The sequence below is a fragment of the Chlamydotis macqueenii genome, chromosome 4, assembly GCF_036417535.1.
Source record: "Chlamydotis macqueenii isolate bChlMac1 chromosome 4, bChlMac1.mat, whole genome shotgun sequence".
In the NCBI taxonomy this organism is placed as follows: Eukaryota; Metazoa; Chordata; class Aves; order Otidiformes; family Otididae; genus Chlamydotis; species Chlamydotis macqueenii.
Genome location: NC_141559.1, coordinates 64832024 through 64948890, shown reverse-complemented (window position 1 = coordinate 64948890; position 116867 = coordinate 64832024). Strand labels below are relative to the sequence as shown.

The 116867-nt window shown below is 40.3% G+C and overlaps 2 protein-coding genes across 4 annotated transcripts; one reads left to right on the top strand and one right to left on the bottom strand.

The window, feature by feature from the left end:
* Positions 1 to 22875: 22875 nt before the first annotated feature.
* Positions 22876 to 98598, bottom strand: CCDC149 (coiled-coil domain containing 149). 3 transcript variants are annotated; one of them, XM_086746889.1, is made up of 13 exons: positions 98527 to 98598; positions 87939 to 88100; positions 87364 to 87402; positions 76430 to 76537; positions 70524 to 70640; positions 68949 to 69121; positions 67401 to 67473; positions 65997 to 66081; positions 64574 to 64718; positions 57996 to 58072; positions 52819 to 52926; positions 47994 to 48587; positions 22876 to 23012 (listed from the first exon to the last, which is right to left on the bottom strand). In XM_086746889.1, exons 1-12 carry the CDS (start codon positions 98596 to 98598, stop codon positions 47995 to 47997), a joined length of 1752 nt encoding a protein of 583 aa, XP_086603015.1. In that variant the 3' UTR covers positions 22876 to 23012; position 47994. The 3 variants fall into 3 exon arrangements, with proteins under 3 accessions (XP_086603015.1, XP_086603014.1, XP_086603016.1); XM_086746888.1 differs by lacking the exon at positions 22876 to 23012 and adding an exon at positions 44431 to 47376; XM_086746890.1 differs by lacking the exon at positions 22876 to 23012 and adding an exon at positions 44431 to 47376 and having other exon boundaries at positions 47994 to 48584.
* SOD3 (superoxide dismutase 3) lies at positions 42111 to 43585 on the top strand. Its single transcript, XM_010118071.2, has 2 exons — positions 42111 to 42221; positions 42664 to 43585. Exon 2 carries the CDS (start codon positions 42680 to 42682, stop codon positions 43391 to 43393), a length of 714 nt encoding a protein of 237 aa, XP_010116373.2. The 5' UTR covers positions 42111 to 42221; positions 42664 to 42679; the 3' UTR covers positions 43394 to 43585.
* Positions 98599 to 116867: the final 18269 nt, after the last annotated feature.

Here is a 116867-nt window from a genome sequence, read left to right as displayed (position 1 = left end):
TAACGACCATGTCTTCAGGTCAGAAGCACACTTGGTGCTTGCTAAGCAACCTCTGCTCTCATACAACAGCTTCCTTCCACCATTTCTGCTCCCTCCCAGCACTCAGTCTCAGCAGCTGCTCACCTTCCAGTGCAGTCACTTGATACTTCAGCACAGGCCATAAACGCCAGTCTCTAAGAGCTTCTGGGGAGGCAGGAGGCACAGTTCTTGGTACTTCTGACAGCTATTTGGAGAACATTGACTACTGGACATGCTGTTCTCTATTCCTCCTCTCTCCATTCCCAGTCTACTTCATGTTCTTTCAACATCACTGTGGTGACTTAAATTCATATCATAGGCAAGTAGTTTTAAGACAGAAATTAAAAGCTGATATGACGGTAGTGCATCTCTTTTCATCTAGGTACATTTGTGGAAAAACATGCACTTTGCATGGCTTACTACCCATCACTCTTTACAGCCCTTCTGCCAGAGATTACCATAACCTTTGCTCAGCCACTTGCCTGAGCACTTGCTCCCTAAGCGATTTGGTCAGAGGAATTGGGTTACTTCAGGTGTTTTAAATAATAAATTTTTGTTAACTCTATCTATGAAAGCAAGGGAGCATTCACATAAACTGCTCAGTTAACAAATACAAAAGCGTTCAGGAAAGATCATCTAGCAGCAGTGACCTGTTCCACAAGTACAGCCAGCTCAGCCAGCGGGTGTTTGACAATAGCTTCATGTTCCAAAGATTTTCTGGGATTACATCAGTAAAACTAAAAATATTTCAGTTAGACAAGTCCTTAGAGTATGTTCTTTAGTAGAAGAGCATTCTTGTCCCTAATTTTAGATAATATAACAAAATGGCACCCAAAGCTCGACTGTGGAGTGCTAAATGCTAGTGTAATAAAAATAACATTTGTCTGCTTAGAGTTATCAACTGAAATAGATATACCTGGAAAACTGGATTTTGAGCTTTCCGTGTTAAACAGGAAGTAATTTTTCAAGTTATATTACAAAAACCACTGGAATATCTATGTCAGAAATTACCAGAGGATAAGTGTTACAGGGTATTTCTCTCTATCTGAGATATCAAGCTTGGTTTTTTTCTGATACTGTGGTGGCATACACAGAGCTGTGTTCTCAGAATGCAGCTAAGGGAAAGCTTTCTACACATCTCCCCAAGTGGGTTTTAAATGATGACTGCCTTAAACAACAGCGAATTATTCTTGAAATTAAGTGTTTGAATAGCACACATTTAGCTTCTTAAAGAAGGGAGAAAAAAATATATTTGTGGCTAGATCTCCCTGGAAAGTGGGAAAACAGGGGAAGAAGATAAAAGCATTACGTGCATTAGTTGGGATGAGCAGCTACTGCTGTGCAGTTCTCAGAATGCATCAACTGTCCGACAACGAGAGCCTGGGGAGCTCTGCAGCTATACGTTCCAGATTTGGATTGCTCCTCCCTGTGCACAGCAGCATAAAGCCACTTCTGGTCTTGCTCCAGGTTACCACATGGCCAACACCAAGAAAGTTTCTGCTTTAGGAAGTGGGAACAAAAAGGAGCAGGTATCTCAGCAGACCTTAGCCTATACCTAGGCAGCAAATGCAAAAAAAAAAAAAAAAAAAAAAAAAAAAAAAAGAGGGGAAGAAGATTGTGTGTTAGTTGGGGTGAGCAGCTACTCAAGTGCTCTGCCCCAGACTGGGATCCCACGTACTAATTCACTCTATTAACAATACTTTGCAAACTGCTGAACTCATCCTCCACCCAGCCGTGCTTTGAGCTATACAACTGCATAATAAACGATCCGGTCCCATCCCAGAGAGTTTATAATGTAAGGCCTTCATCCTGCAAGCGCACGCATGCCTTATTTTACTAATGCAAATAATCCTTTTAACTTCAAAGGGATTACTAAGAGTAGCAAAACTAAGCATGTAGGTAAGTGTTCGCAGGATCACAGCCTAAATCTAAGATGAGACAAGAGAAAAAAAGATTGGTAAGCAGAAATTGACATAATGACAAACTGATAAGCATTACGTCAAAAGGCTAAAGGATGAAAGGAATGTGTGAAATAGGGCATATTTAAGCATATTTTCTGCCTTTTCAAAGGCATTTGTTAAATAAGATGTTTTTATTCACCCCCCCCTCCAGTCTTTTATATCCATCTATGAAAACAAAAACCTTAGATTACTGAAACAGGAGACATTAATATGAGTTGCCATTTGACTAGCTATTCTTTTTCTCTCAGTTTCTTGCCCTAGTTTTAAAAAGTGTACTCATCGGTATCAAAATCCTCTTAGCTAATTTCCAGTGAATATTTCTTTGCTTTTGGTAAGAGCATGATACTTACTATGCTATTTGAGTTGAAAGGAACATTAACATTTAGAACTGAAACAATAGCTTAGAAAAATAACATTATCTCTAAACTAGTGTTTTGTTTTGTTTTGTTTTTTTTCTGATTGTGCATTGCCTTCTCCCCAGAAGAAGCAGCATGGGTCTCAGACAAGCCGTAATTCAAAGACCTACCCTGGATCGGGTGGGGTTTCTGACAGAGAAGTCTAGTGTCACAGTTTAGGATATTGTTGCCTGTAGCTAATCGCTTCACCCCTTTGCTAGAGATTAGCAAGTCTATAAAGGGCAGAAAAATGAGATCTATCCAGTCTAGCATCTTAGTTGAAACACACCTTCTTCACTGGCTTAAGCTAAAACAGGGGATAGCAAAGTGAAACTGCAAACCACTGCTGCAATGGAAGCCATAATAATGAGCAGAGCTGTGAGATAGGCAGCTAGGGGAGCTTAAATCTGCTAAAGCTTGTGTGTTAGAGCCCTAAAACCTCTGTAGTATATATTTATTTTATGGCTCGCTGGCTTGCAGTAGACCCTAAGCTACATTCTATATGCTCCCGATACTATGGCCACACTTGCACTGACAATATATTTTTTTAAAATAGTTTGTTTTTTAAAAACAAGTATAACCCCTATTTTTTATAAATCTACAAAACATGATATTAAATAATTTCCTGGAAACTAATTTAAAAATATTTGAACTGGAAGTATTTCTGACAATTGTCTTTACAATCCTTGTTTTAAAATAATATATATATAAAATAGGTAATACCCCTCAAATATTATGCAGAAGCCTCAAATGCAAATACTTATCACAGACAAGCTCTCATTCTGTCCTCCCGCACCAAGCCCACGTAAATAAACGGATCTTATCCTCGTGTTCTGTCGTATCATCAGAGAAAGAATACTAGAGACAAGAACCCACAATCAGAGTATGTTTAAAAATGTTAGACTTCCACATTTTTCAAATTTAAAAATATGAAGATGAATACATGAACTGATCTCAATTTCTGCAGTGAAGAAAAGAGGCAGCTTCTCTGTAATTACAGAAACTAAACTTTGCAACACTTCAAATATAGATAAATCAACACTTTGAATTGCTCTGGGAAGTACGCTGTAGGAAGCCAGCATGGCAACAGCAGTATTGCTGTGACAGCAAACTTTATCAGCCATACAGGCACTCTCTGAATTTTGTGAATGGTTATTAAGCGTTATCCCATATAGAGCACGCCGTTGTAACTGAGGCTGCAGGTCAGAAAGGTCTGAATGGTTTTGGTAAAGTTTCGTAGAGAAGAAAAAAAGAGAGAGAGACTTTGAATAGAAGCTGAAGAGACAGTGTAAATATAAAATGTCACCCCTGAGTAAATTTGGTCCTACGTCCAGTTTACAGTTACTACACACTGAATTTACACATTGTTATGGTAACTTCTAGATCTTTGTGGTTAAAGTGGCATGGTTTTAATACCTTCCACGTTCAGAAACATCTGGGACTACAAGCTAATACGTTCTACATGAAGGCAGTTTATCTTTTAAGCTCCTTATGATCTAGCTGCTTTCTAGGCCATGTCTGACATCTTGGGAGAAGCTTCCTAAATAAAAGCTGGTTCTAGGAAGTAGTAACTATTTCATGGGGTACTGTTTAAAGTCAGAGAAGACCACAATTTCAGTCTTGTTGTTTGATCTTGTGCTAGAATATTGGAAGAAAAGCAAATACAAGTTTTTCAGTTGGCACTTCCTTTGTGAAGGAAGTCTTGCATTTTCTTTGCAAATTTTTCACATCAGCAGAAGGGAAAAATATATTGGTATAAATTTTTCATTCTTTTTGTATTGAGTACAATAATATCTTATTCACTATTGCATTAGCTCCTTAAGACTTCTGTTAAAGTCCTCTCTTTGATACAATCTGTAAAACATTCACCTTCATGCCTAAGATTAGGTATCCTGGATCTACCTGTGGTACATCTTCACTCGGAGTATCTGCTTAAGTATTAGAAAAATTATTTCCTTAGTTTCTGCTATCTATATAGAGCATACACAGTTTCAAGAAGCTAAGATTACAAAAAAGGTAGTGAGCAGCAAAATAGGGGAACTAATAACCTCTACTTCACGGGCTGCTAACATCTAAAGAGGTAAATACTAATCCTTATCTTCATGATAAGTTCCAGACTACTTAACAAAATAATAGCAGTAGAAAATTATACAGACTAAAACCCCATCATATCCTAGAAATAGTTTGTAACAAACCATAAACATTAGCAATCATACCTTGCCCAGCTGGGCCCAACTTTTTAACAAATAGTCTTCCTTATTGTTTCCCCAGATGATAAAAACTTTTTCTCCCAACTGTTGTTAAAAGACCACTTGCAGAAAAATCCACAGCAGCCAATGAAAACACTGAAAGTTGATTTAAACTTCTGCAGCTGTGTAACCTCCCTCTTGACCACTTGTTACCATAAAGCCCCAGCCTTGTAGAAGGGAGGTTGGTTGTTGGTGTCTGGCATTCTGCTCCCAGCTGGGAGTAACAAGCTTAGGATAATCTAAAAACCAGGGGAAGCGTCCTAAAGGGGGGCAGTGGGGATTAATGCACTATTCTATTACATTGCATATCTTGTAATCATATCCTTCTCTTTAACGAGCAAGACCATTCCCAAAGGGAGAGGAGAGGGTGCTGCAAGAGCTGCTCCTTCTCATAAAAACAAACTAACAGATCCAACAGTCTAGTGAGTGACCTTCTTTGTAGAGACAGAGCAACATGCCTCTCAGCTGAAAACAAGGAGAATACTATGCTTGCAGCATTTTTAAACATTCTAACAGCCATATCTGGGTTAATAAGAAGAACTGTCTCATGTGTCCTGAGGCTCATTTTTTGTATTTGTAGTAGTGGTGACTTTGTCTCACCATTCTGCCTTGCAAAGGTGAGCCATATGTATGGACTCTTTCTTGTCTTGTAACCAGGCCTGCCCTGTCCAACATAGGACAGTTGATCTATATATGTGCAGGCTGGATTCACACTTACATGCACTTACATGCTTGCTTTCTTCCCCGATCTGGAAGGTACTGGGAAAGAGGGTGGTGAGGAGCATGCTGTTGCTGTAGTCTTGCTCAGACTCTTTGGACCTGGACTGCAAAGCAGATAACTTGTTCTGAAGGCAGCAGCTTGCTTTCAGGCTTCATTTTCGTGGGCTCCATCTTGCATCATGTCAGTGAACATTTCCTTGTTGTAGGAGATGCCTCCAGAAAAGAGAATGGCTGGGACTCATCTGTGCTTGTTAGGTGTTATGTGGCCTACATGGTGTAAATAAAGCAATGCTCATTCGAACTTCTTCTTGTCTTCTATGAATGTGCAATGCTCCTATATTGTGTATAGCATTGTGCAGCACTGTGTAAGGTATTTTCATGTACTATATGAATGTGTAGTAATACTATTAGAGCAGTACTGTACTGTTACTGTAATACTACTGTAATAAAAAGAGAGGCAGAATTAAGGTTATCGCAGGTAAAGAAGTGCTTTCTTCTGCAATTTTAATGTTTTCTTGAAGTGCCTTCTCTCTACGCAATTATATTATTATTATTATTATTATTATTATTATTATTATTATTATTATTATTATTATTATTATTATTATTATTATTATTATTATTATATTTAACATGCAGCAGGTAGCTCCACGGGAGTAAATGAGGTTTTTCCAGACTGTCATGTAGCAGTACCTAAGCAGTCCCTGACCTTCCCAATCCTGACTGCTCCGTCCCCTCTCTGTAGAGCCTAGCAACAACAACATAAAAGCAGTTTCTTAGCCTGATTGGTTTCCCAACAAGAACGGACAGAGTAGCACAGGGACACAGGCAAGCAACCAGACACAGGACACTGTGTCAACTGCCTGATTGCCTGAAAAAATCCATGAAATAGCAGCCTGACACTGCTCATAGTGAATGAAGTTCAGTACTTGAATATATCTTTGGAAGATCAGGACCAAAAAATTGTGTATTTTCTTGTAAAAGCTATTTTTAATATGCATTTTTTTCCATACCAGATGACTGATCCTACATTTAAGTGGCATCCTGATGAATAATATTAGCTGTTCTTAGAAAAACACTTATTCAGCATTTTTTTCAGAAATATTCAGCTATTTGGTGTTAGCTTTATTTTTCCATAGATTCCAGTGGAAGTTAATTAATATCTTGGAGCAAATTTATAGTGGAGAATCCTAGAGAATTTTCTTTCCTTTAAAAGAAGGCAGTGCTGCTAGCACCTTGTGTAGGAGGGTGATGGGGTAAGGACTGAATCTTCAGTACAAATATTCTCTGAAAAGCATTCATATTCTATGAAAAGCATGCAATATCCTACAGTGAAGCATGTTGGTCTGCAGGAACAGTAAAAACAGTAAAAAACATTTCAAGTTCTCCAAGATGTAGCTGAAGCACTGTGCACCTTGCAGAGGATGTTAAATCAAATGAGACTCTTATGTGCTCATTTTTTAAACAGTGTATCTATTTGGGCACTTAAAAATAAATTTAAAATAACCAGAACAAGACTTGAGCAGCTCTGTTGCATGTCTGTTCATAGACATTCATACAACAGAAAGCTCCAATATCCCTCCTACACATCCCTCAACTCTAAAGTTCTCCCATAGGTGTAGTTTTTATAATCTTTCTGATCTACTTTTGTCAAGTAAGTTGTGTTAACAAAGAGCTGAATTTTGGACTGTTTTACGTTAACCTTTTTCAGGTGGACAGAAATGAGTTAGGGAGCACTTACATAAATTGCTTTCTCGGAAGATTAGGGTAGCAGGAAAGTATTAACAGTCCAGCAGAGGAACATTGTTGGGAAACTGGGGGTGATAATGTCTTGTAATCCCCAGGATGGATCTAGGAGAGGTTTCCTGCTTTGTGCTTTAAGAATACCACTGAAAAATAACCAGTACAGGTCCTGCAGGTGGTCTACAGTAGCTTTATTTGTAACCATATTATATTCCATCTCTATTCTGATTGAGAGTAAATGCCACCCCTGGCTAACGCCATGGTGATTAATGCTATTGAATTTAAATATTCTCAGTAGTTAATACTTGCAAACAGCTAAGAGACATGTTCATAATCTGCTTTGTCATACCTTAACAACAAATCATTTCTCTATAGTAACTTCACAATAGTCAAGATTGCGATTGGTGTCAGTGCTTTCAAAAACGTCTGCTGACTTGATCTGAAAATTGTGCTGTTTCATAGGTTCAGTGTGAAAAACGCTGATTTATTTCAGCATGAAGATTTTGAGATATACTTTGTTCTATGCACTCTTGCATTCACTAAATCATCCAGTTCTGCTCATGCCTATCATCTGGATGCTCCCTGGAGGAATACTACTTCTCTAGGTTTATCTTGGTTCCAACATTATTTTCCCCTAGGGAGAAGGAGAAAGAGCAGGGTGTATAAAAGATGAGAATGCCAAGGGAGAAAAAAATAGTGGTACAGGGACAGAATAGCATAAGAGCTGACAGTTACAAGAGAAGCAGAAGCAGAAACAGAAAAAGATGAAGAAAAATTCAGCCTTCTGAACAGAGTCTAAAGGGATAAGGTTTTAAAGTGAAGATGGAAGAGTCACTGGAAGTAAGACTGAAAGACAAATCACTTAAGGAAGAGCAAGAATATCACCTTCTTTTGGCTTAAAGCCTCCATCAGATCCTAATTATCCCCTTTATCCTAATGTTCTCAGATACACAGAGGTTGTGTCTACACAGCCCTGCCTGTCCTCGGCAGTCTTCCTCTGCACTGCACACACATACAGGCTCATAGGCTGTGTACATACTCCCACACACCAACATTTACTTTCAATTAAAAATAATTTGCAAGTTACCAATGCTGAGAAATCGACTCTAAACCACAAAAGAGAGAGAAGCAGAGCTAATAGTTCATTGGGGGAAAAAGAAGAACGTAGGACAAATTAAGAGAGAAGGCTGCAGGTGAAACTTTGGTCAGGGAAAGCACAAAGTGACCATATGTCCTAGGTACAATGTCACACATCTCCCAGGAGATGAGCCCAGATGCTCTGTAGAATGCAACGGTGACTTTGTCATTGAGGCAGGTGAGAATAAGAAAGGAAGAAGAAACAGGAAGAGAAAAATTCCTGGTGTTAAATACCACATAAATCTAATTACCCTACACTGAATAAAGATCAAAACTAAGCGTTAACCTAACTTCTGACCTTGCAGTTGTTCAGTGAATGCAGTCTTCTGAGTTTCATCATGTTTTCTTTCAAGACACCTGTGATGCAATACATCCCAGTCTGCACTGATGCCACTCTTTCTGCCTCTTCCTTCCTGCCCGTTTCTCAAGGTGGTGTTTACCATGCATGGTTATCAGCACTGGGCTGCTGCACTATATTGGTTATTTCTTCTATCAGCTTTCATTTCAATTCAAATAGGTCTGCTGCTATTGCCGTCAGCTCCATGAACCAGGCCTGTGCTGGAATATTAACAAGGGCTTCTAATTCTGAAGAGGAGATAAGTAAGGGTTTCTTTATCACTTATTACAGTGTTCAACATTAAGACTCCCTCCCAGTGTGGATTCTATATTTCTGGGTAGGGCTTCACTGACAGAAATATGTACATATTATTATGTGGCAAAAAATTGCCGCATAATTAAATTTAGCTCTTGAAACTAGCATTACCTAAATCCCCCCTAAATTCCCCAGACCTCCAGATCTTTCCCATCCCCATCAAAGAGCTTATTAGGGAAAACAACAGAGCAAAATCCTGTATTTTTGCTCAATATTTGTTTGAAATGTGCTCAAGTGATGGTGTCTTGGCCTGCAAATTGACTTTGTTACCTTCTCTTCTTAGTCTGGAGGCAGAGTAGAGACAGGAGTAGATTCATGCTACCAGATAAACTTCCTACAGGAATGGTCTTCCTGAAATCTGTAAGCAGCCCCAGTACAGTCAAGAAGCAGAGCCAAGAGTGTACCAAAAGCTGGGTATTCCACAATAGTTCTCCAAGAACCATAGGTCTTTATGGTTCAAAGTGCTAATACAGGAAAACTACTGCAAGTAGCCAATGGTATTGAATAGTACCTGTTTTCCTAAGTCAGCTGTGAAGCGGGTCATTCATTCAGACACTGTTGGTGAGGTGCACTGGCCAGGGCATATCTGGACTCTGTGTCCAGCTTTGAAGGGGATGTGGAGAAACTAGACAGGGTCCATCTGAGAGCCACCAGGACAGTTGGGGCATCAAGGAGGAGTGGTTGGTCCTTGGCCGTCAGTGAGCAATGAGGTAGCTGGGCTTGTTCAGCCTGGCAAAGAAGAGCTAAGCAGCAATCTATTAGCAGCCTACAATTCTTGAAGGGGAGTCACAAAGGTGACGGAGCAAAACTCTTCTGCATAGTAGCAGACAATGTAACAAGGGGCAATGGGCACAAATTTCATTTAAGGAGGTTTGGACTCACTAGGAGGACAGTGCAGCACTGGAGCAGGTTGATACCATTGTTTCCCAGGGAGACAGCGAAGTCTCCATCCTTGGGGCTTTTCAAGACTCACATGGATAAAGCCATGGCTGACCTGATCTAGCACTGGCAAGAGTCCCAAGTTACACAGGAGGTTAGACCAGGTAATCTCCAAAGGTCCCTTCTGACCAATATTTTTACGACTCTGTGAACTGAAAGTAAAACAAAAATTCAGGAGTGCTTCAAGACTGGTTCAGTCATGGCAGAGTGAACTAGGCGACATCATCAAATTATTGCTTGGCTGATGTTGCTGACATTTGAGGTGAAGTAACTGTGTTCAAATTGTGTAATTCAGAATCTTCAGTGACAGTTGCAGTAAGAGTCCTGATAATGTAAGGTACATGGATTTTAAATCACATTACCCTTTCAACTATAGAGATGTAAATTGCAGTGGAGTACTAGTGAATGACTTACATCATAAATGTCCAGGTTTCCTGCACTATTTCTCAGTTTTATTGCACTGGCACTTTTTCTTAAAGCTAAATTCACTTTTAAATAAAAGCACCAAACAGACTGAAAAATTATCTCCCTCTAAAAACAAGGCTTTCCAAAGAAATTCTCTAAAAGTAACTGGAAAGGAAAAAGCAGTCAAGGAGAAAAAAAAAAGGAAAACACTGATTAATGAGATTTGTTTGTTCTGGGGTGTGATCAAACAGACCAGCACCACAGTCAATGATAAAGGAAGGCAAAGTGCTGCGCAGACTGTTATATTCATCTGCTTAAAATTCACATGGTCTGAGTGCTAGAATAATTTGCTCCACACCATCTGGCAGAAATAAGAAGTATGAATATGTAGTGGGGGAGGGCGTGAGGAAATTTTCTGCATTTCTATAGCATGTAGAAATACTGTATTGGACTCTGCAACTTAAATCACATATAACTCTTCAGAACATTAAATGCACAAGTAAGCTGTGAACAATCCAGCAAATACTAATTTTTAAAATGTGTAGAAACAAACTAACTACATTAGTATAATCCTACCCTTTGTATTTGGAACCAGAATATAATACAAGCTATGAAATGCAATGCAGCAAGTCAGGACAAGTATTACTCACTGGACAGTATGAATTTTACAATGTCATCCATGCCCAAACCAGAGAGGATGACTGTTGTAGCTCTCAGCTAAACCTCTTACCCTCACTTATAAGCTCAGGTTTTAAAAACTTCTACTCGCAACAGTGAAAACCTCCAGTATTGGTCAAGAAGGGAGATGCCTCAGAAGCAAGTATTCATAGAGAATTCAAGCTGCTGTGAGATAAAGATATGTAGAATGAACTTGCATATCTCAAGGAAATATGAAAGCCACTTTTCTAAATGTGTTTCTATGTTCTCTCTACACAGAGCAGAATATTCTCATACCTTTTAATTTCATAGTTTAGTGTGCAAGCTATGCAGTTTTTTCCAGTTTTGGTTAAGAACCAAACTTGCTATCAGCCAAAATGATGGCTGTTTGACAAAGGTAGGCAAAAACTGCCCTGGATGGAGTCAGGCACATCATAGGTGGTACACAGGTCTCAAATCAGCTGTAACATCCAAGTGAAATTGCAGGACAGAAGTGTGTCTTGTTTAGTCCCATAATTTATCCCTCAGCTATTTTTCTTTTTGCACTGTAGAAAACATGTTATTTCTGTATTTTTAATTATAATGATCGTGTGACTACATGCAAGTTTATTCCCATAGTATAGAATGTCACTTATTGGAGTGAGCAGTTCCCAAAGTTTGTCCTTACCTTTTGTCAGCAAAGCACTCTTGGAGAGCACAGAAGCTTGTACTGCATATGAATTGCTCTGTGATTCATGCTGAAGAACCTGTAGCTACTAAGACAGAGAGCAGTAGCTGAGTAGCTGTTTTCTCTAATGTGAAGTAGCTGTGGTGGTGAGACCCTGACAGACAGGCTCAGGAGGATTCAGCTGGGACAATTTTGGATCTTCCTAGTCCACCAACTTCTCCATTCTGTCTAGGAGGCTGCTTGTGTCCAGTGGGATGCCTCTGTATGCCTCTGCCACTCCTCCACCCCGTGTGTATTGTAACTGGAAATCTGTCCAGTGTTTTGGCTATGGTACAGACCCACATCCCGTCCTACTCTCCCTGCCCTTGAAAGTGTAACCATAGCGGGGTGAGGAGAGGAACAGTCTCAAACGACTAAAGGCAAATCTCCTGAATCCCGTAACAGACAGTTTTAAGAACTCCCTCTTCCAAAAGTACAAAAGTTTTGACCAATAAGATATATAAATTCAATCATCATATCAATACAAGCTTATTGGCTGAGCTGTGTGTATGGGAGCTGATGCTGTCACACTACAATGCCCAAGAAAGAGTTAAGCCTTATGCACATCTCAGTCCCAAGGGTGTTGCCCTGCCACACATCTTAGATGACCAGAGTGTTTTCGCTTTTCCAGGCTGTTGCAAAGGATATTTAATTACAGTAATACTGCTGTCCCAGTGCTATTACAGCAAGGCAGTCATAAAGGCTGAGAAAGCATTCTCCTTCTAAGCCTCTGTTGTTAAGTGGCTTATAATGTTTCCAAAATATGACCTTTAAAGCTGGAATTTATTGTGCTTGCATTCTACCCAAAACTAATTTAATTAGGAGGTTCAAAGAAAACCTGTTTACCAAGTTCTGAGTCATCTAGGTTGTAAAGAAGTATTTTTCAGTTGCAGAAATAATTCCTTGAATGCAGGAGAAAATTGTACAAAAATAGAATTTTTTTTTTCCTTCACTTTAGGAATGCCACATATCACAGCTGTAGAATATTCTCATTGCATGCGACCCCTTTTCAGATTTCTCTGTGTCGCCTGCAGTCAGTTTTCTCTCTCAGAACAGGCTCTGATGGTAATTTCCAGATGTTGGCTGTTTTTGCCTCACCTCAGTGTCTGCACCTTTACTCTTGCTAGAGCTATGACAACAGCAAGTGGTGACCAAATAGCATTCTTACTGTGAATAGCACTCACTTCAGCTTGGGATGTGGAAGAATGTCAGTATCTTTGCAGAGTGTGCCTCTTTGTTCTTTTTAGAAAGCCAGCCTAAGTTTTTCCTGTAGAGAGGGATGAAGTTCCCCCTGTAAAAATTAATCAAGACAGTAATGCAAGAAACGAGTAAAAAATAAAGAGTTAATGGCTTTTTAATAACATTTTACTGGCTCCTATCAGCACTGTACTGATATGGACTTGTACATTTAGCCATAGGAGCACTATTGCCTTCAAAGAAGGAAAAGGAGGAGGGAAAATGGGACTGGGAAAGACTGGGTTCTGTGGTGTCACAAGGTGTGGCCAGCTTGACACTTGGAGTGGAGGACCAAGAGGCAGACAGAGGACATGGAGCAGTAGCTCTGAACATGACAGGGTACTGCAAACGAGCCTAAATATCACCTCTAATGATGGATAGAAAGCCAAGGATGACAGGGAGATTTATGGGAGTGGAGTGGCTGGGAACAGATGTCCTGGAGACAAGGAACCCTAAGAGTGATGCACTGTCAAGACAGGAAGAAAACTCGTCACTTACCATATTTTAATCTGCAATTGTTATTAATAGTTTCTAGGTTAATATACTATTTCCTTCAGTCTTACTAAAAAAAACTCTAGGGCCTGAAGAGCCTACTTTGGCAGGACTTACTACATTTACTTCTAAAATGTGGTTCCTTATCATGCTACTGAGCATCTGGTGACTGATGTACAACCATTGCAGGAGAAACACTCTTCTGTGGGATCAAATACAGTAGGAATTTCACCCAGTCCCTCTATGAAAGCAAATGCCAACTCGTAGCTAGGCCAGCCAGAATTCTAAGACAACTGCTGGATATCTTCACCTCAGGAAAAGGATGGATTTTGGAAAAATGAAGAAACAATTAGATAGGTGTAGATAAAAAAAAAAAAAAGGAATAAAAAAAAAACAAGGAAAGAAAAAAGAAAGAGTAAGGAAAGAATGCTAAGAGAGAGGGATTTTTCTATCAAGAAAAAAGAGAATGGAGAAGGGCAAAAAGAGACAAAAGAAACATTAAAGATGATGAAGAGGGTCAGGGAAAGAAGATGTAGAACTTCAAGCTGCTGTGCTTTGTGTAGCTGTGTGTGTATGTTATGCAAATAGATTGTTTTGCATATACAATGACAAACATCAGTTTCGAAAACAAATTAGTATCAATTAGAAGTATTAGATAATAGCTTTTTAAAATTAAATCCTGTGTTTATCTACAAGAAAAGCTTTCCACAGCTACAACTATGCCTGTATGACCCCAATGTAGTCCGAGAAGGCTGTATCTCCTGAGGACAATGGATTCGCCCTCCAATGCCGATGAACCATCAAATTATTTCATGGTATAATAATAACATGATTTAGGGGCAGAAATTTTTCAAATACAGGGTTCCATGCATGGGTCTAATGGCCTGTGTACACACAAACATTACTCCAGAACAAGGTAACGTACAAGCTTAGAGAAGGAAGAGCTCTTCCACAGTAATTCCTGTGTAAAAACACCAGCTGTAGCTGAAGCAACTCCTTTTCCAATTCTTAGTTTAATGTGCTTCCACTGTGATCAGTGTAATGATTCCTATATTGGTCCCTTTGCACAGAAGCTCTTAGAGATGAAATTTTAAGCATTGGCCAGTTGAGCTTGTTTTAGCTATAGGTGGAAAGCTCAGTGTCCAAAATGACACTCCTGCCTCAGCATGTGTCCGCAGACCTGGCTGGCTAGCTTTTGTTTCTGAACACTGGTTGTTAATCTATGAATAAAGAGAGTGGGAAGGGCCAGAAAACTGGTATGAATTGGGGGAGGAAATGGTACATGATAGAGAAGCAGATGCAAGTAACAGCTGTCAGCAGTTTCTCTACTGGAGTTTTGCGTATTTTTCAGTTGTATTAAATGATAAGGAAGGTCTTGAAACCCATGTGTTAAATAGGTGGAGTTAAAGAGTGGTTTATTTCACACTGGAAGCACATCTGGAGTCCAGATATTCAAAGAAAAAGCACTCATGCGTGATAAAGTACGTAAGCTACTCACATGGCGATTGCTCGGTACCTGGCCTCTTAATTATAAGGAGATGAAGAAAACGAACAGTTAAGGATGAAACACACCATTTGTCCTCCTTGTAACAGCGCAGTAAGGTACCACATAAACAACTGTCTTAATACCCCCTGTTGAGTTCTCATATTGAAGGCCATTGCCTGCTTCACCCCTAACTTTATGTTTCCTGGAATTTACTGAGTTTCCCACAATTTTAGTACTACTCCTATAGAGCTCTGATGTTTGGAACTGTTTATAATGTATTTAACAAAGGCTGAATAATTTTCTATTTAAAGAATTCAATGACCAACATGCAGCAGGATTCAATGTCTGTCTTTGGAATATTTTTAAAATGTATTTTTAAGGACAGAAGATGTATTTATCTATCCATTTAACACAGATGTCCCAAGTGAGTGTGGTTACACCTATTGATTTGAAAGCATTTCATGCTATACAAGAATGTCATCCAGTTTATTTCCAACAGAAGCCCCCAAAATCAAATAATTCTTTCTCTTTCCTCATCATTATTAACAAATTTACTATCTTTAACTAGTTACAAGCTTATTGCATTGCTGGGATTTCTGTCATTCTTACTGTACTTTATAAAATTATCATTCACTCTCATGGATTTTATCCTTGTCTTTTGCCTCTCATATCAATTTTCTGTGCTTGTAACATTCAGTCTATTTATATTACTATCTGTTTCATCACTTCCCGTTTGTTATGATTCCAAATGTAATTTATTATATATGTAACTAATATGTATGATTTCTAATTGCTGATTTTATTTTATCACTGAATAAGAATGGCTTTTAGCCAAATATTTCCTTGATTGTAAAACTGATTTCTTTGGTTCATACCTGAAATATACAGTGGTATTTAGAAGACCAGGAGTAAATTTTAAAGAAAATCTCACATACATCAATGAAAGTATCACAAATAATTTATGCAAGACTAAATAAAAGATAGATGTATTTGCCTGTTCTGTACAATGTATCCACATCCTGTTGCATCAGAATGCTACATTAGGGAAATAAATTTATGGATGAAAATATGTAATTGCATGTTAAATACAGCTTGTATTATTCTAAGTGTAAAATACGAAACCAAGTATTAAGAATTATTAGTGGTATGTGATAATTAAAATCTATATGTAACTAAGGGTTTCTTATCTGCTGTTTACTGTAGAGAGCTCACTGGATTTCTAAAACAAATCATCGGGGACTGGACAAATTATATTTACACTCTTTTAATTATCCAGTGAGATTAGTGTTTGCAGTCTGTGTAAGTAGGTCACGAACACAGCAATGAAAATTAATTGTGCTACAGAATAGCAACAATTCATATGTTTTCTAGTCATAATTCTAGCAGTATTTTAAAGATAAGAGTCCTTAAATAATTTATTTTTAAGAAGATCTATTAACAACATTAAAAGGGTACTTTAAAAACAGAACAAAACACCACTCTCCGTGGAAGTAATTTCTCTCTGCATTTATCCAGTTTCACTTTGTGGTACATTGACTTCCATTTTCAGAGATACGCAGAGTCAGCGCTCCGTCACATGTGCTGTCTGTCAGAAATGTATGTCCTCAACTGATTTTTTTTTTTCTTTTTCAAGTACAGCGAATGGGAAGGGATAGTATGTCACCAAGAAAAGGTTCTGAGCCTATTTTTTACATCAGCTGTTATGCCAATTTCAATAGAAATATGCTGGACTTGACCACATTTATGTCCACATGCATGTAATTCTTTTTCACTGTGCTGCAGAGTTCATGACTTGGCAATGTTCTTGCTCTCAGACACCTCTTACAACAGCGCTGGCACAACGCAACGCTCTGCGAATGTCAGTGAAGAGTCCTGCCACAGGCTGTAGCTGCTGATTTTTTTTTCATTCCCCCATACATGTTAGGCTCAAAATCACACAATTTTAAAGCATTAGCAACCTCCGTGGGTTTATTCTTTCATCACACTGATTTGTTTTAGTTATTACATTCATTGCATTTCCACAGGCATACTGACACTAGTGTAACAGTATTTCCCACTTCAGTTGTTTTCAGTGCATTAAAAATTAGTCATAAATATTGTTTCATTATCAAATTTGGCATAACTTGCTTTACAGGTCAAGCAAACACATTTTTCTTTCACAGATTAAAAGCAAAATCTGTTTTATCATATTCAAGCCATTTCATTAGTTGAAAAACATTTATGTGTATTAATTTGGAAACGCTGTGCCGAGTTCTGCTGTTATTCATACCATGGTTCATCCAGAGCAATCCAACTGTGTTCAGTTGATTAGTCTGAATTTATACCTGTTTTTACAAAACCAGTCAAAATTTGGCCGCTTTTAGCTTAAAGAAATAATGAATAGGGAGGAAAAAAAAAAAAAGGAAAGAAAAGAAACAGACTGATTAGAAGAAAAATTTGCCTGCTTATTGAATGGTCGAAGTGAGTTGGTGTGTACTGCTTTGTTACTGCAGCACTTGCCCCCGGAAGGAAGGCGATTGCAAATGCAGTTCCCACTGACAGGTCTGTATTTCCAGTTCAGCTGGGGATTTAATTTATTTGTATTTGAATTACTGAATAGCAGGAGGAAACTGGTGTCTCAAGGAGCAAGGCTGCCTTTCCTGAGTAAATGTTAACCTCTTTCCCATATGGGAAGCAGTGGTTACCATACCTGAGAGTTTCTGCACTATGTCCAGTGCCAAACCATTTAGATCACCAGAAAACCTTGAAGATAAGTATTTTGAAGCTCGGTAACTTTCAATGGCACTAAAGGCATTGTACAAGATCAAGACCTGCCGTCGAGATGTCTTCTCAAACACATTTGTTGCTCAAGAACATAAGGCTGTAACAGCTACAATGACATTTTAGATTATGTTCATCCAGGTTGTGTATCCTGAAGCCAGGATTTCTGAATAAGATGGATGGAACACATCATGTTGGAATGGTTCTTCTGTAGGTTCTAAGGTTGCAGATACTGAAGAGCCGTTCCCAGGCAGGTCTCAGTCCATTGCACATTACTCAGAGGATTTCAGGATTCCACAGCTGTACAAATCCTTTAATTAAAATTCCTGTGTGCGCATTTCAAGGTAGGCTATGGTGTCCTTGATGTAGGTGGGTTGGTTAACTGTTCTTTCCATCTCCTACTAAAAACCCCAACAGCTTTGCCAGGTGACAGTAGCCACCTCTCCTACTGAGCTGCATTTCTTGGCTCCTTTTTGAATTCCTGCATAGTCATGTATCTCTGTGACAAGGATGTACCTGCTGCCTTCTGTTTGATGGCTGTGCCACTGATGGATTCCTTCTCCAAAATCCAGCCAGGAAACCTTTCCAACCCAAATGAAGATCAATCGCCCCGCACCTGAAGTTTTGATAAATACTTTTGATCATCCAATAATGACTAATTGCTTCAGGAGAGCACAGTAATTCTGATGACACTCATTTATCAAACAAGGGAGAAGAGAAATTTGGACCTTTACAGCAAAGTCAGCCATCCCACTTTAGCAACTATATTTTATTTTATACAGTGTAGGTCAGCAAAGAGAGTGTCTCCTACCCTGTTCAGATTAACAAGGTAAGCCTCTCTGAAGCCCAAGAGTGAGTGCAGTGTGAATGTTACTGCAAATGATGCTCTTTGTTTACAGAGTCTCTGTCCTGACCCAGTTCATTCGATGTCTGAAGGAGGGTATCAATAGGCGTTAATAAGAAATGGCCAAAGCACATTGTCAGTTATATAAACTGTTTCCACATCTGCAAATTATGAGGTTCTCAGGCTTTTTGCTGTCTTCTGAAACCCACCTGGCTAAAATAACCATGAGTATTTCACGTTATGCCCATGGGAAGATGAATCCTGATATGTGGAACACAGAGCCAGTTAGCTGCCCTTCTCTCTCATGCTGAAATGACCATGTCTCAGATATGGGCCCCCTCGCCAGCTCTCCCTGGCTTTGAGGGACCTTGCCAAAGCAAAGCCAGAGTTCTCCATGCCTTCTGCTGGAAATGTGGCACCTACCTGCTGTTCCAGCTGGTTTTGCCACACAGTGCAGGTCACCCTTCAGCTGCAGTATCCAGGCTGACCTGCGGGTGGAAGTCCTGCAGAAGGAAAAGGGAGGCACAGAGGCAAGTTTCTGAAGCACTGGAAAACCAAAAACCTTACCAAGGCCCAAGTATGGTGTTGCTCTGGAGGGCATTCTGGAGTGACTACCTTGCTGCCTTTCCAGTGGTGTATGGTGATCGTGCTTCTGTCCTCTCTCAAGGTATCCGTGAACCCAAGGGAGGGAATGAGTATCAACTGCACTCCGTGGGCTGTGGAAATTCTGGTACAACTCTTCTCTGCCTTTGATGCTTGCAGTGGCGTCTGAAGTTAATACATCAGTCCAAAAGCTACTGATTTAGTTCATGCTGCAGGTTACAAATTCATACTGAACTCTGGAGCAAAGACACTACTTACTCTGTCATATCCATGCAAAATGATAACTTATTTAAGTTGCAGACGGTGGGGTGATTTTACAATGAGGGTTGTAGAACACTGGAACAGGTTGCCCAGAGAGGTTGTGGAAGCCCCATCCTTGGAAACATTCAAGGCCAGGTTGGATGAGGCTCTGGGCAACCTGATGTAGTTGGGGATGTCCCTGCTCCTTGCAGGGGGGTTGGACTAGATGACCTTTGAAGGTCCCTTCCAACCCTAACCATTCTATGATTCTGTGATTCTATGATAATCGTTTAGTTACCGCAGAAAAACTGAGCAGGACTAGAGGATCGGGACCCTTAGACATAAGAAGGAATCAGTGATTGTCTCTTTGACCAGCTCACCATTGAACTTCACACTATCTCCGTGCACATCTTTGTGTGGCTTCCAGTCAGGAAGTGACTTAGCTGGTTCCTACCTTCATACTACACACAGGCATGGGTAAATTTTAAGGTGACAGCCGTAGAGGTTGGAAGCCTCAGAGACAAACCCTCTTTGAAGAGAAAAAAGATTGCACTTGACCTCTTCGTTTGCATAGAAAATGCCTCTGGAGCCAGCTGGCCCCAGTATCCGATACTCCATCTTCATCTAAGCAATCTCCATGGAGTTTTGAGCTGCCGCCTGCACTTAGAAAGTCTAAGTCAGATTTCAGATGCTGTGGATTGCTGTCACCCTGGAGGTCAAATGCCTCAGACAGGAGCATCTATAGCAAGGATGCTTTACAGGTGTATGCATACATCACATGCAATGCTATCTTTTTTACATCTTGAGAATATATTGGCCACTTTTACTTTAAGCAGTAGCTGATGTGAACTTAACTTGTCCCAAGACAGCTCTCAAATCAAGCTCTATATACATAGGTATATAACTCACTTGTTACCATTAGTGCAAGAGAGCATACTGATGAACACATTCAGATTCCACGTCCTGGGTTTTACTTTCTAAGGTTGCTGGTTATTATTCTGGCAATCTTCATGGCATTAAGAATAAGGCTCCTCAGAGAGCAATCTGTAAAAGCCTCAACCTCATCCTTGTTAACACGGTGTTGATGCTATAGGAATTACGGTGGGGAATAAAGAAGGAAAAAAAATGCTTGCATGAATATTCCTGTTACAATTCCTATATAATTCCCATCTTAACAACAGATAAGTAAATAGATAATAAATAAATAATACTGATTGACCCAGCAAGCCAATAGCTCTAATGGATTCTTGGTAGAATGGCAATAGCCTCATCTGCTGGCTCAGAGCAACCACAGAGCTGAGTGGCTGTTGCCGCCTTTGCCGCTCTTGTTCTCTGGACAGAGAGGAGACATTGCACAGCTGGCTCTTAGTGTGGCAAATCTAATGGTTCCTGATAAGCCGGACAGCAAGGCTGAAGGAACTAGTTAAAAATTTGGGTGAGAACATGATACGAGGGCTTTTTTTTTCTTAGGCTCCGCTTGCTTGCTGACACCAGTTTCACCTTGGAAATCAACAACAACAATGTACCAGTGGTATCATACACTTAAGTGATTAATTCAGTATGTAGGATCTAGACCATCCAGATCCTTGCATGTAAACAAATATCCTTTGTTTATGACAAATGAAATGATAATGAAAACCATTGTCCTTATGTCATGGTTTAACCTTGGCCAGCAACTAAGCACCACACAGCTGCTCAGTCGCTCCCCCCACCAACTGGGACAGGAGGCGAATCAGAAGGGGTAAAAGTGAGAAAGAAACTCATGGGCTCAGATAAAAACAATTTAATAACTAAAATTATAATAACAGAATCATAGACTAGTTTGGGTTGGAAGGGACCTTTAAAGGCCATCCAGTCCAACCCCCCTGCAAGGAGCAGGGACATCTCCAACCAGATCAGGTTGCTCAGAGCCCCGTCCAACCTGGCCTTGAATGTTTCCAGGGATGGGGCATCCACCACTTCTCTGGGCAACCTGTTCCAGTGTTCTGCCACCCTCATTGTAAGAAATGTTTTCCTGATGTCTAATCTGAATCTACCTACTTCTGTTTTAAAACCATTACCCCTCATCTTGTCACAACAGGCCCTGCTGAAGAGTTTCTCTTCGTCTTTCCTGTAGGTCCCCTTGAGGTACTGGAAGGCCATTATAAGGTTTCCTCAGAGTCTTCTCTTCTCTGGGCTGAACAGCTTCATAATAATAACAATAACAACAACAACAACAATAATAATGCAAAATAGGAGGAGAGAAAACCCAAAGAGAGAGGACATGAAAACCCAAGAAAGACAAGTGATGCAAATGAAAACAATTGCTCACCACCAACTGACTGATGCCCAGCCAGCCCCTGAGCAGCAGCCCTCACCACCAAACCCCTCCCCAGTTTTATTGCTGATCATGATGCCATATGGTGTGGGGTATCCCTTTGGTCAGTCAGGGTCAGCTGTCCCAGCTGTGTCCCCTCCCAACTTCTTGGCAGGGCGGCGTGAGGAGGAGGAAAGGCCTTGACTCTGTGTAAGCACTGCTCAGCAGTAACTAAACCATCCCTGTGTTATCAACACTGTTTTCAGACAAATTGAAAACACATACTAGCTACTGTGAAGAAATTTAACTCTATCCCTGCCAAAACCAATACAGTCTGATGGATTTTTTAGAATCTTTCCCTTCTCCACACCAATATTTGTGCATTCCTATTATCATAAACTTGTTACAATTTGAGCTGCAACTACAAAATACAGTTTTTACACCATGCAATGCCAGTCTTTTTTCTTTTTTTTTTTTTTTTTTAATACTACAGCACATTAGACTTGTGTTAGCAGACCGAAGTGGATGCATTTGGATGCATTTCTTCATGGTAGATGTGTTAGGAATTTGCACTGGCTGGTACTTCACTGCCTTTGTTCACTGAAATCAAGTAGGTAGATAGAAACTTCTCTTCCCAAACACCTACAAACAAGAAACAAGAGCTTAAACTAAGTGGAGTGGTTAACACTTGGTAGCTGGTTTGCTGGTTTTGTGGTGACTTATACTAACATTGTGCCTCCTACTCAAGGCTTTCAGTGTGAAAGGCGAGGAAAAACTCGGAATAGTGTGCTTCTTAAAGGGGTCACAAGTCTAAGGTACAATGGATGTGTTTAGCCATGGCTGATGCTAAGTATTCAGGAAAGGACACATGCAGAGGGAGCTGACTTTCGCGAAGCAGAAGATGACAACTATGCTGTTTCTTTTTTTTTCTTTTTTTTTTTTTTTTTCAAGTGCTGCATTGGTGTGAAAGAGCAGCAGAAATGGATTGGCTGGATCCTACCTGAAAGTGCCAACCTTTTTGTCACTACATTGTGGTAGCTTGCTCCTGCTCTGCAACAGCTCTTTCCTGTTGGAGGAGCAGCCGTAGCTGTGGTGAGTCTGTGGTACAATGACCGGCAGATCACAGTGGAAGGAGCTTAAGAGAGAAGGAGAGGGGTTCCTGAGTCTGTCAGGCTGCTAATGCTGACTTGAAACAGCCGCTCTCTGCAGAGGTATTATACCAGGAACACCATGGTTCAGTCCAAACCACTGAAGAGCTGTTCATCTTTATATCTCCCTCTTCCAAAGGAAAAGGACAAATTACCTTACATTCTCAGTCTGAGAGTTGGTTTGGCAAGTCTTTGCATTGCTCTTCTCAGTCTGTCCTTGTAAAGACTGATGTCAGGCTCTTCCATCAGCTTCTGATTCTGGAATTCAGCATCCGAATCCCTTTCATCCTCTGAAGGTATATCCTCTTCATTTTGTTAGTCTATTCTGGTTTAAAAAAAAACCATAAAAACAATGTCAAAAAAAAGTGAAAGAAGCTTTTTAACCTGTATTTATTCTTCATATTAATAGGCATGTTGTTCTGCTATAGCACAGACTGTAGCTCATTCTTTGTGATTTCTGTGTTTTCTCTGTGCTTGCTTCTAGCGATTGAAAGACTCCACAACTCCCTATTTTTAATTTTCATGCTTTAACAGTCAGGTTGTTTGGTAATAACCTTTCTGTTGAACAACACTTCCTGCAGGTGACAGCTCTGCATGCAAGTTTATAACGTTTTTACTTAAAATATTGTTTTAACCATGTTAGTGTTATCTTCAATGGAACCATTGTCTATTCTGGTCTCAGAGCAGAGTGCTTGTTATCATGTTCTTCTGATAAATAATTAAAGACACAACTATTAAATTACAGCTCAGTATTTCTTACTACATGTGGTTTCTGGAAATGCACACAAGATTACAATGCAACTCTGGCCAATGATGGTAGTAATTCAAAACCAGTATGTATTTGTCTGCAGTGCAACAAAACAAATCCATGTCAATCTTAGACCACAGTCTTACAATTTCTGGAACTGTCCTCCCAGATTTTTTATTCAGCTATTTTTGATAATTCTTGTTTTAAACATCTGTTGAGATTTGTTCTCTACTTGGGTCCATTTATCCTTGCATAGCATGGTTCTGACCTATGGTTTAGATTTTTCTATCTCTAGGTATCCTGTATAGCAGATGTAACACTTCTTGCTTCAAGGATTTAGGAATAATCAGTCCATTCCATCCCAACAAAACTCCAGCAAGAGTATTACAGGGATGTTATGTATGTTGTACGGAACAACCGTTATTGAAAGCTGGTGTTACTTTTGGAAAGTCTCGTTACATTGTGGCTTCCGCAATGACTGGCCATCTTTTCTTAAAGGCTGAAAACCTCGTCTTGAACTATGGAAAGGCTGTACTGAGCCAGACTATACGTTAAACTACTCTGCATCCTCTGCTGACGATGGCTGGTAGCATATGAGTAAGGAGAAATTCCAAGAACAGGACAAACACAGCATCAAACACTTCTGAGAATACTCTCAAAGCCTTCTGCAATCAACAGCCTGTTTCCTGAGACAACCGTAGAGCTTCCATTCTCCACGTTTTATTTTTTCATGCACCATTGGAAGCATATTCACAACATAATCTGATAGACTCTCGCAGAGCCGGCAGTGCAGCCGTCTTTGGGCAGCATACACTCTCCAGGCTGTGCAGAGTTTGTTTTCCTGCTGTTTCATTCCCCTTACCAGCAAGCTTTTCTGAAATGGCTTTTTTTCTTTCAGGTGTAGCTATGGTGGAAGAGCACAGCTTAGCACTGTATGTGCCCCTAGTCTGCGTATAATCCTTCAGCTCCTTACATATTCAGAGACTTTACATTTCAGAGACTTTTCTTTGTTGTGCTTATTTTTGCCCAGATATTGCATGTTTCTGTGGGTTCAAGACTGTCTAATACCATCATCTACTCTGGCAGTCAGATTCCTCTTCAAAACACGCAGCTGGTCTGATGACATGTTCTGCTATCTTTTTCAAAAGATTATTTTTCTATGGTTTGGCTCTTTGATGGATGGAAGTAAAGGCCCTGGAAGCAAATTTGCAAGATGTGCTCCTATACCAAGCTCTGCCTCTTTCTCTTATAGACACAGCGGAAGACAAATAAACAATAACTCTGGATCTTGATCCTTCAGAGGAATTGCTGCGTTCTGAATCACATCTCTTCGAGGGCCACGCATCCTCTCACTCATCGCTCTCTACCTGTTCTGCAGTTACTCTTACCCCACCTTTAGCACCATGTACAAATAAACAAGAACAGAAAAATAAAATTCAGGAAAATACATTACATCTCAGAATATTTTTTAAATACAGCTGTGTAGTCTGCCATCTCCAGTCATTTCTAATCTTCGTCCCTATCAGCACCATTAGCCATTAGGTAACACATTGGTATTCCTATGCAAAAAAAAAACCAGAAAAAGCAGCTCAGTATTGTGGTGCAGAAATCAGTAGGTTGGTTTTTTTTAAACTCACAGTAGATCAGGAAGAAAAAAGTCATGTAAGCTATGTGTGCCTCAGTTTCCCATTCTGCAAAATGTGAATTGCAAAACTGAGCTCCACTTGAAAGGTGAATTTTAAGTAATACATGCAGAGTAATTTGTCACTGTTAATATGAAAAAGGGAAACTGGGTGCCAGCACTACGTAATCTGCGTTGTTATTAACATTGCACTTCTATTCTCTTGTTAATTGTTGTGCTTATTCAGATAGCACCTTTAGTAGAACACCACCTCTGTCACACCTGTCTGTATCTAAATGTTTCTAAAAAAAAGTCCAAGCCTTTCCAGAGCCATTGTTCACAGCTGATTGGAGCAAGGAGTAAAGAATGGTGCTCCTTCATCCTCCCAGTCACCAGCTCCTACCAGCCTGGATGACAGGCTTTCCCATGAAATTCCTTTCCACCTTCCCCCTCCTCTGCCCTTACTACAGCTCTCCATTTATTTTACTGTTACTATAGTTGTTCAAAAGACCAATTCTTAAGGTTCCTGTGACCCAGTTATTATGGTAAGATGTCCACTCATCTGCTTACCAAGGGAACATGCTGAGAAGTCAACCTGCAAGATGCAAACATTTGTTTTGAATAAGACCATGCATGGGTGCAGTTCGAGGCAGCTAAGATAAAAGTAAATTCCCTCTATTCTGTATTCTGATATGGAAAAATTTAGGGAAAGAGAGCGATACACAGGAGAGAGCTATGATAAATTATCTTTAAGTTAGCACTCTCACTCTGCATGCTGCGTAGCCCTCAGGAGCATAAGTTAATGTTCCAGTAAGATGAAAAAGAGATAGGGTTTTGGGAGCTGGTGCCACCTATATACACACTGAATATCAATGTCATTTATTTCACCTGACATGCTTACACAAATATGTTAAACTTCAAGAAAATTAGCTTTTTATCTTACTCTAGAAAGCTGAATTTAAGCTTTGGAAAGAAACCACAGAGCAATTCTTTATTTGTTAGAAAGCTAGCTGCTTTCTAAAATAAGGCGCTTCTGAGAATAGATGCATTGATCAAAGTTGTTTTGATCAGGGGACCAAAGGCTTTGTTTTTGGCATGGGTTTTCTGTTTATGCTTGTTCTTTTGCTTTTTTTTTTCTTAGCTTGTTTTCCATCCTCCTTTTCCTTCCCCTCCCTCCCACATAGTTGGTTTTTGGTTTTTTTTGCAACGCTGATGGGAGATAGCAGATGCTCCCCACCTTTTCCTTTCCAACCTGAGCATCAGGACAAGCCCAGCGCTAAAAGTAGCACCGAGGGTTTGCGAAGTGGTACTTAAGTCTCAATCTTGGACCAATGTTTTAAGTGGAAGTAGGATGAGGTCCTCAATTCTTTTGGAACTGGGCTGTGGTTTCTTTTGGAACTGGGCTGAGGTCCTCAATTCTTTTGGAACTGGGCTGATTCAACCCAGTCTGCAAAAGCCAGCATACGAAACACATTAAAACCATCTCTTCCTGATCTATTGTGAGTTTAAAAAAAGCCTTGAGTTTTTCACTAGGCTTTGTTGAGTGACCTACAAATGAAGGCCCAGCAGCCTTAGTCTCAGGGCTATTCTGTCCCCATCTAGTTGGCATTTTTAAATTTAAGCACTTCCGTTCTCAGAAGCAGGTGAGATGCAAGATTAAATAGTCATTTTACAATCACCTTTCAAATAATTGGAGAAATCTCTGGCAGTTAAGTTAATCTTCCTCTCTCTCCCCCTGACACAAACACTTTGTATGAAAGTAAATTCTGCAATTAGTCGCCTAAATCCTCTAATCCCACCTGTCGTGCTTTGAATCCTGGCAGACGGTTTGGTCGGTGCGGTTTGCAGCGAGCGGGGATTTTGGTACAGGTACAGCCTGAAAAGGTCCTGGAGTGCTGCCAGCTGCAGCGAGGGAGAAGTTCTGCTTTTAAGAAACATGCAGTTTGGTCCCCGGCTGGAAATTTTGGACCAGGCTCCCATTGCCAGGGAACAGAAGTAGGATCAAAAGCCTCTGGTAGGGGCAGTTGTTAGCTGGATGTGGCTTGGCACAGCTGGCATCACGGCAGCGAGATGTGCAACTGTCCGGAAAATCAAAGCAGGCTTTCCCTGGACATGAGGGAGGGCTGCTGGTCAGATGTCTGCTTTCAGACACGAAGCGGTTAATACAAAGTCTTCATAATTAGACTTCATATTAGCTCTCAATTAAGGTGAACGAGGAGCGTTCACACCTCTCTCAGTGCCATTATTTCAGCCTTGCTGGCTGGCAGGCTCCACAAGACAGCAATGTATCCTTGTCATAGGGACCAGCTGTCCCTGCTTAGGTGAAACAGTCCCTTTTTTGTCATTCTGTCCCATTAAAATAATTCATCAACTCTGAGGCTTTTTAGTGGGGGCTAATGGTGCGACCCTGTTTTCCCTTCAAGTGTCCCTATTAATTACTTCTACATATTGTTGTCTCTGTTATATGGTAAAATATTTAGCAACTTTCCTTTTTCTTAATTCTTGAAAATAGAGAGTAAAACAGCTAAAAAAAAAAAAATCCACAATAAACAACAACCCTATTTCTAACACAACACCTTTCTGGAGATGGTAAATCACCACTGGGTTATTTTGTCTCTCCAGATACATGGCAGTTAATTGCTTTTTGGGCAGATGTCTGTCACCACCCTCCGCTGGATGGTGTCCAAACAATCCAGTCATATATCACAGACCTTATGCTGTGAGCACCCTGCCTCCATTTTTCTGGATAGCAGGTAAAGAGGCAAAAAGGAAGGTTAGGAATCAGTAACTTAAAAAAAAAAATCCTGTTGAATTGAATACCTCAGGCTGAAAATATTTTAAGAAATAGAATAAAGCTACATAGGTGATTTGTGGAAGGGTACACAATGGTATCAAATCAGATTGTGTGAAAAATTAGACAAAATTTTCAAGTCACAGAAATATTTCTTATAGAAGTTAGTGAGCTAAATTTGAAGGGACAGATTCTTTTCTGTGTCTATCTAGGAGAGATCCACGACAAAGAAATCTCCACTTGTTGCTTTGAAGACCACTTGTGCTACTTTCAAGTCTTGTGGTTACCTGCTGCAAAGTGGCTGTCACAAAGCATGAGCTGAGTCTGGCCCCTTAGATTAGAATAGCATATTTACTGACTGGCATGAAAAAAAAAGGCATAGTTTAAAAATCCATTTGATATTTAAGTATCTTCTTTGTAGTTCTTCCTGTTTAGACAAGTTACATGGACAGCACATATAAGTTTTGTTGATAGGAAGATCTGGAACATTTTTTTTTAACCATTTGAAGTTTTCATATCACAGGGTGGAATGGTGTCACGCGATGATCATCAGGGACAAGGCTGGCTGCACAACTTTGTGGCTGTTCCTTCTGCCACAACCCAGGTTCTGTGCCTCGCACCAGGCTGTGCTGTCACACATATCCCTGGAGTGTCAGACCAGTATGGAAGCTGTAACCGCATCGGGTGTTCGGAGCTGAGCCATCCTCACTCCGCGGGGAGAGCCTTTAGCAGTATCAACCTTGGACAGCCCGAGGATGCGGCTCACCTCTTATGCTGAAACTCACACCCAAGGAAAGCTGAAACATCTCTGCTCTGCAGTGAAGGCAGGGAGATTGCTGGAGCCCTTTCAAACTGGTCCTGTGTCACAGCCTCTCTGCTTCAGTAACCTTCATCCTCCGTGCAGGTGGTCTGTACTGCTAAGGTAAAATAAAGCCCACAAAGAGCATATATCTTTAAGTGTCATTAAATGCATTTAAAGTGTGGTCTTTAACTACTTTTGAAAAAAATCAAAGCCAGCATGTGTTACCAGTCCTCATTACTGCAGCTTCCTATCCCTAATATGGAGATGAATGAAATTAAAGTCAATGAAATCAATATTAAGATGTGTCACAGACAGACTGACATTTACAGCTAGGAGAGATTTCCATCTCTCCTCTTACCGCCCTCTCCTCTCCACACTTGGAAGGTGCCTTTCTCATCTATAAGGGCCTGAAAGATACGGCCTGAGGGACGTTTCCACCTGGGCAGGAGCTTCAAGCAGATACTCAAAAAAAAAAGGAAGCAGAATGGATTTCTTAGCCCAGCCAGCATTCATCTCTACTGGACAAGTACCACAGCTTTCTGTGGCATTCCTGTTGATAAAAGGGGAACAGACATCAAGGGGCACGAGACTCACGAAGGCTGAGCTTGCTTTAACTGAGTACTAAGGTTTCCCTCAAACCATGTTTCCTCATAAGGCACCAGTTTCCCGCCTCTACCCGAGAGGATGGCGAACGGGACAGACATGGCTGGGTTTCCAGCTGATTTCCTCACATCCCATATGTTTCTCAGCAAGAGGGAAGAACTGGCTTATTATTCAGAAAATTGAAAGATGCCCAGATTCATCAGTCAGTTCTTCATGAAAGGCTTTATCATCTCTACTGCTAAGGGGGTTCAGCTCCAGCATGATTCTTCTGTTCCTTAAAAAGGGTTCTCATGCTCTCTTTAATTCCTTTAGATTCAAATGAGTGAGTTCAGTCAGCATAGTGAAACTATGCAGCTAAGATGCAGGCTCAGGGAGCAAGAGCCTGGTTTTCACTTGGTAGTTAAGTGTTCACTGAGGTTCATACCAAACTAAAAGTATAGCTAAAGTATCTCAAGTGATACAAAATCATTAGGTTTATACAAAACCAGCTGAAAATTGAGATGGACTTGTGAAGTGAATCACACATGTACAGGCTAAGGTAAGAAATTTTTCCTGCCATAATTATTTTCTGTTTGTCTCCAAACCATTTCTCCTTGGAAATCACACGTGTAAAGCTGCATGTTTAGTTATCTAAGCACAGACACACGCAAACATAATTATTTTTATTTGCTCCTCTTTACCATAATATGTGTTAATGATGAGAATGAAGCATTTTTCTGTGCTTTACATTCTCAAGATCCCAAAGGACTTTTCCAAGTAAGTCCTACGTTCGTACCGGGGACACTGACCTTGCTCCCATCAAAGCAAGAGAACTTTCCCCATTGTCCTCATGGACAGGAAAACTGGCATTTTGCTTGATGATTTTCAACTCATACATAGCCTTGGCTATTCTAATTTTTAAATTAATTTTATTTATTTACAGGGAAATAATACCACTGGGGACTGGAGATTTTCTATGGTTTTAGTGAAATGCCATGGACTCTCTAACTTCCACCTGGACAGCCACCAGAGACAAACAGAAAGGACCTTGGGTTTAATGTCTCATCTAAAGGATATTCTAATGTGTTGGCCTCATTATTCACAGCAGAAAAGGCCTTTGTCATGGTCAGATGGCTTTAATGTGTTTCGTATGCTACATAAATTCAAACTTGATGGCTCATTTATTTGTTGGATTGCAGCGTTATTCAACCTAAATGAAGCCTTGGTATTTACTAACAATTTGGGCTCTGGCTGTTGTTTACTTAAGCAAGTAGTGCCCACTGTCTCCTCTGTTGTCTGTATTAAGTTTGGACTCTACTAATTCAAGGAATATTATAGAGGGAGCCAAAAAATTGCAGAGAAAATAGCTTTTCATTTGTGGACAATTATTTATCCAAGCTTTGAAAGATTAGTATTCCAATATTGCAATTTCTGACATCAGGTTTCTCAGGGTCAGAAACAACTTCTCAGACCTCATCTGAGCCTCAAAGTACCCCCATGAGGAAGTGAGTCATTGCTATCAGTATTTTGAAGAAGGGCAAATTGAGGTAGGAGGAGGTTAGATGGCTTATTCCATGTTAAGAGAGAGACACTGGCTAAAATGCATCCGGAATCCAAATCTGCCTTTAATCTTAGGACCATATCTACTGTGATGTGACAGTATTCTCTGATGAAGCTGCATACAGTAATTATCAAACTATGCGGTCACACCGTACCAAAAGTGTTCAGGACACAGAGATTCTCTGTTATTGTCTCAAAAATGACACTGTGTGGCTATAATGAGGAATGTGTAACTGATTACATATAGCGTGCATCCTCTGTTCTACTTTACAGAGAGACTTACCTTCTGCCATGTTGTTTTTTAAAATGGGAATTTCATAGTGGAATTCTAGCTGAAGTCCCCTAAAGCTGATTTTTAACCCCATCCTATTGGATATTGTGGGGACAATCTTAGAATTAAAAATTACCTATTAAATAGAAAACAAAATTGAGTCCTACTCTGCCATCTTAGATCTAGTCAGAAACATGAGTAAATATCCATAACCTAGGCAAAAGATACTCATCCTTCCTGCAGAAAGATACAATTGGATTTTAATAAACTGAATAACCACCAGAACTCAGATTGATGAATAGATTCAGAATGGAGCAAGATCTGTGTGACTAATTCACAGCTAGGAAATACAAAAATATAGTATAAATACCAAACCTGCATTTATGCCACTTAATGATGCTTTAAAATTATATACATGGACCCAATTTTTTACCTTTCCCTGGGGATACAAGCAGGAAATAACTTTAAAACTTAGAAAAAAATCATGGTTCTGGCACTGAACATGGACATTCTTGGGCCAGTTGTCCCAGTTAAGGTTCTAGTATGAAACAGCTGCTGCTTTCTGGATCTCCAGCCATTTAATAATTTTCCACTCTACCAAATAACTTTTCAAGTGATTTATTGAGCGATTAGGAGTCTGCTCAGACAGATCAAGGGGACTTTATTATCACAGCAGCGGTAATTCGGCCCAGGAGCAGAAGGAAAGGTGCACCTGAAAGCACAAAATGAAGTCCTTATTCAACACCTTGCACTCTCCTCTTGGAACTGCAAACCACACGAGCTGTGACCGACAAACCTGTCTTCTCCTTTCCCTCCCAGGACGGGGTTATGCCAGCACCCAGCTTGCTGGCTCTGCCCGAGATGGAGTTAATTCTCTTCGTAGCAGCCCAGAGGGTGCTGTGGGTTGGATCTGTGGCCAAAGCAGCCTTGATGATGCAGGGATGCTTGAGCTGTTGCTGAGTGGTGCTTACCCAGGGCCACGGCCTTTGCTGTTTCTCACGCTGCCCCGCCAGCAAGGAGGCTGGGGGTGGGCAACAGGCCAGGAGAGGACCCAGCCAGGACAGCTGACCCCAGGTGACCAAAGGGATGTTCCACACCACATGATGTTGAGCTCAGCAACCTGTGTGACGTCATGCTCAGCAATAAACCAGGGGGCAGAAGCTTTTCCAAAGCTGTTACTGGGGGTCTGATGGTGGTGAGCGACTGCTTTTTTGTTATATGTTCTTTTCTTACTAAGCTGGCTTTCTGTCAACCTGTGAGTTTCCTGGCTTTTGCCGTTCTGATCTCTCTCCCGTCGTGGTGGGAGGTGGGGTGGGGAGGGATGAGCGTCTGGGTGGGTCTGAGCTGGGTTAACCCACCACAGCAGGGTACACACTAGTACACAAAATGCTAGAAGCTTCAGGAAATTTCTTTACTCCTCTTTGTCTTAAATGAAGAGCCTGTAGAAATGACCTCCTCAGCAGGTCTTGGGTGGCCTTAGTTGCAGAAATCCATTACTGTGAGAAAACGGTGGCTCTAAGGTCTGATTTTTTTTTTTTTTTTTAGCATTGATCTCTGATCTCTTGCTCGAGGTTCAGAAGCTTGAGTTAGCCCCTCACTCACAACCACACCACATGCAGACATTCAGGGAATTAGTTTTAGGTCACTGTAATCTCATGCTTTAGGAGCAGCAAATTTGCTTAAGAGCCTAGTATCACGTAGGGATATGTAAGTTTTAAAAAGCTAGAAAATGTGTTAGAAATTTTAACTGTATTCAAAATAAAGACTGAAAAACATACCTCATATGCCGATTTTATTTTGTGCCCATAATGTCTGCCAGCAGTGGAAAAGGATTCTGAAGTGAACAAGAGATTGGGATATTTGGCATTTTATGGTAGCTGAGATATTTCCTGCCATGGCCACTACGCTTTTACCAGTGAAACCATTATACATCGTTTGCAATGATCCAGCTTTACACAGAAGAAGCGTGACCTATCCTTGGCGTGGTCAGAGAACTGGACCTTGCTGAGGGGCAGCTCTGTAGATGCTGTGGGATCAGAGGTTTCGTAACAAGCACAGCAGAGCTTCCAGCAGAATTATTCAAGTGCACCCCATTAACAAAATTTGGTAATCCTCTAAGAAAAACATCCACTCTGTATCTGACTTCTGCAAAGTACTACATAACCTTATAATCCTCGGTTTAAATAACATCTGCAGGTTTTGAGAATAAAGTCTTGCAAGTGACAAAGCAGGTGACAACTCATGAAAGGTAAACCTGGAAGCGAAAGATGGAAGGTAGGTTTGTAACCAAGTAATTGGACAAGGAGAACAGATTTTTCTCTGGTTTTTTTTTCCAGCATCTATTAGAACAATTTCTGATAGCAATTATTTGAATGTTTCTCTTCAAGAAGGCCACAGTGAAATATTTCTGTGTTTTTATTATTTTTTGTAGGCATTCTAATGCCGAGAGTAGGAACAGCAACTGATCGACAGATTTCTCCATGTGCTCTGGAAAACAGCTGGTTATCATATTTAACTGGAAATGAAAGACTCCACATTCCTAAAACACCTCAGCAGGAGCCTTATTTTGTACAAATGTGTACTAACTTCATGGGGGAAGTCTGCACCAGCATACCTCATTATATCTAATGGGATACTATTAAGAGCTCCATGCCCTGCGAGATGAAAACCTTTTTTGTAAGCAGGTGGCATTCTCAGCCTTGCTTATTAATGCAGACATCGGAGCTGGTAAAAACATAGTCCTTCATGTGTTCTGCCTTCTATCTGTTCTCTGTTTTTCTAGAACGAAGCACCTGGCTTCAGAGATGCTGGAATCCTTTGTGCTGCTGGGTTGAACCTCATGGGATTCACCTGATCTGAAACCAGAATCTGCAGAACCATCCTGCATCTCCGCAGAGATCCCAAAACCTGACACCGTTTGGGGAAACTTTGTTCTACTGCACAGCTAAGAGTCAAAAAAAAAAAAAAAAAAAGAAAAGAAAAAAAGAAAGCAAATGCAAATACAAACAATACAGAGAGTGTCTTCAGACAGGAGTGACCATTCTTCTTCGCTCTCCCCCAGGATGTGCCTCCTGGCTTCAATTTTTAAAATTTTTGAAATTTTTGCTTAGTTGGGAATTAATTTTCCCAGAGAAGAATTCAGGTGAAAATATTTACCTCATATAGAAACTTCAGAGTGTGTAAAATTTTTATGTTAAAATTCTTAAAGGTGAGTCATTTAGAAACTAAATTGGTTTTGTTTAATTTTCCTTAAAATGGTTCACCCACAGTGTGGCCCATTGACAGTTCAAGAAAACAATCTTAATGACTTACACTAAAGTGTCAAAATGATTTTAAACAAGGTAAGAAACTCTTGTGTTCCTAATCCCAGAACATATGATCTCCAAAACCACTCTCCACGGGGAAACTTAAATACGTGCACAGCCTTACAACAGCTGCATGAAACTAAGAGCGGTTAAGGTCAGACGAGGGGCCTGGAACCTCTGAAATTTCAGTTGTAAATAGGACTTAGGATCCCGTGTTTTCACTAAGACAACAAAAGTGGATATAATTAACACACACTGTTAAACTTCATTAGTCTCCTAGGGTTTCAGTTATGCTTACAAAAATCAACCCACTAGAAGAAATATGGCTAAAAAGGTGGGGAGCCTCTTCACCATGAAAACAATTTTTACTTTACAGAAAAAAATGCACATTTTAAAGTCTTTTTTCTTTTTCTGCTGTTCTGAAAGATACAATGATTTTACCACAAACTACATTATAAAGTACTCAGAGGTTCAGGCCCTGAGCTACTCCACGTAATTTTCCAAGGAGATGAGTATTCAACAGTAAGCCATATCTTTTAATTTACTTTTTTTTTATTTAATGGTAAGGTACCACAACATCTGTGGTGAAATACCTGCTTTGAGAAAGCCTCCAGGGACTCAGCCTGCTCCTGTGCAGTGTTCAAGGACAAGGAACCTCCTCAGGAGCCTCCTGGGTGCTGCTGAGTGTTGGCTTCAGCGGAAGCCCAGGGATGGGGCCTTCCATCGCTGCTGGTCAATGATACCGACCTCTCCATGTAATGCTTGCAGTAGGGCTCTTACCAGAGCAGGAAATGCTGCCTGCTGTCGAAGCCAGATGGGCCTGTGTCTTCATAAAACATGATTGCCCTCAGCTTCTGCTGAGCTGTAGCTTGCCCGTGCGCCTTTGGTGCCTGCAGAGGTCAGCAAGAATTTTAAGCCCTAATGGGAGGCTTCATGTCCGTGGCATGGGAGTACCAAGATCCTCCTGAGCTTGTAAATAAAACCTTATAATTTTTCACTTTATTTAGTAACTTGACATGCACACGATTCTACTTTAAAATGCAGACTTAGAAATGGGCATAGCTTTCCTGGTTTTGATGAGCTGTGCCTGAAGATATTGGCAACTGTGATGAAGGTGGGGAACATGGACAAACTGGGAGACTTTTACAAACAGATGCTGCTTGCAAGAAGTAAGAGGGTCTGAATCGTGAACTTTTGGAAATGTATTTGGTCTGGTTAGCATGAATTAACCTCATCTTTGCTTCCATGGCTGATGTAATGTTAAAATACAATGGGTGCTGTCGAATCTTTTGGCAGAAGGGAGATACAGTGATGTGGGGATATGCACATAAAAGGTGGCTTTTCATTAGTTTTTGGATGCTTAAGGTTTCAGACACGGCTTAGTGTCAGGTAGCACTTCAGAGACACTTTGCCTCTCCCAGGGGAGTACTGGTAATGCAGATACACTGAGACAGGACCAGCAAACTATTTTGGTCCCTATCAAGCCTGCGGATTCAGGGAGGATGAGTGAGGCTCAGTCCAGGAGTCACAGCCACAGAAACACCACTAAGAGACACGCTTTTTGCGTTCACCTGAAAATCTGAAAGGGAAATAAATAAAAGACATCAGGAACATTTAATTTTCTTTCTATGAGTCTTGCATATAGAGAGGAAGTAGCTGTTTAGCTTAATTTTACTTACTTTACTAAATATCTTAACTACTGTCTCACATGACATTCTTACACACAAGCTAGGGAGAAAAAAAAAACAAAACAGTCTTGATCACACTCCTATACAGCAGGTACAGAGATGATGGGAAATCTGCACCCAGTCTGGTAACCAGTCAGATCCCAATGGGAGGACAGCCTGCCTCGGGTGCAGAAGTTTGTCTGCGATTTGGTTTTATTCAGCCCTTCTGTTAATGACTTGGATGACGGAACAAAAAGTGAACTGATTAAATTCACAGCTGACACCAAGCTGGAAGGGCTGTAAATACACTGTGGGGAAGGATTAGAATTCAAAATGTTTGTGACAAGCTGGAGAAACAATAAGGGGTGAGGAAAATAAAAAAAAAAAAAGGAAGTAACTCAGTTAAGACAAAGGTAAAATCCCATACTTGGCAGGAATAGCCAACTAAAGAAATAGAAAATGGAAACGATTGCATAGATGGCAGTTCTGCAGGAAAGGCTCAGGCAAAGATCACATTACGATACAGAGAGACAAGCGAGACGTGCAGTGGGACGTGCTGAGATGTGCGTGCACTTCTCTTCCAGAAAGAGGTGTGCAGTCCATGGGAAAAGGTGATTTACTCAACACAGGAGCCTACAAAATTTAGGAGGAAAGCTTAAAAGCTGAACTACGACAGACTGTTTGGCAGAAAGAGGGAAGGGCCATTGGTACAGAATTAAACTCTCAAGTTTGCACGAGGCTGTTGCGTCCCCCATGTCTGCAGTGGATACAGCCAAACAATGGGCCTGATCTGCAGCGAGAACCAGGGCAGAGAGCAGAAAAATCAGTAAGGGAAAGCGCAGTCAAGCCACGAGTGATGGTAGATTCTTCCTCAGTTATGAGTTTTAAGAACAAGATAGAGACGCTTAAGTCATGATTTACACTGGTATGGTTGGCTTTCAGACCTCAGCACAGACACGAAACAAGGGGTCAGGAGTGGCCACACCACCACTTCTCTAGCGTTCTTTAAAACAACTTGTGTTTCTTTGCACAGTTCGTTTTCCTCCTGCTCTTACACTGCACTGGGTGTCCGTGATAGTCCATAGCCTTTCAGACAAATTTCAGAGGTTACTTAAAGAGAATGCTGCGTTACGTTCTGTTGAAATAAAGCAAAGGGTATCTGTATTGCAATATGTAAATCAAAAGAGTTTAAACTCTCTTATTTGAAATAGTCTGGTGCTTACCTGACGCTGGACCAATCCTTTACATATAAACATAACAGATGTTGAACTGAAACATGTGAAAAAGGATCAGCTTGGTTTTAGACTACTAAACTTTTTGCCTGCAGAAATATCTGTAATTCCTCCTTTCCTGCCTGCTTCCATCCCTGCTTCTTGCAGTGGCTTTTACCTGCCCTCCCTCACCTTGCTGACGTGCTCCCGAGGACAGGGATGAGCCTGGGCCAGGACTGGACTTGTTCCTGTAGGAAGGGACCGAGCTTCCTCTTTTTTGGTCCTGGAAAGTCCAGCTGCCTCCTACTCAAGTAGGAAGTCTCAAGTCTACCGCTGCCAGGAAGCCCCTGGCAGCACCCACAAACCCACCTCTTGCCCCAGCGGCGACTACAGAGGCATCGCAGCGTGGACAAGCAGAAGGCAGGGATTAACCTGTCACCAACGGCTGTGTCTCTTCAGGACGCTGGAAGGACAGAAAGACCTGAAGATCACAGTCAGCTCTTTAACTTGAAACTACACAGCGTGTTGAAGTTCTGCAATTACACACAGCATGTGCAGTGCACACTTTGAAGAAAAAAAAAAAAAAGAAAATCAAGATAATTCCACTTATGGCAATTGGACTCCGAACTTGAGGAGAATCTTGTGTTTATTTCTTGTCTCCTCTCAAACAGCAAACCCCTCTCCAGATTAATGCTGCACAGTAGAAAGGATAAACATTTAATAAAGGCTTAGGGACTCAATGCAAACACTAGTAATAACCTAAGTTATCTCATAGCTGGGTTCCATGCCTACTTTATACAGTACGTATTTCTATTTTATATCCACATGTGAAGACGAAATTCTGTTAAATTAGGTTGACAGACCTAGAATGAGTTTCTGAATGCAGCTTTTTCAAAAAGCTTACTTACAGTTCATCTCTCCCTCACTCTCCTAAAATGATTTCTTCTCAAGCTATTAAAGAGGAAGAATTTCAAGAATTTTTCAAATTGGCTGATGTAGAGCAGTTTGACAGTTGCATGATCTTCTATTTTCAAGAGAAATTATTCCACAGAGAGAACAGTCTTTTTTCCCTTTTGTATATTTTTTTAACTTGATATTTTTATGGGTAATGCCCTGAAAAGTTGGAAATGCATATCGCTCTTTTGCAAGAATATTATAAATGGATGCTTATCTCAGGCACTAAATATCTTTATTTCTTTAAATAGAAACACCAAGTCAAGGAACAGGAATAAACAGGAAGAGTAAGCCTAGAGCAGTGACAGATTTCCCGTGTACTACAGCAAGATTTTTCATTTTCTTTTCTTTGTTTTCTCCTTATAGCAATTGCAAACGAGTTCCTCTGCTGTGATTTGCCGCGGGACTGGGTGATGCCTGCAGCCCAGTGCCAGTGCTGTGCTCACCACGCAGGCTACAGCTGCTCAGTCCCGGACGAAGCCCCTCTCTCGTGAGCATCGGCGCTCCCCTAGACCTTAACAACCTGTGCTGGACAACACGACAGGCAGTAAATAGCCAAAGTCATTGCACTTTTGTGGACACCCTGACAGCATTTCTGCTTTCTAAATCCTGCCTGGCTCGGCAGCACTGCTCATAGCTCTACAGATGAAAATCAACACCGCAGGCTGTACTCACGGACCCACGGGCAGGTACTGGGACACGCCAGACATCACGCAAGGCTGGTGCTGTGCTCGCAGGCAGTCGCTGCGCAGAGCATGTACGTTACCATGCCAAACTCAACGTGTGGAAGTTTCGGTGCTCTGCAGTCGCTGTACAGCAAGCAAGGTAACTCCCACACACCAGCAAGTGCCGGATGGCCCTGCTGCTGCCTGATGACCCAGCAGTGTCACTGGCTCCCAGGCTGGGACCAGGACTTAGAAATGGCAGAAAGTGCCCTGAAATGAAGGAGCAGATTAGGTTCCCTAAAATCTTGACTTTGCTTCCCTCGGTCTGTACTCCCTCCTCCTTCTTTTAGTGGCTCCAGCCTCAGCCATACGTGGAGGAAAGCAGCCAGCTCCATCACCCACTGCAGAAGATGTAAAACATCCCTTCTCTGGGTGTCATTTTTATGGAGAATCATTGTACCATAAAATCACTGAAAGGAGATCCAACTGCTGGAGATGGAAAACAAGGCTACTGCTTGCTACAAAAGGATGCTCTCCTACGCAGCGTTTCTTCATCACGTTTTACTCTACACTGGACAAATCAAATGATGTTAAGTTGAACAGCAGGGTGATGCAATGGGACAATGCCACCATAAAACAAATGCACCAACCAACCAACCCTGAAGGTCAGAGCGTGGATTGAGAACTTGTGAGCAGAGCTGCGTATAAAGTCCATTGTCAAGCCCATGAGAAAAGCTAAGTCTGGTTTTTCTATGTGGTCTAGAAAGCCTTGCAGAAGTTGTTTTGATAACTGTCTTGTATAGCCCAGGAGACTCTAGGACATGGCATGAAATTCAGGATACGATAGATCCTGTAAAACTGGGACAAAAGCAGAAGTCTATTTTTTAAACAGCGATTATAACACAAGTACAAGTGCATGGTCAGGTCACTGTGGGCTTTCCTCCCATTAACCACTGTCTGCTTTAAAAGCTGTTAGGCCATAATTTGGCACCTCCTTCTAACCAGAAAACTAAAACATAGGCAGTGGGTAACAGTAGACTTTAATGATCCACCTGGTTAGTACTTAGCCACCTCCATCTTTCAGGTCCAGACTGAATGCCAAATCACCCTGGCAATTGCCTTTCTTGTAGTTATCAGCCCTTCTCCTTTTAAAAATACATCTTTCTGACAGCAGCCCACAGCTAGTATTTCCTTTCCACTCTCTGAAGTGCAGAGCACTACAAATACATCATTTAGCTTTGCTGCAGTCCTTTCTGTCCCTTTGATCATCCCCTTTACACCCTTCTGCATTTCTGCTTCATTCCCACATGTGCAGTACATCAAAAAAGAGCTTTGGACCAAGGACCTTGGGCTTTGCAGAGCGGCTTTTTTCAGGGGCAGAATCCCACCTGGTGTAAAACAGCACAAATGCCAGTGAAGCCAGCAGCATGACTGTATTCAAACCAGCAAAAATTCTGACCCTAGTGCCTACTTCAAAATGCCTTATAATTCAACTAAAGCTTTAAAATGCTTTTCTTGGAGTGCTGACTGCTGGCTTGGAAATTTCCTCACAGAAGTGTTAAACTCAGTTGGAGTCTATTACTCTGTGACTCAAGGAGTAAACCATGAAAGATGCTCCTTTCTTCCTTCCATTCATCATGCCTCCTTAAAAAATGGTTTATGATGCTAAGAAATAGTTTTGCTAACAGTACCTAGACTGGACAGTTGCTTCTTGCATTTTACAAACTTAAATCATCCCCTTTTGCATTTGGCTAGTTGTTAGCTGAACATTTTTTTGCGTATCTTTAGAAAACATGGTTTCAAATGCTTTAAAACTGAGCAATTTCATAGTATTAACATGTTGCAAGTATGGATTTCCCCAGCTCAGAGACTGCCCTGAATGAACTTGGGAAAAGGCTGCAAAGGAGGCAGCGTTAGGCTCGGAGTGACTGGCAATCCCGGCTCTCGGTCTTAGAGTTCAGCTTCCACTGAACGTGGTTTCCACGAGCACAGTAATCTGAATAATTCATAAATAGCTTGAAGAAAATAAATACTAGTTGTCCTAATTCATAGATGAATTGAAATCCTGAAGCCCAGGGCTAAGTAACACATTCAATATCCCAAGCAGAAGCTAACTCTGTATTTCCAGTCCCTGGCTAATGATCCAAGTAGTGTCCTCCCGTTTAGCTCTGCTCTCTCATTCAGAAAGAAAAAAAAAAATCAGCTCTCAGATAACTGAGTGTCTCAGATCTGATGTAGAATATGGTAGCAGGAAGATTAACACACACAGTTTTACCATTCCAGAAGCTGACAGTCACATTCCTTACCCAGCTGGCAGGAGATGTGAACTGGGAAAAAAGGATTTTCTTTGCAATTTTCTTGCGTTGAGAGTTGTTCCTGAGTAATAAGACCTACTCTTTCCTCTCTACAGAAGTCTCAGCCTGTTAAATTGCTCTTCTGACGGCTGAATCCACATTTCAGCTACGACAGTGGGAAGCGCTGCAGGCAGGGCAATGCCCCCAAGAGGAGAGCATTTCTCAGTTCACGGATGATGAAACACATGTGAACCCTCCGTGCTCCAGCCGGTGTCGGGGAAACAGTTTCTCTGTGCTTCAGTCTGCTGTTGCACTGCCTCAGTACTGCTTACTTATCTCTTTGGAAAGAAATCACTGCTGTCTCCAAAAAAAGAACAAAAAAATGGCTTCAGGGGAGCAGATAACTTGGCAAGTAAAAAAAGCAGATGCTAACCACCCCTAAAACTTCCCAGAGAAGCACCACTGAAATGTACCTCGACATCTAGAGTTTGAATTCAGAAATGTGGTTTTAAAACCACAGAAACTTTGGTACACGTCCATGTGAAACAGTTTATGTTGCTCAAGCACCACTTTCAATTTTGGCTAATGAAGGAATAAAAACGCAAAGCAGCTCCATGACAACCCGCATGAAAGTGAGCGAACTGCCCAACTGTGTCTTAATAAAGCTCCTTCCTCTCCCGTCTCTGCATGTTTAGGGTTGCTTGTTTTACATAAGCACATGAAGTCATAAAAAAGGAGAATTAATTTAAAGGCTTGTTAACTTTTCCCCCCTTTTTTTGGAGTGTGAGGACAGATGGCCAGACTAATAAACTAAATAAGAGAGGATGAAGTTCACCCTGCCTAAAATGAAAATGCCCAAAACTTTTCCCGCCTCCTTCCCTCCCCTCCCATGGTTCTCCTGGCGACGCCTCCTCTGAGCCAGCATTACCTAACTTTTACACAAACACGCAGTTCCCATCAGCATCCACTTCAAACAGCTCTGGCTTCCTGTCTGATCGCATCTCGTTTTAGGGGAGCAGAGGCAAAGAGCTACTCCCGAGGGGTTCGCCAGCAGCTCTGCAAGGTAATCAACTTGTTGCATTTTTACTTTTTGTTTGTAATGCCTGACTAGTGGTTAGGTAGATGGACCAGAACAACCCTCCTGGCAAACTGTCTTGCTGCAATTTGTAGTAGCAGAAAAGTCTCAATCCAAACTCAAAAATTGATTAAATAACACTTTGGCTTTCTTGCTTCCTGCAGGGAAAAAGAGACAGTTTTTAAGATCAAGTGTGAAATATAAAATCACTAGTATTTCTTTTAGTCGTGAGTTGTATGTGTTTAAACACGCATATGCTTTCTGATTGAGTTTCAGTTCATCACGTTAGACAGATTTAGAAAGCAGCAGCCCACTGGGACCATGCTCTGGCTGTTTTGCTTGGCCCCCACCACACGCTGCGTGCCTTTCTCTCCAGCCACGCTGCTGCAAAAAGCCCTTAATTCTCTGTAGCTTCTTGTACCTTTTGCAGGCTCTGAATTGCCAAGATGCTTCTACTTCTTTATCTGGTCACTGGGCTTGCCCTGTCTGCTTCTGGTGTCATGACAGAGAAAGAAACCGGTCCAAGCCAAGAGTTATTTCATGACATACAGAAAAAAGTCAACGAGCTCTGGCAGAATTTGCTTTATCCGGTAATGCCTGGTAATGAGACTGCTGAGACGATTTACGCCACTTGTGAAATGAAGCCCAGCTCCAAAATAGATGCTGACAAGCCACAAGTGACTGGACAAGTCTTATTCAGACAGCAGCATGCATATGGAAGATTAGAAGCCATTTTTTCCTTGGATGGGTTTCCACTGGATAACAATCAATCTGGTAGAGCTATACACATCCACGAGCTGGGGGATCTCAGCAACGGCTGTGATGCTACAGGGGGACACTATAACCCCTTCAGCGTCAATCACCCCCGTCACCCAGGGGATTTCGGCAACTTTTTTCCTAAGGAAGGCAAAATCAGAAAATACAAAACAAACCTCTGTGCCACGATGTTTGGTCCATATTCCATCATGGGCAGATCCGTTGTGGTCCATGAGCAGGAAGACGACATGGGCAAGGGCAACAATAAGGCCAGTTTGGAAAATGGAAATGCTGGGAAACGGCTGGCTTGCTGCGTGATTGGGATATGCAACAAGAACTTGTGGGAAGAGAAACTGTCTGAGATTACAGACAAGAAGAAGAGAGGGCTCAACAAACGAGCATAGAACCAGGCTTAAGTGAAGACCAACAAGCCAGCTATGGCCTGGGCAGCACAAAGTACCTTAGGCTGTGCCTCTGGCCACTAAGACATATGGCTAAAGAGTCCCATTTCCATTTGCTTGCTCCTCTAAGAAATGTTTATCACTTTGCAGAGCCTCCTTTCTGTAGGCTCATCAATAAAAACAGCATCAACTCAACATTGTGATGTATTTTCTTGGAGAAAGGATTCCTTTTTATGCAGTTGGGAGTTGAATGCATGTAAGAGAGTGCTAACAGATATGGTTGATAGTCTGCAGTGCAAGGGGCTCTTAAGGGATCGTAAGTTAGATACCAAAGGAAAAAAGAAGTGAATATGAATAAGCAAGAAATTGCCTCTCATTAGACGCTATCCTGTATTTAACTGCAAATCTGAAAGGTAAAAAGATCTCTATGCTGGTGTTGTGTTGCAAAACCTGGATAATGGACTTCCCCTAAAAATATGGGAAAGTACAGACATTTCTCTTTTAAACTTCAGATCCTTTATGTTATTTTACTTGTATTTTCAGGTTTTATTCTCAAACATGTAAAAGCTTCTTAACTATTTTAAATTGTCCGCATGGGTACAGCTGAGTCATGCTACACTGAAAAGCAGTTACATCTGAAAGCAGACCTAAAGGAAATATTTCAGTTTACCATCACTCCTGAGCAAAAATTCCCTAAAGCCTCTGGTCTGCACCTGTTAGTAACTACACAATAGTTTTAACCCTGCTTAGACAATTATGATAAAGTTAGCAGATCAGAGATAAATATTATTTTCAAAGCCAAAATATACTGAGCGTGTTTCTTCATACAAAAATGTTGGAAGTAAATCAGTCAATTTAGACTGGGAGAAGTGACAGTGAAAAGATTTAAGTCAGATAATTTTCAAACTTAAAAACTCTCACTCAATAAAGCTTTACTTTTTAAATTCAACACAACTCACTGAAAAAACTAAAACACTACCTAAAGACTATCATTCATCTGGTACTGAGAAAAGAAAAGGAAACAAGCAGGTAGAACAAGCTTATCAGGAAATGTTTTTATTAAAGATGACAAAATATATTAATATAGTTGAACCATGTTGTGCAGTTAATCCAGGCAGCAACAAAAGAAGTTTGCAAATAAATTAAATTGCATAATTTAGGAAGTAAAACTACAAAAGAGAAGCTGGTAAACAAAATCCTATCTTTTAGAAATGTAGCAGACTTTCAACTTAATCTCTGTTAAGATTTTGAAATACATTCCTGAGCTCGTACGGATTAAAGAAATTCCACTGTCTTTATGATACAAATTCCCATATGCTTAAAAATAGTCTCACTTAGAAAAGAAGCAGCATTCTAAAAGATGCATCTTAATCTGCCATTTTCACACACTTACTTTACAAATTCAGTGAACATTGTTTTTCAAATAACCACAACATCGTACTTTCAAATGAAATCCTTCTCACAGATAATGCATGAATTCACTTTTAAGTGAGACAACCTCCTTAAATCAATTTGCAAAATGCATCTTCTCCATACCTTCCCTTCCCAGTTTGCTTCCCCAGAGCCCAGCACCAAAAAGGCTCATATGTCTGGATGTGATTTCTGCATTTCTGAAGTCCTAGAAAAAGGGAACAGAAGTCTAAAAAAACAAAAAAAAACCAAAAAAAACCCCAAACCACCACATAAAAACCCCAAACCAAAATACCAACCAAACACAAACGCCTTAGTAGTGTTGATTTGACAACAAAACACGAGTTCATTTACTGGCAGGAAAACAATTGTTCTAATAGCACAACAGTATAAATTAAAGCAATATCCAAGGAAGATACTGACAAGAATATTCAATTAGTTATCACACAGTGCAGCAAAGATGCCTTACTTTTACAAGTTTCATGGCTTTGAAGTCTTGTGTTCCTGGGAGAAGGCTAAAAACGCAGCTAGAATACACATTCAACAGGGCAGAAAGGAGAGGGACAGATTGCAGCAGTGATATAGCACTAAAACTGAGGTTTCCACAGATCTAGATATCTCACTGTAATTTAATGACTACAAAGATATAAAAATGGCATCTAAGAGAGAGAATGGTGTGAAGATAATTACCAAGATGCCCTAGTTGTTGGGTTGTACATCACTATGTTCTCACAGAAAAAACATACTAAAAAAATCAACAAATGAGGCACTGAAAAGCTATTGGTCCAGCACTGCTTCTACCTGCTCAAATTTTTGTACCGACCTTTTCATTAATTAACAGCATTAACTGGCTGTTAAGGGACCAGCAGCAAATGCCAACTCACACAAGTGTGGGCCAGGAAAAACACAGGGCAGGGAAACAATATAACACCCTGAACATTTCAGAGCTCAGCTACATGAAATGTTGACCTTCTTATTCGCTTGCCTCAGTTCTGACTGCGTTGATATTTAGCTCTGCACAGGATTAGTCTGTGAAAGATGGAAAAGAATACATCTTGAATAAAATGCTACTTCATGTGACATTCAAGCATTAAAGGAAAAAATCCTGCCACATTCTCCTGGAGATTTCAGTTTCTGCAGTTATTTCTCTTCTGACTTGTCAGTACTGTCATATAAATGAGTCAATAACGCAGTCAGTTACAATTAATGGCAACAGCATAACAATCTTTCAACTCCTTAAACTCTTCTTGGTTTTCCAGGTGATGAGCAACTTAAATAGTTATCAGGATAATGAAAGGAAAAGTTCTTACTGCTTCATGTTCCTAACATGCTTGAACATAGAGGGTTTTTGTCTCTAAGGGCTGCTGTTTAATATCGGTGAAATGCTGCAATGTCAAATTACCTTTAAAGAGGAAGGAAACATGTTTGAGGAGCACTGTGAGTATGGCTTTACTCCCTGCAGACAGACACTGAAAGGGTTACACGAATGCACCTGCTAGGGAAAACACATGAGAACAGAGACAAGCCACATTTTTCACCTTCCCACTATCATTCCTTATATTTATATGTAATCATTTACATACAGCCTTTCTTCTGCTGAATACAAACTGTTCATGGACTCTGACACCTTGATTATGGCAGCACCTGCTAGCTCATCTTCCATATACAGAAGAGTTTGTCAGTATTGCTAATATAAACTCTGTTTATTCAGTAGCTGACAAGTGGGCTGTAAAAATTTGCAGCTGGCAGTTATTTGTCAAAGGAGGACTCAATCTGGGAGGGATTTTCCTTTTTATTAGTAGTATTTTATTAAATTTGGTTTAATTCTCTCTGATTGGTTTCAAGTTCTAGCAGTGAGAAATGAACATTTACAGACAATTAGGTCCCAAGCCAGCAGAAAAATTGCCTTGACGGCTGCTGGCCCACAGAAGCTCCACAGCTGCAGAGACTATTCCTTATGCTACAAACAGGAGAGGAAGGACGTGCCTCCCCTTCTCCAACAGCTGCTAACTTCAGCGTTAAGTATCCCCTTGTTGCTGCCTTCCTAGGAGCAGAGTGGCATAGCTCCAGCATCAGGAGCGTGCTAGGGAATGACACAGCAGCCTCCCTTTTCCCTAGTTATTATAGGAATGTTTTCCTATGACTAAACATCAACAAGGCAAGAAGTTTAAGAAAGTGGCAATAATGCAAATGAACCTTCTACCACACCACAGACTGGTGAAATGAGCAGGAAAGGAAGAGCTATCCTTAATTCCAAAACATAAGAAAATAAAAAGACACAGATTCCTTCAAAAAGGAGGGCACAGATGGAGCAGGCTGAAATCTACCACCTGTTACTCAGCCTGAGGGCTGCCCAGCTCCCGTAGGTTGAGGAATGCAATTCCAGTAACTGAGAAAGCCAAGCAGGTGGACAGGGCATCACTGGTTCTCCTCTTGCTGTTCTCCTTGCTTTGGAACAGCATTGCCGCTTTTCACAGAAAGACTCCTAGCTTCTCTCACGATGTTTCCTTCAGAACTTCATTAAATTGGGTTCTCATTATGTGGTGAAATAGCTCCCTGTACTTTCATGAGATGAGCTAGGAGAGGGAAGGAAAAATTTAGTACAGTTAAGAAGATATAAAGGTTTGTAATGAGAGAACTATATACATGCAGCGATGGTTTTCAGAAACTTTCTATAAGGGAATAGTGATTTTATTCTAAGGAGGTACTTACAGTCACGACATGTAAAGAGAAATAGAATGCAGTCTGAGAAACAAGCAAAAGCTTGAAGCCTTGAGATGCTTCTCAATTTATCATTCCAAATTTTTCATCCTTGGAAGACACTTCTAACCATTAAAATATAGTCCATAGGACTAGGACCACCCATGTCACAGAAGCCTACTGATAATATGATAAATCATTATCATTGGTCTCTTTGCTACATTAATGTAAATTACATCAATCTATGTAGAAACTTCAAATCATTACAAGAAAACAACATGACTAAACCTCATCACTAAATCTTTCCTTTAGGTAATTTACATTTTTGGTATGCTGTAGCCAAAACAAACAGAGAACCACCTTTACTAGGCAAATATTAACAGTTTGATGTAAAAATCAACCCTACAGCACACTGCTTCACCAATCATATTCACAGCAGCACAGGCAGTGCAAAAGGATTACAGTGAGAAGCTTGAGGGCCTGGATGTCATACCTCAAGCCAAACTGTTATCCAAATATTCGCAGTTTTCAGCAGGATCAGATGGTTTCTTATTTTCAGATTCAGGGAGCTCCTCAAAGCTGTCATTTGTGTGTGCAGTTGTAACTCGGAGCTCTCCGTACCTTCCAGTGTCCTCAGTATGCACCACATCCATGGTGTTGCTGTTTTGATCCCCTCTATAATTTGGAATTTCACAATCGCTCTCTGAGGTTTCATCATTCTCTTTCAGGGCCTCAGTTTCAGCTGCTTGTTCATTCTCTGAGTTTGATGGATCTGTAGGTTCGGATGGGTCAGGGCTGGAAAGTGGGCACTCTCCCAGAGATGAACCATTAAGCTCTGCTCCAACCACCATGCTCTGCTCCCTTGCGGAAGCGCCTGCTCTTTTCCCTTCCAGTTCTGCAACTGCCTGCTCTGTCAGTTTAATTATCTGAGTTCCAAGCTTGTTTATTTCTTCTTCCTCGGAAGGTAGCTGGGGTAATGAAGGATAAAAATGTTTATTTTGGTTTCTGTTATTTAAATTAGTTCCCTCTGCAGCCAGGGACTCGCTTGCAACAGCACAAGTTTCATCAGGTTCTTCCTTCTGTTCTGCTGAAAGAGAACAGCGAGATGCTCTAGTCAGTTGCAGATATATTTATTTATTAAATATATTTATTATATATCTGATCTGAAGACCATCACCACCAGTGCCAGGCCACAGAGATGTTTACCTCAGTAAGGAATTTCTAAGAGTGATCCCTATCCCATCCCAGGCCCATTTCTTGCATGATAAGCAATCAACACTGAGATTCCTGATGGATCTGGCCCTATTTTGGAACCAGTCCTTCCCTAACACCGACAACTCTAAAAGAGTCATAGTCCATACCATACTGTAGAACAGTAGGGTCAGGCAAACATTTTCAAAGGAATATCAACTCGAAGCAAGGCACTCAGCTACAGAAATTTTTGGCACAGCTTAACATTAATTCCCACATCACTATCCCTTTCAGGTGTTAACACAAGCTCTATTTAATTGGAGCTTTCATCCAATAATGAAGTTTCATTATTGGTCCTGCAACATTTCTCCTAACATAAAAGATACTAATTTGTGTAACAGCATAAAACAAAGCAGCAGTGGAACAATTTTAAATATACCATTATACAAAACAAAAAAAGGCAAACACTGAAAAACGTGGCAGAATAGAGAAAACAGCAATGTGTAAACAAACAGCTTTGTGAAAGAGAGAGAATCTGTCCTCATCTCAGTTAAGGGAAAAAAGTCTCATTGAAAATAAGCTTGCCAAGTCAAGTAAGAAAAATTAGGAAATGCCAGAGACATCTTAAAATGCATCAACAACTTAAAATTACTCTTGTTGTGCATATGGATTACCTTTTTGTATATCAGCATTTACTCTATTTCACCCTGCCCCACACACTGCACAGGACCAGCCTGGTTGCAGGGAGGGATCAGAGCTACCCAGTGCAGGAGCCTACGGTCTCTATCAGACCCGCCTCATTTAGAATTTGGGAGCTGCTGAGTGAGTGAGACAACGGTTGGCATGAAGGGAGCTAGGAATGCTGCTCTGAAGACCTGGAATTTAAGTCTGTGGAAAATGCATGGATAAATTAACTTTCAAAAGGCGATCACCCACTGGATCTAATCCTCATTATCTGAGCGCTCAGCTGGAAACTAGGAGCTTGATTTACAGTACTGCTCTGCTCATGTCGTGTATCTGAACATACATACTTGAAGCGCTCCAAAAAGAGCCAAAATGTATATACCTAAAGTCGGCACTCAAAATTAGCAGGGACCTACATTATTCTTTCCGTACCTCAGTTTCCTCCCTCTACAGTGGAATAACACAGCTCATCACCTTGCTGCAATTTTCAGAAGATAAATTATTTCAAAGCACTAGAACACTAAGAAAAGTCCATAGAAAAACAGTACTTTTGTTTTCAGGGAATGCTTGAAATAGCGCACAGGCAATACAGCAGGAACAATGCATTCAACAATGAAGAGGAAAAAACCTAAATAGCTGCTCATTAGCCACTGTGATGCTCAAGTACAATCTATCCCATGACACTACCCATCCTGTGCATTGGATAAAGTGAGATTTGGTGGCACAAGACAGTCTTTAATTCCTGTGATTGTACTATGTTATTACGAATTTTCACACAGGAACTGCACAGTATATCCTACAGACTTCTACCATCCAGCTTAACTAAAACAATGATAACAAGGACAGACTAAAACAGGCCTGGATGAGATCAGAGTAAGCAGACAGATTAGATAACAAAAGCCTGAAAAAGCCCTCTGATTATCTGTAGATCTAGCTAGAGTAACATTTGATGTATTACAGAAAGTTCTGATAAAGAATGTATGTTAATGCAAAAGTTAAAAACGCCTCCTGGGCCAAACAGGCACCAAATATCAATGGCACTATTTAAAGCACCATAGCTGACCGACGTGACATCATGCCTAGTATTTGAAGATACATAAGAATTTCATTGCTATTCTGCTTATCAGCTATTTTCACTCAACTGATCATTCAACTAATAGGAAAGTAGAAGTGGTTTTGTTTGTATTTCTGGAATACTTTTAAACCAAGGGCATACTTGCTTGGTAAACAAAGGCAGATAAACACATTCCTACGTTCTTCCCAGCTGCCAAGCTCCTCCAGATTTTGGAGGTACACTATATAGATGAAAAATTTCAATATGCACCAAGCTCCTAAGACTCAAAACCAGACAGTCATTCTGTATGCAGAGCAGCACAAAAGGTGACTTGGTGTATCACATCCATATAGCTGCTGACTGCAGAGGAGCTGTGTGACTCCACACACTGGGACAGGACCTACAGCTGAAAACACACAGCTTCCTTTCCAGGCTTTGAAGGGAAGATGGCAGCCCCAAACAGCCTCCAGAAAGAGGATTTGGACCAACAGAAGAAGTTATTGTTGCTCCACCTACTACTAGAAGCCCTGGCGTCCCCTGCACAGCTGGCAGTATGTATGCGCTCATCTGTGTCACTGAAAAGTTGGCCCCATTTATGTAAACCATCACAGAGGTGACTTCTGTCTGAGTCCTCACTGCAGGTTATCAGGTATACTGAGCCACATGCAAAGGAAAAAACCAAGCTGATTGTGTAGACAGAGCAGTAATTTCTTAGCCTACTCCGGTTTAATGACAGGATTTCTGTGATTGATCTTGGGTCTCTTATGGTTATAGGATGGGGAGGAGGAGAGGGTTACGACCTACTGGGAGCAGATTCTTCCCATGACTGCCACAGGACTAATCCTTGTCTGCTTTCTCCTCTCCAAGGCTGTTTTATTCTACTCTTCTCTTCCCCTGCCTAGCTCTTTGTTCCTGCCCTATATCCCTTTTGTTTATCTAGTCCGTACACTCACTCTGCCCATTTCTCATCAACTGTTCGTTGTCTTTAGCAGGTGAGATTTGAAAGTGAATGGTTTACAATGGGTCTGAAACTCCAGCCTGTTTTCTCAAGGTGGAAACCTTTTCCCCAGATTTCAAATTCCTTTCCATTACAGACATACTAAATGCTTGCATGTTTTTTAAAAAACAAACAAAACCCAAAGGAAAAAAAAAAAAAACAAAACACGTGGTCATCAGAATTTAACACAAAAAAGTGATTTGGCTGACATAAAAAAAATCAGCTGAAGTAGAAAACACAGCATGGAAAGCTTTAGCGCAGAGCTAAAGTTTGGCAGTGTTACAAAGCAACAGAAACAGGGTCTGATGAGATTTGGCAGGCAGCTTTAACTGAAACTGTAATACTAACCTCACTTAGGACATATACGTAAAGAAAGAGCATAATGCCACCAAGTAAATACTTTCAGTAGTTGCAGATTTAATTAAAAATCAATGATTAAGTAGGCAAAAAATGAATATTTATGAGTTATTATTACTCACCAGAGAACTATTCACTATAGTTTCACTTCTTATTTTTAGCAAAAATATCAGCTGATCAAGATTATAAAAAATGATCAGTCCGGCTGTCAAGTTTTATCAGATGATGACATGGATACTAAAGTCAAAATTAAGCCACAATCTATTTAGTTTCACGACTAACAAATAAATTGTTTATGATGCTTCATGGTTAGCTGAGTAAGATCTGGGCATACCAAAATGTTATGCCCATTAAAGAGCTTATCCAAATGCCGATAGGCAAGCATAATAATCCATCTCCCATTCATTATGAAAAACTAAGGGAAAAAAAAATCAAGGTTATCAGCAAAACACTGTCTTCTGCTACTGTCAAATAAAGTTAAGCTTGACTTTGGAGCGATGTTAAAGCTTGCTATTCAAGAAGGATTTTTACCAAAACCCATGCAAGACTATAAAAAAAAAAAAAAAAAAAAGAAGTCAACTTCTCTGGGAAAATGAGTAGAGTATTTCAATTTACCAGGCGCAATCAGGAAGCCTTTCATCTAGATATCAGCTGTAATGCAGAAAAGTGCTAAGCCAGTTCCACAGACTGCTTTCCTACCGTGCATTTTAACTGAGGGAAAAATGGCAGGAGGCAGTTAACTGTAACATAGATGGCATGAAAAACTTCTCACAGTATCAAGTTATCTGTCAGGAAAATTCTTGAGGTGTAAGACCTGATCCCTAGACCTGTGCAATCTATTCAACACTCATTTTTCAGTCGTTTCTTTGCTATTTGTACTGGGACCATCTATCCATTTTACTTGTGGATGACTTATTCAAATGTGACAACTGAAACTTTGCCTTCTGCTATCCCAGCATGAGAATTTATTACTTTCTATTTGGAAAGAAACGAGTGCTCAGGTCTCATCATGTTCCTTACGTTCCAGGTACTCACCTTGTACTTCAGTTTTCTGTGGCTTATCAGTAAACGCTAACAACGGTGACCTGGACCGCTGTATAACAGGCAAGGCTGGGTCACTGAACGTTATGGTATCCTTTCCACCTGAAACAATTGAAGTGTTAGAACTATTAATTCACCAATTACATCCATTGTGCACTAATGATATCCAAACACATCCTACAAATTTTTTGCAATGTTATTGAAAAGCACAGAACAGGAAAAGCATCTCAAATAATCCTTCTAGAGCATGGAAAAAAATACTCTGTACTGTAGCTGGAATATGCAAGTCAAATACAGAAAAGGCTTATGTATTTACTCACAGTACTGAGTAAAGGATAGATTTTGAAAGAAGATCAGGTGCTGTATGCAGCAAATTGTATTAGCAATTAGCAGTCAATTCAGAATATTGATAATCAGATCATACCAAAAGTTTTACAAAGAGTAATGGATCATTTGCATGCTATTACCAGCAAGTGTTCAGCACTGATTCTTTACTCCCTGTTACTCTGCCTCAGTGATGAACCTGCTCGTATCACATATATAGTTTTACACTACAGACTCAGACACATACTATCCTACAATGTTCCCTTAAAAAAAATAGCAAAAGCTTAGCATAACTAAGAACTGAGGGAGCGAACAAGCATACATTGCTGGGGAAAGGGAGGGACTTTAATCTGAGAATTGCAAAAACATTTCTGAGCATTTTCATCTTAAGCCAAATGGAAAAGGGCAATTTTCCAGGTCTTTTGCAGACAAAATAGTGCAAGAAACTCTTCAGCTGAGGACTCTGTTGTAGATGCCTACTCCTTACATATTTTAGCAATACATAAAGCAACACCTGCAGATCCTTCAGGAAGTCCTCCACTATTCAGGATGCTCATGTTTTTAGTGACTGACACTACCTTAAACCTAGAGGGGAAATGGCAGGAAATGTGCAAGATCAGCTAAGCATGGTGTTTGTGTGGCCTCCAGAACAACAGCCAACCGATGAGTAATGGCTGGGGAGGCGGCAAGCTACTGCTCTATTTATCTCCATAAGAACGGACATTTATGTAACAACCACTTCTCCCCTCTAAATCTGTTTGTACGTTTCACCTTAAGGCAACATCCTAAATCTAATCACCCATCCAAGACAAAGACTTTCAAAAGAGCATCAGGTCAGGAGATAGCCAGAATAAATCCAGCTCTGAGAAAATTCTGGTACCTACTAAGAAATGATGAAAGTCAAGCTGTTCCCTTGGACTCTAACTGGACAGCCCCAGTTCCTAACTACTTTTGAAAGTGCTGGCTGTAAATGCCCTGATCCTGAAGGTATTAATGACTGTTTTCTATCCTTAATGTGTGGGGGTATATACTACAGCAATATGAATGCAAATAATGCTTTTGAAACATGGATCCCTGTCAAGTATGCATCAGAATTCTGCCTTCACCATAGCAAGTAATTAAAAAAAATAATATTAACTGACAACAAAGTGGAGAACCTCTCCAGTGTAAGGCAAAATTAATTAAAATGGGAAAAAAAAAGGCAAAACAAATCCGATGGCTATTTCGAAATGCAAAAGCCCCTGGAAGAATGTACTTTCCTCTAACAGTGAAGGAATTTTGTGTTGGAAAAACTAAATCATACAGGGAACTAGTGGTATGAAAACATCCAATAGATATTCATACACAGTCAAGAGCTGCCACATATCCAAAAAGATACAAAAGAATCCAACAGAGGAAGTAAAATTCAAAAAGGTGATAAATAAAGAATTGGGGGCGTGGGAGGAGATGTCTACCAGGAAAGTAGAAAGCAGAGTTGTCTTCTTTTTCCTTTTTTTTTTTTGAATAAAAAAAAAAAAGTAAAGTCTGAGCTCAAGTCCCTGAAGATTGCAAGACAAACTTCAAAAAAGAAAGTTCTTGACTTCCAGCCAGGATTTACACAGTAAACACATTCACTTTCACATTTTTCTCTGAAAACCAACTTGGTTACAGAGAATAGAGCTAAGCTCAGGATCCACACATCTAAGCAACAGATGTGTCCCAAAGACTCCGACACATATTTATTTATTAACAGTGACTCACATCCATTCATGAAGGAGGTAGGACATAGGGGTATTGCTGCACTATATTCTGTGAATCATGACCTGAAGTTGGATTACACACAGGGAATTTCAATTAGCTGCTGTGTAAGTTCAATTTTATAACTGATATAGCTTTGTGTTCCTCTACTTAATGAATTTTTCAAGGACTTCAGTGAAAAGTATACAGATCTCAAAATAAGCAGACAAATAAGTTTTCACTACTAGTAAATTCTTCATTTTCTTCTCTGGGGTTGGGTATCCTCTTGTAACTTCTACTGCACCCTACACCGCTGTAACTGGCTATAGCTGCAGCAGCTGCTAAGCCTATTAAATTTTACCTTCCTTTGCTCCACACCAATTACTGCAGAGCAAGAGGCAGTGTGGAAACTTTCTTATCATCCCAGACAGAAAAAGGCTGAGTCATGGTCAGCTCTTTTCTCAGGCTTTCTTTCAGTGGGAATCTGGAATTTTCAGGGAATGACAGATTTTTAAAAATACAGAATTACTTATCTGAATGTCTGGTGCCATCAAATTGTGAGAGGAGTAAGGTAGTGTTTACTGTGTACCATTACTGAATACACTGAGCATATTATGCATGCGTATTTGAACTACAATGTAGCTAAGAAAAAGGAAAGAATTAAATGCTTCTGTGAACAACACATGCTCTGCTTCCTCCTCAAGGTAAGTGGGCTTGTAAAAAGAAAACCAGAGCCAAATCTATGCCCAAGCTTGCTTTTTTTTAGCAATGAACCTCACAAGAGGTTAGTTTAATTAAACCTCATTTTCCAAACAATGGAAGGTAAAGTTTGTGGTAGGTAGAACTTCTACAGAAAATGAACTATGCTAGCAGTTTCACCATTTAAAAATTTAAATATGGACTTCCTCTTGATTTAGCTTCCTCATAGTTCATTCATGCTTTGCTCAAAAAGCAGATGACAAATATGTCACCCAACAAAAAATTAGAAGTGGTCAAGCTCTTTCTTCAATAGGATAATGTTTATTAACATCATTTATTAACACCATTTGGAAGATACTAATATCATGGTGACAGTAGGTGTTATAAATGTTATATGGACAATGATGCCCAAGTAGGAACATGTGTGTTTCTGTGCTAGACTGAACATCACCTTTTATCTGTGTATTTTTTCCAATGACAAAAAGTCCAACTCACAACCAAATAATTATTTTTCTCTCTGGATTTAAGACTGACTAGATGAGATACTCTCCACGTTCTGCCCCTCACCCAAAACAACATTCAGTTGCAGAATCCACTGTGGTAGCTCCCACACCATTTGTTACACACTGCTGTTTTATGGAGCGGAAGCTTTCCACGCTCTGAAAAGAAAACTGGTGACCCACCAGGTGTTGCAAGGCTCTTTCTGACCATCTTGGGACTAGAGTGCACTTGGAAACAAAATTGAACTCTTGATTTAAGAGGCAAGCAGCAAGTCAACAAACCTTGGGGCTCAACAGAACTCTCAATCTAGTGTACAATTCCTTTATAACTACTTACGATTATCCTTTCTTACTGTTTTCCTCAATTTAAAGGAATTGTCTCGTAGAGCAGCCTCTACTTCTCTTGTGGTCATCTAACTCAGGTGACTGAACATCTTAATCTTCCAGATATCAAAATGTTCAGATAACATTTCCATTTATTTACATGCAGTGACAAAAATTAACGTACTGCTAAAATAAGTTACTAAAAATATATGTTAAGCAGAACCTACTCCCAAATCCCACTGAGACATTGTAGCTCAGGCCTTCAGGCAGCAAAAGAAAGGAAGGAAAGAGACAGTTGTTATTGTAGAAACATTAATTTGATGTCTTACCTACATAGACCAACAACGGTGCAAGAAGTTCCCACTGTTCCATTTTTTTAATACATTTTGCAAAGATTAGAAACGTTGCATTTATTAGTGTATGAATTTCATGGAACACTATTTTGGAAAAAAACCCTACAGTACCTTTAACTGATGAGTTTATGATACACATTTGTACTCATGTACAAAACTGCACTAGCAGGGTCTTAGACAAGGACTTCACCTGCATCTTTTGGAGAATATGGGGAGGCACAAATGCACTAAGTAGACTAGGTATGTCAGGTGACTAACTGAAGAGCGACCCATGGAAACAAATTTGGGACCTTCAGTTCTGGAAAGCATCAAGAAGAGAGCCTGTTCCAGAAAGGTGATTGAGAATGTCTACTCTGCAAGCTAAAGTGGAAATACACCACATGGGGTCAAATGGCTGAATAGCATAGGTTTGTCACAAGGTCCCTTCAGCTTTGTCAAATGTTTTCTTCTAGATGGAAAGCTTAGGTGGAAAAAACAGAGCCAAAAAACTAGAAGCCTAAACCAGACTATCTCCCACTCTCAGGAGCACTGATAGCAAGTTGTAAAGAACAAAGCCTAATGATGCAAACACCAGCAATGGAGTAGCATAATTTACAGTGGTTAAAGAAGACACAATTAGGTGTAATGGGAAGAAAAGAAGCAAAAAGTAAATGTAAATTAAATATTGCACATTTTCCTAACAGCGAGGTCTATTAGAAAGCAGATTAATCTCCCATTACTTGAGTAATTCAAAACCTAATACAATACTTAAGATGCTACAGGGAATAAGCCTGTTCTGGAGAGATGGACTAGAAAATTTAAGATCATTTACATTTCCAATTTCTCAGAGTTTATGATTCTACAGAAAAACATTAAAAATATAGAGATAAAATCCATGGAAGCTGCAAGAAAGACAAAATTAAGAAATAAAATTTGTTGAAAAACATAATGGCCAATATCCTATGTATCATTTTAGACAACTGTTTAAATAAAATAGTTCCCTTTTTTTTTGGCCTGCAGACTATGGAGACAACTTGATTATTTCCAGTATTTAACTTTTTTTTTCAGTATACATATTTGACTGAAGAGTTTAAATAGTCTACTGATTCTTGGTTTCAACTTAACATTTATTAGAAGTTTCTAATTTTGCAAATGCACCAAACAGCACATTCACAAAATAACTGTCATTAAAAAAGTGATAGCCAAGCTTTTCTTAAATGCAAATATACCCTTGAAAACTAAATAACGCAAGTTGTTCTTTTTAATTTTTACTAACCTGGAAGACTCCACAAGCCAGCAATTTCCAAAGTTCTTAATTTCTTTTCTAGTTCTGCCACTCGATTACCTAGAATTCTTTGGAAAAAGAAAACAAAACAAAAGCCAGGGATATCAGCTGAGATGACATTCCTTGTTATACTGAGGTCACCAAGGCCCAATTGCTTACACGGCTACAGCTGAATTTTTACCTTGTTACTTAACTGGTGCAGTAAACCTGTATACAGTCATCTCTTTTCACTGATGGCAATGGACAAACTCCCTTAGAGTTAAAAGAAAATGAAATATAGTTCTCTAATCTATCTCATGGTTTAAAAAAAAAAAAACAAACAAAAAAAACGGTCTAGGATGTACTGGACATTCAACCTTTGCCCTTCAGTAAAGACAAATAATAGCAACACACAATATTTCTATTTCCTTGCCTGCAAATATCTCTTCCTGGTTACTTTTACTTTCCCCACAGCTAAAACCACAAGGTAAAACCTATGCAGACAAAATATGGAAAACTCCAGACAACATCTAGATTGATTTTGAAGTTCTAAGACACAATTTTGGGCTAGTCCTTTATTCACAGAGGTTTCTTCATCACTAAGATTGCTTAAAATGGCAAGGAATATCTTTTCCACCACATCTTTTCTTTTAGTGCTGAACTCTGTTTTCTACTTTTCTAAAAAGCTTCAAGCTCTTTAGTGCCTTTATCACTCACTCTTGGTTTTCACTGTATTTCTTGGGTCACCTCTTCTTTTGTATCTGATTCCTACACAAATACTAGTTGCAGTTAGCTCTCCTGCAGGATTTAACTTTTAGTCTTAATTCTCTCCCCAGATCAAATGAAAGATTTCTATCTTGCAAAGAAAGCTCTTTTTTCCAATGGATTTTTGAAAGTGTTTCTCTCACAGGCACAGCAAGTCTCCTGGAGTCTGAAGTCTTTAAATAAATCCCAAACAATAAATAGAGTGAGAAACCTAGACAAGGCAGCAATTCTAAACATGACAGCAGAGATAATGGATAGCAAGTTTTAGTCATCAAATTACAGCAACAGGATAAGTCAGTTAAATTTGAACTGAATGCTGAGAAGCAGCATATCACAACACAGCAAGGCAACAGTATCTTCCCGTGCTCGGCAGAGCTGTGTAATGCTGCACTGCGTGCTCTCCGCTGAGGGTTTTATGCTGCAGACATTTGAGCATACCGGGAATGTCATTACTGACAAGATGGCAGAATCTGGGAAGGACGTGAAGAATAGCAAATCCAGCAAATATCAAAGGGACTAGAAAAATTGATTAACAAGGACAAATATTTTTGAAATCTCTACTGTGAGGGCTCTGCAATGACACAATAAAAGCCTGCAAGTATTTTAAAGATTACAAAAATTTCAAGATGAGAGAGAGAAAGTAAAAGAGAAAGAGAAAGCTTATAATAAATATCAAGGAAACCACTGAGAGGTACAGGGGTGTATACCAACTAAAAAGCAAACAGCCCATCACATTTACAAGCAGAGGAGAGAAGACATTTGGGAGCAGTTATGTTTATTTCCCCCTTGAAACTCAGTAATCAAATAAGTTACCAAGGTCATGATGGATCTATTACTGTCTTCTGCAATTACACTCAAAATTGTTCCAGTCTAGATTTTGCTTTCAGAATGCTTCTCTTTGGTATGAGGGATTCAGCCTTAACAACTCTATTTTCATATCCCAGTGTACGGCCTGACATGCAGCAACTGTGCTCTGCAGTACAAAGCAACAGATGATGGAGAAAGGCACAGAGCAGCTTTCAAGAAGCTCTGCCTCGCACACAGGGAGCCCACTCTCGTCTCCCTGTCCAAGGCCCCATCAAAGGTCAGCTGAAGGACATGGAGTTCCCCTGGCTTAGAGGGGCAGGGAACAGACAGAGATGAAGCAAGACTTCTTCCACATCATGTTAGCTCAGCCAGGAAGCCGAGAAAACAACATTGATTTGGCTAATAATTGTCACCACAAACAGGTCACAAGTTTAGCCCTTCTACCAGGAAAAGAAAAAATCCTCATTTTTTTCCTAAGTAGTTCATCAGTAGGTCCAGGGCAGAAAAGGGGGGAAAGACACTGCCCTCCCTGTCAGCTCTCTGTATCACAGAAGGAAATTCAACCCTCTGCATCAAGTTCAGTTATTGCTACTGCTTTTGTTATTCAGACAATAGCAAAATCACTTTTCTCTTGCTTCTCTTAAATTTTATAATTCATTCATCAGCTGTACCACACTGTTTCTAAAGGTTTTAGAGCAAATATATCCTCCTAATTCCTAATGGATCCTCCGAAGAGCTGTTGAGTGATTTTTTAACCTTTGTGGCAGGTTCTCACATAGAAGGATCACTCTGCGGCTTTGAACAATCATTGGCAAAAAGAGAGAACAATACTTAACCCTGCTCCTTTCATTGAGGAAGAGAGCAAAATACATTCAGTGATGAGTGTGAATCTAGTTTGCTTCAAACCACATTATCTGAAGATAGGTATGGGAGAAATGAACCTACCTAAATTTGCAAGTTCTAATAAAACTATTTTTTGAAAAATAAATGTGTAAGCAATCATGAACACAGTGTTGTTTATCCCATTTATTCCTTTCCCCTGTGACCTCCAGAAAATTTGTTACCTCCATATGTGCTGTGAGGAGACAGAGCTGTGGTGGCCTGGAACAGTAGGTATTTTCAAAGGGGCTGCATGGGTTGGCAGCATCAAATTCCCTAATCTATTTTTTTTTTTATATCTAGCCATAATGGACCAGATCCTTCAACTAAAACAGAAGGATCAGGTCATGGACAAAGGTGCCATAGCTATTTCTGTTGTCCTCTGGTCATGTGTTTAATGCAATGAGGGTATTAGTCTAAACCTCCCTCCAGGATAAGGTTCCACAGAAATCTGTTGTTCACGTAACAGCAGCAATGCTCCCATCTGAATTTAGAAGCTCCCTTCTAGCTTGCTCAGGCCATAATCTGAAGGGAGCTGTGCTGATTTACAACACCTTAGCTCCGTCTACCTCACTGTCCATTTAGATCTTGCTACAGAAGACATATACTCTCATAGAGATACAATCACCCAAATGTCCGTAAATAAGGTCTGTCACAGTCATGTATCTCGTTCTATACATCACATGGAAACATTTACTCAGTTACAGACTGACACAATCCTTTCTTAAATTTTGGTCGTGACTGAGCTTGCTCAAGTTAGAAATGTTAAAATTAGTGCAACATGTCTAAGCAGGAGAGCAGCTTCTATGCTGGTCCGGCTTGCATGGGTGCTGGCAATTTCAGGAACAAATTGCACTAAAAAGAACATCTAATAAACAGTTTATTGCTGGCAGAAGAAAGAAAGATTTTTATCCACTTGCTAGGCAGAGTTAGGACTGTTTATTTTTGCATTTATGTAACTAGTTAATCTTGCAACTCATTACTGCATACAGAATTCATTTACAACTGCCTTTTCAAATTAAGCTAATATGCTTGTGAGAAAAAACACAGGACGTTATTTAAACTTAGCAGCAGTAGCTACCAATCACTTAGGGGAAAATGACCTGTTTTCTTCCCAAACAACTATTTTATTTTTTTTTTAAAGTGGGGCTAAAAAAATAAAGGCTGGATTTAGTGTACTTGTTCCTAGGCACATACTCCCACAGCTCCTTTTATCATGCCACATATTTAGAAAAGCGGCAATAATAATAGTGTGTCCGTTCCAAGAGCAAGTGGCAACGGATGTTTATAACAACAGTATGACAGCAGAAAGTCAACTTCAACAGCTCATCCACATTCTAATCCACTGTTTTATTATTGCTTCAGTTAATCAGAAAGCAAATCTACCACTCTGCTGTATCTCAATCTGCAAGCAACAACTGAGGTTTTGACTTTAGAGTAGGTTAACTGTTTGGAGGAAAACAAGTTCATACGGCCTGAAAAGTTTAATTACTGATAACAGAATCAATAATAGGTCAATCACCTATCAAATATCAAAAGCAGAACTTCTTCCCTGAATGAAACAACTACCCTCACATCTCACGTTCTTCCTCATGAGACTTGTTCTCCAGACCCTTCACCAGCTTCATTGCCCCTCTCTGGACACACTCCAGCAACTGAACATCCTTCTTGTACTGAGGGGCCCAAAACTGCACACAGTATTCGAGGTGCAGCCTCACCAGTGACAAGTACAGGAGCATGATCACTTCCTTGCTCCTGCTGGCCACACTGTTCCTGATACAAGCCAGGATGCTGTTGGCTGCCTTGGCCACCTGAACACACTGATGGCTCATATTCAGCTGGCTGTCTACCAGTACCCTGAGGTCCTTTTCCACTCGGCAGCTTTCCAGCCACTCTTCCCCAGACTTCTACCTTCTGATTTACATAAAGCCTTTTTTCATTACAATTCTCTCTAGCCCCACATTCTTCTCAGCCTCCCCCTTTGAACAAGAGAATGTCTTCAACAAAATAAAGCATCTTCTACTAGTACCAGTTTATGGCCCTGTTTGTTTTACTTGTGCACTGACTGACCTCACTCTCACTTCTAACCTTCTCCAATAGGTGGGCAGTTTCTTCCCCATTTTCAGAAGTTAGCAGTCTTTACTTGCAACTTTTTACGTGGCAAGTAAGTGTTCCCAACAATCAGCTAATGCACCTCCAATAAAGGATGTTCTTCCTTGATGTCCTACCTGCATTTCCCTTTTTCACTTTAAATCTTTTGTGTCTTAGGTGTTTCTACTTGAAGCAGTTCCCATTCCTCCTAGCTACTTAAAAGCTTATTTAATCCAACTAAAGACAAAGGTGACAAAAAGAATGAGCATATGATATAGGAGTGTTGCTGAGGCTCTTCACTCAACTTGCCCAGGATTTATCTGTTTTTTTTCCTCTTGAAGCATCCTAAACTGAATACAACCCTACAGCTCTGAGCACACTCCTGACTTGGGAGAGATGTGGACTGTCACCTTTCTCTGAGAAATGATCTTCTATTGGGCATAGAATACCACCTTGTGCACACATCCAACCTCTACTCCTGTGGCTATATATGACCGTTTGGTCATGCAGATTAAATAATCGTATCTCCTTGTCAAGGCTTATCTTAAGAAACCAATAATCAATAGTTGAAAGCAGAGACTCTGGTATCAGAAAGTAAAGCCATCTTTGCAATAAAACATTTGAGGGATGCAAGAGACTGCATGTGATGAAAGAGAAATAAAAAATTAAGAAAGAAGTTTGCTGTAGTTATAGGCAAGAGTATGCAAACTAGAATATCAAGTAATGACACAGTATTAGGATGTAAAAGGCAAAGATTGGTTATACCTGAAATAACAAAAATTGTTCTCCGCATGTTTTCCTTCTGATATTACATTCTCAGTAGGAAGGGAGCAAGCAGTTTTTAGACCTTCATTAGCACTGCTCAGTGCAGGAACTCCTCTGGCATTACATGACATACAGACATGAATTGACTGAGCTGCCATCAGTTAGATCTGGGCTACATTTTCACTGCTTTAGTCTCCCTTCAGCTGATTAGGCATTTGCTTTCTCAAGAGTATTAAGAGTGGCTATAAACTGCTCCTCCACTTCTGTTGCCACATTACTAAGAATTATGCAATGGAGTCTGCCTAGTATCAGAGTTATCAATTTTCAAAATGAATCATCTATTCTAGTGCAATACAGTTTACTTCAGTACTACTGCTTCCTTTCATGAAAGATGCCTGCCTGTTTCTGGCATTTGGTCCTGATGTGCTTTTGAGAAGCCTGAATAACCTCTGATTACCAGTAGTGACTCAGTGTTAAAAAAAAAAAAAAAAAAGAAAAAAAAACCTTAGCATAGAATCAAGGAACACTTCCTAGCTCTGATTTTCATACACTGTATAAGGACAATAATATCAGAATGTCAGAAAATGTGTCAAAAATTATTATATTCTGCCATGATAGGAGCTGTGCAAGACACAAAGAATTCTACTGATGAGTAAAACAGCTAAGAACAAACAAATTCTCCTTGAAAGTTCAGTTCAGATTAAAAAAAAAAATCATATAGTAGCAATCTAACCGTGTTTATCTCCTACAACTTTTGGCAAAGTAACTATAGGAGCAACAGCTATCATTTGCATGACACATAGGCCACCTGCCTGTGACAAACGTTACACTAAGTATTTTCAGATCCTTTTCTAGGTGCAATATTTACTATTCCCATCAGTGTTCATTAGGAAATTCCTACATTAACAATCTATTATCACATATCTTCTCCTTCAGTTTAAGGGTATCCTTCCTCCTGGCAGCTTTTCTTGAGTCCTCCCTACAGATTACCTCCCAGAAGTGTCCCTTGTGTTATTATGGTTTGTCTTAAACCTGAGCAGCAAACCAATCCTTGTGAAGCAGAGGTAAACAAGTGTCTGTCAACCCCAGACTTTACTCTGAAATTTTAATTGTACTCTAAACACATACCTAATCATAAAAACTAAAGAACCCACCAGTTAACAATGACAATGAATTTTCTGTGAAAATGGACCTTTCCTCCCCATTTCCCTGAAACTCCCCCAAAACTATGACTTTTCCATGGCTTGGTAAGTTCTGTTTTACTTAAAAGTCATGCTACCTACTTGTTGGTTTGCCTTTGGTGTTGTATGACCATGTTTTTTTCATGGATAGTTTCCAGCAATGCAGTGGCCAGTGATTTGAGATCTGAAATGGATTGTGGTGTGGCTGGTAGGCTACATCCATGGTCCTCCGACAACAACTCTTGGACTATAATGTTAAAAACACAAATGAGTTTTGGCTTCTCATGCACAGAGATGTGACACAAACATTTACTTAGCATTAAATAACTATTCTCATTACTTAAATGAATACATTTTTTTTCCCCTCCAATTAACAAACAAAGCCAAAAGACCAGAAATACAATCTCTAGCTGGCATAAAGATGGTGGCTTTTTAAGCTGATCGTTATTGCACAGCAATTAACAGAACAAGTAGAGGCAGACACATCTTATGTTAACTTAATTCTGCTTTTGTAAAATCATTTTTGCTCAGAAGGAAACAAACACATTCTTCTACAGGCCTACAGACTGGTAAAAATCAGTCATTTCTCTCCCACTTACGCTAAAACATAAGCCCACAAGGAAGCCTTTATATTACTTTTTAGAATTGTTATACCCTTCAGGTTATTTAAGACTGATGTGAAAATACAGTCACCCATGAACTCTCCCTTTGCAGCTTAGAGCCTACACCTCTCAGCCACATCAGGAAGTTAACTAGTATAATTAACTTCTGTAACTAGAATGTGGCTCTGCCTCTTTTTATATATATGTGTGTGTGTGTGTGTGTGTATGGAAGTACATGCAGAAGAGGACAGAAGTCAAAAACAGAAAAGCGAGTTTCAGCCTGCCATGGCAAATACTACTGGTCTCTGTGTGTGTGTATGAACACACCAACACCTGAATCGTAGGGTGTCAGGTATACTGTTTGGCTCAAAGAATTTTATCTTCCCCCCTTTTTTTTTTTTATAATCTTGGTATTTTCTTTGAAGGGGGAAAGACGTTACTCCATTTTGCTGCCCATGAAGAAACATGGGACAAAAAGATTTCTTGCAAAACAACTGGATATAAAAATTTCCAAGTACAGTAACAGAAAACCTGACCTACAGCTCCTCCTCTACCACCCCGTCTATTTTTCATTGGAACATGAATTGTGATTGCCATTGTTAGCACAGAAAAGAGATGAATAAAGAAGTGATTTATAAGGGTCAAAGTCACAGAGGGGTTTAGAGATTAAAAAAAAAAATTGATAAAACCAATCCAGGAAAGAATGAATGGCAAAAGAGTAACAAAAAGAGAAGCAGTACTCAAGAGGCAAATTTTATGTTGTGAAGTCCACTGAGAAAAGGACAAAAATTAGCATATAATAATAAACAGGAAAGAGAAGAAAGATTTTGGTTTGGTTGGTGAGGAAAGAGTTACTGCATTTAAGAAGTAAGATGGAAGGAATTCAATGAGATATGCAACACCATGCTGCATTTATGTAATACCTTGCTTTGCAGACAGGACTCCAGTCAGAGCACTGCTACTGGATCTGCTATGAGTCTTTGAATTTTTTCGTCTCTCTAGTGCATTCTAAGGAAACAACAAATACCTCATTTAAAAAAAAAAAACAACAGTATCCAACAAATCCTTTCATTAGGAGAAAAGAAACTGGAACTTTGGATTTTGATCTCAGAACAACCCTGCAGGGCCTGGAGCTTCCAGCCATAGTAACCTACAGGAGTGTGACTCTCCTGGAGTATTATTGTCCAGCCAAAACAGTCCTTGCAATGTTACAAAGACTCATTCTGTTTCATTGCAATCACTTTACTGTAGTCTCTTTCACCCAATCCTCTTAATGCATTTTTAAGCCTTGCCTATTTTTTTAATAATCTGCTGAGTGCCCGTGAAGATACTGCAGTATCCTGTAGAGAATATCAGTTGGGAACACAATCAGACTTTTTCCAGCATTTCTTTGGATAGGTTTCAAAGGGAAAGCTCAAAATCCTCTATCAGAGTTTCTAGAAGCCCTTTTAGTAGCAAATACTGACTTTCAGGAATTAGCAGCAGAATTATCCTGTTGCAAAGTCCAGCTCTTCCAAAACAGTTACAGTTCTGTGAAACCCACGAGATCACCGAGATGCTCAGTTCTCACCAACAAATTAACTCACACTCCGGGAGACCCAAGTCATAAATGTGAACAGATACGGAAATTAACTTGCTACTTTGAGGAGCTTTGCTCATGCACAAAAACAAAATGTGCTGTGACTCCTTCATAGTGACCTAAATGGTTAAGAAGTCCTATTGACAGTCCTAAGACAACCCTTCTCATGCCCTGACAAGCAGCCCTCCCCTCCCACACCCCAAAATCTCTTGCAGATGAAAACAGAGTTTTTGACTTCAGGGAAGAGCAAGAATATTTTGCTCTCAGGATTCAGTTCTGAAGGTTTCATGCAAAACAGCATGTATTTTCACCCAGGAATGGAAGAACAATGAAGACAGCAATCGTTAAGAAACATGAAGAAATAGCATGGCCATTAGGGAGCAGGGAGACAAGACAGTTGCAGTCATTCGCCACGCACTCCGTGACTTGCTCTTTTTCACCTACTGGCAGGCTGGAAGAATGATCACCCCCGCAACAGGAGCAGGGTTCCCCCACAGAACTTAAAAATGGTATTTAATTTTTCAAAATACCCTTAATGTGTATCCTGATATGTACTACATCAGCTAAAACGTATACAAGGAAGACTAAGCATGTAATATGTATACATACTAATACCATCAGAATGTTAAAGGTGGATATTTCTTTGAAGACACAATTTTGTTCTTTAAATGCATATGGACATGAGAATGAACAATAACCTCCATGAACAATGAAGCACAGTTTAGATGATACACTGAAAGGATCTTACCTTATATTTAGCAATATTAGACTTAAGAAGGTTGACTTCCTCTTGAAGTTGTTTTAATCTCTCTTGAAGATACCTGAAAAAGAAATGTAATCCTTTACTTCATGTTACCTTTCAAGTACTGCCTCAAGCATTCCTCTTTACTGTTTGGCATGTCCTCTCTTTGATCTACTGAGAGTTCTTTTCCCTCTGCAGTTCTGTGAGGGATAAAATAACAAAAATCTTACTGCTCTTGACCCCATAAAACTTTAAGTAGGGAAACAAATTGCATCAGAAAAGGAGGCTGCCCTTCTGTTAGGTTTGTCAAGCATGCTGCACAAACATTTTGTATCCATCCTCAGGTTTTTGGGGAGGGAAGCTCGACGGATATATTTATGTCTAGAGGAAACAGTCAGAAAGCATTTACTCGTGTCCCCTGTACTTGAAGGTTTGTGAGATGGACACATGAAGATTTGTCTATATGTCAACATAAGACTCAAGTATGAAGAACTTTGGTATTGCAATATCCATCACTGACATGGCACTTCTCATTATCAATCACAAAGTAGAGAATTTAACAGTATAGTTGAAAAATGGTATACAGTTAACTGAAATAGTACAGTTCTTCCTAATGCAGTTCATGCACTTGGATTAGATGGCTATTTTCACATAGGAAAATATCTTTTTCATGTATAAAGGGTTTATAAAATATCCTATTTCATGTAGAGCAACAGCAGCTGTATTAGTGTTTGGGACAATTGAACTATTTTAGAGGAATTATCTTAAAACTGCTTGGGGAGTAGGGGGCTTAAATTGATAAACAACTCTGTAGGTCACGCAAAACAGAAAAAAACCCTGGAGCTGCTGGGAGGAAATAATGCCTTTGGTATTACACTTTACTACCTGAAGCATAAGTCTCTGTAAATGGAAAATGTCTTACAAGATCTATTTTGCTTTAAGGTAATTGTTGACACTAAGGGAGGTACCTGCTATGGCTCTGTCAGTGACTTCTCTCTGTTGTCCTTAGCAGAGACCATAAACCACATTATTTTCCCAAGGAAGTGGCGGAAATATCTACATGGGTGATTTCACCAGCAACTTTTGTTGGCAAATCATTCCATGTTGACAACCTCTCCCTGTGGTGGGAATTATATCCAAAACTGATAACTCAAGGTACTCAAAGTCCCTGTTTCCAAGCCAAGATTAGTTCATTACAGCTCACTATGAGTTTCTGAAGATTGATTTTTAATATTCTTGCTTTTGATGCCATACAGTGATGGGAATAAAAAGATCTGCACTCCTCTTCCTTTTCCTTGTTTAGCTGTATTTGAGAATATCACTGACAGCTCTGTAGCCAAATAAAACATTGGTAATTTCCTGCAGCCTAACTTTCTCAATATTATTTCATGGTTAGCTACAAACAAAACAGACAAAACAAATTACCGAAATCCCTTAACTTTAATTCTTGGATATATTTTCTTTAAAGTTTTGTTGTGACTGACTCCCTGATGCTCCTCTTAAAGCAATGCACTGCTTGTTCTAGGGAAACAGTAAGGTTGGTAAAGCACTCACCTGTTCTCCATACACAAGGCATCTACGTCGATGATACGGTTTTCATGCCCTCCTAAGACATGATTGAGTTCTTGGTTTAGTCTGTCAGACTTATCTTGGTAAAAAGAGCGTTCCTCTTTCACATCCTGTAACTCATCCAGTGCAGCCTGAAGATCATATCTCAGAGTCTCGATCTGAGAAGAAAGAAGAGTTGTATGACTGTTCTGAAGTTTAAATAAAAGATTGCCTAGCACCCAAACTGAAAACAGCAACAAGCACTGCATGTCTGAGCAGGATTGATTTTGGACAGCCTAAAGTCTTCCCAAAGCTCATAACTCCCAGTACTTTTACTCTATTTTGGTATTTTTTCATTAATTTGAAGTTAAGTAACTTTAGCAGTTAGACTTGTTTTACAAAATTTCTAAAAAACAACTAAAATGTAACAGCAAAAGACACCTTAATCCATACTATAATTCTGCTACAAACATATTAAGCTTGGTTTAGCATATAATTTCTAGGACTCTAGGAATGAACTCAACTGAATAAGAATTTGGCAAATTTGTAGGATGAAGAAAAAGTCTGTAAGGGGATTTTATACTAATTATGGGACTTTCAGCAATGAAGTTCCACAGAATAGGAAGAAGAACTGAGAAAAGTTATAAAATTAGCCAGCATGGAATTGACAGGGTGAGCTTTGCTATTAAGCAAAAGGGTGAAGGAGTTAAATATGAAAAACACTCAAGGACAAAGAGATTCAAACTTCCAAGGAGAAGAAACTGAGAGTGTGAAAAAATTCTGATGAGTTGTGAAGTCTCCACTGGCACCTCAGAAAACACAGATGAGCCAGGAAGGACAACAGAAGACCATGTGACAAGAGGCCAGATGATGAACAGAGAGAGCACAAGCTTGGAAAGAGATACGAGAGAGAATCACATCAGAAGAAGATCAAGTGCAGTCAACAGTCCTTTTGGTAAGCTGAAGTAGCACTGCACTTGAGTGAAGACCGAAAAACAGGAAATGCACACCTCTTCCTCGATCACAGAATGGCTTATTCAGGGTGGAACTTACATTGGTAGGAATGAATGTGGGAACAACAGAGAACAGAAACCCCCAAAACTGTCCAGAAAGCTATGTATCCGGTATCAGGGAAAGAGTGTGATGAATTGGATGCTGCACGGTACATAGTCTTAATATAGACTTGAGGTAGGGAAAAGGGGTCTGATGCAATAATTTTTCAAAAGAGGGGAAGAAATAGTTAAAAGGCAGGAGGAAGAGCAGACTGAGAACACTTCTACAGAAAATTTGATTCAGAGAATATCTTTAGGAGATGCATGAGTCACCACATATTGTGCTGAATACCTGTAACAGCTTTCACTAAGGATCTAGAGAAGGAATTCCCGAGATTAGGAAACTCACTCTAACCACATATGCATGCTTAAGTCAGTGCTCAAGAAGAACTATATCAGTAAAAATCCCAACACCTTCACCACTATTTGCAATGTCAATCAACTGCCATCCCTCAAAACACAATAGCAGCAGTCATTTACTTGCACTAGCTCTGTAAAACATGACAGCATATGCCCATTTAATTATTACTTGTTCTCGAGCCTTCTCCAATTGTTGAACAAGGTCCTCCCGTTCATGTGCCGCAAAGTGGCGAGCCCCAACTTCATCATCTCCAAGTCTTTGCTTTGCTATTGTCATTCGAAGGAGCTGTGATTACAAAAAAAAAGATTCAGTGAGAAAGAGAATACAGGCTGTAGTATCAAAGGACATCTGCATTAGAAAGAGTAAAGCTGTCATAGATTTCATCTCTTCCAGGCCAAACAGCTGGTATTATTTAAATCAGAGGGAATTTTCTAAGCTGAGGGTTCAGTCCTGTTCTCAGTGAAAAATTCCAGTGAAATACTCAAAAGCATCAGCAGGAGCTGAATTAGACCCTGCAACAATAGTCACCAGAATATACAAATGATGAAAGACTAAGTAAACACAGACACATAGTCAATGATTTTTAGGAGTGACAGGAACTAATTACAGTCCCACTAAAACTAGAGAATTCTCAGAAAGCCATTTTCATATGTAAATCTTAAAATTCTCTGCAGCAGAGAAATCTTCCTAGTTAAGAATAAAAAGGCACGAAGTGGCTTGCCCAGCTTCACTTTACAGATACCACTTAAAATCCCACTGCGCTACACCAGTGTAGAATTTGCATTCACAGCTGCTAATACATTTGCTTGTGCATTATTTTTTTCATCTACTCACAAAAGTTAATTCACGTTAAAAACAAAAAAAACAGGCCAACCACAAAAAGACTTGGCCAAAATGCTCAAACAGCTAATGAACTCACGAGCTTTGTGACCGTTGAAAACAGCCTGACTTGAATTAACACACAGTTATATTCAATAGCCACAGCAAAAAGCAATCACCTTTCAAGAATCACGGAGCATTAAAATAACAGTCTATAAGGCAGCCAGCATTTACAGCTGTTTATACTGAATACAACTAGGCAAAAGTGTTGCGTCCCCATGGCCTCATTTGTAGGAGCTCCACAGAGACTAGAGAAACACACCACAATAACCAGCCTGACTTCCCCTGTATCTTCAACTGCACTGAGGAATTAATGTACATCATTATATTGCAGAGTTAGAAAAAAAAAATCAATCTTCTGAAGTAGAAGATTGTACATTAAAATCTATCTTTGGTATTTATGGGATGCCAGTCACCATAGCTGCAATGTGCCAATTAAAATCCTGCTGATGCAAGACAGACTACCAAAATCATCCTCCCCACTTATTTCGGCTCCAGTTCAGTGCAAGTCACTGAAGCTTGTACAACTTGTTCTGATAAGCAGTTCACTTGTTCAGGGGAAGCTGTGCCCTCAAAAGTAACTGGTTTTAGAAAACAACATTTCCCTATCTCCACAGGGAAAGTACAAACGACTGCACAGTTAGTAAGGCTGAACGGATCCTAGGAGATAGAATTCCTATTAATTTATTTATCAAAACAAATAAGTAAAAAAGGCAACTAGCAAATCCTGGAATGGCTTCATAGCTATAGGACTGTTTTTTTAAAATGCTAAAAGGCTGATTAACAAAAGGTATGGTAACGTGATTGAGTTCAGTTAGATTAATTTAATTTATAGAATCTCTCACTAGTGAGAAAGGCAGTAAGAAACAAATCTAATAACATTTTGAGGACTCAATCTTGTTCAGAAAAACTAGAAACGGGAAGGGGAATCACACTTTACCAGCAGAGCAAAACCACTGCGTAACGCTTGGCACCAGGCTGGGAACTCAGAGCAGTGACTCATGTGCTATGACCAACCCTCCTCCAGCCTGGGAGGGGGTGAGGCATAAGATGCAATTATAACTGCAAGCAATTATTTCTTGCAAGGTCAAATAATCTGCCAATAAAAGCAGAACTCTTTATTTACTACTATTTTTGAGGAAAAAAAAAATTATGTATGAAGCCTTACGAAAAGAATGTTTCAGAAATCCAAATTCAGACAGTAAAAGCAGCATATAAACATACGTAAAATAAAGTAAAATACCAATCCATAAACCAACAGAGTGCTTCCTCCAGACAGTTGGCCAATCAGAGAGTTGACAGGGCAGAACAGGCCAAGTCCTTTAATTCTGCATTGCGAATGTCTCATGAGGCAGCACCACCTGCTATAAAATTCCTCCCTGAAAACGTTATGACCCAAAGAGACACTAAGTGTTATGCCAGAGGGTTAAGGGTTTATTTCCTATATTAGTGCTTTGTTACAAACTTTATACACCTGCCCTCTGGCTGCTGTATTTTTATTTCCGTCATTCAGAAATCACGGAGGAAGGGACTGCTCAACTTCATTTTGCAGCTAGAGAACAGGTTAACACTACCCCTCAGGATTCTGTGAACAGCATCCACAGCAGAGAGGATTTAAATTAATGGTACTTTACCAGAGACAGCTCATGTTTGTCAAGAACCCATAGACTGTTACCCAAAACAATCCAGTGCTGCAAGCTACTATTTATTATTTTAGTATCACAGTTTTGTCTTAATCCGTGTCAGCTAAAATAATTATTTATAAAGTAGCAACACTGTAGCAGCCCCAAAATGCCCCAAACAGGCTTCCCTGCAATAGATGCTGTGCAGGCTAGGAGTCCATGGACGATGCCTGTGCCAAACTTATAGATTCCTGATTATGGATAAAACATGCAGAAGGAAAAGGGAAACAAGCACAGTGAGTAAATTCTTCATGGAAGGCAGAAACCATCATGTTTAGCCACAGTCACTGACAGCATTTGTCTTCACCATGTTGCCTACGAAATCTTAAAAACTGGACCAGAACTATGCAAATTTCCTACCTTAAGTCCCAGTTCTGCCAAAACATACGCACCACATTTAACATTTCATACTGTTGCTGCATGATTGATTGCCCGCCTTATAACGAACTGTCAGTAATACCGCAGCCATTGTTTTCCATGCATCTTCCTCTCACTTAGCACTGCCCTCGACACTTTACAAAACAATTTCTTTGCGTGGGTAGGAATTCAAGTGACGGCAACAAAGTCATCTAGTCTTCCAGAAGCCTCCAATTTCTCTTATGCTTTCCATTTCCACCCTTTTGCAAGACAGAACTATATTTCCTAACTATCCGCCTCTAAGTTTCAGTAATTGTTCTCCAAGCATTGCTGCCACAATGTTAGGAAGGAAAAAGATTTACAAATAACTATCATAAACACAGAATAGTTTTCATGTGTCAGAGCTGATAAGAGATTGTGATCAATCATAAAAATAAATAGTCTTAGATATCTGTTGCTGGAGCACTGCAGTCTAACTATTGCTTTATTTCTGAAACTGCAGCAACAAATCCTTCCAGGGACTGCCTGAGGAAGTTTTATTATTCCTGCCAACAGAACTCTAGCTAAAATTAAAGGAAAAAATCAGTCCAGTTAAACCAAATGCAAGTAATTTGTTATTGCCTAACTGATGACGTACTTAACATGATTTCAACAAGTAAAATGTCACCAGTTTAAGGTCTTGCTGTTCCAAGTGACTGTATCCCGCTAGTAGCAAACATTAAAGCGGTGAAAAACAAGCCAAGCTATCAAAACAATTCTTTATCAATAGAGCTAATGTGTGATATTTAAAGAGTTTTTTTTCTTTTTTAGTCCTACAAAGCTCTTGCCACTCAGTGACAAAGCCTGCATGAGTCACCCCTGCTCAGACACAGGCAGAATTGTTCATCCATAAGCAGCTTCACTTGCTGCAAAAGCAGCTGTTTGTTCATCTCTTGCCAGAAGTAAGGTTGACGTAGACCAGCTGGGCAGGATGCCCTCCCTCACTTTGGAAAAAGCAGAGAGAAGAATGCAGGGGAAAAATGTAAGACCAAGCAAATTATTATAGTTCTTTGTTTTTGTATATACCATGCACTATCTGGACTCCAGTGCCTGAAGTAACCCAGCTGCCAGTACAGAACTGATGAGCAGAACAGAATGACTTCAGGAACAAGCTTAGAATTTTATCACCAAAGCTAGAAGGGAGCAAAATCTGACACAGGAGGAGAGTGCTAAATCCCTCAGAGAGATGGCAATGCTTTTTCAGGCACTTCAAAAAACAGCAACCTGACTCTAAAATAAGCTCTTCTTCTCATTTAGTAGAAAAGTGAAGAATGTGTTCCAAAAATGAAAATCCTAGTCTAAATTAATCCCTGTCTGATGCAGTTCTTTCCTCCTCCTCTTTATTTAGTGATGCACTATTTTGCACTGTTTGGAGAGGGCCGCACTGGGCAGAATAACTCTTTTTGTATTTTTCCTTTCCTTCTGAGGGTCATGCATTCAAATTCACGCTGAGAATACAGGTGTCACAAAGATGACCAGCTAATATCAAGCTAACCCGCAAAGGTAAATCTAAACAAAGCCAGTTCAAGCACAAAGTAGGTGGCTCTGTGTGAGCAACATCATATTGTTACAAGGAATTAGAATAGGTACATAACCTTGATATTTAAATACATTGTAGTTGTACTACCTTTGTGTTGTTTGTACTAACAAATCCTTGTTACCTGTTCAGGACCGGCTTGGGAAAGGCTATATGGCATAATATTGGTATTGGAGAACTGCAAGGCACTGCCTTCCACACTATAATATAGTTCAAATAGTAATATGCAAATGAAAAGAAACACTGGGGAGGCTGGTCTTTGAACACTTGAGCAAGTTACACCGAATGCTATGCATACTACAAATTCAGGCCTCACTTGACCTTTTCCCAGCTCCCTGGACAGTGTCAAGGAAGTCTTTTGTCATAAACAATGAATAAAACTGCATTATCACAATATGCTTATGTTTCAAATAAAATAAATTAAATAAAATGAACTCAAATTGAAAGAAAAAAGCCACCTGAATAATTAAAGGCCGCATCATTTTTATTCACATTTTCAAATGCCATCACTTTAAAACTGTAGTTGAGGGAGGGAAGTTATAATTCATTATTTGTTTCATTTTTTACTTCGTTAACCATCTGACTCTCAAATTCAACCTCTCACTAGTATGATCTCTGAATGTACTTTTGCATACAGCTCCAGCTGTGAGTGTTACTCACATTTGGCTTGAGTTTAAATATTTCAATTAACAGAGACAACAGGACTTTGATTAATACCAAATGGCAGATTTTGAGCAATGTTCCATATAACTTGCTAAATTTAGCAATAAAATAAATTAGTTATGTAAGAGTAACAGGATGAGGGCTTAATACAAAGCTCACTATATATATTTCTGATCACTTGCTCCGTATTTTTGAAGGGAAAAATTATCTTAGAATCATAGAATAGTAAGAGTTGGAAGGAACCTTTAAAGGTAATCTAGTCCAGACCCCTGCAAGGAGCAGGGACATCTTCAACCAGATCAGGTTGCTCAGAGCCTCATCCAACCTGGCCTTGAATGTTTCAAGGGACATTATGCCTCCTCTGGCTTGATCATCTACTAAAATTTTGCATTTCCATTGGAAAAAATTTGAAAATTATCACGTGGTGAAGATGAAATGCTTATCTATACTTCTTTGTAAGAGGAAATACTACTAATAAAATATATTAAGAAAGAGAAAGAAACAAAAAAAAGGAGAGAGGAAGGAGGCGAGAGAAAGAAAGGAAAAAAGAAAGACGAGAGAGAGAAAGAAGATAGAGAGAGAAATGAAAGAAAGAAGAAAGAAATAAAGAAAGAAAAGAGAAAAAAAGAGAAAGAAAGAGAAAAAAATGAAATCTGAGATCATTAAAGCAAGGCTAGCTGTAAAATACATAGTTAAGGACAGCAGAGCAAAAGCAGCATAAAAATATAAAATAAGCTGCACTTACTGGTATCTATACAAGCTTATTTTGTTCTACTGTTTTGAGCATTTATTGTAAACCAAATATTCTTGAAGTTCTGCAACCCATTGTTTTATTTGTTTTCCTAAGAAGTAAATGCAGAACTCCAGCCCAGTTTACACATTCCATGCCATTTACTGATAACAAAAGTTTATAATACCTTATTGTCTCCTTGTACTTCTCCTAGTCGCTGCTGAAGCTCTCTGATCTCTTCTCCAAGATGTTTATTTCGATCTTGAGCCTCACTCAGTAGTTGAGCAAGATTTGCCTAGAAAAGGAACAAATAGCAGTCAAAAGTTAGTGCCTGTGGAGAGACGTGTAAGTGGTGACTGAAAAGAAACCCTAGACCTACTCCTTATCTGCCAACAATCTTCACTTTTATTGTTGTTGGTACCCAGCCTTCATGCTTCATTAGAGAGATAACAACAAAAGTCACCAGGGTTCCTTTATCTTCAATAGTAGGAAATACGTGCAGCATGTAGGCATATACAGTCCCAGAACAGCACACAAAACCCAAACAGAAGAAACTTCTGATGTCTTGGCTGCTGGGAGAGCAAAATGCAGACTACTTTGACAATATTCATATAAAGTTGCCAAAATAATAGTTTTAAACTTGTACATAATTAGAAAAAAGGCACAGCTGAGAAATAATTATGATATAATTATATTCCTTAATAGTGTTCAGAGCAGATTCCTAGCCAATAAAGAGGATGCTAGCCAGAGTCCCTGCCCCTATATGGAGCTGTACCATGGATATCCAAGGAGCACAAAACTTCAAACATGACCAGACTTGTGTTGTTTGCTAGTATGTAAACTTCTAAAAACATAGAGGTGAAGGCTAGAGATTAGAAACAAACACTTTCCACTCCCCCAAACTAGGCCAAAAGTTATAATTTACATTAACCTACTAAGTTAGCAGAGCAAGCAGTCTGGTCTGTAATTTTACAATTAAATTCCATCAGCTTGATCACTAATCAAAAAATGATGCAATCTCCTCCTTTCATATCTATGATATCTGAAAATGAGCAAATACTACAGATAAAATTATGCTATTTTTTTCCCCTAACAATATCTCACAAATACACAAACGTTGACCCAGCACAGGAAAAGCTGACATCTCTTCTAAAAGGGTTACAATCATAGTGGCTAATGCGCAGCCTTTCAAGACATTGCCTATGGACAGCTAGGTGTGTCGTCCATTGCCATAAATCTGAAGGCTACAAAAAGAAATAGAAAAAGACATTTCATATCTTCTAAGCATAACTTGGTAAAGGCCCATGAGCCCTTATTTCTAAACTACCCTTACATGTACTCCCTGGATTTGGGGCCAACGCATCAACTGACCATTCCTAGTTCTCTCTTGATATTTTAGAGTTAGTTTTAGTTTCCCTACTTGCTGTGCTTCTCTTTCAGCTCCCTCATTTCTCTATCTTGATCTCTATCTCTTTTTCAGTCCCGCTCTGTTAGGCAGTCAATCCACTACCACTTGACATCTCACAGGATGTTTTTGTGAGTTTTAACTCTAAAACTCATATACTATCAAACCAACAAGGCACTTGATAGCCATTCTTGAGATCTTTCCCCATGTTTACTAACAGCTACTATGTCCACACATCTCTCTCTATATATAAAATATATATATATATAAAAATAAAACCCATCCTGTTTTGTATTTAAGATAACTACTAACATTAATATAGCTATGCATGCATCTGACCACTTGCAGGATTAGCCTGCAATCAATTGTAACTCTTGTACGCTACTAGATGAAGAAGCCAGTTGCAAACTCCAGTTGGTCTAAAATAGCAAGCTTTAAACTTTTACACAGGAAAAGTAACCTGAGAAACGGATACATCCCACTTGATGAAGAAAAAGCCTGATTCACTGCTACAGCTTCTGCACTTCTGGTGTTCTGAGATCAAAGGTTCAGAAGGAAGTAATGTAAGTTTCCCACAGTTTTGGAAGAAAATTAAGCACTTTTCAAACTACTGATACATCTGAAGACCGTAAAGACATAATTTGGGAAAAGAGTATAATACCAAAAACCCCATAAACAACCAATTGCAGGGCCAAAATTAAGCTGCCTCTAATCTTATTTTAAGACAGCAACCGTTCAAGCAATGCGAAAGGTTCCTCAAGTATACTTTGGTAGAATGATTTCTTTTTCTACATGTTAAACAAAAGTGTAATAGGCATTCATATACTGAATGAATCAAGGAGCTTCAGAACACATTCAGTCAATGGTTCTGAGAGGTACTTCTTAATGGCTATTTAAAAGAAAGAAAACAAAGGACCCATGTTTGCAGGAAATTGTATTTAAACTAAAGTATCTATGGCTACTGCTCAGATGCAATTTTTTTTTTAAGAAAGCTGACTTTCAATAAAGGCCATCCAACCACCAGACTGAGTTAGTTAAAAGAAACGTGATTTGCACAAACCTCTCTGAAACACTTCTATTTATAAAGTCCCTTTTTACGATGGATTTGAACAACTCCTAACACAACTCCTATGCAATAGCATATGTAATTTCAACACCTGGGATGAACTCAATCTCACTAATCAATGTTTACAGCCACAACACCAGGATTCTAGTAGTCTGTAGTCAAAACCTGGCTCCCAGGAACTGCACGAAAGGCATTACGATGCCAATACTAAATCTTCCTGCTCAGATTTATTTCCTTTAAAACCATTTCTCCGGGATTGCAATTCTATGCTGAATTTTATTTGTCAGTCATATAAATGACTTAACGTGACAAAAACCTTTATACTCCAGACAGGGGTTTTGGGAGAAACATTAAACAAAGAATTTTAGACACCAAAATAAAACAGCCTCATTTAAGCATGCTAAGAGCATTACAATGAGCTAAGTATAGACTTGCTCCTTAATGCAAAGCTTCTATTATACTTCTGTTAAACTAAAACAACCAAGCTATGTCACAGAAGTAGTCTCCAGCAATTATTCATTTCCCTGGCTTAGAGGTTCCATGCAACTATAATTTAAATTGTTCCCAGTTTTAAAGGTTTTGGCAAGACCTCATTAAAGCTCTCGGTTAAACATGGATAGAAGGAGAAATATTTGATTTTTAGAAGTGCTCTACTGGGCTTAAGGAGAGCCAGCCAAGAGGACATGTTGAACGACACCTGGACTTGCTACCATTTCTTTGGCATATATAAGAAAACATACCATATGGCTGAAAGATGATAAAACTAACAATGGAGGACTGGCTTTGTGAACCTGTAAGCATGTATTTTTTGAAGAAAGAGGAGAAATCTATGCAAAGAGAAAGGCGATTCATTTTTCCACCTGGCAACTTCTTTTCAATATTCATAGAACAAACACAGAATTCACTTAGAAATTTAAGACAAGTTACTTCAGCAGACAATAAAGCTCATGTCATTTACCTGTGCAACACAGAACAACTCTCTGAAAATTAGCCAAATCCAGCCTCACTAGACTCAGTTTCTTCAAATATTTCTTTTGATTCTAGGTGAAACCTTAAAAAGGCTCCTTTAACTGCCAGAGACTTTACTTGCTTCGCTTACACTATTCAAAACTGACTCCAAAGTACTGATGAAGAGAGATTTCTAAGCCATGGATAACAGCAGGGAAAAATGCAGAGGTCTATACCTTTCTCTTGCTTCATCTTGTCTCTGCAACCTACAGCAGTGGAAACTGTTTGTTTCTCCTACCCTCTCTCAATGCAACTATTTGTAATACTTAACAGACAGTGCTCCACTCAAGTCTCTAATTGAGTGCCCAATATGCTCAGCATGATCTCAGCGCAGTCCAAACTCCCATAGACGTAAGAAACTGACCCCACATTCCTTTTTCCTCTGACCAAAAGCAAGTGTGACTATTGAAAATGATCCCACCAGAAGGCAGGATGAAAGGTGAAAAAGATTGACGTGAGAGTGCCAAGTGGGAAGTGCCTACCTTTGTTATATTTGGGGAAAAAAGCACCATAAGTAAGAACATACCAGTGAGTGAAAGATTCAATGGGATAGGATCACAGACTTCACTCTTTTCCACTTAGACTTTGCTAAAATTTGCAAGAACATTTTTGGTAAAGAAGGTGTAAGAGAGCCATACTTTTAGTTAAAGATGAGCGTCTGAAACTACTGATGGAAATATCTATAAATATTTATTAACATAAGCCAGTGAATACCTGTTAGACAGCAACAGATCTTTCCTCACTACTGACCTATGGCCCAAGAAGAAGTGGAGGTGGGGGGTGGAAGGGAAATAACTCCAGATAGTCATCCCTGGCATTATGCACTACATTTGAATTTGGCTCCTTTAATAATTTCACAAATCTAGCCACACATACACACAGTGTTATTTTTCTTCACATCACTTCACAACTTTAAAAATGATGGATAGTAACACAGTCTTTAATATAGCTCTCAATTCTCTTGTACATAAATCTTATCTGACACTTAAAAAAAAAAGAATTTAAAAAAAGTACTTTCTGCCTTTAGATACTGCCTGAAAAAGTAATTTGGCAAGGGGGAAGAGGGAGAAACTTCCAACATACCTTCACAGTTTAAAAATATTTTAAAATACAAACAAGCATTTCTATACTGAAGTTTACAGTCTTTCCAGTTTCTTGCAGCCACACCTTCAAACAAAGAAGAACACTGAATTATAGGGTCAAAAGAAAAAAAAAGTTTGATGAAACATTAAGCACACTTGGTGGGTGTGACTGATAACAAATTTAATTGCAGTTTCTCGTCCAATGCATTCATATGATTGCAATGGTTGAATTAATACAGGAAAACCTGCTTTGCTTACCAGCTACCACTGTTCACTCCAAGGTAGAAGAACTGACACCTCCTCTAGCACTAGCTTCCTTACAATAAAAAGCAAGAATTACAATATTTTTCTCTTTAATTTGAAATACCATGTAGAGAAGACTTCTGAAATTAGAGGTCCTGGGCATACTTAACGAAATACACTTACTGTGGGTTGTATTTCCCCACAGAAAAAGAACAGCAAAGATCAAAGCCTTGCCAAGCAGTCACTTGACATACAACAAGAGAAGAAGAAAATCCTCTGCTCCTCTGAGTATATGCCGTTCTGAGAACCAGGCAGGAACCCCACCACAGAAGCACACCAGTAAAAAACTTGACAAGGCTCTGCAAAACAAGAAAGACTTGCTTGCACTCACATACCTTCAAGACACTCAGCAATCGGAATTTTTATAGAGCTAACTAACAGAAGCAAAAAGCCATTTTAGCAGTAGACATATAAAATTAACACTTTTACCCTCCTTTTCAACCAGTATCCTGTGTATTAGCTTAGCATAGCGTTGTACAGGACCAAAAACCACCCACCCAGACCTACAGCATTTGCCAAAGGCTGACAAACAAATAAGGCTAGCATCAACCACAGACTCCTTTAAGAGGTTAGTTTTTGCAAAGCAACTTGTTAACACACATCATAAGCAGCAACTGAGGGTGTCAGTATGAACTGCCAGTATAATGAGAAGTTACTTGGCAGAAATTCCTTCACTGTGAAGGCACTTCATACAGGCATCAGGTTTTTGTGGACAGCAGATGAACGTAGTCAAAGAGAAATTATTAATTTGTACTTGTACAAAGATTACTATACTAGGATAGAAGAAAAGATTATGTCATTGGCTTGTTTTATCAGAAATATTTTATCTGCTTTGAGATCTTAAGGACAACTTTAACTTAGAGATAATGTACAAAAAGAATCAAAATCTCTTAAACATCTTGAGTGTTGTGACTAATTAACAGAATATTTATGAAGAGTATTGAAGTGCAGGGGTGGGGAAAAATGTCTCTCTAGTCCATCAAGGTAAGATACAGCAACCACAGGAGAGGATGTTGTACACATCAGGTCTGAACAGTGCTCCCAATTTTAAAGACAGACTATCACATCTATTAGAATCAGCATTTCATCTCTCCTAGCCTCATGTTTGCTGCAGAAAATACACACTGAAGAAAGAACAGTATCACTTCACAAAGCATGACTCCTAGTGTGGCTAAGAAGTCCTAGCTTTTGAATACTGTCACCTGCTTGTATCAGTGGAACAGCAAATGTAGTGTGCAGAAACCAAAATCTCTCCACTGGCTACACTCTCACATGGCACATTTTGAAATCCATGGGAATACTGCTCTTATGTGTCGCCAGGGGAAATGATCACACTGTTTTCTGTCTGCTACCTTACACTATGGGAGTCAAACAGATGCACCTACAAACCAGAGCAGAGTGCACAGGTCTGAGTTTGGCACATGCATAATGTTTTTCATCTTCAAATCCTCTGAAGAGAGGAGGAAATCACATTAATCTTCACAGCACCCTTGTGAGATAAATACAAAATGATTGCTTACCCTGTAGTGTACTTTATCTGAAGATTTTATCTCACAGGACTCTGAATGCAGGTTTTACACCCTAGCACAAGACTAGTAAAACTTCTCAAATTCATTAATTAACAAGAAATAGTCACACTGTAGACACACTAGTCATTTTTTTCTGATGATGTCAAAAATGGTCATAAGGTAATCCCTGAAGTTTGTTTTGAAAATGATTGATGACAGCTGAGTACATTAAGCTAGAAGCTGGAAGTGGAAGTGAAAGGGATCAAAATGGGTCCATTTGTGGTATGTTACAACATACTCCTGTCTGTGACCTCAGTCCTTCTGATGCTCTGCTTGCCCCCAGATGCCGCACTCATGAACTTATTCATTAGCAGAAGTCAAGCTGACTGACCAGCTGGTGAGTGGGTAGCATGCTGCTGTGACGTCAATGGTGGGTGAAGCAGTCAGAGTCTTGCCTTGAATTAATCACCTTGGGACACCTGCAGATAACTGTAACAGAGTTAAGGATTGTGACATTCAGGAAAGATGTGCACAGGTTCTCTGATGAGACTTTTTGCCTGGTAAAAAGAGTAATTATCAACCGGGGCTCTATACTAGGACTATGTTATCATTATGTTATGAGACTCATTATTAAGAGCCTCAAAGAGGGTTTTATGATCATGGGATCCTCTCTAAGGCTCAACAGCTACCTGGGAGATACAGGATGCATTTGACTATATGAGGCAAAAGTATCTTTGCCAATAGGCTGGCCAACTTCATAAGGAGACCTTTAAACTAGAAATGATGGAGGAGGGAACAAAGTTTGGGATTGGGTAGGCAAGCCAAGAGCCTGGGATGCTGGGAAGAGAAGGGACACAACAATTCACAAAACAACTGAGCTGAAGTGCAATCCCTTTGAGCACAGGCACATAAAGAAGGAAGTGCCTGCAGAACAGCCTTGTGCAGTACTCAAGCCTGTACTGCAGAACTGGCACACTTGGACGCCCCTCAGAGGCCTCTACTCTAATGCACGCAGCACGGGGAACAGTTTGAAGTCTGTGTGCAGTGACAGGGCTACAATCTCCTTGGGATCATGCAGAAACTGTGGGATAGCTCACACAACTGGAACACCGTGATGGAGGGATACTGGCACGCTAGGAGGGGCAGCTAGGAAGGTGTGGATGGGGTGTTGCCCTTTATGTGATAGAGCAGCTGGAGTGCACGGCCTTAGGACAGGTCAAGAGTCACTTGAGAGCTTTTGGGTCAAGATTAGTGGGCAGATCAACATGGATGTTCTTGTATTGGGTATCTGCTATAGATCTCCTGATCAGGAGGAAGTAGTAGATGAGACCCTCTTCAGACAACTGGAAGAAGCTTCATGTTCACAGGCCATGAGCTTCATGAGAGACGTTAGTCACCCCAATATCTGCAGGAATTTGAACACAAAAGAAAAGGAAAAATCCAACACTTTTTTACTGTGATAGTGGTCAATGCAAATGGAACAGGTTGCCTGAAAAGGCTGTGGAGCCTCCATCCTTGCAGATGTCCAAAATCTGACTGGACATGGTCCTGAGCAACATGCTCTAGGTGGCTCTGCTTGAGCAGGGAGATTGGACTAGTTGATTTCAAGAGCTGCCTTCCCACCTCAACCATTCTGTGATCCTGTGATGTTTGGCTTCATTGAATTTGTTTTCTCATACATTCAAAATACAAATATAAGCCCTCACCAGTGAACATATGCATTGAGGCTTTACTCTTGACACACAGCCCCACTGCAAACCCATTATATCCAACTGAGTGGTCTCACTGAGATCAAATTAAGCAAACCATATTTAGGACTGTGGCCCAGCACAATTATTTTCCTAACCATGCATTTTACTTCACCTTTGTTTATTCGACAGATCTCATTTGTATTAAAAGAACTTCAGTTTCATATAGAAGGTCAAAGGATTCACTGATCTGTTATTTCAACAACAAAGCTTCTCCCAAACTGAAGTTATACTGAAAATTAAAGCAACGTAGACAAAAAGAATAGTATAAATCAAGTTAGAAATTCCACTGATGCCTTTTTCTTTAAGTTTACCAGCATGGCAACACTGTCCAACAGACATCCTGTATTTGTTTGCCATTGTCATACAAATGCTCCGTATCACAGCAAATGCATATAAATGTATACCACAGCAGAATGGTAAAATTTATATTTATATAGGATGCACAACAGAGGCTCTGTAGACAGGGCAATATTTTAATATGCCTTTCAAAATAGGGAGTGTCTATCGTCCACCATTTCTGGTGAATTTTAACATCCAAAGCAACTCTTCGTTATTCCTGTCCTCCTGAAACATTACACCCCTCCATTACTTATCCAAAAAATTACCCTACCCCTAACATCACATGACATTACAAAACCACCTTCAGCACTTAATTGTGAATGTTTGATACCAGGGGCCAGGAAAGCACTGACAGCTCACAGGCTCTAATAACAACACTAATGTTAAAACACCTACTGCAGGAAAAGTAGCACAGTTTCTCATTTCCTGCTTTTGTTGGTTGTCAGGAGGTGATACACATGGAACAATCTTTGGATCATCTCAGAGATGTGTACCACTGCACATACAGCTTTGAGAGGGAAAACACTGCAGAGCACTGTACATTAAGGTACTTTTAAGTAACATCAATTTTACAAAAACACATTCTGAGTTAACTGCTTGTTGATAGAAATTGCCTGGTTGCATGATATTTCCATGCAAAACATGAAAATTCTGTGTTGCAAAACACGGATAGAAGGCATGGTGTGGAAAACAAGATATTTTAAGAAGTCACAAAATGTAATTTATAATAAAAGTAAAAAATGAAGATATGATGGAGAAGAAAGTAGCAATTCCAACCCACCTATTTTGTTTAAGGTTCTAGATTGCAATTTCAACAATAATTTCTCAGTTGTGGTAAAGAAACACAGCAAACAGATAGCAAACTGTTCAGCATATCATGTTTTCATCTCATTTCTGACCAGGACAACAGCATGCACTTTTGTGTCACACAAAATTCATTATAGCATCAGGGTCTCTGTTTTATGAAGTGACTGAGGTCACAAACTTTTCCCAGCAGGCAACTAGGCTTCTGGGCAAAAAGGGGATGGAACACGTCCAAAAGAGTATAGAGAACTTCACTCTCTTAGATGAGAAAATGCTAAGAAATATATATACAGTAACAATGGAAAAATATTCATAACTTTATTTTATTATTCTTTGATGTATTTCTCAAAGCAAAACTATACAATTCTTCAGAAAGTTTGCCCTAACTACTCCAGATTATCCACCTTGTATGCTACAGAAACACTTCTTGGCAGAATGAAAACTCAAGAAGTGCACTAACAGCCTATTACTGCACAATCTAAGGTATATTGTTTCCTTGGGGGAGACCTATAAATGACCCCATCCAAGAACAAGATTTTCTTTCTTTCACTGTTACCTAGCATGAATACATAACTTCCTCAGAAGAAAAAAAGACTTCTAGCTAGATTTTAAAATGGTTTTCCAGGCACTTACCATGGTAAGGTTCACCAAAACTTAATATAGTTGCAGCTTCTGGATTTAGACTAAATTTTTATAGTATTTTAGAAATAAATGTCAGATTTATTTGTTTTGAAAGATGGAAGAGGAATTAAAACAACATCCATGGGATGGCAAATTTCCCTTCCTACTTATCTCTGTAATGACCCATGTACTGCATTGGTTTTCAATTGTATATTCTTCAGCTCCAATTTTAGTAGTCAGAATGCACAAACGTATATCTGGTCATAAACTTTTATTAGAACTCTGTTGCAATAACAGAATTTCAAATAAATTATGCTAAATAATGAGGAAGTTAAGTGATTCTACACTAAGCCACTGAATTCTTGGCAGCTATTTGTTTAAGTGCCTGAAGGAGTAATTACATTGTCTCTGAAAGTTCAGTTTAAAACAACCAAAACTCTCAGCCTCTAAAATTTTAAGAAAATAGCAAGAACTACATGCAAACTCCCAGAGAAAGGATGAAGAGTAAAACTTCTGACCTATTAAGAGAATGCAATAATCATGTTTTAAACATGGTTGAAAGACTTTCAGGACTAGCAATTACAGTAACAGTTTTTGTTCTTTTGGGTTCTCATCTCCCTACTCACATACTGTGTTTTGGGTGCCATTTTTCTCTAAAAATTAAGATAATTTTAAGATGTGACAACCAACACTCTGTAACAAGGACACACTACATGGACCTCTGGGCGGGGGGGGCGGGGGAAGGGAGCAGGCAAAAAGTTTTGCAGGGGAACCATAAAATGCAATTACCATTGTTCTAATCATTTATAACTCATAGAGCCCAGGTGACCTGGGAGAGTACCTAATGGAAAACAGTACTCATAGCAATAAACTAACAACTATGGGATGCAGGCAAAGCATTCCAAAATTGCTTAAAGTATGAGAAGCCATGTCACAAACCTATTTTAGGACTCAATACAAGAAGGGTAAACTATAAGGAGAACAATCTAAAGTCTCCATACACTGACCAATTTCAGTCTCAGGTGAACATAAAAGCAACAGCCATATATTCTAATTAATGATAGTTCAGATATTTCAGTGAAACATGTTTAGACAAAAGCACAAGAAGCCACAGTTTAAAGACTGAGCTTTTCAATAGACAAAAATGCTTTTTACTAGATTTCTTGCTCATTTTCACTTTTTGTGAAGTGCTTTTGTAGCAGACAAATAACATCAACTGAAAAATAAATCCTACCTGTTTCCTCTTCTCAGGCGGAAGGGATGGATCCCCGTCCTACAAATAAAAGGACACATTTTATTGGCAACTTATTTCTGAAGCCAGCAACTATATTAACTTTGTGGATCAAATTTTAAAACATGTATTTTAAATTAAATATTATCAAAATTGTTTCTAAAATACTGCATCTTGATTAATATCAGCAATATCAATTTAATCTCAAAAAATTGTCAAAGGCTAAAGATTTGTTTACATTTCTAGAATAGCAGGTCATTACAAATTTATGTTACATTATTTTTCATAACAGCACATTAAGTTGCTGTGGAATAATAATACTGCAGTCAGTTTTTAAATGGAATTATGACTGAAACTAATTTCCTCAGAGCACGCACTGTCTTTCTGTGTCTTATATAACAGGTACTACCTCATCAATGCAGAACAAATGAGTAATAATATGATCAAGGCTGTACAACTGCAGGACTACTGTAAACAAGCACCTAAACATTTTTACAGCACTCATTATGGACTCTTCTAGATTTTTTTGAGGTTGATTCTTGTCCCCAATTATACAATATTCATAAAGAACAACCTACAATCAGCTCCCGATACTTCTTTTTCAGAGACTGGTGTCGCTCTCGCAACTGGTTGGCCATAAGCTTGTACTGGTCTCTTTCTTGTTGACAGGTGTCCAGCTCTTTGGAGAGGATTAGCAACGCCTCCTTTTTGCTTTCAAGCTTCCTTTTACACACCAGATACTGCAGAAGAGAAAAACAAAAAAAGTAACTGTAACAAGCCATTTCTACCTCAGCCAGTACTGAATTCAAGAGACTCAAGTTTTTCCTTTGTAAAGATGGAGGAAGACTCTCTGCACAAGATAAAAGACTGTCACAAGCTTATTAACAACAACCATGGGAAAGATATCTGTTGTATCGGAAGCCTGAAATGCATTTGCAAGTCCACACACTCACCTGACCACCTGAGTTAGAAAATTCAGCAATTCAAGCTTCTCCACTTTTTCCTCATATGCAACAGTATGAGGAACCTCACAATTTGACCGCAGCCCTGGGAAGGCTGCTGGAAGGAAGAAGTGTTTGCAAACTCCCTTTTCTACTTGTGTCCAGAATACCCAGCTCTCACTTAGCAACCACCTCATTCCCCCTCCTCTCCTCGCTGCTACCAGCAATGTCCTCTGGGCAGCCTCCTGCCTGGACAGGGGAAGAGGGCCATGTTACAGGAGAAAGGGCAGCATGAGCGGCAACCAAAATTTACCTTGAGTCTGAAACAATCACAGTGTGATATCCTATTGGCACAGGTAAAATAAACTAATTAGCTGCAATACTATATGCACTTGCTTGTTGAGTCAAAAGAATGGGAAATAATGCAAGAATATTGCAAGCATCCAAATGGGGAGGGAAGGCAGAGGTCAGCCTTCCCCTCCAGCCACTGCCTCTTATAGCTCATCCACAACAAAGCAGACTTGCAAATCTTAGCTGTTCTGCATTAGTCTGATCTACTTCATTGCCTCTCCCCAGCGAGAGGAAGAGAGAGTAACGTGTATGTCATCCTTTCCTGCAGTGGCTAAATGTTACCTACCAAGTTTCAGGTAAGTTCTTTCACTTAACATGATGTTCAATCAGCAGATTCTTCTTACCCATTGCTTAACACTGCTCATGCTAAAGCATATATTTCTATTTCTGACGGTACTCACATAAGATGTGGCACTAAATACTTTCTGAATGTGCTCTGCAAGAGACCAAATATCACAGCAGTCATGAAAACAATTTATAGTTTCATTATATACTCTGACAAGAATACTTTGTCATTATGGGCTCTTGCACAAAGCAAAAGCCTCAGCACTTCCATACTGTTCAAGACAGTGCTTTGGGACAAAAATCGTTACTCATATGTACTACTTGCTTGGAACTGTCTTTGTAAACCTTAATTTCAAGTCAATGAGAAAGGGAAAAGCTGATTTGGTGTATTAGTATCATAGAATCATAGAATGGTTTGGGTTGGGAGGGACCTTATAGATTATCTAGTGTCAGCCCCCCTGCCATGGGAAGGGACACCTTCCACTAGACCAGGTCACTCAAGGCCCCACCCAACCTGGCCTTCAACACTTTCAGGGATGGGGCATCCACAACTTCTCTGGGCAACCTGTTCCAGTGCCTCACCATCATCACAGTAAAGAATTTCTTATATCAATCTAAATTTACCCTCTTCCAGTTTAAAGCCATTACTCCTTGTCAAAAGTCCCTCTCCAGCTTTCTTGTAGGTCCCCTTTAGGTACTTGGCAGACTGCTCTAAGGTCTCCCCACAGCCTTCTCTTCTCCAGGCTGAACAGCCCCAACTCTCTCAGCCTGTCCTCATAAGAGAGGTGCTCCAGCCCTCTGATCATCTTTGTGGCCCTCCTCTGGACACTCTCCAACTGGTCCATGTCCTTCTTATGTTGGGGGCTCCAGAGCTGGACACAGTACTGCACGTGGGGTCTCACCAGGGCAGAGTAGAGGGGGAGAATCACCTCCCTCGACCTGCTGGCCATGCTTCTCTTGATGCAACAAAGGATGCGGTTGGCCTTCTGGGCCGCAATGGCGCGTTGCCGGCTCACATAGAGCTTCTCATCCACCAGCACTCCCAAGTCCTTCTTCTCAGGGCTGCTCTCAATCCATTCTCCACCCAGCCTGTATTTGTGCTTGGGGTTGCCTCAACTCATGTGCAGGACCTTGCATTTGACCAACATTTTCCAAAAATGGTAAATGCTTAGTTGCAAAAAAGTAGGAAGGCAATGAGAAAAGCAATTCCAAGAGGGATTTCAACTCACAAAAAGGACACTTCCACCTTGGATTAATTTTATTTCTGGCAACACTGAAGTTGAAATCCTGCCATAAATTTTCTGGATTATGATGCCTTGGCATTGACTGTACAAAGGCAACTGTACCTATGTACTTATGTCCTTACTGATACCTTACACAAATGTCAAGTCCCCTGATAAAGTACTGAAAGGCATCAGAAGCTAAACTTTAGTATTGTCAGCAAGTGGTTACAGTGACATGGTAAACCTGCTTCAAACTTGATAAAATAACTCCTTCCCTTACAGCGAGATATTTGCCTCTGACAATCTCTCTTCTTTTTTCCAGTTTCATCTCATGTCTTAGTCAATTATAAACCATGCCTTCACTAAATTGCTTTTAAATACTAACAAACTGATACAGTAAATAAAAATGAGTAAAAGCAAGCCTCGCAATCACTTTAAAAAAATCCAACCGTGCCAAATCCCTGAACCAAGTAGCCTGTCCTGTTCCTTTAATCACCAGGGAGAATGAAGCTGGCCCATCCAGCCAACGCCTACATGGAGCAGAACAGCCAATATAATGTACACAGTGGCAGGACAGCAAAGCTAAACATCTCGCCATAGGACATCCACGTCACCAGCAGGTGCCTCCGTGCCTTGCCACAAGTGCTAGTATATGAAACAGTGTACGAGAGAGTTGGAAGCTAACTGGAATATGTGGATAGGACTATAAAAAATAATACTTATCAGGCAAGGAATGTAGACCTAGTGCCATAGTCACAGCCCTCCACAAAGGACAGGCTCAAAGCATAAAGAAGGCTTCATCTTCCACAGCAGCACTGGTGAGGGCAAGAGAATTCTCATTAGGTTGAGGATAATGACCCATAACCATTGTGGGAACAGTTCAGGGTCTACATGAAAATGAATAATGATCTCCTCCTTGTTTAAATTTATTTTAACTGGATGAATTATATACTGATGATGTGCCATATGGAAGTAAGGGGCTTGGCATCTCTCACCAAGTTACTATTTGGATTTTACTATAAAAATGACCACCTAGAAAATTTTTTAAAGCCATTTCTGCCTTTTGTATATATTGACTTTACCAAATAAATGGGATAAAAATAGCAATAATGTGTAGTAGTTTGTTTCCATGGGTTTATGGTAGAAGAAACAATAAAGCTAGAGCATTTCTGTGGAGTTTGATTATTTGACAGAGCTATGTTTCCAATATCCATTACCATTTTTGAAGGAAAAACAAATTATACAAAGACAGACCTCAAAGGGGTTATTCAATATCTATGCTTCTGAATGTTAAAAAAAAGTACTAATAACGGCCATAAACTGACCTAACAACTATACACTAGAAATGGATTCTACTCAGGGAAACAACTGAGTCCCACCAACAATTTCCCATATATGGACAAGTAAGTGCAGTAAAATTGGTATGCTGTCAAACGGAATACAGGAGTTTAACAGTCTTTTTAGAGCAATACAAGCAATAAGGAAAATTTTCTCATATAGCCTGAAAAAAAAGCATTCAACAGATGCTTCTGGCATTCATACAGAGATTTCTTCCTCTGCAATTGAAAGAAAGTCTATGTCTCACATAATGTCTATCACAGAGATAAACAAGTGAATTCCGCTATGTGCTATAGTTACTACCAAATATTCTTATTGTCTTTCGTTTCTTTTTAATTGATGTTCCAAAATAATCTCTAAGTTTAAAAAACAAAGTTAACCAAGAAACAGCTGCTATACTTTTAATCTAAAAGCTACAATATACAACTTTTCATATCTGTCTAGTGACTTTTATCTACCAATTCACTGTTATCTGCAATAAAGCAAATTGTAATTGCTACATGGAAGATCATAATAATTAAAGGAATATATATGACATCCTACATTACTGCCTGTACTGCTTTACAGCCAGATAACTACTTTAGTGAAATTGAGTAAAAGAGACTGACATTACAGGAGAGTGTAACTGCTCCAAGGTGACTCTCTACACTGAACACTTACTATTTGTCCATTGCTATTTTTAGTGACAAATCTGGATAGATCTCACTAACAACGCCGTAGACATGGTCTAATAATCTGATGAAGCTGGGACACTGTCAAGGTTTTAGATTTTCTTTTTTTAAACCAATAAATACACTGAATTCCTATCACAAAATAATTTATTTTAAATTTGTACAAATTACTGGCCTATACTTGAGTATTTGATGGAAAAAAAAGGAGGATAAAAGTAGAGATACTGTCTCCAAACTGCGCTTTGGAATCTCTGTGGATCATCTTCTGTGTTCTCTCAGCACTCCGGGACCTAGTGTTTCCCAAATGCCGACGGGCCACCACATTGTACATGGGCCTGGAAACCTATTGTCCACCACACTCCCAGAGAAACCACGAACTCTGCTCACCATGTTTTGGACAAGAGACACAACTGCTATTGAACTGCCTGAAGTTTTATCAAATTTCTCCTCACTGTACTCTTGGAGGCAATTTTGTTGTGGAAACTACAAACTGAAGAGTCCCAAAATGCACTGCAACATCACTCTTCAGGGTGTTTGTTGACTGTGTTCCCATAATGTTGCTCCCCTTGACTTCAGATTAAACTGTTCAACTTATCTGAAAGAGTCAAGCACTCAAACCCAGAGAAATACACAATTACTGGCCATTTGCCTGCCATCTTATCTTATGTCCTCATCTCTGATAAAACCTGAGACAATGCGGTGTCCTTGGTTTTATCCCACAATATCAGCTCTGCTTTTCCTGCTGCCCAGCGCTTGCTTCACTAGCTACCTCCTGATTGCTGAAACACAAAGCAGGCTGGTATCATCCACTGATGATATAAGTGATATAAGCAGCTCCCCAGAACACCCTATCTCATCTTATGACAAGATTACACCACATGATCTTCACTGGTCATTTAGGAATTACCATCACTTGACTTGATTAGTCCAAATAACACTGCTTTGCAATGTGGCCCAGCCCTTAAAAGTTTCGTATGCTGTCCATCAGATTACATTATTAATTTCTCCATGTTTGCTCCTCAGCATCCCTGTGGGTAACTCAGTCCAACCTAGAACATGGAAACATGAGAAGCAAACACTTGGTTTGTTGCCTGAAAGCCCAGCATGCAGGTCTCCATAGCACCTCTCCCATACCTCCCGAGAACTTTTGAGAGCAGTAAGACAGTGCCAGCTCTTTTAGTGTTTCCACTTCCTTTTCCAAATGACAAAGCCATTACGACGCCAATCCAATCACCTAGGGACTCAGAGCATCCGTTCCACTTTGTTCTTCCCTACAGCCACTGGCATTTGGCCACATTTAGAAAAGCTTTGAAATTTGTATCTCCAAAGCCCATCGGGTCCCCTCATACAGATTTGGTGAACTACATTTCATGCTGTTTGAAAAGGCAACATGACAGACAGTTAGAGAGATAGTATAAACATGAAAATCTCACTAATTTTCCTTCCTCTTCTCTCTTGTCCACATAAAAAAAAAAAATTGTGCGACCAATGGGAAAGGTATGCTCTGCCAATTAAAAGCAGGTTAGGTTTTTCACTCTTATTCAGAATTCATGTCTGGAACATTTAGCTATTTCAACAAGAACTACTGCTGAACAGTTGCATGTTTGACAAATAGTTCCACAAAACTCTTTCTCCAAGTTTTATGTTGGCAATTACTAGGCAAGGGAGCTCAAGAGTGCAAGCACATCTCTTCCCTCTGTGGTGCCAAAGACCATACATAGTTAATAATCCAGAAATAGCCTCTTGAGAATGACAAATTAAATGGAGACTAAGTTTCTTCAAACTAATTTTAGGAGACACAGTCACATAAGAGTAGCTGTAAATAGCATACAGTAAATGCTCTAATGCATGGGAGGTGTCAAGGAGAAGAGAAGCATTTTGACATTGGATTTAACTCTAGAAGTTGGCAAATCTGAGGGAGGAGCTAGCAGAAAGGATGGAGGACAACCACTCTACTCTTATGGGTTTCCTAGGAAACCTCTCTTGCTTCCAGTGGAAAACACTGCCAAAAGTACACGTTCTCCAAGCAGTATTAAATTAGGACTAGTGCCAGCTCTCAATGAAGTGAATGGAAGCACACTCACTGACTTCAGCAGAAAGGAGACTGAACTCGTAGATGTCAGCTCTCTAAAGCAAGGACAGAGGTGATCTTACAGATTATGTAAAAGTGTTTTTTCCCTACCACACATGATCTCCCAGTACTACTCAACTGATCCCACCAGCCCAAGATCATGCTACCACCTACTCCTTTCTCCATCACTGATTCTGTCATCAACATCAGATCAAACGATTTCAAGACAGATTACATGGAACACGGGCAAAAACTGAAATCACACCCTTCTCCGTAGGAGAACATACAGACCAGGAAGCTTCTACAACCTTTGAAAAATGAATCCCCAACCACCATCAAACAAAGTTCATATATTGTGTTTTCCATTCATATTAATGGGATTTAGTTATATTTCACCTCGCTTATAGGAACAGGAAAACTGAGCCACTAAGCAGTTGACTCACACGAGTTTGTGTAAATTAACAGCTTAGCACATCCATAAACATGGCTGTCAGGCTGAGGAGTAAGTAGGGACATTTAAAAACACTTAAAAGCAAACAAACAAAACTCTGCAACCAAGATTTTGGTGACCAAAGTTATTTTCAAGAATTCTGTTATCTTCAGGGAAGAGTACAGAATAACCACCTTCCTGTGACTGCTTTCTAGCAGCGCACTCAGCAAGCAACTAATAACTGTCACACTTTCCTCTTTTCATCCTCTTTCAGGTCGGACAGGTATTTTGTCTACACCAAGGATTTTTCTTTTTCTAAAATAAGATACTTCCACAGGCATGTTCAAAGGAATCAGCTGTACTCTTGGGATAGCAGTTTGAGATTTACGAAGATCACATGTTTCCAAAAGCCACCATCTCAGTCCAGCCAGCAAGAAAGTTCTTGCTATGGCTCAGTCTCATTTGTATCAAACAAGCAGTTAGTTATTGACGAGGTCTTCATCCTACAGCTTTACACAGGCTTTTACCTCATTCGGTGCGGCAATGTTAGACAAAAACCCAGACTCCAAGCAAAAATTGGGTAGTAACCCAACCGAGCACTTTACCTTTTATATATATTCATCCACCACCAATACCTGAACTCAGTCAAAGAATGGGTGAAATTTATGTGGATTCTCACTCCTGACGCTTGTTTCAGTTTGCAAGATTAGCAATGGAAATAATGACTCTTTCTGCTCCTTCAGTATTTGCTAAGTTGGCTTTGTCCCAGTATTCCTTCCTACGTCATCCTATTCAGAGTTAGTTTAAAGAATGTTCAAGGTACATGTGGTGCAAAGATTGTTCAGAGTACCAGGTGCATACTAGGCCTGAAATGCATGTGGCTGTACAATAAGTGGAAAAATACATAAACATGGAAGATAAAGAATAAGCAAGAAGTTAGAGACAAGCATAATAAAAGCACAGAATAATATGTGCACAGGTACAGAGCAAAAGGCACTGGCACAGAACAAAAGTCAAAAGGAAAAAAAAAAGAATAAGTACAGGAAAAGACTGGAACACAGACAAAAAAACCCCAAGCAGTCTTTTTATCTAATTCAGAACGAAAAGTCAAACTACAAAAATATACAGCTGTGTGTACAAGTGTTTGTGTCTATCTATATGCAAGGACCAAAAATACATCCTACTACTTTTCTTAACATCTGCAATACCAGACTTTTAAAAATATTACAATTGCTTTGACGAATATTTCAATTACTCGTAGCTTTCAAATCTGGAGGACTGAGGTTATAGAAATGAAAAAGAATGTGACCACAGATCTGAAACCAACAGCTTCTGATCTTTTATACCAAGATTCCCCCTCTATTCTGCCCTGGTGAGACCCCACCTGGAGTACTGTGTCCAGTTCTGGAGCCCCCAGCACAAGAAGGACATGGACCAGTTGGAGAAGGTCCAGAGCAGGGCCTCAAAGATGATAAGGGGGCTGGAGCACCTTTCCTATGCGGACAGGCTGAAAGAGTTGGGGCTGTTCAGCCTGGAGAAGAAGAGGCTCCAGGGAGACCTTATTCTGGCCTTCCAGTACCTCAAGGGGGCCTACAGGAAAGATGGGGACAGGCTGTTCAGTAGGGCCTGTTGTGATGGGACGAGGGGTAATGGTTTTAAAATAGTGGGAGGTAGATTTAGATTGGATATTAGGAAAAAATTTTTTACAATGCAAGTTGTAGAACACTGGAACAGGTTGCCCAGAGAGGTGGTGGATGCCCCATCCCTGGATGAGGCTCTGAGCAACCTGATCTGGTTGGAGATGTCCCTGCTCCTTGCAGGGGTGTTGGACTAGATGACCTTTGAAGGTCCCTTCCAACTCTAACCATTCTATGATTCTATGATTCTACGATTTTGAACCCTATTCTATGTTTTAACTGTCTAGCATCAGCAATGTGAGAGTGCTCGTTTAGAGCTATCATATCTCTTCCTGCCTCTTTTATCTTATATTCTGAAAGCACTTCAAAAGGTTTATGAAATGTACAGGGAACAAAACTTAAAATTACCTGGCATTGAAGCTAAGAGGTCTGGAGAGGCTCTGTACCAGTGAGTGATACAGTAAACTGGAAAAACTTATGACAAGTTACTTCAGAAATGAAAGCCACTTTCTCACAAATCCAGTAGGATGTTGGAGTTAACAGGGAAATCACATGAAGTTAATCACAACAGCCAAAGGAAGAGGAAGGCAAAAGAGGGAAGCCTATACCCTGACAGCACGTGCTACAGTCTTCACACAGAAAAACAGGCTGTAAGCCTGCTGTGGGAACAGAGAGAAAGGAAGGAAAAATGGAATATAAATCACTAGGCCTCTAAGTGTTTCTGAAAAAAAAAATTATATCTATGCTTAAACATTTGCAAGAATGTAGCTTAGCAAGTCATTAAACTTTGCCACAATCAAGAAGCCCCTAAACCAGAAATAAGCGATCAGTTTCAGGATTGAGTTGTTAAGGCTAAATCATATCAAAAGTAAAAAACTTCCAAAGTAGTTCTAAATGACTTTTTAAAGCCAAGACTAGGGGCATTTCCTTTGAACACACCTCATGAATTGTCTCTGTCTCCCACCCTTCCCTGCCATGTGACACAACCTCCACCCCCAAATAAAACTCCATTTGGAAAACGAGATGTCAGATGTAACACTGCACAATCAGGACACTACTAGAAGTACACTTTGCATAGGTAGACTCAAATTCTGGACGTACTGCACTAGCACACATTTTCCTACTGAAATAATCAGGAGAAGTGATAGGTTCAGAACCCTGAACTCAGGCATCTTTTTGACAGGTCAGGGCCTTAAGCCATGCTCACATAATTTAAGAGAGGCAAAGCCCTCCCAAAATCAGAGGAATTCACCTATGTGCCTTGTGCTCTAGGACAGCTGACTCAGGTTGATCTAGGCCCATGCCATTTGCACAGAAGTTTTGTTTGCTAGCTGTAAACATGCAAATACTATTTTTATAGTTATGCAAAATTAATGCACTGCAAAAATCAGTGTGCCTACCTACTCCAAACTTTATGGTTCTGCCTGTTAAAACAGACTTGACTTTGATGATGTTACTTTAAATTATACTGACCTCAACTTGTTTGAGTTTGGTAACTTATCCTACACGAAAACATGTACCTGTAAACACTGTGGATCTTTTAATGTAGACGTAGTAGGTAGTAACATTTCCTACTCTCGTATTCTGAAAATCCTCCACCTGTTGAAACTCATGGCCACTGTGCTATTACAGACTTTTCTCCCACTTTACAAATGGCACCGTGGGCCTCGAAACCCTTTCACTTGCGACCCAAGTGAAGTAAGAGAGCACAGCACAGGCCCGAGGAGCGAACTGAGGGGGCAGAGCCGCCACCGCCGCCGGCTGCCGCCGCGCTGCTGCGGGGCCGCCGAGGCCTCAGCCCCGCGGGCCGTGGAGGCAGGCGAAGCCCTGGCGATTTCAAACCAACAGCGGCCTCGGCGCCAAACTCTGGTTTCAGGCAGCCACACGCCAGCGGTGGGCAGACGCTCACCCCCCGGTACTTAGCAGCCGCGCTGGGGGTCGGGGCCGGGTTCAGTGCCCCCCGCCCCCGTCGGCTCCACCTGCGGCTGCCCCAGCCGCGGGGGTCGGGGTCCCTCTCGACCCCGGGCCGGGGCACCCCCCGCCGGCTGTGCCACTCGCTCCAGCAGAATCTCCCCGAGGCGGGGGGCAGCGAGCGGGCGTGGCCGGCCTGCCCGCCCTCCTCCCCCGGCGGCCCCGGAAGGGCCGGTGCCCGGTGTCCAGGCCGCGCCGCGGGAGGCAGGGAACCCCGGCCTGCGGCTGCCCCCGCCCCGCCGCCTCACCTCGCTCACCAGCCCCTGCCAGTCGCTCTCGCTGCGGTGGGAGCTCATGGCTCCGGCGGGCCGCGGCGGCATGCGGCGACGACCGGCTCCGCCCGCCCCGGCCTTCACCGAGGAGCCTGCGGGGAGAGGCGGGGCCTGCGGTCGCCTCTTGCCGGTCGGTCGGGGCCGCCCAGCGGCCTCCCGGGCACGGGGCTGCCGGAGCCGGGCCTGCGGCGGGGGCCTCTCCGCCCGCGGCCTAGCGCGGCCCAGCCCGCGGCGCGCAGCCGGCACCCGGGCCACTTCCACACAGCCAGGTACCCCGCCAGTGTCGGGTAGGGCCGCGGTGCCCTGGCAGGAGGGCTGGGCCGCAGGGGAGAGCGTGGGTCAGACCACCCACACCCGCCTGCGGCTGTGCAGAAGTGGCTGAGATGCTTTGCCCGGAGGAGGGTCGTCCTCCGCCTAAATAATAGCAGGGATCTGCTGCCATCCCCGGCACGGAACAGCCGGATGTACCCGTTGAGTGGTCAGTGAGGGGTCAGGCATCAGGATACTGTACTGCAGTAGAGACTTTAATATAGAATCACGGAATGGTTTGCGTTGGAAAGGACCTTTAAAGACCATCCCGTCCAACCCCCCTGCTGTAGGCAAGAAAACCTTCCACTACAGCAGGTCACTGAAAGCCCCATCCAGCCTGGCACTGAACATTTCCAGGGATGGGGCTTCCACAGCTTCTCTGGGCAACCTGTTCCAGTGCCTCACCACCCTCATCATAAAAAAAAAAATCTTGCTTAAGTCCAATCTAAATCTATCCTCTTCCAGTTTAAAACTGTTGCCCTTTGTCCTGTCAGTACAGGCCTTGGCAAAAGTTTCTCTCCATCTTTCTTGTAAGCCCCCTTTATAGATTGAAAGCCTGCAATAAGGTCTCCCCACAGCCTTCTCTTCTCCAGGCTGAACAGCCCCAACTCTTTCAACCTGTCCTCACAGGAGAGGTGCTCCAGCCCTCTGATCACCTTCGTGGCCCTCCTCTGGACCTTCTCCAACAGGTCCATGTCCTTCTTATGTTGGGGGCTCCAGAGCTGGACACAGTACTGCACGTGGGGACTCACAAGAGCAGAGTAGAGGGGCAGAATCAGCTCCCTTGATCCGCTGGCCACTCTTCTGATGCAGCCCAGGATATGGCTTTCTGGGCTGCAAGTGCACATTGCCAGGTCACGTCCAATTTTTCATCCACCATAGATATTATTTGTACATAAGAAAACGCCTGTGAGTTGGCATGCACTTGCATTGTGTGTGTAAAGTAAGGCACAGCGGGAGGACAAAGAGGTAGAAAACCATCTTCTCAAAATGTGATACTAGAACACTACCCACTTTGGGCACAGATCACTATTGTCACTCAGTTCATGGAGGTGTAAATAATGTAATGACTCACGACTTGATCTGGCTTCCTTTCTCCCTGCTAGTGCCGACTCTTCTCCATCAGCACTGAAACCCAAGCACACTACCCACACAGCACTCCGCACCCTTCCAGACGCCTCTGCTCCAGCCGTACTGTCCTGCGGAGCAGAGCTGCAGGCAGAGCTGCTGCATGGTACTTCCCCGCAGTCCAGGTCTACCTTGAGGCACATCACATGCAATCTCTGTTACTATAACTCTATTATACCCCTAATAACCCCGAGTGAGTAACCCCAGGACTCATGTTTTCCAGGCAGAATCCCAGTGTAACTGAATGGAGTATTCAAGCATTTTAACCCACAATTATTCTTTGTTTCAAATAACATAACAAACAGTGCAAGACAACACAATAAAATATGTGTGCCTCATTCCTTACCACAATTTCCCCACTGTTAAGATTTGTTTGTGGTTTGGCATCTAGGCACAGTATCTTTCTGTTCTCAAAAATGTCTGGGTTCCTCCTTTGACAACTTCACCTCCGTACGAGCAGGTGATGCCTTGGCCTTGCCACTGTTCCAGGTGCTTAATTAGTGGCTTATATGGGAAGAAACATAGGCCACATCTAAACCCAGCAGGAGCTCTCTTTGAATGTCAGATTATCAAGTTTAGTAAGTGCCTGTGGTTATCTCCATATAAAAAGAAGGCCAGGAGAGCAGCTAGCTTTAGCATGGATCTTTAGTTTGATAAATACAGAGTTCATATATTTTGCCTGCAAATTATAAATCAAAGTTAGGCATTTCCTCCAAATGATAGCCCATTTTCTCCTAAATTAGCTGTTCCTCATCTCTAGGCATTCTGTAACTTTACTGCTCTAGAAGGTACATTCATCTTTCCTCTTTGTTCATATTTTTCTGTGGTTTACGTTGTCGTGTGTGTGATATATCACAATCCTGCATGTCCTCGCAGGCTTCTCGGCAAGCCATTGCTGAAAACAGCATCTTGTAACAGGCAAATAGCAAATAATGAAAATTCAATTAACAAAACTATAATTTAAACCTACTGATTAAAAGAATTGTTAATGATATTAGACACTCCATCATTTTCATAGTATTGTTAATAGTTAAAGCTATAACACTGCTAGTATAGATGAACCAAACTGAATAATTTTCCCAGTTCTGCTTCTCATTTGCAGAATTTATCTCCTCCATTTTCTTGGTCTTGTAGTACTCCAGACTCAGAATGCTCTTGCAGAAACAGCTCCTCTTGTAAGAAAGATAACCCTCTAATAGCCCTCATGTTTGAGGGATGTCACTCATTTTAATCCCAAGGCTGCTCGCAGTCCCCACAAACATTAGGTTTTAATTTTTATTGATGATAATTATTCAAATGAGAAGTAAATATTCATGAAAGAGAGGTTATTAAAACAAAAAGAACCCTCAATATTTCGAGCTCTTATGATTTTATCAAAAGTCTGATGAGAGCTGGTTTTGCAGAAAGCACAAGCTCTTGGATGAGAATAACCACTTTCTTTTGAAGTAAAAGAAAGATTCAGGGGAATAAATAAAAAAATAAGCTGAAATATGCCTTGAGTATGCTTGATAGGATCAGAAGGGAAATAAAAGAACTCAAATATGTATTTTTAAGTAATCACTTTCAGTGCCTGATATCAATCCTTTTGGCAGCTTCTTCAGCTTTCCTTATCCTCTCTGTCTTACTTTCCAGTGGTTACGGTGACACTCCTATGTAACGGTCCCGCTTGGGACCAAGTCACTCTGTTCGCCTCTAGGCAGACACGGATTGAGATATGGCTCCTGCCTTAACTCAGACAAACAAGTCAAGAAGAAAATGATAGTAAAGAAGTGCTATCACCCTTAGATTATAAATAGGAAACTGAAGGAGAAGTTGCCTTGCCCAAGAAAACCAAGGTTTCACATATAACCAGGAAGCGAAACTGCAGGTTTCAAGAGTACCAATCTGCTGTTCTAATTGCAAAACTATCAAGGTGTCTTCTTTCTTCTCCCACCTGCTGCAGCAACTGCTTTTGCACTGTCACCTTGCCAACATCAGAAAAATACAGTATTGTCATTGAATGTCTGAGAAAAAAAATCATCTCTCAACCTTCCACTTCAGCTATCATCCCGTTGTCTTTGACTCTAGATCTGTTATCTTCTTTACTTTCTTCCTCTATACATTCACTAGATAAACTTATCTACTTCTAGTGTTTCATCTCCCTTCTCTGCAGTTCTGCTTTGTGATCAATCTTTCCCTCGATATCTTGAGTTCATCTGTCTTTTCACCAGATTACCCTCTGCTTCTCTAAGCATTTTCTACATTTCATTAAGACAGCTCCAGACTTTCTGAAAAAAAAAACCTTTTTTGCCTGGACAAATTACACATTCAGAATCAGATCCGAGCTATTGTGGCTGGCTCTTTGATGCAACTACTCAGGTAAACATATGTAGGAGATTTAACCAACCATTTTCACTTGTAGGAGATTTAATCAACAGTTCTAAAACACAACTTTAAGAAATCAGTGTCTTTGTCAGACATTAAGAAAGAGAAAATCCATTTTATTTTTATCCATAAGTAAGCCAATTAATGGAACACTTCAAATTTTGCTGCTTATTTTTGTCAACATTTGTCTCCTGCACTAACATCTTCATTACATCCATGTCCAACTCTAAAGAAATATATGATTAAAAAACCAGTGTAAATCCTTAAGATCTGGACAGGCTACATAATTGAAATGTAATGAAAACATGTAGTGTTTATCCCCTGAAGGATGATTCAATCTGACTCTCCGCAGATGTTTCAGGGTTCCATTTAATCAGGGTTTAAATACCTCTGAATGAGGATATAAGTTACCATAGATAAAACATCCATTTTAGTACTTTTGGTAATTTATATCTGTATTATTCTATTTCATGTTCTTGCTAATCTGATGATAGCTAATACACGCTCAAACCCTCATGCACACATTTTGGAGGAAGCATCCTATGTTTGTGGAGCGTACTGTTACTTTTAGCATTTATCTGTCCCCCTATTTGTTTTCTTTCCTTGGCTTTTGCCTTTCCTTTTTAGAGGCTGCTTTTTGCCCATTTATATTCCAGCTGTGCCTTCTCAATTTTCTCAGGTTCATTGCTGGTTTCACTATCCTGTATCAGCTCTTCTACTTCACATGCATGATCTGTCAGCAAGACAATATGATCTGCAGATCAGAAGCAGTTTAGCAGTTACTCATTTATGTTCAATCCTTTTGTGCCCAGTCAAGTCCGTGAAGGACACATCTTAGGCAAGCAACAAAGATCTTTAAAGTGATGGTGTTTCTTTTTTCCTCTTCAACAATTTTGGACCTTTGATGCATTGTATTCCTCTGTGTATTAGATGCTGCATGTAACATTAAAATTTGAGACAGTCTTTATTTTCTTTTTTTTTTTTCTTTTTTAAGGTATTGCATGACTGTTAACTGGTGCAACTGGATACTGGATGTCAGAGTAGAGTAGCTCTTTCCTCTAGAGAGAGTGTGGAAAATAGAGAATTTAGGGGAAGAGACAGGAAGAGACTGTAATCTACACAAACGAGCTCTGGGAAGGAGCCAGGTGGCGAGGTCTGGCCAGAGGAGGGAAGGGAAAAACAATGTGGAGCAGCAGCCAGGAGAGAGGAGTGCTGGTAGAGGGTGAAATGCTCATGGAGAGAATTGAGGGGAAAGCTGTAAGGTGGTGGGGCAGAGGAGAGAATGCAACTTTGAAAACAAACTGATTTAGAAAATGAACGAACACATATAAGCAAGAGGGCAATCCTAACTCTGAGGTTTTCCGAGTGATTGAAAATCCAAAGTCAAGTATTCTGTTGTATAGATTTTCTAGGAGTAATATGGTACATATAACTTCATATGTAAGTGATTTGAACAATTTTATTTTAAAGTCTGGTTTCTCCAAGGCCTTGTGATGTGGCAGCATCTAACTCTTAGGCACACTTCTGTCTAGAGAAGTCTTCAGCCTCAGGTAATACAGAACGTTTTGTCGGAAAACAGCTGGTTAGGTGCTTCCTGGCTTGCTATGACTGAAATGCTCAAAAAATGGGTAGGATGGTGGGCACAAGTGTTTGTGCAGATTACCAGCCCTTAGATACTGCTAATAAACACCCATTATACAGAGCTGTTCAGTTCAAACAGTCTCTTTTGTGGACATACTTAGCCTGACACCAAGCATGGACTTCAGTGAAGTCCCCTAGAAGCACCAGGCTATGCATGAGGCTCTGGAAGATGCTGGGGGCAGTTCAAGTGCAACTCAGACAAGAAGGCTCTAAGTTCTTTAAAAGCATCTGTAAAATTAGTTGATTTGATCTAAGTTGTATTGGAAAAGTTTGACACCGTTGTCTCTGCTAGTGATAAAGTTATTTTATGTTATGTTCACCAGCAGAATTCATGGCTCGTCATCCCCTCATCCTAAGAATAAGGACAACTCAGTAGGAACTGGGAGATAGCAGTAAAGGAAAAAGTACAAAATCTCAGAGCCTGTTTTAAGGCCCTGTCATTACAATTGAATATAGAGTCAGTGTAAATGAATTCTGTTTTCCCAGAGGCATCAAACTCCTCCTGTCAAGACAGTCTCTCAAGAGAGACTGGAAAGTCTCTCACTGCCCTCCTTCTGCATTGTTATTATTTCCCTTAAAATTTCTTGCTATTGATGTAACTAAAAATGCAATATAAGATCAGAGAAAATATTTTGTCAAGTGACTCAGACAGGCACAACTGATGGGTACTAAGGAAACGTGTACTGCATTTTATGTTCCTCCGAGTGCACTAGAAAGAATATAAGAAATAGTTCATTTTACTAAAAACTCCAGGTGAGGAATTCAGACTACCTTCTGCTACTATGAAATTGAAGAGTGACCTAGTACTGTCATCAGATCTGACATATGAGTGGCTTTTCAGACTTGTGAGTTCATTTTTCAGCTGGTGGGGGTATATCAAATCCCTGAAAGCTGTCTGACCACTGCAGAGACATTCATTGCTGTGACCATACCAGACTCTTCGGCATGAAGACCATGACTTTACGTATGTGGTCAATACTTGGCAGACTGTAAGCAAAGACCAAGGCCGAGAGCATAAAGGACAGCCAGCCTGATCCTGTGCTTTCTAGTCAATTTAGAGGGAATAAAGAAAGAAAGCCCACTGACAAAGAGCACAAAAATTAAATTGAAACTGAACTTGTTGAGGATATCACAGCAAAATAGTTTTCCACTTGAAAATATCTCTCTGGAAAAAAACAAAATATATCAGCTTTGGTGTGCAATTTTTCTCAGTACATGAGGAAATTTCCCGACTGCATGCGTTAGAATGAGCAACGGCAGCATACAGAGACACTGAGCTGAAGTTTGCCTGGTTTGTGTTCAAATTATGCAGACGTTGCTTCAACCTTAGTCTTTTCTAAGTGAAGTTTGATGAGCATTTTTGTATCTCCTTAGAAACTTCTCCAGTTAGTAAAAGCAGCTGGATCAAGGAACTGAAGCTTAGGTTTCTACATCCGGGATAAGACCGTAACTGGAAGGATATAACCTCCCTCTCTTCACATAAATACTTTGTTATAAAAGTGCAACAGGTTTAACAGAAGAAATTAAGAGATCTGTTTCTATCTCCAGGTTTGAATCGGATGGAAAGAAATTGAACTCTGTAATTGTCACGGGAGGAGATGCTGTTCTAGAGTGAGCGTCGCTTTTCTTTGCCCCTGCCGCTTTCCTGTATTGGAGACAACGCCTGCTTCATTTGCTGTGTGACTTCTGATTGCTCAGCGTTATGTAACTTGGTCTTGTGCCTAGTACTACCAGGGTGCTTAGCTCTTTTCAGGTATACACCTCCCCTTAAACTACTCTGAACAAGGTGCAGATATTATGTAAAAGTTGTAAGGTTATTCCAGAATTTCACTTGGCTTATACATTTAACTGATGCAATTATGATCCTATTTAATTATTATTCCAGTGAAAGTAGATCTATACCTTTAATTTATTAATTGCTGTTTGTTTTACCTTTGAGTTTCAAACCTTTTTCTTTTTATCCTTGGTTGCTAACTGTTTGTTTTTAAAATAAACTCTGTCCTTTTACCAAAAAAGGTTTTTTTTCCTTCATGCTCGTTGGTCACTGAATCAATTTAAAATCTAATCTCTTGATCCTAGTGAGAGGTCATATGCTGATGATATGTTTATTTATTCACTCTGACAAATGGTGGCGGCACCAAACAGTCGGTACCAAGCAGAACCCCATAAAACTAGAGAAGGGCTGAGGGCTCTGGCTTGTGTTCAAGCGGGCAGAAATCACAGGCTGAAGTGAGTGCTCTCCTTGTCCTCCAGAGGCAGCTTGTAGGCACAAATAATAATTGTGAAACAGCTTCTAAATCACAATTTTAAGCCAAGCATACTCAAATGAATGAAAATGGATTTCAATTAATTCGTATATGCCATGCGTATCTATGGTACTTTCTTTAGCCATCTGTTTTACATCTGCCTCCTTTTGCAAGTGAGATTCCTGAAACCTGCCAACAGAGCACACGGGGTAGTTTTGAGGGTGTGAACTAGCGATTTGGTGTGGTTAGCTGTAACCAGAGATAAGGAGCCAAAGACGCTCAGACCTCAGCCGAATAGGTCAGACTCTGCATGGTTTTTCCAGAAATATTTCCTCCATGGAAGTTTTTCTCCATCATGGACTTAAAAGTTTTTTTTATCAAGATTATTGTAAAGTAGAACCATCTTTGCTTTACAGAAATACGTACATTTAAAAGGTGCAATAAATAAAATTACCTGGTGCTTTCACCACAGGAGATGGGGTCCAAAAGGGCCACACTGTTTAATCAACTTTAGGGTTGGAACTTTAAATGCTACGAGGAGCCTAATTCCTATCCAAACTTTAAGACATCTGGCCTGTCTGCTTTAAAAGAAGCAATAACATTATCGTCTAGCAGAGCATTCTGAGTAATATGGCCCCTTAGTGTTTCCCTGTTTGAGTAGGATGGCAGCCAATTTGTGTACGCAAAGAATGAGACTTTGGTGGAACATTGCTAGTTTTTAGGACCCTCCTATGAGCTTGCTGTGCTTAGTCATAGTTGTGCTCTGCTCTAGACTATTTCTCAGTCTATTCCTAAAATAAAGAGAAAAAAATCCACGCAGTAAGAACAAAGAAGTCAAAGCCTGGTTAAGTCACTTCCTTGGACATTTTGCTGATGAAGACTGCTCTCTGCTCTCTCCAGCCCTCCAGTTCTGCACTGTTCATGGGTTTCACTAACAGCACAATGTCATTTTTCTCAGCTTTAGTGGTTGGGCAGATTCTAACACGCTAGGAAAATATATCTATTTCAATTTGGTATTTAACAAGGTGCACAGATGGTGTTAAAAAGCAGGTAGAAGTGGTTAATCATCTGTGAATTTTAGCCATTTTTCTGCTGTTCATAGAGGACTTTAGAAGTGCATTTGCTGCATGGGTTTCTCCATGATGATTTGCATTTTCATGGTTGTTTTCAATCAATCACCCCAGAGAGGTTTGCAAATCTTTTCATTCCGAAGCAGTGAAGACCTGCCCATGTCCACATTCCTAGCGCAACAAATTATTTGGGACCTGAATCATGTGGTATTCAGTATTCCCTTTCAGGCATATCCGTACCTCATCGCACCCTGAACTGTTTCATTTTACTGACACCATCTGTTTCTTGTGCCTAAACAAATTTGTATTCCATTTCAAGAGTTGTCCCCTATGCTCAGCTTTCTGACCTTGTAAATCGATCTCCTGTACAGTCTGTTACAAATACTTTCTTGAAATCTGGATGAATTGTGCCAACGAATTCATCTTTATCAATACAGCAGTGCATTGAAATGACCCTAATACATTTGTCATACATGATCTTCTTTTAATAGAACCATGCAGCTTTCTCTTTACTAACTCACATCTCTAACTGAATTGTAATCTCCCTTATAAATGTTTCCATTATCCTTCTCACTACTACGGTCGGTCTTACAAGTCTGCATTTTGTTGGGTCTTCCCAGTGTCTCTTTTTGACAGCTACTGAAGCCACTCAATGGTGAAGTGCATTTCAGGTAAATATCACTGATATGCTCCTTAAAAGAAGAAGAAAAAAATTAAAATCTAGTAAAATATATGGTGTTCAATAGTAGTTTTAGAAATTCGCTGAAATGAATGGAGAACAAAGGAGGATTTCTTTATTGCTGGCAGTTAGTGGCATTGATGGATCATGGTAGAGCCATTCTCAGTATGGCCAAACAATTTCACTGTATAGAATTTTATATAGCTACAGCTAAAATCCAATGAACTGATTCAGAAGGTTCAGGATAAACTATAACAATAAGTTAAGCCCTTAAATCGATTTGGTATTTTAAAAGGATAGGGAGCAGCAAGATGTCATCTTCCTTCACAGATGTAACTTTAACTGGAACTGTAAATCCAAAGCAGAGTATTGGGGGATAAGAGTATATAATGTGTGATTTAAGACCTGTCCTGGAAGTCAGTGTGAATTTGAGTACACCAACCCTAAAACATAATCGGAGCGTTATAAAAGTCCATACAGAAAGTTAGGAGGATATTTTTTTAGAAGAATAAAGATAAATTTTGTATCTTAAAGAGGCTATTTTTGAAGAGTGCTGGGCAAGATGAGAAAAGAAAATGACTGAAAGAAGAAGCAGAGCAGCAGAGGCATAGATAACCACTCGTCCTACTATCCTCTCAAGATATGAGCTGGCGATGATTTCTATCAACAACTTCCAAATATAACATTATTCAGCTTTCATTATGTTGTCAATCTAATTTGAATGTAAGTTATTCAGAGCACATGGCTATTTTGCCTTTGTGTTTGCCTGTAAAGCGCAAAAGGAAGAAAGAGAGAATTCTCGGATTAGAGGAGGTAACGTCCTTATTGAAAGTCCTCTGTGCAAATGCTTGTTTTCTAATCACCTTTGCCAAACCTGCCCCTGTGACACCACACAGAGCAATTCTTCTTCAAAGTATGAAGAATTGCAGCCTATTCTGTATTAACCCTGGGACAACCTCTCCACTTATGAGGAATGGGAGAAACTCCTGCCAACTTACATTAGTTTCTCAGGAAAAAAACACCTGAACTCCCAAGATTTGGCTTTGGTGATGACCTGAAGTTCACAGAGCTCTCAATGTTGAACAAACTCCATGTCTGAGATGAAATCCTGAATTCACACTGAAGTGCAATAGAGTTTCTTCATTGATGTTAGAAAGGCCAAGGTTTCAATCCTTCTTTTTGAGACAGGAGTTATAAAAGTTTTTTTGCATGCTGTGGCATGGTTACAGCAGAATTGAGTGCTGTAGAGATAGCCCACAAGTAATCCCGAAAATATTATCCCTAGGGCTGCAAGATCTAAGGTAGTCACTGTGACCTAAAGTAGAACCTCATTATATGCCAACAAGTCCATCTTCCTTCTCTTAGCTCTAAATAAAAGCATAAAAGTTTAACTAAAGGGACAATTTGAACCTGAGAATGTGCATCTACCTGCCCTTTATTAGCCTACTGGGAAATTTTCTAGCTTTTAGCTTCCCTTTCCCTTTTCCCCCCACTTTACGATAAATCTATTCTAAATTTCCCTATTTTTGTTGCATTGGCTTTTTTTCCTTCTCTTTTTATTTTATTTTTGATATCTCTCTACCCTTTGGCTCTAGATGGGCCCTTTTCTCCCTGGCTTTATTTTACGCATCTTTGAGTGGTTTCCATGCTCTCAACCCCAGGGCCTGACGGAAGAACTGGTTCACAATTACAAAAGTCCAGATCAGAGAGGCTTTCCTCTCCTGAATCTCCAGATCTGTTGTGGCTCATCCATCACTCCCATCTCGTTCTTAAGTGAGGCCAGAGTGAGGACTGCTGTCTTTGCTGTAACTCTGGCAGTTACTTTTGGGCGTGAGGTGCATTTGCAGTTTGATAAGAAGCTGTTGCAGAGCTTCATGAAGAAAGCACTTGCAAGGCACTACCGCTCATCCTACCTGAGCCTCCAGTACGGTGAGCCAAGGGTGAAGTCAGTCCACGAGAGTAACTACCAGCAGCAGAGTGAGCAGCACACTCAGACTGGGGTGTGACAGACACCGATCTGCTGGCCTGTGCCGTTGGACCACCACCTTTCCCAGGAGGGCTCCGGGTGATACAGAAGAGCTGGGTCCAGCAGATCACTCCACACTCCCACAGAGAGTTCACTCTACCCCCTGCCAGGGTGGATTGGGTGTGTGAGGCAGGACTTTCAAAAATGCCAGGTAATGAAGAAAAGCACAAGATTTGACCAAACAAGGTGAATACCTACCGTATAAAGCTAGGGATGGAACAGGTATAGGCTGAGAGTATAATGGGAACAGTCTAGCTTATGAAGACAATATTGTTTCTATCTCAGCAGCTGAAAAAATGAAATGAAACAACAACAAAAAGGAGGCTGTTACTTGGAAAAAAGCCAGAGGATGGTTCTTGCCTTCGTACAATAGGATGTACATACTGGTGGTGTGTTGTATTCCAGTTCTGGGAGCTGAGCTACCCTGTGTCCACAGCATCAAGAGGTATCTCCAGGCACATGAAGAAAAGTGTGGCATGTCCAAGCGTGGATCATGTCAGTTAATGGTGATGGTGTGCAGAATGCCAAATGGCTCAGTGAGGAACACCTTCCTGCCAAGCAGCACAGGGAGCTGGCAGTAAAGCCTACCAAGGGATGAAAGACAGGCACAAAACAGAGGAAGAGGGCTAGTGATGGTGGATTGCCGCAGCACTCCGTTCTACAAAGGTAGAACCAACATCTGAACAACTCACAAAGGGCACAGGAACAACTTGGGCAACACCAAGCTGGGCTGAAAGCATCTTCCCACAGCAGAGTCAAAGCACTAGGCTGCCGTCCACCAGTGAGCAAGTCTGGGTGCAGGCATTAGACACCTCCCCAAGGAACGGGAGAAAGCGGTACAGGAAAGCTGAGGAGAGGCAGATTCTCAGGAGAGCAATGGAGACCAAGCTGCTCAGCTCCCAGCCCAAGCAGAGGGGCCCTGGAACAGAAAAGTGAGCTACACACTGTGCAAACTACACAGAAAATCACGTGTGATCCCACGTGCAAGTAAAATGGCAGGATTTTGTGATTTTTGAGTCTGACTCATTATTTTTTGGCTCTGGGTGAGCAGCAGTAGTATAAGCTGTTCCCTAATGCATTCTTCACTCAGGGTTCCGTTCCACATTCACCATACTTTTACTGAATTTTGCATTAACTAAGCATATTTGCAAATGATACTGAAAAAAAAGTGATTTATGGTGAAAGGAGGGAAAAAAATTGTGGATTTGAGCAGCCCACAGGATAGCACTTACCCTATTGCTTATCTACATAAAATGCAAAGAGCTGTTCCAAGCAGGCTGCACCAGAGATGTTTCCCCACAGTTCTTTCATTGCCAACAGGGCTGTGAAGCTGCTTCTGTGACCTGGACCATGTGTACCACGCCGGCAAGAGCTGATGTGGGAGCGAACCCTCCGTTGCATTGCCTGTTGAGTTCACGCCTGCCACTACAGCTACAATTTTTCTTCTTTGTTAAGGGAAGGATTTAAATCAGCTCCAAGTTTTACACTGGCATAGCATTAGGACAAAGGCAGTTAGTAACCAGTGGGGAAAAAAACACTGCCACAAAAAATAAACAGAAATGAGGTATTATGTTACAGTATTGGGGCATTTCAACCCTCAGGGGTTATTCATGTAAATGAATCTTATGCTTATTCTGTCAGGGAACACAAATTAATAGCACATGAAGAAATAAGAACCAGCAGCCTTAAAACCCTGAATGAAATCAAACCACACAAATCAGATCCCATTATAGATTTCAGACCATGGGCTTGATCAGAGAGAATTTTGTTTCTGTAGATAAAGTTGTTAAAGGTGACCTCATATTAAGGTGAGAGTTTTGAACTTGCCTCCCGGAACATCTGAGGTGTTTGCAGCACAGTTTTTCTTTTGGATTGTGCCTGTCACTGCATAAAGCCGAAAGGTCTGCAAATACAGTTTATTTGGAGAGCATATGAAGGTTTGATTGATCCCAGAGTTCTGTTGGCATGGTGACTTACTGAAGCATGCTTTCAGGAAAACATAGTTGACTGTTCAATGCTACCACCATACGGGCTACCATCATTCCCCACTATTGTGGTATAACCCCAGTCAGCAAGCGAGTACCATACAGCTACTCACTCACCCTCCCCCTCCCCAGGGGATAGAGGAGAGAGTTGGGAAGAAAAGAAAACTCATGGGTTACGATAAAGACAGTTTACTAGGATAGCAAAGGAAAAAATAATAATACATATTAAAATAATGATAATAATAATAATAGGAATAACAATAATTTTTTAAAAATGAAAATGAATGACGCACAATTTCCCACCACGTGACAACACGATGACCAATACAGCCCATCTTCAGCAGCAATTATGGAACAAAAAAAAAACAACAAACCCTGAAAATGATCCTGGAATGCTTTCGAACAGTGAGAGAAAAGCCAGCTAGCTCACCAGCCTACTTCCCCTTAAATACCGAGCATGATGTTTGTGGCATGGAATACTCTCTTTGGGCAGTTTGGATCAACTTCTAGTTTCCTGCACCTGCACATCAATGAAACCTGGGAAGCTGGAAAGTGTCTTTGGTCTCTTTAGCAACAACTCATAACACCAGTGTACTGATCAACATTCTTCACATATACCAAATCCCATACTAAATCTGGAACACAACAGCTACAGAGAAGAAAATTAACTCTATCCCAGACAAAACCAGGACACCTGCAAAAACCCTAACAGCATTTCTGCTTAGCTATGTCCCTAAATAACACGTAAAGTTGAACTATGAGAGGGAATACTTCTCATAATTCCATTCAGAAAATTTGTGAATCACCAAATACTGAAAAAATACCAAAATTTAGACTAGTACAGAAGTAAAAAAAAAAAAAAAAAAGAAAAAAAAAAAGGTTCAATGATATAAAAAGTGATCGCAATAAAGAGAAATCACTCTTGATATCAATACCATTGGCAACCCAAATATCTGGAATTTACCTGCTACCTTGTCATCTGCTCATCAGAGTCACAACACTGGAGGTTTTTTTAGTCTCTGTCTCTGAACACTGAGTTTCTGCTAGCTCACACTTTCAAACTGTTTCAAGGCAATGTGAAAGGAAGATGTTAAGAAGAAAGAAAGATTTTTCCTTTGTTGCTTGAACCTTGGATTTGAAGATCTAATTTACCTATGTATTCAGGAATTCAGATTGAGCCCCTGTCTGCATTAGCCATGCTGGTACCCAGGTACCTCACCTTGCTTATCTGTCTTTAGAGGTCTTTGTTCAGCAAAAGATCATCGCTTTGGTCTTTCTGTGGCTTGTTATGTTGTTTACGATCCTACTCAGGCTGCTGTTGAAAATGCTTTTTTCCTCTTCCCAGTGTGAAGGTACAACACGCTGTTACTGTTTACAGCAAATAGGCTTGCACGACTATGCAAGCTAAGGAGGAACATGTGTGCACTGGTATCTTTGCTGTAAGATTTTTGCAGAAACTTGAATACATACTATTTTTAAATAGTTTTGGTATCAAAATGGGCAATTTTGTAAAGGATAAGAAAAAAATCTCAAAATGAATTTGTGGAAAATACCATTAAATAAATAACTTGAAAATGTGACCTGCTGTTAATAACTTTTTAAGAACTGGCCTAATTTTAGTGACCTCTTAGAGGAACACAATACTACCTAGTCTATTCAGAGGTAGCATATTCTTTCCAGGGGAAAAAAAAGCTCCAGATAGTGCAAACCTCCAGATTAGAAAGCCTGAAAATGGCATTCTGGACAAATTACTTCCAATTTAACTTGTTCATATGCAACTTGGTCTGTGACCCCATTTACAAAGATCTGGTCCAACCTCTGAGGAACAGCCAGACTTACAGACCTCAAGATTAATCTTTGAGACATGGAGAAGGAGGCCGCTCTCTGAAGTCATGAAATTTAAAACCTATATGGTGTTTTTTGTCCTGCCTTTAGAACTCACTTTGCCTACTTCCTCATGTGTGTGTGAATCAAAACATGTTGCCTCCACTTGGCAATATTAAAAAACATGTTAATTAATGTGCCAAAAGGACTTTGGTGTCTATCATAAAATCATAGAATAGTTGAGGCTAAAGGGACCTCTGGAGGTCGTTTGGTCCAACGCCTCGCTCAAAGCAGGGCAAACGTCCAAGTTGGGTCAGGTTCCTGAGGCTTTGTGCAATCAAGTTCTGAGCATCTCCAAGGATGGAGATCCCACAGCCTTCCTGGGTAACATGGTGCAGTGTTTGCCCACACTCACTGAGGAGAATTCCTTTTCTTTTATCTGACCAGAATGTCAATCACAGCAACTTGTGTCTGTTGCCTCTTGTCCTTTTGCTGTGCAATATTTAAACTTAAGTTAAAAATTGTTCTCTGTTCCATCTAACTCTACACAGACCTACCCATGTACAAGAGAGGGAGAATAAAGAGATCTTCTGGCTGTTACAGTTTCTTTTTGTAGGCTGCCCTAAATTAAATTATACAGTCAGTTCTCTGTTATCAGAAAGTAATGGCTGAATTCAATGGTTTTTATTAACGCAGCACACTGGTGTTCAGATGTGGGGTTTCCCGTGCCTGAAGGCTGCCTTTACAAGGACTAACAAGTCTTCATTTCTATGGTGAAGTACACTACATTTTTCATGTTTATGAGAAATATGAGGAACTAGAGGTATTCATTCACTCTTCTGCTCTGTCCTTAACACATGTGTCAGACCTGTAACCACAGAAGTATCTAGTTAATAGTTACAGATGTATTTATATTAGTACATACACAGACAGACTGTGTGGAGGGGAGATTGCCATGCATCCTCCATCTCGTCTGGTTTGCTTACTTTTTGTTGGACTGAGTTAAAAGTAATCTGACTTATAAACTTATAAACTGATTTAAAAATTAAGAATTCTATTAAGAGTTCAGCCCACCAGTGGAGGTATGGATTCACCACGCAAAGCAATTGGCATTGACTTCAGCTAGTGGTACCCCTTGGACAGTGCACGTTTTAAGAGATTACGCAAGATGTGAGAGCTTCTTCTTCTCTTCTTTGTCCCACTGTGTGCTGCTGCTGTAACTTCTTTTGGTGCCTGAGGAAACACAACCAGAGCTGCTGCAATGTAGGGAGACCAACAAGAATTAGGGAACCATGGAGTGAGGCATCCTGTTAACTAGAAGGACGGGCAGGGTATAGGTACCTTGACGTGGATGACAGCATAGGTGACTTGAACACCATGGGATTACCCTCCCAAAGGGCAGGGTGTACCCCTGCCGCATGAGTCAAACATGGGAGAACATGACACATTGGAGGATCCTTGAGGGTTTGCCAGCACTGCATAAGCCTACCAGTAGTGCCTTTAGCCCCGCATTTCACTCATTTGCTCGGGCTTTTGCTATGCTTCCCTTTCCTGTTTGAAGAGGCTTGTTTAATTTTGGTAACGACTCTGAATGAAGATAAGGCCCATGTGTGTAATAACAGACTAAAATTAAACTTCAAACAAATTATCTGTTAGGATTTAGGAAAATCTTATCTGGGGAGGAATTAATCCTTGCTGCTTGTTTTGGGGCTTTAGCAGGCCATTGGGGATTTGAAAGAGAACGCTTTTTCAGTCTGGCACATACACAGCAACTGGAGCAATGTGCATAATTCTCTGGATATGCTAAAAAAAACCAACCAAAACCAAAAAGACACCTAAGCATCTGAACTGATTGCAAACCAAATGCAGGTGCTGTACATCATCAGCTGTCACTGTCAAAGCCCTGGTCTGCTTGTGACTAATGCCTCTGCTTCCTCAGTCATAGCTTATCAGGACAATTCTGTAAGCTGTCTCTTAAGCCCTAATGCTCCACGCTGCGTGGTTTGGAAACTAGCCATTGCACCCTCCCAGTGACATGAGGTTGCGCTGAGAAGATGCTGCTCAATCCAGCCTATTAATCAAATTAACAGGGAGGGGTCAAGAAGTGCCTGTGGGGTGTACTTTGCCAAAAAAAAATGCTAATGTGGGTCAGAGTGGTGCTGGGAATGGGGCTGGAGGTGGGGCTGGCAGAGAGTGGGCAAAGCCGGCCCCATTTGGATGCTACCGTCCCATGATGGTTTGAAGGGTTTGGTCCCAGGAACAATTTCAGACTAACACCCTAGTTCTGCTTTTCTGACCTGCAAGTACTATCCATGAGACAATAAAGACAAAGACAGGAAGACCTCTGGAAACACCTTCTTACCCTCTTACCACAGAGATACCTCACATTTCAATGAGCGAGCAATTCCTGGCGGAGGTCTTTCATCTTCTTCTCTTGCATCCGTTTTTTTTTCATTCTTACAGCTGCCCACACCAGCTGTAGGGTGAAAGAGCAGTGGGAAGAGGGAACAAGAGAGAAAAGGAGCTTTAACAACCAGGAGGAGACAGATGGGTGCTCTTTGGAAGCGTAGACCAGGCTGATAGTCAGGAAAATCACATGGGAAAAAAGTTTTGTGGTTTTCTGAGATATATTTTTCTTGCAATTCTTGGGGCATAGATTATGCAGGGCTCAGAGTAAAAAACTCTCTTGGGACTGAACAGCAGTATGAGAGCAGAAACTACCTCAAAACATAATCTCAAATTTCCATTATTGTCAACCACACAATGGGATAAGATGCAAGTTTTAGGTGCAAATATTAGGTGCCTCAACCCCACCAAGGTTTCTGCTGAATCCATTGCATATTTTACTGCTGTCTTGGGAATGTTTGAATACATTGTCAGGCTATGGCCTAGTGCTCTTGGTGTTTCTCTTACCTACCTGGCCATCTGCTGAGAAGTAGACCAAACACAGCTTGTACCAGCTGAAGTCATTCTTTCGTGCTACTTCTTGAAAGGTATCTAGCAGCCTGCTGGTAATCACTACCTGCACCGTCTTTCTCAGGATGC

What these genes read in the sequence shown, in the direction of transcription:
- SOD3 (XM_010118071.2), top strand. Translation starts at nt 42,680, where the DNA reads ATGCTTCTACTTCTTTATCTGGTCACTGGGCTTGCCCTGTCTGCTTCT.
- CCDC149 (XM_086746889.1), bottom strand. Translation starts at nt 98,598, where the DNA reads ATGCCGCCGCGGCCCGCCGGAGCCATGAGCTCCCACCGCAGCGAGAGC. An exon ending in TGGAGAAGGCTCGAGAACAA is followed by an intron (nt 69,122 to 70,523) that starts GTAATAATTAAA and finishes CTTTCTTCTCAG; the next exon opens with ATCGAGACTCTGAGATATGA. An exon ending in CACCAAAGGCAAACCAACAA is followed by an intron (nt 58,073 to 64,573) that starts GTAGGTAGCATG and finishes CTTTTTCCAAAG; the next exon opens with AATTCTAGGTAATCGAGTGG.